The following is a 144,179-nucleotide window of genomic DNA, read 5'->3' on the forward strand; positions in this document are numbered from 1 at the left end:
GTGGTACTGGGACAGAGCGCCTCCCCCCCCCCCCCCACATACCCCTCCCCACCCCCAGCGCCACTAATAAAACATCTCCTTGCACAGGTATCTTCTTCTGCAAAGGGCGAATCCCAACGTGAACCCTTCAAGTCTGACGGCAATGGGAATTCTGGTGACGTGAGCAGGAAAGAATTCCCTGGGATCCATACCCCTTTGGTTCTTTCGGTAAAGTAATCACGTAGGTATTAAAAAAATATATATATACAAAATAAAATAAATTAAAATCACGACGACGTTTCGATCGCAACAGAAGCGACCGTCGGCGGGTGGAACAGGCGCAGCAGGAGAACTGATGACAAGGGTAAGTGGGCGGGGGATGAGCCCACCAAAATCCGATATATAAACCTCTTGTTGCAGCAGCAGCAGCAGCTCTTTCTCCTGTGTCATCAGTTCTCCTGCTGCGTCTGTTCCACCCGATGACGGTCGCTTGTGTTGCAATCGAAACGTCGTCGTGATTTTAATTCATTTTTTATTTTCTCTACCTAAGCGATGACTTCACCGAAAGAACCAAGAGTGTGGATCCTTGCAGTCACGAAAACTTCAGATCTTAGATTGAATGCCCTGGGAGTTGCATTCCTGTCAACCCCTTATCAATGCACCACCTTGTTACAGACCGATTCAGACCTTATTGGTCACCCAGTGCCCCTTATAAATCTCAAGGTTCATCCTACAAAGTCCCATCACAAGGGAGAAACACACAAATAGACAAACAGAAAAAAAGATTTCTGCCCGTTATGAGACGGCTGTACACTGTCTGGACCCGAAAATGCAATTTCCCTGTACAAGAATACGGGGCAAAGCGCATGGGTTGACAGGTATGGAGCTCCTAGCCCGAGCCCTGCACGTCAGCGGCACAGGATAAATTAAAGGTCGTCGGCAGCTGGGACGAGTATCAGCTGCTCCCGGCAGAACCCCGGGGGCGACTGAGCAGCCATATTTAAGAGCCACACAGCTCACCCCGCGTGGGGAGAGGGCCTAGCAAAGGTAGCTCAAAAATTGGCCAATCCAAAACTCCTCGATGGGTTATGAGTCGAAACAAGCACAACAAAACTATGCCCATATTCTTGGTTCTTGCGGTAAAAGTCACCACGTAGAATGGGGAAAAAATGAAATAGTAAAAATAAAACAATAAAATTCTCACGACGTTTCGATTGCAACACAAGCAATCATCATCAGGCGTGAAAACCAAAGCAAAAAAAAATATTGCCGTGGCTTTAACACCTGATGATGATTGCTTGTGTTGCAATCGAAACGTCGTGAGAATTTTGTCGTATTGTTTCCCTTCTTCTACGTGGTGGTGACTTTACCGAAAGAACCAAGAATATGAATCCCTGCAGTCACGAAAGCTTTAAGACGAAAACTATACACCCTAAGATTTGTGGCGTGGAATTTAAGAACATTACCGGACGCCACCCAACGAACTGACAGGTCCCAGCGTAGGACCGCACTTGTAGCTGCTGAACTGAAGCGCTACACTATTGACATCGCAGCTTTCAGCGAGGCAAGTTGGTGAGTGGTCACTTAATGAATTTTGGAGAGGGTGACACTTTCTTTTGGAGAGGAAATCCCCCTGCGGGACAGAACTTACATCGAGTGGGATTTTCCGTGAAGAATACTCCCCTGTCGAATCTCACGGAAGCACCTGTTGGTATAAGCGAGGTATTTATGCCATCCACAAGCGAGGTACTTATCCCATCCCCCCCGGCAAAGAAACCACATGGCACTCTGCTAAGTGTATATTGCTCCGACACTGCCATCGGATAACAGTGTCACTCGACGCGGCCTTGAGCGGCATCCCCAGGCACGACAAAATCGTCCCAATTTGGTGACTTTAATGCCAGAGTGGGGAAGAACAACTTGACCTGGGGTTGTCAACAAACGTCAACGCCAACGGCATAAGGCCCTTAAAGCCTCTGCGCCGAGCATGATCCGATAATCACGAGCACACCTTCCTTTCTCAACAGAAAGAAAGCATGACAAGGCATCCTGGATGCATCCAAGGCCCAAAAAACATCGGCACTAACATCGACTGCATAATCGCAACGCCAGTGAAATGTGACACCAAGTAAATTTTACACACACACACACACACGCACGCACGCGCAATGAGAGGAGCCGAGTGCCGGACGGATCATGGCATGATTGTTGCCAAACTGCGCGTGGAAGTATGCCCTGCGATCGAAGATCCACTGTGGCCGGCTCAAGAGCGATGATGCCAAGGAGAACCTTCGCTATTCGGTAGCCGAGGAAACGGCCGACGTGGAATCCCTTAATTGTCCTAAACTTTGCAGCTGAAGAAAAGTGGACCTCGCTCAGCACCAATCTTTACGACGCAGAAGCTCAAACCATCGACTGCAGCAGTGCAAAACCACTAATACCGGTTCCGTGATAATTCCGTCTATTCTCACTATGCTGGACAACATGCATAGACAGCTCACGATGCAGCACCCAACTCGCACTCAAGATCCCTCAGAAGCCAGTGGCAAGCACAGCGTCGCGAGGCACAGGTCACCCTGCGAACGCTTCAAATACACGGTGGACAATGAAATCCCATCAAATGCACGCATATGCAGACATAAACGACATGCGCGATTTCTACGATGCAGTGAAGACCATCTACGGCCCAAGAATGTGTTCGCTCACTTCCCTTCCTGTTCACAGGTGGAGCTCTCTTCACAGATCAGCACCAGATCACCCAGAGATGGGCCCGAGCACTCTGAGGCCCTGCTCAACCAACCCAATGAGGTCGACTCTGCAGTGTTGGAGGAACTGCCCAGTCGACCCATCATGCCCGACTCAAGAGCGATGATGCCAAGGAGAACCTTCGCTACTCGGTAGCCGAGGAAACGGCCGACGTGGAATCCCTTAATTGTGCTAGGGTTATAGGAATAGGTTTTACCCTTTTAACTGGCACAAAAACTGACACCTTTATTCAAGGCATCATGTTTGCAATGACCACAACACAAGCAGTCAAAATGCAAACAAAAAAGACAACTCTGATAATAATATTGGCACTGTCCTTGAATTTGATTGGTCCACACCCGAGACAGCTTTTCTTAGAGCCTAGTCTCCATTGGTGTTGGACCAGAAGACGCCAAAAGACTGCTTGTGTTGTGGTCATTGCAAACATGATGCCTTGAATAAAGGTGTCAGTTTTTGTGCCAGTTAAAAGGGTAAAACCTATTCCTATATCTTGTTACTGGCAAAGGAGGTCTCATAATGTGCTAGGGTTTTGCAGCTGAAGAAGAGTGGACCTCGCTCAGCACCAACGTTTACGACGCAGTGGCTCAAACCGCCGGCCTTTCACTGGGGTCAGTCAAGCCATCGAGTCACTCAAACACAATCAGACGCCCAGGCCAGACGGACATCCGCGCTGAAATCATCCAAGAGGGAGGGGGCCTACTTGTGCACCAGATCACTTCGCCTCTACATCCTGGAAATCTGGGAACGAGAGAGAGAGAGAGAGCGAGCACCCACCCCCAGCAATGGAAGGGTGCAAACACTTCGACAATCAGTCAAAAATCAAGGCGACGAATCTGTCTGCGGCAAACAGCAGGGACGGCACCGTGCCAAAGCGACGCTCTGGAGGTTAATCCGCAACACCTCGCAGGACCTACTGCCAGAATTCCAGCGCGGCTTTCCTAAGCAGCTGCAGGTAGTGCAGCGGTGCATCGCCAACACCTGTCCGTGGCCTTTGTGCATCTGCCCAAAGGCCTTCCGACGCGGTCGACAGAGAACCGCTTTGTGGAGGTCCTGTGCAAGTATAGTGGTTCCGCCCGGGGTTCCTCAACATCCTATGACATCTTCTTTGGTTCTTTCGGTAAAGTCACGTAGAATGATAATAAAATAATTATTATTTTATTCTCATTATTATTTTATTCTCATTCTACGTGACTTTACCGAAAGAACCAAAGAAGATGAATCATTGCAGTCACGAAAGCTTTAAATCGAAATTTAACCGCCTCTAAGGGGAGGGATTCCACACATCCTTAAGATCATTCAACAGACTTCGGGATAAGAAGGCTCAACTAATCGAGTCTCTCACCTTTCTGAAGAGATGCCGCGACTCTAAGGCGCTTTGTTCCTCTCACACAGCTTAAAAGGCCGTGATCTGAACGTGGCTCTTTCACTCCAGCGCTGTCCTACCAGACAGTCTCGCCCCTTCACCTGATGAAGGCCGCTTGTGTTGTGGCCGAAACGTCGTGAGAACATTATTGTGTTATTTTATTTTATCAATTTATTATTTTGTTCTCACTCTACGTGGTGACTTTACCGAAAGAACCAAAGAAGATCTTTCGGTAAAGTCACGTTGAAGGGAAACAATACAATAATAAAATATATTGGTATATATATTTTTATTATTTTATTGTTTCCCTTCTACGTGGTGGTGACTTTACCGAAAGAACCAAGAATAATAATTGTATTGTTTTACAACAATTTTATTGTTTTATATTTTTATTATTTTATTGTTTCCCTTCTACGTGGTGACTTTACCGAAAGAACCAAAGAAGATGAAATCCTTGCAGTCACGAAAGCTTTAAATCCTATGACAGTTCCACGAGGGACGATAGCTCGCGTGACTGTTGGGGGAACAGGAATCGCACCCTTTCAAGGTCTGCACAAGGGGTGCGACAAGGCGGTGCTCCTGCACCAGTCATTTTTGACATCTCCATTACCTCTGTTACATCAATGCTGCGCAAAGACATGGCAGTCCAGGGTTTACCAGGGTGTAAAAGTTGACTTCAGACTGGATGGAAACCAGTTTAACACGTGGGAGGCTTTCGCGAGCAATGTTATTCATAATAAAGGTTTTTTTTGGGTTAGATCGCGCTTATTTATAAATGTGTCGTAACCCTCCACCACCCGACACGGCCAATCGGCAAAAAAAGTGTCACGTTGACAAAAGACAAATTAGTTCACTACTTTAGCCCACCGGTGTGTTGAAGAGTGAATCCACAACATTTACAGTTTGAGTTAGTACGACGTTTCGCTGGTAATTACATCCAGCATCATCGGACAATTCGCCCTATGATGCTGAATGTAATTACCATTCTGGCGAATTGCTCGATGATCCTGGATGTAATTACCAGCGAAACGTCGCACTACTCAAACTGTAAATGTTGTGGATTTACTCTTCAACAACACACCGGTGGGCTAAAGTAGTGAACTATTTGTCTTTCGTCAACGTGACACTTTTTTGCTGATTGGCCGTGTCGGGTGGTGGAGGGTTACGACACATTTATAAATAACGCGATCTAACCCAAAAACAACCTTTATTATTATGGATGGAAACCGTTTTAATATCAGAAGGCCCCGGGCCATAATTAAAGGTAACAGCCGAGCACATCCTGGTGTGACAGCATGCGGATGACTGCCCTTGTAGCGCAACGTACACCACACCAGAGGCCCTGCAAGCTGCCCTCTCAACTGCTCTAAACGCCTACAGGAGGATGGAGCTGCAGGTCAACACACAAAGGGCTGAAGAAATCTGTCAACGGTGAAACCAGCGCTCCTCCTGACCACCACCCCCCCCCCCCCGCCGCCCGGGGTCTTTACCATCATTGGAAATGAGCTATCCACTGGTCCATCTTTTAAATACCTGGGAAGCATATTCTCCCACGGCCGCACCATCGATACTGAAGTCGAACACCGCCTTGCGACAAGCCTCAGCCTCCTTTGGTTGACTGATAAAGAGGGGGGGTTCTCTCTCTAATACAATGACCTGATCAGCAGACAAAAAAAAATAACAGTTGTCCACGAGGCATTGTGCCTCTCAAGCCTCTCGTGAGGCCGCGAGGCATGGACAACGTACAGCCGGCACGTAAAACTGTCAAGGGCCTTTCACATCCGATGGCAAACAACGCATCCTTGGGGTCAGGTGGCAAGACCGCGTGGCACGCACGGAAATGCTGGAACGAATAAACTGCTAAAACATGGGAAGCACCATCACCAAGCGTCAACTTTGCTGGCTCGGACACGTTCCCATGAGAGGTCGTGTATGGCCAACTACACGATGTCCAGAAGAAGAAGAAGAAAGAGCGCTGCAAGGACCGGTTAAAAAGTAGCCGTGAAAAAGTTGCGGCGTCAAATCGACGAGCCTCGAAGACCTTCCTGCTGAGCGATCCACCCGGGAAGTGACACTGTGAGGGCCTGCAAAAAACCTGGAGGCGGAGATAATGGGAGTATGCCGTTAAAAAAAACGTGGAAAAAGACACGGGCGTCTTACGGCACTCAACCCACCAACACCAAAGCCAGCGTTGTGTGTTCTGACTGTGGCAAAACAGTGCACGTTTACGAATTGGACTTTCCAGCCATCAAAGGTAGAAGAGGAAGTCATCATCGTCGAACACGATGCACTTCCATAAGAGGAAGAGTGGGTTAATGAGTGGGTGAATGAGTGGGTGAGTGCTACTCACTGCTAACAGCACTTGCCCATACAGCCCTGCTAGAGGCTAATCTTTGTCTTTGCAGAGAGTGAATGAGTGGGTGAGTAAGTGGGTGAGCGATTGGATGAGTGGGTGAGCGAGTGGATGAGCGAGTGGATGAGTGGGTGAGCGAGTGGATGAGTGGGTGAGCGAGTGGATGAGTGGGTGAGCGAGTGGATGAGTGGGTGAGCGAGTGGATGAGTGGGTGAGCGAGTGGATGAGTGGGTGAGCGAGTGGATGAGTGGGTGAGTAAGTGGGTGAGCGAGTGGGTGAGTGGGTGAGCGAGTGGATGAGTGGGTGAGCGAGTGGATGAGTGGGTGAGCGAGTGGATGAGTGGGTGAGCGAGTGGATGAGTGGGTGAGTGGGTGAGCGAGTGGATGAGTGGGTGAGCGAGTAGATGAGTGGGTGAGCGAGTGGATGAGTGGGTGAGCGAGTGGATGAGTGGGTGAGTAAGTGGGTGAGCGAGTGGATGAGTGGGTGAGCTAGTGGATGAGTGGGTGAGCGAGTGGATGAGTGGGTGAGCGAGTGGATGAGTGGGTGAGCGAGTGGATGAGTGGGTGAGTAAGTGGGTGAGCGAGTGGGTGAGCGAGTGGATGAGTGGGTGAGCGAGTGGATGAGTGGGTGAGCGAGTGGATGAGTGGGTGAGCGAGTGGATGAGTGGGTGAGCGAGTGGATGAGTGGGTAAGTGGGTGAGCGAGTGGATGAGTGGGTGAGCGAGTGGATGAGTGGGTGAGCGAGTGGATGAGTGGGTGAGTAAGTGGGTGAGCGAGTGGATGAGTGGGTGAGCGAGTGGATGAGTGGGTGAGCGAGTGGATGAGTGGGTGAGCGAGTGGATGAGTGGGTGAGTGGGTGGGTGTGTGCTACTCGCTACGAGCAGCACTTGCCCAAACACTTTGTTACAGGCTACACACAGGGGGGGTAGTGATCTGTTGTCTTTGTGCGTCCTCAAGCGGAATTGTTCCATCGATCGATACGATGCTTGCATCGACTCTTAAAGATACAATCTCAACTTTGAAGAAAAAAAAATATGACAATAATTTCAAAAGACCACAAACGGAAGACAAAATGAAGAACGAGAAACTTCTTAAGGGGGTCGGGAGAGAGAAGCACCGTCATGTTATTTTTTTTTTGTACAAAAAAAGTGGAAAAAAAAATTTCCCCCCCCCCCCAACAAAACAAACGGCCGGATATCAACAACTTAAGTAGCAAAAAAAAAACCTAAAAAATTTCAACCAGCAAACGACAAACGAACGAGCGACGACGACGACAATAATAATAATATTAAAATTACAATCACAATTATTATAATAATATAAGGATCGCGCGAGCGGAACGAACGCCACCACCGCCACCACCACCACCACCGCCACCGCCGCCGCCGCCGACAGACAGAGAGAGAGAAACATCGGCGCGATTCCAAAGAAAACAAAACGCCCGCAAAATTTCCCCCTCGAAACCTGAAATCCTCGTCGCTTGTGTAAAAATCGTCACCAAGAATCACCACGCAGACAAACCGGGGCGGCTGTGGCTGTGGCTGCGGAGGGGTGCGTGGGGTTCGTGGGGTTCGTGCGGGTGGGCGGGCGCAAGCCCATCGAAGCAGTCGTGAAAGATCCATCGTCACGATCACCCTCGTCATCGACGTCGTCGACATCGTCAACCACCCTCACTGTAAAAATCGCCTCTCTTGATTTTTGCAAACAAAAAAAAAACCGTCCTCCGCATCCTCCGCCACAGCCGCCGTCACCGCCGTCACCGCCATCGCCGTTTTAAAAAAGTTTAAAAGTTTACCCGGGGAGGGAGGACGCGACCGCCCGTTTAAAACACAAAGCACCCGTGTGTGTGTGTGTGTGCGCGTCGCGCGTCACGTGGCTTTCAGTGCGAGGGGGCGGCACGGCGACGTCACGGGGGCGACGTCACGGGGGGGCGACGTCACGGGGGGGCGACGTCACGGTGGGGCGACGTCACGGGGGGCGACGTCACGGGGGGGCGACGTCACGGTGAGCGACGTCACGGTGAGCGACGTCACGGGGGGCGACGTCACTTTGAGTGACGTCACGGTGGGCGACGTCACGGTGAGCGACGTCACTTTGGGTGACGTCACGGTGAGCGACGTCACGACGGGGCGATGACGTCGCGACGGGGCGATGACGTCGCGACGGGCGAGAAAATCAGTGCGAGCGGCAATAGCACCAGAGCTTGCGGGCTCACCGATTGGTCGCTTATTTCGGAGGGGGCCAGGAGCGGTGGGGTGGGTGGGTCGGAGGGCGAGGGGGGGGGGGGCGTGACGTCACCGCGTTTCCGTGGGGGAGGAGGCAGGAGATGTGACGAGCCAGCGGCGCCAGCCAATCGGAGCTCTCCGTGCGTGCACGCCGCGCTCCGATTGGCCGGGGCTTCACTTTCGCCGTCGGCCAGTCACGGGGGTTTTTAGCCGCCATCTTTAATTCATTGAACAAAACAATATTTAAACAAAAAACAAAAACCTCACTCGATTATTGACGACGCTCCAGCGCAAGTTGTGTACAAACAGAACAGGCGACAGCGACGACAACAACAACAACAATAATAATAATAATAGAGCGGCAAAAGCATTTTAAAATTTCGGCACGAATGCGCGATGGTGACGACGAGGAGGAGGAGGAGGGGGGGGAGGGGGAGGAGGGGGGGAGGAGGAGGAAGAGGAGGAGGAAGAGGAGGAGGAGGAGCCCTGCACCAATGACGTCATCGTCGTCATGCATCGCTCGTAGTGTCGCCGCAGGTTCATTTTTAAAAAAATCGGTAAAAAAACAAACAACAACAACAACAAACAACAACGACGACTACGACGTACAAAAAGAGATTGACCAAAATTCCCCCTCCCCCGGCCCCGAGACCCCCCACACCCCCACACCCCCCCCCACCCCCCACCCCCCACCACCCCCCCCACCACCACAAACCCCACCACAACCCTCACACCCAGAGATCGTTTCCTGATTTAGATTCCGCCCACCAGACCAGGCCCGCCCCGCCCTGCCCACCAGCACAATTCTCAAACGAGCACGCTCGCCCGTCACACAAACATTGGACGGGTTCCCCCCGGGGTTCCGTTTACGGGTAGTAGTAGTAGTAGTAGTAAAAGTAAAAGTTAAAAAAAAAAATCTTCTTCCTCCTCCTCGTGTCGATCACTCCTTCTCGACGCTTTCAATAACAACGCAAAAATTGATCGTCGCCCCGATTCGTCGCCGCCGCTGTCACCGACGAATGAATCATCGAAACCTCTCGCGAATCGCCGCGAAGCCCACCGAGGATAGCCACTTTGCATTATTTCACTCGGCCAAGACAACAGCCGGCCCATTACACTGCACGCGGGCGGACGGGCGGGCGGGCGGACGGGCGGGCGGACGGGCGGGCGGAAGGGCGGAAGGGTGGAAGGGCACCGATAGGACCGGCCCATCACGCCGCCGATGATGTTAACAGCACTTAGGCAATGTTTCGCTTTTAAAACGCCCGCGGGGAGTCGCATCCCGCATCCCGCAGGCCTGGGCCTAGCGCGGAGGAAGTCTCCTCGCAGGCCGCAGGCCCTGGGCCTAGCGTGAAGGCAAATGTTCGACGGTGAGCCTCCCTCCATTGGATGCGCCTGTTCCCACTCCCCTCCAACCACCCCCTCCTTGGCTACAACCCCTCCGGTCGCCTCGGTTTCGGCCGGCCACCAGTCTTGTCACCTGAGCCGGTGCCGTCGCCACGTGCGGTATTACGTCGCCCCATCGCCACGTGGATGATGCTACCAACCACTAACTGCTGCTGTTACCCACACCACCACTTCGACTTCGCGAAGGGGTCCAGTGCCGCTTACACACCACGCCTCCTTGTCTACTACCGAAGGGGTCCAGTGCCGCTTACACACCACGCCTCCTTGTCTACTACCGAAGGGGTCCAGTGCCGCTTACACACCACGCCTCCTTGTCTACTACCGAAGGGGTCCAGTGCCGCTTACACACCACGCCTCCTTGTCTACTACCGCCCCCAGTGATGCCTGGCGGAGGGTGGGGGGAGGGGAGGGGAGGGGAGGGGGGAGGGGAGGGGGTGGGTGGGGGGGGAGTCTTGATAAATGAAGCCCTGAATGCAGCATCCGCCGATCGTACCACCGCCGTCGGCATGCCCCTGGGTAAGATCCCGACGTCTCTAAATCTCTAACGCGTCATCGCTCAACTGTGAGGTAGCCACTGCACAACAAAGCACCAAGAAAGTAACCCCACCCACCCGCCCCACTCCTCCCACCCACCCCACCCACCCCACCCAACCCGCCCACCGACTCCATTTCCGCATCGCGCCCCACACACTCGATGCAGATGACCCGATAACCCACGCCAACGGCACACGCCCCAACAACGTCCCCCACCCCCACCCCCACGCCCCGCCCCTACCCCCACGCCCCGCCCCCACCCGACAGGAACCATACCGATGGACGGATTTCACCCCTCATTCATCCATCAGCTCCGTTGTCTCCTTCTTCCTCGTCGCGTCTCCCCTTTCCCCGTGTCCATCTCCTCCTCCTTCCTGTACCCCCTCTTACCTATCCACACCCCCTCCTTCGTATTGTCCCTCCCTCCGCATCCACACCCGTTAATTTTGCATTTCGGCGAAGACGTGCTCGTACATATATATACACACACACACACATCTATTTCTATTATTACACGCAAGGCTTTCCTTTCGATATTTCATTTCATCTCTGCCAAGCAAGTCCCTCCGCCGTCCACGAGGGAATGTAGCATGCCGAGAGAGGGAGAGAGAGAGACACACACACACAGTGACCTGCATAAAGTAGACCCCGACCCCCCCCCACTACTCTGCAAACGTAGGTAAGACGTCACGTGCCATGTCACCCACCGCTGCCCTGAATTAGCAAATTTAGCAGCCGTGTTGAACCGCGCTGCTCACCCGCACACCTCTGGGACTTAACACGGACACCGCATCTGCCCCCCCCCCCACGCACTCACCCCTCGCTCGCCCCCCCCCCCCTATCTCTCTATAACGTCTCAAGCTGTTCCCGCGTCCCTCTAGGACACTTCCTGTCCCTACAGCCATCCCTCCCCCCACACCCCTCACCCCCGAGCGTGGATTGCAAGCACCGTAATTATTTTCGGCATCGGGTAGAGAGAGAGCGAGAGAGAGTTAAGAGATTTAGCAGCCATTGTGAAATTGACTAGACACGACCCCGTCGCCATCGCCGCAGCAGCAACCCCCCCCCCCCCCCCTCCCGGCTCCGACGATTTCCTCCTCGCCGTCTCCGCCGGACCTCACTGCTCTGCCCCGTCACCCCTCCAGCAAAGAGGTGGAGGTCGGCAAGCACCTCTCCCTCCACCACCTTCCATCATCATCGGAGGAGGAGGAGCCGATGGCGACAAGCTGTACCCGGAGGCTCCTTTCGGAGGCTCCGATTCCCACCTCGCCCCGTACCCCACCACCACCCCCACCACCACCACCACCACCACCCCCCAACCGATTTGCGAGCACCGTATGTTTTGTTCCGCGTTGGTAGAGGGAGTTAAGAGATTCAGCAGCCATCTGGAAATTGGCGTCCTCGCCTACCGGTGACTCGCCACAGCTCCCGTCGTGTTTACTCCTTCAGCCCCCCGCCCCCGTCTCCCCTGACACCATTTCTCTAGAACTTCTCTTTAAGCTGTTCCCCAAGCTCCCTTTCGGAGGCACTGGCTCCCACCCCAACCCCAACCCCGCAACCGATTTGCGAGCGAGCACCGAAATTTTTTGTTCCGCATCGGTAGAGTTACAAGATTTAGCAGCCATCTTTAAATCCCCTTCACCTCCAGGACACTCCCCATCGTGTCGACACCGACCCACCCACCCTACCTCCCCCCTACCTCCTCCATCTTTACCTCTAGAACAGTGGTTCTTAACCCCGGGTGCACGCACCCACTGTGGGTGCGACAAGCCCTTTCTGGGGGGTGTGCCGGATTTGTTTTGTAAGAGACGTGGCCGTATTTTTTTTTGCTTTGTTTCATCGAAACCTGTGTTTTTTTTTAATTAACATTACGCATTTTTTTTGTTTGTTTAACGATTGAGAACCAAAGGGATGCAAAGGCTGCGGTAAAGGTGAAGAACCACTGCTCGAGAAGTTCTACTTAAGCCTCTTCCCAAGTTCCCCTATGGACGCTGCTGGCCTCCTCCGAGTGTGGTTTGCGAGCACCGTGTTTGTCGACGCCTGTAAATCCGATGCCTGGGACACGGGGAAGGGGGGGGGGGGGGCTGGGGGGGGGGGCAAAGGGCAACACTCCCGGAAAACCGGCGGCAGAAAATTAAAGCACCCACTGATACACGCCGAGCCGAGTTCCATGTGAGGTTCCCTTTACGATCTGCGTCTCTGTGCATGCACTCACATCTGCGTTTCCCTGCGTCAGAGTGTCGTGCTTCTCCACACTGGGGGTGTGTGTGTTTGCGAGGGGCAGTTTTCCCGCGTGTTGTGTTTCTCTGGTGTCTGGGTCTCTCTGCGTGTGCGAGGGAGTCTGTGTGTCCGTGTGTCAATGATTGTGTCTGTCTGTGTGTCTGTGTGTGTGTTTGTTTCGGTGTGCCAGTGAGCGTGCGTCTGCACGCAAGTCTCCGCGTGTGAGCAAGTCCGCTTGTGCGTGTCTGTGTGTTGTGGGAGCTGTAGTGTATTGTCACGCCGCGCTACGAACCTGGAAACCCAAGTTCGATTCCCGCTCGCGGCCAACACCGGTGGCGATTATCTGAACTGGCTGGTCTTGAGCCTCCCCGAGGTCGACTCAGCCTCAAATGAGTACCTGGTGCGGTAAGCATCGACACTGGGGGAGACAAAGGCGGCCGTGCGTGGTGCTGGCCACCCCAACCCCCTGCGTGTGCCGTGCCGGCCTTCATAGGTGCTCGCTAGCGGCACTTGCCCCAGCAGTTTGTTAAAGGCTATGCGGGGGGATCTGTGTCGTTGTCCGTGCGTGTGTCTGCGCGTGCGAGCCTCTGCCTATGGGTGAGTCTGTATCTGTGCGTCCGTGCGAGTCTCTGTGTGCCAGTTGCGTGCGAGACTGCACCTTTGCGTCGTATCTCCGCGTGCCCCTTGCCTGTTTGCTCGTTCCCACTTCCCTCTGCGAGTGCAACTGCGTGGGCCAGCTTCCACGCAACTCGCCAACCACACGAAACAACGACGGCAACAACAACAAAAAAAACACAACCGTCCATCATTCACGTCAACTCGACATCTCTCGCCTCGTTCAGAGTCCCCCTCTCGTCCTTCGAGAATTGCTGGTTCTGCTTCTCCCCCAGCGTTGCGTCAAAAACGACCATCGCCGTCACCGCCGCACGTCATTCACCATCATCACAATTTGAGGTATTCGCGAGTTGAATCTTCCAAGCCGGCGGACGGAAGAGAGGGAGGAGGAGCAAGGAGCGGTTTGGGGTTTGGGGAGGGGAAACAGGAGCTGGAGGAGACGCCGGACGGGAGAGCGGGCAGGCGGAATGGAACGCTGGTGGAGAGAGATGGAGGCAATGGAGGAGATGGAGGACGAGGTGGAGGAGGAGGTGGAGATCAGGTAGAAAATCCAGCACCCGAAAGTTTTTTTTTTTGCAAAAGGTGCCAACCAACTCCCGCAGACTCCGAACCTCCAAGACCACCGCCCACCCCGAGCCACGGCCGCAGACTAATTGTAAAAAGGTCTCCCCTCGAACGCATTCGGCCCAGTATAAAAACAAAAACGGATGTTAGCACCAGTGAAGTAACGATGGCTTGGTAGTCGAAACCGCTCAGCTCCTGTAGCACCAATAATTCACCTCAGCCTCTCCCATTCACGACCCCCGCTAGGCTGTAGCCATCCCACGCACCTCACTCACCTCACTCGCCCCACTCGCCCCACTCACCCCACTCACCACCACCACCACCACCACCGTCATCGGGGCTGCTCCCTGAGAGTCCATCCCCAGAGTCTGTGACGTGCGGTGGGCGGAGGAAGTTGGGGGGTGGGGGGGGAGGGGAGGGGAGAGCCTCATTTGAGAGGTGACTGGCTTAGCACCATGAGAGTGAGGGTTGGCACTGCTGCTGCTGCTGTTGCTGCTGCTGCTGCTGATGATTCCATTGAAAATTATCGCCGCTGATGCCGCTGTTGCCGCTGTTGCCGCTGCTGCCGCTGCTGCTGCTGATGCAGCTGCTGGTGTCGGTTTATTCTCCTGCTGCTGCTGCTGCTGTTGACGACGACGACGACGACGATGATGGCCGGCCGCTGCCGATTATGACGATACTCATGATGATGTCGAAGCTCGCACCGATTTAGTTTTTTTATTGCTGTTACTCCGTGGTGGGTGGGGTGGGGGGGTGGAGTCTCTTCCAGGGGAAGGGGCTCTGGAAAGTGGGGGGGGGGGGGGGGGGGGGGGGGAAGGGCAGGGGGCGGGGGTGGGGGTCTGTCGGCCAGCGTGCAAACCCCCCCCCCCCCCCGCCCCTCCCGGCACACCACGTCCAAGAATACCTCTCGACATTGTGGCTTCCGTGGGCAGCGACCAGCCCCCCACTGTGAAAGATGAAGCTGCTGCTGCTGCTGCTGCTGCTACCGCTAAAGCAGCCACAGCCACAGCCACCACCACCACCACCACCACAGCCACAGAGTCAGCTCCATCTCCGCCGCTCACCTCTCCCGCCACACTCCGCCGCCGCCGCCGCCGCCGCCCAAAACCGCTTCAAAGGAATCCGCCGTAGTTGCCGCTCATCTGCATGCGCGGCCGCGCGCACGTGGTGAGGAACGTGGGCGGGGCGGCCGCGGTGCCGGGGGCCCCCCGCGTCGGGGGGCCCGGCGGCAGGAGGGGGCACGACGTTGACGCGGGGGGGGCCGCCGCCCCCGCCCCCTCGGCGGGCCCCCGAGCCGCGGCTGTCTCCTCCTCCTCCTCCTCCTCCACGCCGTCTCCTCCGTGCGCCGCCCCTCCGTCGCCGCCGCCTCCACCGCCTCCACCGCCTCCTCCGTCGCCTCCTCCGCCCGCGAAGAAGCGGAGCTCGGCGGCGCCTCCGTCGCCGCCCAGCGGAGCCGACGGCGACGGCGAAAGCGGCGGCGCCCACTCATGCCTGAGGCCCGGCCGCAGCCTGGGCCTGCCCTTGGCGGCCGGGGGCTCGTCCGGGCGACGGGGCCTTCGCCCACGCTTGGCCGGGGCGGCCGCCGCCGGGGAGAGCGGCGGCGGCGGCCGCCGCCGCCGCTCTTCCGGCGCAGGGGACGGAGTGGAGTCCAGCCCCAGCAGCTGTTGCCGGGCCTGCTGCTGGCGGAGGAGCTCCTTCTCCCTGCGGGCGGCGGGCGGGGTGCGGAAGGGGGCGGGGGGGGGGGGGAGACGCTCGCTGCCTCGTTTGGGGACTCAGGAGGTCACGGGCTCCATGCTGACCATGAGGCCCGCGACACAATGGAACCCAGCCGCTTAACGGTGGCAATCGGCTCCGCGAAAGCGGCGATCGAGTGATTTGGCCGTTAAGCGGAGTACAGGCAGTCCCCCAGGTTACGGAAGGGGTTAGAGGTTGCCGAGAATGATCCGTAAGCTGAATTTCATTCACGCATGTCGGAGGGTTGAACAATTTCACCCCCCCAAAATCAAGATAAATTCCCATAGCCGGAAATAGTTGTGTCTTCCCCTACGCAGTAACTGATGATGTTCATTCTCTCTCAATACGGTATCACACTGTCATCCATCTTCTATCGCAGCCTCATCATATCATTGTCCATAACGCCCGGCATCTCCTATGAGTCTCGATTTAAAGATTTCGCGACTGCAGGGATTCATCTTCTTGGTTCTTTCGGTAAAGTCACCGCCAGGTAGAATGGAAATGAAATAATAAAAATAAAACGCAATAAAAATAAAATTATCATGACGTTTCAGCCACAACACAAGTAGCCTTAATAAAGTGTCAAAGCTTTCGTGACTGCATAAAATTACTCATTGGTATTTTCGGCAAAGTCACGTATGTAGAAATACAATAAAATTATATTAAAACAAAACAATCACGATGTTTCGATCACAACACAAGCGATCTTCATCAGGTGTCAAGGACAATATTGTAAACAGAAAGCAGTCAAATCATGGAGGTAAATACAACACGATTTGTTCTTGACACCTGATGAAGATCGCTTGTGTTGTGATCGAAACGTCGTGATTGTTTGGTTTTAATATAATTTTATTGTATTTCTACATACGTGACTTTACCGAAAAAACCAATGAGCACAAGTAGCCTTCTTCAGGTGAAGGAACAGAACTGTCACCTGAAGAAGGCTACTTGTGTTGTGGCCGAAACGTCGTGAGAATTTTATTTTATTACGTTTTATTTTCATTATTTCATAATTCCATTCTACGTGGGTGACTTTACCGAAATAACCAAGAAGATGAACTCCTATGAGTCGTTAATCTCATCAAATATCTACCCTAACACTACTAATAGAACACCGATATACTCTAACCAATTGTTTAGAAATACCACGAAACATTTTAATATTTCCATTGAAAGCTTTCGTGACTGCAAGGATTCATCTTCTTTGGTTCTTTCGGTAAAGTCACGTAGAATGAGAATAAAATAATAAATTGATAAAATAAAATAACACAATAATATTCTGAGAGAATATTCTGAGAGAATATTATTGTGTTATTTTATTTTATCAATTTATTATTTTATTATTTTATTTTTTATTTTATTCTCATTCTACGTGACTTTACCGAAAGAACCAAAGAACATGTTAACATTGTAAACAGAAAGCAGTCATTTTTGAATATTCGTTTAGATGCATTCGGCTAGGCCTAGATTTCTCCAATTGCTGTTGGTTCAGACTGTAAGAAATCGAAGTGTAATTGTGTTAAAGTACATGAGGGAAGTAACTCGTGAACTACACTTTAAAAATTAAAACTGGCAAACGTGAACATTGGGCAAAAAAAGATCGTTCTAAGCATAGAAAACAAACAATCACGTGATGCAGCCTGCCTCAGGCCTCCCTCCGTGGTATTCACCTTGCAACCTCACCGCACGGCACCAGCTGGGCTTACCGAACAAACGCAAACATTTCCGCATGTAGATTTTTTTTAACTCGATTTACGGAAGCATTTCCGTAAGTTTTTCCCCTTTTTTTCTGGCAACAAAACTGATACCTTTTTTTTCACGAGGATTCGTGTTTACTGCATTAACCACAATACCTGCAGTCAAAATGCAAACAAAAAAAACACACTGTGATAATATAATATGATGATGCATTGTCCTTGAAACTGATTGGTCCACAACCAAGGGACGGCTTTCTTTTGAGCCTCGACCCAATTGGTGCTCGAAAGAAAGCCGTCCCTTGGTGTGGACCAATCTGTTTCAAGGACAATGCATCATCATATATGATCATAGTGTGGTTTTTGTTTGCATTTTGACTGCAGGTATTGTGGTTAATGCAGTAGCCGTGAATCCTCGTAAAATAATGACTCAGTTTTGTTGCCAGAAAAAAGGGGAAAAAACCCCTTTTATTATTACATTTTGGTACTGGCAAAGGAGGTCTAATGATGTAGATGCTCACCCTGAGCCCTCATTACTTTGCTAGCGGCATTGTCTTTGAGCTGTGTGACGCCTTTTGGCGTCATCTGGTCGAGCACCAATTGGGTCGAGGCTCAAAAGAAAGCTGTCCTTTGGTGTGGACCAATCAGTTTCAAGGACAATGCATCATATATTATCATAGTGTGTTTTTTGTTTGCATTTTTACTGCAGGTATTGTGGTTAATGCAGTAGCCGTGAATCCTCGTAAAAAAGGGGAAAAGCCCATATTATTATTCTCACGACGTTTTGGTACTGGCAAAGGAAGGTCTAAGGACATTTCCGTAAGGTCGGATTTCCCTAAGTCGTGCCTTCCGCAACCCGGGGGACGATCTGTACGACACACCACCACCACAACACTTCGCATAACTATACAAGTCTCCGTCTTCTCTTCACCCCACCACCACCACCACCACCACCCCCACCACCACCTTCATCACCACCACCACCACCACCCCCACCACCACCACCACCTTCCTCACTACCACCATCACCAGCGCATTCACCACCATCACCTTCATCACCACCACCACTACCACCACCTTCATCACTACCACCACCACCCCCACCACCACCCCCACCACCACCACCACCTTCATCACCACCACCACCACCACGACCACCACCACCACGACCACCACCACCACGACCACCACCACCACCACCACGACCACCACCACGACCACCACCACCACCTTCACCACCACCACCACCACGACCACGACCACCCCCACCACCACCCAGCACCCCCACCACCCCCACCACCCCCACCACCACCACGCGTCCCTCTCCCCCACCCCACCCACCCACCCCACCCACCCACCCCCACCACCACCACCACCCTCCCCGCCCTCACCTCTCCCGCGCGGCCACCCTGGCCTCCCAGAGTGCGTGCCCGTGGTGGGGGCGTGTGAGGTTCTTGTGCTGATAGAAGACGAGGGCGATGCGCGTGGGCTGTGCCCGGTCCGGGCACGCCAGCGGCGTGGTGGCGTGCAGCTCGCGCTTGGCGCACTCGATGAGCACCGAACCGTGTGCCGGGGCCACGGCCACGCCGCCGATGCTCGCGTCCAGGAAGTTGTGCTCGCTGTCCGAAAACTCCTCGTCCGGCGTGGGCGGCCCGCGGAGCTCCCGCTCGCAGGCCGCCCGCTGCTCCGCCTCCTCGGCCCGCTCGGCCCCCTCGGCCCGCTCGGCCCCCTCGGCCCGCTCGGCCCCCTCGGACCCCTCGGCCCGCTCGGCCCGCTCGGCCCTCTCGGCCCTCCCTCTCGTCGCCTCGTTCACGGCCACGGAGGATGAGGAGGAGGATGAGGAGGCAGTAGTCTGCTGCTGCTGCTGCTGATGAAAGTGATCCTGGGGAAGATCAGAGTTTAATGTGATGGTGATGATGATGGTGATGATAATGATGATGATGATCAGGCTACTGCTGCTGCTGATGATGATGGTGGTGGTGGTGGTGGTGAGGATTATTAGTGCCACAGTGGCTAAGACATGTTAACTCCCTCGCTTGTAAACAGGAGGATCGCGGGTTCCATCCCTACCCTTAGTATGCCTGCTGCTTTATATATTTGAGTTTTGTGTGTCTCTCATCATAATCAGGATGGCTAAGACATGTTAACTCCCTCGCCTGTAAACAGGAGGATCGCGGGTTCCATCCCTACCCTGACGATGCCTGCTGCTATATATATTTGAGTTTTGTGTGTCTCTCATCATAATCAGGATGGCTAAGACATGTTAACTCCCTCGCCTGTAAACAGGAGGATCGCGGGTTCGATCCCTACCCTGACTATGCCTGCTGCTATATATATTTGAGTTTTGTGTGTCTCTTATCATAATCAGGATGGCTAAGACGTGAACTCCCTCGCCTGTAAACAGGAGGTCGTGGGTTCCATCCTACCCTGACGATGCCTGCTGCTATATATTTGAGTTGTGTGTGTCTCTTATCATAATCAGGATGGCTAAGACATGTTAACTCCCTCGCCTGTAAACAGGAGGTCGTGGGTTCGATCCCTACCCTGACTATGCCTGCTGCTATATATATTTGAGTCTTGTGCATCTCTCATCATAATCAGGATGGCTAAGACATGTTACCTCCCTCGCCTGTAAACAGGAGGTCGTGGGTTCCATCCTACCCTGACGATGCCTGCTGATATATATTTGAGTTGTGTGTGTCTCTTATCATAATCAGGATGGCTAAGACATGTTAACTCTCTAGCCTGTAAACAGGAGGATCGCGGGTTCGATCCCTACCCTGACGATGCCTGCTGCTTTTTATATTTGAGTTTTGTGTGTCTCTCATCATAATCAGGATGGCTAAGACATGTTAACTCCCTCGCTTGTAAACAGGAGGATCGCGGGTTCGATCCCTACCCTGACGATGCCTGCTGCTTTTTATATTTGAGTTTTGTGAGTCTCTCATCATAATCAGGATGGCTAAGACATGTTAACTCCCTCGCCTGTAAACAGGAGGATCGCGGGTTCGATCCCTACCCTGACGATGCCTGCTGCTATATATTTGAGTTTTGTGAGTCTCTCAACATAATCAGGATGGCTAGGAGATGTTAACTCCCTCGCCTATAAACAGGAGGTCGTGGGTTCCATCCCTACCCTGACGATGCCTTCCTGCTGCTGCTGCTGTATATATGGAGTCTGCGTCTCTCTCTCCCTGTGGTGGTCACTGCGTGGATTTCTCTCCGCAGTCCTCCGTTTTTTGCCCCCTTTACATTTAGAATCAATGTCACGTGTTTCAGGTATTGGGCTACTGCTACACATTTCCATGCATTGATATCAGGCTCTTCTCTTTGAGCTGTAATTTGTGATAGCTTCGTCGTTTCTGGCAAAGAGCTATATATCTCAGTGGGGCCTTACCTGGTAAAATTAAAAATAGTAAATAGTTAAGATAGTTATGTCGGTGCAATTGATTTACCTGCTGCTGCTGCTGTTGCTGCTGCTGCTGATGATGATGCTGCTGATTGTTATCATGATGTGAGTTCTGCTGCTGATGCTGCTGCTGCTGCTGCTCATTCCGCTGATGTTGGTTCTGGTGCATAGATTCGAGCTGGCTTTGCTGCTGCTGATGTTGCTGATACTGCTGCTGCTGCTGATGATGATGTTCTTGCATAGATTCCAGTTGCTTCCTTTCCAGCTGAGGATGACTGTGCTGATGTGGGTGCTGCTGCTGCTGCTGATGATGATGATGTTCACTCAGCTGCTGCCGCTGCTGAGCCTGCTGTTGCCGATCCAACAGTTTCTGCTGCTGCTGCTGATGATGATGATGCTGCTGCTGATGATGATGATGATGTTCATGGTGATCACTACGTTGTCCTTCATGCTGATGCTGCTGCCAATGCCCAAAGTCACCCTCCATCTTAACTTCATCCTTCATAACGTGCTGGTGACAATGCTGCTGATGATTCATCAGCAGGCCTTGCCAACCACCGCCACCACCACCACCACCACCATCTACTTTCAACCCATTCACAACCTTAGCTTGGTGATGCTGGTCCTGCTGCTGATGATGATGATGATTCTGCTGATGCTGCTGATGATGATTCTGCTGCTGCTGCTGCTGATGATGATGATGATTCTGACGACGCTGGGTGTGCTCATCTTCATCGACGAAATCCCGCGGCTCCGTCTTCACGGTCGCCGGCTGCGTCACCTCCGACCCCTCCGACTCCTCCTCCTCGGACGTTCCGGCCAATCCAACGCCTCCATTGGCCGGGGCCCCGGTGGCCTCGCTGCCGCCGCCGCCGCCGCCGCCGCCCTCCGATTGGCCCACGGGCCGTCGCCACGACGACGACGACGGCGACGCCGACGCCGCAGCAGCGGCAGCCTCCTCCGCCAGGCGGTAGGCCCCGCCCATCGTCGTACCCCCCGTCCACCAATCGGGCGGCTCCGCCTTAATCATGGGCCTGCCCATTGGCCCAGCCCTCCGGCCCGTGGTTACCATGTCCCTGGAGGCTGGGCCTATGCCCAGCAGGGCCCGCTCCGATTGGATGTCGGTCCTGGCCAATGCCACCGATGTTGATGACGATGCCTGCTGATGCTGATGCTGATGTTGTTGATGATGTTGATGATGTTGATGATGATGCTTTTGGAGGAGATGGTGGAGGTGGTGGTGGTGGTGGTGGCTGTTGAGGGAAAGATGGTGGGTGCTGCTGTCGCTGTTGCTGTGGTATTGGTGGTGGTTTTGGAAGGCCTGCTGATGATTATTTTGGCTGATGCTGCTGCTGACGCTGTCGCTGATGCTGCTGTTTAAACTGTACCGGCTTTGGTCTTCCTGCTGCTGATTCTGCTGCTGATGATGCTGCTGCTGTGGTTGACAGCCATCTTGTTTTTCAGCCAATGGAATTCCTTGCTGCTGTTGATGATGATGCTGCTGATGATGATGATGATTATGGCTGCTGCTGATGCTACTGTTTAAAGTGTACCGGCTTTGGTCTTCCTGCTGCTGATCATTCTGCTGCTGCAGATTCAGCTGCTGATCATTCTGCTGCTGCTGATTCTGCTGCTGCTGCTGATGATGATTCTGCTGCTGCTGCTGAATATGATGATGATTGTTTCTGCTGTTATTGTTTAAACTGTGCTGGCTTTGGTCTTCCTGCTGCTCATTCTGCTGCTGCTGATTCTGCTGTTGTTGTTGTTGCTGATTCTGCTGCTGATTCTGATGTTGTTGTTGCTGATTCTGCTGCTGATTCTGCTGCTGTTGTTGCTGATTCTGCTGCTGATTCTGCTGCTGTTGTTGCTGATTCTGCTGTTGCTGATTCTGCTGCTGATTCTGCTGCTGTTGTTGGCAGCCATCTTGTTTCTCAGGCAATGCAATTCCTTGCTGCTGATTATGATTTTGGCTGCTGTTGCTGCTGCTGTTTAAACAGTGTTGGCTTTGGCCTTCCTGCTGCTGATGATGTTGCTGGTAACGGCCATCTTGTCTTTCACATATTCCTGTTTCATGCTGGTGCTGTTGCTGCTGTTGCTGATGATGCTGCAGGGACTGGCCTACATCACCTGCTGATGCTACTGCTGTGTAATCGTAGAGAGCTCCATTGGGCCGCAAGCACTCCTGCTGATGCTGCTGCTGCTGATGATGCTGCTGATGGTGATAAAGAAGCCCTGGGCTATATGCGCTTGCCTGTAGTAGATGCTGTGGAGGGTAGTGCGCATTTAGGGGTTGCTGATGATACTGCTGCTGCTGATGATGATGATGCTGGTAGAGGAATGACAACGGTGGGATGAGAGGAGAGGGCAGAGACTGCGTCCTTGGAGGAATGACGGCTGGAGGGAGAGGAGAGGGTTTTAAAAGTTAAGACCGAAGACGGACACCCCACCCGTATAGCCTCTAACGGTGCCGTAGGGGCAAGCGCTGTTAGTGGTAGCGTAGAGCACCGGCTAAGAAGGCCGCCACTGGAGCACCACATGAGAGAGGGGTGGTGGCCGGACAGCACCATGCCCGACTGCCTAAGTCTCCCCAGTGGCGATGTTTACTGCAGATCGCACCGGGCACTCCTTTGAGTCGACCTAGGGGAGAACCCACGAATGGTTGAGATTGCAGCCGCTGCCACTGGCGTTGGTCGTGTTTGCCCCGAGCGGGAATTGAACTCAGGTCTCACCCCGGTTCGTAGGCACAGGGCCGGACTAACCACTGCACCAACGCTCAACACCAAGTCCTCACACACTCACCGCCCCCCAGCCACGGATTCACCCACCGACTCACCCGCCCACCCATCCCCTGACTCACCCACCCACCCATCCCCTGATTCACTGACCCACCCATCCCCTGACTCACCGACCCACCCATCCCCTGATTCACTGACCCACCCATCCCCTGATTCACCCACCCACACATGCCCTGACTCACCCACCCACCCATCTCCTGATTCACTGACCCACCCATCCCCTGACTCACCCACCCACCCATCCCCTGATTCACTGACCCACCCATCCCCTGATTCACCCACCCACCCATCCCCTGATTCACTGACCCACCCATCCCCTGACTCACCCACCCACCCATCCCCTGATTCACTGACCCACCCATCCCCTGATTCACTGACCCACCCATCCCCTGATTAACTGACCCACCCATCCCCTGATTCACTGACCCACCCATCCCCTCATTCACTGACCCACCCATCCCCTGATTAACTGACCCACCCATCCCCTGATTCACTGACCCACCCATCCCCTGACTCACCCACCCACCCATCCCCTGATTCACTGACCCACCCACCCATCTCCTGATTCACTGACCCACCCATCCCCTGACTCACCCACCCACCCATCCCCTGATTCACTGACCCACCCATCCCCTGATTCACCCACCCACCCATCCCCTGATTCACTGACCCACCCATCCCCTGACTCACCCACCCACCCATCCCCTGATTCACTGACCCACCCATCCCCTGATTCACTGACCCACCCATCCCCTGACTCACCCACCCACCCATCCCCTGATTCACTGACCCACCCATCCCCTGATTCACTGACCCACCCATCCCCTGATTCACTGACCCACCCACCCACTGACTCACCCACCCACCCATCCCCTGATTCACTGACCCACCCATCCCCTGATTCACTGACCCACCCATCCCCTGACTCACCCACCTACCCATCCCCTGATTCACTGACCCACCCATCCCCTGATTCACTGACCCACCCACCCATCCCCTGATTCACTGACCCACCCATCCCCTGATTCACTGACCCACCCATCCCCTGATTCACTGACCCACCCACCCACTGACTCACCCACCCACCCATCCCCTGATTCACTGACCCACCCATCCCCTGACTCACCCACCCACCCACCCATCCCCTGATTCACTGACCCACCCATCCCCTGATTCACTGACCCACCCATCCTCTGATTCACTGACCCACCCATCCCCTCATTCACTGACCCACCCATCCCCTGATTAACTGACCCACCCATCCCCTGATTCACTGACCCACCCATCCCCTGACTCACCCACCCACCCATCCCCTGATTCACTGACCCACCCATCCCCTGATTCACTGACCCACCCATCCCCTGACTCACCCACCTACCCATCCCCTGATTCACTGACCCACCCATCCCCTGATTCACTGACCCACCCACCCATCCCCTGATTCACTGACCCACCCATCCCCTGATTCACTGACCCACCCATCCCCTGATTCACTGACCCACCCACCCACTGACTCACCCACCCACCCATCCCCTGATTCACTGACCCACCCATCCCCTGACTCACCCACCCACCCACCCATCCCCTGATTCACTGACCCACCCATCCCCTGATTCACTGACCCACCCATCCTCTGATTCACTGACCCACCCATCCCCTCATTCACTGACCCACCCATCCCCTGATTAACTGACCCACCCATCCCCTGACTCACTCACCCACCCACCCACTGACCCACCCACTGACCCACCCACCCACTCACCCACCCACCCACCGACCCACCCACCCACCCACTCACCCACTCACACACCCATCCCCCACCCCCCACCCCTACTCACCTCCTCCGCCCCTCCTCCTCCTCGTCCTCTTCACTTTCCACAGAGGCGGGGTCATGGCCGGGGTCAGAGATCGTGCCCCCAGGGGGGTCATCGGAGTGCCCGGGGTCATGGGAGTCATGGGGGTCACGGGGGTCATCGGGGTCATGGGGGTCGCGGGGGTCGCGGGGGTCCCCGGGGTGGTAGGGGTCATGGCGGCAAGGGCGTCCAACTTGGCCCTCTTGGCGTCGAGTCGCCGCCTCCGTGCCGACTTCTCCGGGGCTGGGAGGCGGCGAACCTCCCTCCGGAACGACTTCAGCACCTGGACGGCAGGACCAATCAGGCGGTCGTTACAGACCGCGCCCTGTCTCTCTCTCGACCAATCAGGCGGTCGTTACAGACCACGCCCTGTCTCTCTCTCTCTCGACCAATCAGGCGGATCGTTACAGACCACGCCCCGTTTCTCTCTCTCTCTCTCCCTCGACCAATCAGGCGGTCGTTACAGACCACGCCCCGTTTCTCTCTCTCTCTCGACCAATCAGGCGGTCGTTACAGACCACGCCCTGTCTCCCTGTCTCTCTCTCTCTCGACCAATCAGGGGATTGTTACAGATCACGCCCTGTTTCTTTCTCTCTCTCTCGACCAATCAGGGGATCGTTACAGACCACGCCCCATTTCTCTCTCGCTCTCTCGACCAATCAGGCGGTCGTTACAGACCACGCCCTGTCTCTCTCTCAACCAATCAGGCGGTCGTTACAGACCACGCCCTGTCTCTCTCTCAACCAATCAGGCGGTCGTTACAGACCACGCCCCGTTTCTCTTTCTCTCTCTCTCTCCCTCGACCAATCAGGCGGTCGTTACAGACCACGCCCTGTCTCTCTCTCAACCAATCAGTCGGTCGTTACAGACCACGCCCTGTCTCTCTCTCAACCAATCAGGCGGTCGTTACAGACCACGCCCCGTTTCTCTCTCTCTCTCTCTCTCTCCCTCGACCAATCAGGCGGTCGTTACAGACCACGCCGTCTCTCTCTCTCTCGACCAATCAGGCGGTCGTTACAGACCACGCCCTGTTTCTCTCTCTCTCGAACAATCAGGGGATCTTTTGATTTAAAGCTTTCGTGACTGCAGTAATTCATATTCTTAGTTTTTTCGGTAAAGTCACGTTGAAGAGAAACAACAAAATAACAAAATATATATAAAACAATAAAAAATTCTCACGACGTTTCGACCATAACTCAAACGGTCATCATCAGGTGTGTCGGTTTGCATAAATTTATTTTGAAAACGGCATATTTATTTATTTATATAAAAATAACGTTTGCGTCACGCGCAACGATTGGCTGTTTGCCAGGACTAGTCCATCTATTTTTTTTGAAAAGAGGAGGGGGGAGACGAAATTTGTTTTTATGTATGCTGTCTGAAAGCCACTGTAAGCGTGAACAATCAATCAAGAACTGAAATGATTTATCAAATCTTTCCAATGATTGCTAAGATAGAATCCATCTTCTCGGTTGAAATTGTCTCTGTGTTTGTATATGTGGATAGCCTCATGAACGAATCTCTCATGGAAGCCAGATGGCTTACAAAGAACCTCCGTCTTGGAAAAGTCAATGGCATGTGAGCCTACTGAATTAGAACAATGATCTGCTACGGCCGAGGTGTTGGTCCTACCGTGTTTAAGGTCTGCTTTATGTTCACGAATGCGGTCCGAGATATGGCGTTTGGTTTCTCCAATGTAACTACTACCACAGAGGCAACTTAGTTTGTAGACACCAGGGTATTGTATGTCCGGAATCACATCTTTTACAGACGGAACCAGATCACGGATTTTATGTAATGTGTTGAAACGGACCTGGATCTTGTGTTTATTCAAGATTTTGGAGATCTTTTTTGTGATCCCAGCAATGTAGGGTAAAGTGATGGTTTTGAAAGGCTCCTCAAGAGGGTTCTTCTTCATGGTTTGAGTGATAGCTTTGCGGATTGTATAGTCGGAGTAACCATTAGCCCTAAGAGCTTGGTGTACGTGCTTGAGTTCACTGCTTATGTGTTCCTGGTCGGATATGCATTGGGCTCTATGATACAGAGTCTTGATGAGAGAATTCTTCTGTGATGGATGGTGGTGGGAATCCGGTTTCAGATAAGCATCCGTATGGGTAGCTTTCCTGTAGACAGAGTGGCTCATTGAACCATCAGGTCTCTTTTTAATTAGGACATCCAAAAAAGGTATCTTGCCATCTATTTCGACTTCCATGGTAAATCTGATGGCTGGGTGTATGGAATTGATGTGGTCGAAGAATTGGTCTAGAGCAGGCCGGCCATGTGGAAGAGGTACGTGGATGACACTTTTGTCATCTGGCCACATGGCCGGCCTGCTCTAGACCAATTCTTCGACCACATCAATTCCATACACCCAGCCATCAGATTTACCATGGAAGTCGAAATAGATGGCAAGATACCTTTTTTGGATGTCCTAATTAAAAAGAGACCTGATGGTTCAATGAGCCACTCTGTCTACAGGAAAGCTACCCATACGGATGCTTATCTGAAACCGGATTCCCACCACCATCCATCACAGAAGAATTCTCTCATCAAGACTCTGTATCATAGAGCCCAATGCATATCCGACCAGGAACACATAAGCAGTGAACTCAAGCACGTACACCAAGCTCTTAGGGCTAATGGTTACTCCGACTATACAATCCGCAAAGCTATCACTCAAACCATGAAGAAGAACCCTCTTGAGGAGCCTTTCAAAACCATCACTTTACCCTACATTGCTGGGATCACAAAAAAGATCTCCAAAATCTTGAATAAACACAAGATCCAGGTCCGTTTCAACACATTACATAAAATCCGTGATCTGGTTCCGTCTGTAAAAGATGTGATTCCGGACATACAATACCCTGGTGTCTACAAACTAAGTTGCCTCTGTGGTAGTAGTTACATTGGAGAAACCAAACGCCATATCTCGGACCGCATTCGTGAACATAAAGCAGACCTTAAACACGGTAGGACCAACACCTCGGCCGTAGCAGATCATTGTTCTAATTCAGTAGGCTCACATGCCATTGACTTTTCCAAGACGGAGGTTCTTTGTAAGCCATCTGGCTTCCATGAGAGATTCGTTCATGAGGCTATCCACATATACAAACACAGAGACAATTTCAACCGAGAAGATGGATTCTATCTTAGCAATCATTGGAAAGATTTGATAAATCATTTCAGTTCTTGATTGATTGTTCACGCTTACAGTGGCTTTCAGACAGCATACATAAAAACAAATTTCGTCTCCCCCCTCCTCTTTTCAAAAAAAATAGATGGACTAGTCCTGGCAAACAGCCAATCGTTGCGCGTGACGCAAACGTTATTTTTATATAAATAAATAAATATGCCGTTTTCAAAATAAATTTATGCAAACCGACACACCTGATGATGACCGTTTGAGTTATGGTCGAAACGTCGTGAGAATTTTTTTTTATTGTTTTATATATATTTTGTTATTTTGTTGTTTCTCTTCAACGTGACTTTACCGAAAAAACTAAGAATATAATCAGGGGATCGTTACAGACCACGCCCCGTTTCTCTCTCGCTCTCTCGACCAATCAGGCGGTCGTTACAGACCACGCCCTGTCTCTCTCTCTCTCTCGACCAATCAGGCGGTCGTTACAGACCAGGCCCTGTCTCTCTCTCTCTCGACCAATCAGGCGGTCGTTACAGACCACTCCCTGTCTCTCTCTCTCAACCAACCAATCGGGCGGTTGTTACAGACCACACCCCGTTTCTCTCTCTCTCTCTCTCAACCAATCAGGCGGTCGTTACAGACCACGCCCTGTCTCTCTCCACCAATCAGGTGGTCATTACAGACCACGCCCTCTCTCTCTCAACCAATCACGCGATCGTTAAAGACCACACCCTGTCTCTCTCTCTCAAACAATCAGGTGATCGTTACAGGCCACACCCTGTCTCTCTCTCTCAACCAATCAGGCGGTCGTTACAGGCCACACCCTGTCTCTCTCAACCAATCAGGTGATCTTTACAGGCCACACCCTGTCTCTCTCTCAACCAATCAGGTGATCGTTACAGGCCACACCCTGTCTCTCTCTCAACCAATCAGGCGGTCGTTACAGGCCACACCCTGTCTCTCTCTCAACCAATCAGGTGATCGTTACAGGCCACACCCTGTCTCTCTCTCAACCAATCAGGCGATCGTTACAGACCACTCTCTCTCTTTCTCTCAACCAATTAGGCGATCTTTATAGGCCACACCCTGTCACTCAACCAATCAGGCGATAGTTACAGACCACACCCTGTCTCTCTCTCTCTCTCAACCAATCCCACATTCATTATAGGCCACACCCTGTCTCTCTCTCTCAACCAATCAGGCGATCATTAAAGACCACGCCCTCTCTCAACCAATCAGGCGATCATTAAAGACCACGCCCTCTTTCAACCAATCAGGCGATCATTAAAGACCACGCCCTCTCTCAACCAATCAGGTGATCGTTACAGACCACTCCCTGTCTCTCTCTCAACCAATCAGGAGATCGTTAAAGACCACGCCCTCTCTCAACCAATCAGGTGATCGTTACAGACCACTCCCTGTCTCTCTCTCAACCAATCAGGTGATCGTTACAGGCCACACCCTGTCTCTCTCTCAACCAATCAGGCGGTCGTTACAGGCCACACCCTGTCTCTCTCTCAACCAATCAGGTGATCGTTACAGGCCACACCCTGTCTCTCTCTCAACCAATCAGGCGATCGTTACAGACCACTCTCTCTCTTTCTCTCAACCAATTAGGCGATCTTTATAGGCCACACCCTGTCACTCAACCAATCAGGCGATAGTTACAGACCACACCCTGTCTCTCTCTCTCTCTCAACCAATCCCACATTCATTATAGGCCACACCCTGTCTCTCTCTCTCAACCAATCAGGCGATCATTAAAGACCACGCCCTCTCTCAACCAATCAGGCGATCATTAAAGACCACGCCCTCTTTCAACCAATCAGGCGATCATTAAAGACCACGCCCTCTCTCAACCAATCAGGTGATCGTTACAGACCACTCCCTGTCTCTCTCTCAACCAATCAGGAGATCGTTAAAGACCACGCCCTCTCTCAACCAATCAGGTGATCGTTACAGACCACTCCCTGTCTCTCTCTCTCAACCAATCAGGAGATCGTTAAAGACCACGCCCTCTCTCAACCAATTAGGTGATCGTTACAGACCACTCCCTCTTTCAACCAATCAGGCGATCATTAAAGACCACGCCCTCTCTCAACCAATCAGGCGATCATTAAAGACCACGCCCTCTCTCAACCAATCAGGTGATCGTTACAGACCACTCCCTGTCTCTCTCTCTCAACCAATCAGGAGATCGTTAAAGACCACGCCCTCTCTCAACCAATCAGGTGATCGTTACAGACCACTCCCTGTCTCTCTCTCAACCAATCAGGAGATCGTTAAAGACCACGCCCTCTCTCAACCAATCAGGTGATCGTTACAGACCACGCCCTTTCCCACTCTGTAGGTCCCACTGATTAAACAACCGATACACTAAACTTCGATTTAAAGCTTTCGTGACTGCAAGGATACATCTTATTTGGTTATTTCGGTAAAGTCACCACCACGTAGAATGAGAATAAAATAATTAAATAAAGCAATAAAATTCCCACGACGTTTCGTCCACAACACAAGCGGCCTTCTTCAGGTTGTCCCGACAGGTTTGCTCCTTTCACCTGAAGAAGGCCGCTTGTGTTGTGGCCGAAACGTCGTGAGAATTTTACTGCTTTATTTTATTATTTTATGCTCATTCTACGTGGCGACTTTACCGAATAGAACCAAGGAAGATGAACCACTGCACTAATGAGCCACATGTGGAAGGCATTAACAATGGTTTGTAGAGTATCACCCCTCTTAACGACGGTAACTGGATCCAGGAAACCGGTCGTTAGGTGATTTGGTCGTGAAGCGAGAACAGGAACCACGTTGAATGCTTAATTTGTTCGGATAGCATCGAAAGTTGCCCCAATTTTCTCCACAAACAGGTACTTTAGGATATCTAATCAATGAATATTAATACATAAAGACACTAACATTATAAACACAATATTAAAAGAAACATGGTTAATCAATGCATTCATTAATATTCACTCTGCCGATAACAGGGAATGGTCGGTAAGCGAACACATTGGGCTCTATAGAGGCACTACACTGCACTTTACACTACACTACTATACTGTACTATACACTACTATACACTACACTACTATACACTACACTACTATACACTACACTACTATACACTACACTATACACTACACTACTATACACTACACTACTATACACTACACTACTATACTCTACTATACACTACTATACACTACACTACTATATACTACACTACCATACTCTACTATACACTACTATACACTACACTACTATACTCGACTATACACTACACTATACACTACACTACTATACTCGACTATACTCTACTATACACTACTATACACTACACTACTATACACTACACTACTATACACTACACACTACTATACACTACTCTACTATACACTACACTACTTTACACTACACTACTATACACTACACTATACACTACACTACTATACTCTACTATACACTACACTATACACTACACTACTATACTCTACTATACACCACACTATACACTACACTACTATACACTACACTACTATACACTACACTATACACTACACTATACACTACACTACTATACACTACATTACTGTACACTACATTACTGTACACTACACTATACACTACACTATACACTACACTACACTACTATACTACACTACTATACACTACACTACTATACACAACACTACTATACACTACACACTACACTATACACTACGCTACTATACACTACACTACTATACACTACACTACTATACACTACACTACTATACACTACACTATACACTACACTACTATACACTACACTACTATACACTACACTATACACTACTATACACTACACTACTATACACTACACTATACACTACTATACACTACACTACTATACACTACACTATACACTACTATACACTACACTACTATACACTACACTACTATACACTACACTACTATACACTACACTACTATACACTACACTACTATACACTACACTACTATACACTACACTATACACTACACTACTATACACTACACTATACACTACTATACACTACACTATACACTACTATACACTACACTATACACTACTATACACTACACTACTATACACTACACTACTATACACTACACTACTATACACTATACACTACTATACACTACACTACTATACACTACACTACACTATACACTACACTACTATACACTACACTATACACTACACCACTATACACTACACTACTATACACTACACTATACACTACTATACACTACACTACTATACACTACACTATACACTACTATACACTACACTACTATACACTACACTATACACTACTATACACTACACTACTATACACTACACTACTATACACTACACTACTATACACTACACTATACACTACACTACTATACACTACACTACTATACACTACACTACTATACACAACACTATACACTACACTACTATACACTACACTACTATACACTACACTAATATACACTACACTATACACTACTATACACTACACTACTATACACTACACTATACAGTACTATACACTACACTACTATACACTACACTATACACTACACTACTATACACTACACTATACACTACACTACTATACACTACACTATACACTACACCACTATACACTACACCACTAAACACTACACTACACCTGGATGGCTCCTCTCTCTCCCCCACCTCTCTCTCTCTCTCTGTTTAACACGTGCCAGGCTTTCACGACCAACGTCATCCACACACACACACATACACGGTTCTTATTTTTTTCATTTCGCTTTACATCCCGGGAAAAAAAAACTAATAACCCGTCGTCAAAACCAGCCACCACCGGACGCAGCCAATCAGCGAGGCTTATCTCTCTCCCTCCCTCTCTCTCCCCCTCTCGCCCACACACTGTCACCCCTCTCACCTGTATGGCTCCGCTCTCCACCTTGCGCCTCTGGCTGTCCTCGTCGCCATGCTCGTCCGTGGGCGACAGGGTGTAGAGTGGCAGCACGTGCAGCTGCTCGTCCTCGGGGATGTCGCCAACACGCACGCGGTTCTGTTCGCGGGTCAGCGTGCACACCTGGCAGGGTGGGCGGTGGGCGGTGGGCGGTGGGCGGGGGGGCAAGCGGCGTCATCGGCATCAGCGGCACCGTAGTCGGTAGTGTCGTCATCGTCATCGTCAACAACGTCGTCGTCATCAACAACAACAACGTCGTCGTCATCATCAACAACGTCGTCGTCATCATCAACAACGTCGTCGTCATCAACAACAACGTCGTCGTCATCATCAACAACGTCGTCGTCATCATCAACAACGTCATCGTCAACAACGTCATCGTCATCATCATGAACAACGTCGTCATCGTCATCGTCATCATCAACAACGTCGTCATCAACAACAACAACGTCGTCGTCATCATCAACAACGTCGTCGTCATCATCAACAACGTCGTCGTCATCATCAACAACGTCGTCGTCATCATCAACAACGTCGTCGTCATCGTCAACGTCATCATCAACAACGTCATCGTCATCATCATGAACAACGTCGTCGTCGTCAACGTCATCATCAACAACGTCGTCGTCATCATCATGAACAACGTCGTCGTCATCGTCATCATCAATAACGTCGTCATCAACAACAACAACGTCGTCGTCATCATCAACAACGTCGTCGTCGTCATCGTCATCAACAGCATCATCATCGTCATCATCAACAACGTCGTCATCGTCATCGTCGTCAAAAGCATCGTCAGCAGCGGCACCAGCATCATCGTCGTCGTCATCAACAGCATCATCATCATCATCAATAACATCGTCGTCGTCCTCGTCATCGTCATCATCAACAGCATCATCATCATCATCAATAACATCGTCGTCATCATCATCATCGTTAAAAGCATCGTCAGCAGCGGCACCAGCATCGTCATCGTCATCGTCATCAACAGCATCATCATCATCATCAATAACATCGTCGTCGTCATCATCGTCATCAACAGCATCATCATCATCATCATCATCAATAACATCGTCGTCATCATCATCATCGTTAAAAGCATCGTCAGCAGCGGCACCAGCATCGTCATCGTCATCATCAACAACGTCGTCATCATCATGAACAACGTCGTCATCATCGTCATTGTCATCGTCATCATCAACAACGGCATCACAGCTCCTACGATTACTGTTGTTGCGTTGTTTTTACAGCTTTATTTTTGGTGATTCGAAAACACATGGTTAATATCAATTGTCTTGTGATTGTTGTTGTTGGCTTGCACCACATTGTGATTTTTGCACGCAGCGTTTTAACAAGTTGTTTTTTTTTGGCGTGTGGAATGTTTGCTGGTTTATTCCAGGATGGTTCTGTGACGCGTCGTCGCTTTAAGATGTTTCTCTGTGTTCAAATTTTGTTTGTTGCGGTTGGACCAGACTTAAGAGCCGCATGGCTCACAGGGCTATACCTAAATAAATGAAACTTGAACTTGAAACTTGAATCATCATCATCATCAATGACGTCGTCATCGTCATCATCGTCAAAAGCATCGTCAGCAGCGGCACCAGCATCATCATCATCAACAGCATCGTCGTTTTTATTCTTAGCTCTTTCGGTAAAATTTCGATTTAAAGCTTTCGTGACTGCAATGATTCATCTTCTTTGGTTCTTTCGGTAAAGTCACGTAGAATGATAATAAAATAATAAATTGATAAAATAACACAATAATATTCTCACGACGTTTCGGCCACAACACAAGCGGCCTTCATCAGGTGAAGGGGGCGAGACTCCAGTCTCCATCGGTGCATATTATTATCAGAGTTGTCTTTTTTGTTTGCATTTTGACTGCTTGTGTTGTGGTTATTGCAAACATGATGCCTTGAATAAAGGTGTCAGTTTTTGTGCCAGTTAAAAGGGTAAAACCTATTCCTATATCTTGTTACTGGCAAAGGAGGTCTCATAATGTAAATGCTCACCCCGAGCCCTCAATAACTCTGATAGTGCGCTGTTTTTGAGTTGTACGCCTTTTGGCGTCTTCTGGTCCAACACCAATGGAGACTAGGCTCTAAGAAAAGCCGTCTCGGGTGTGGACCAATCAAATTCAAGGACAGTGCCAATATTATTATCAGAGTTGTCTCTTTTTGTTTGCATTTTGACTGCTTGTGTTGTGGTTATTGCAGACATGATGCCTTGAATAAAGGTGTCAGTTTTTGTGCCAGTTAAAAGGGTAAAACCTATTCCTGTATACAATGTAGCCACTGTACCCAGTGTAGCCACAGGAGTAGGTGGGTGAGTAAACACGCGGGTGGGTGAGTGAGCGTGTATTTTTTTTACTGTGACCGTGTGGGTGGCTAGGCGTGTGGGCGAGCGTGTGGGTGAGCATGTGGGTGAGCATGTGGGTGAGTAGGCAGGTGAGTGGCTGTGTAGGTGGGTGAGTAACTGTGGATGTGAGTGGGTGAGTAACTGTGGATGTGAGTGGGTGAGTATGTGGGTGAGTAGTTGGGTAGTCCGGAAAAACAACTACCCCTACCTCCTCGCGCTGCCGGACGGGCAACTCTGTCATGGACAGTGCTGTGGGGGGAGGTCCAATTCCGATTGGCTCCTCCCCTCATGACGTCTGTGTCCACCACAGTGGCTAAATGGGGGCTCTGGATGAGTGCGAGGGGCTGGTAACCCCTCCACCTTCAAAAATGTACCACTAAACCACGTATAAAATATCTAATGAATAAAGCTTGTGCCAGAGGCCCCGGGGGGCCAGGCGTCTATGACGTCTCCTGGCCAAACCGCAATTGGTGGAGCCAGGAGATTGAATCTCTACCCTCGGGGCTCCTCCAGAAACAACGAAAAGCCACTACGGATGGCCACGTGGAATATTCGAATGCTCACTGCGGAGGAGAGGCTGCCACTCCTCTGTCAGGAGCTGGACCGGTACCGCCTGGATCTCTGTGGCATTCAGGAGGTCCGGTGGACCGGTTCTGGCTCCTGCCATCATAAGGGGTGGACAGTCCTCTACTCGGGGCAGCAGACTGTCAAACATCAGGGTGTGGCTCTTCTTATGAACAAAGAATGAAGGGGGCGTGGGAGCGTGGCGGTGAGGTGTGGGAAGCTGTAAGCCCCAGGCTACTTTGGGCTCGCCTTCCCATCAATCGGAGGCGAGGAATGGTGGTCGTGGTTACTTATGCCCCCACCGAAGACGAACATCCGTGGAGGGATGCAGGCAAAGCCGATGAGTTAGATGCCTTCTATGACCTCCTGTCACAGGTGCTGGCTAAAGTGGCCCCTCGGGATAGAGTCATCTTGTTGGGTGACTTCAATACCCAAGTGGGTCATGATGCTGGCACCTGGTCTGGAGTGATTGGAGGGCATGGGCCAGATCAATATAACAACAGTAGGAGGCTGCTATATTTTTGTGCAGCCCATGGGCTTGTAATTACCAACACGCCGTTCCAGCATCGGCGCATCCACACAACATCATGGATGCATGCCGGGTCCAAGCAAGAACATCTGCTGGACTATATAGTGACGAACCAGCGGATGCGAGCCCATGTCCTTGACACCAGGACCTACCGTGGAGCTGATCTGCCCATCAACTTGTCATCTGTAAGATGCGCCTGCCATTCTTCCACTCCGGTGGTGGGTGTACACCCAGGACCCCATTCCAACCTAAAGTGGCCTGGTCTCAGTTATCTGATGAAAGTTGCAAGCGAGAATTCCATCATTGCCTGCGGCTGGGGTTGGCATCGTCGCCCACTCCTCCAGATGTCGAGGGTAAATGAGCGAGGTTTAGGACTGTCACTCATGCAGCTGCATTGGCTGCTTTGGGTACGCGGTCCAGACCTCCCCAGAGACCCTGGCTGACAGAGGAGGTGTTTAGGATAGTTGAGAAAAAGCGACAGGCCCACTGTCATCGGCTACAGAATCCCACGTCAGAGAATGAGCAGGCTTACCGCAGCCTTCGCTCGGAGGTTCGGAGAGCCGTGAGGCGCTGCAAGGATGGGTGGTGGTCGCGGGTTGCTGAGGAGGTGGAGTCTGCCTCAGTGGCCCGCGATCACAAATCTCTATTTAACTCCATCAAAAAAGTAACCTGCAGCGCCACACCTATTACCATCATTAGGGGGAAAAAACGGTGATCCAATCTACGATCCCCAGGAACAGGTTTGCAGATTTGCTGAGCATTTCTGTGAGGTCCTGGGGGATGGAAAATGCCTCTGCCAGGAAAACATCATGGCACAAAGTGAGGATGATCCTGCTGAGGCTGCGGTGCCTCAAATATTGGAAGAAATCACCCCCTGTGAGTGGCTGGATGAGGTGCCATCTTTTGAGGAAGTACTGAAGGCGATCCGGAGTCTGAGACTAGGAAAGGCAGCGAGCAGAGATGATCTCCCAAGCGAAATGCTGAGGGAGGGTGGCGTTTGTGCACAGACTGCCCTATATGACATCATAACAGCAGTCTGGACCAATGGTCGGGTTCCGCAGGATTGGAAGGATGCCCTGGTGGTCCCCCTCTTTAAGAAGGGGAACCGCACAGACTGTAACAACTACAGGGGCATCTCACTCCTCAGTGTGCCGGGAAAGGTCCTGGCAAGGATTATTCAACATCGCCTTGCCAGGCACGCTGAGGAGAGGCTTGCGGAGCCCCAATGCGGTTTCAGGAAAGGGCGGTCCTGCACAGATGCCATATTTTCTGTCCGTCTGCTACAGCAGAGGTGTAGGGAATCCCAGCAAGACCTACATCTCTGCTTTATTGACCTGGTCAAGCCCTATGATACCATCAGTGGTCCTGGGCTCTGGGTTGTTCTTCGTGCTTTTGGAGTACCTGACCCTCTGCTCATGATCATTAAGGACCTTCATGATGGTGAGCGGGCCCGGGTAAAACTACATGGCCGGGAGTCAGAGCCATTCCCTGTACACCTTGGGGTGCGACAGGGATGTCCTCTGGCTCCCACATTATTTAACATCTAATTTTGACCACGTAGTTCGTGAAGCCTTCAACAGCTGTACCAGGGGAATCTCCATATGGTACAGATATAATGGGAGGCTGATCGATGCCCGGGTGCAGTCAAGGGATGGCTCCCTATTGCTCAACCACGTTATGTATGCCGATGATTTGGTAATAGCTGCTCATTCAGAGGAGGAGTTGGAGACGCTGCTGCTGAGACTGGAGCGTGCCACTAAAAGATGGGGCCTTACCATCAGCCCCACCAAAACTAAGCACCTGCTTGGGTATTTTGTACCATCAGACACTCCACCCCCACAACTCCCAATCGGTGATGGGGCAGTTGTGGAGAGAGTGGAGAGTTTCCCATACCTGGGCAGTGTGCTTATGACCGGCTCCAGTTTAACAGCAGAGGTCTCAATCCGAATCAGTTGAGCGGCAATATCTTTTCATCGGTTGCGTAACGCTGTGTGGAAGCTACCTGGTCTGTCGCTCCGCACTAAGCTTCAGGTCTTCTCGGCCACGGTCATTCCCTCCCTTCTCTACGCTTGCAAAACGTGGACCCCCCTAATGAAACATCTTCGCCAGTTAGAAACATTTAGGCTGGCCTGCCTACGATCCATCCTGGGGTTAACCAGGCTGGATTGTGTGAGGAGCTCACAAATCCTTGAAAGATCTGGGCACGGTCCTATCGGTGAGCTCCTCCGGCGGGCAAGGCTGCGATGGCTGGGTCATGTAGCCTGCATGCCCAGCCACCGCATGCCGAAACAGCTTTTGCTCGGCCAGATCGAGGGGGCTAAATGGGCGCGGCACGGGCTAGAGAAGAGATGGAGTGATGTGGTACAGGAGGACGTGGAGCTGAGTGGACTTGCCGATGACTGGTACCAGCGGTGTCAAGATCGGCCTCTATGGAGGAGGCTCGTGAAGGATGCTACTGGGCAGTTGGAGGCAGTCTCCCTCCAACAACAACGGAGGGCGGAGGAGCGACGCTCACAACAACGAGCGGAGTGCCGGGTGGCTAAAGCACAGCAGGTTGGCACAGTAGGGGGCACAGGTGGTGCATCAGCCAGTCATCTCAATCATCTCAGTCAGTCGACCCGTGGCACCTGGGTCTGCCCCGTGACCTCCTGCCAGCGGGCGTTCGACACTTCACGTGGCCTCAAGGTGCACATAGCCTGGCACAAACGTCGTCGTGACGTCACCGCCACTGAGTGGCGAATTAGCGGTTGTTGTTGTTGTTGTTGTTGAGTAGTTGGGTGAGTAGGTGGGTGAGTGCACGTGTGGTTAGGTAAGCGTGTGGTTGAGTGGGTGAGTAGGTGAGTATGTGGGTGAGTAGATGTGATGAGTGACCGGATGTGTGAGCGTGTGGTTCATTGTATGGGTGAGCTTGTGGGTGAGTGACCGTGCATGTGGGTGAGTAAGTGGGTGGGTTCGTGACCGCGTCGGTCAGCTCAGGGGTGAGTGAGCATGTGGGTGGGCCATTGGGTGAGTGGCAGCTGCTCACCACTGTGCACCCGTTGTTCATGTTGTGCTGGTCCTTGTGGGCATGGGCACAGAAGTCCATGCAGGCGGTGACTCCGGCAAATGGTCGACCCTCACCCTCACCTAGCCGGCATTCACCAGCCTCTACTTCGTGCTCCACCTGGAGACAAAGAGAGACGGAAACTCACTCACCCACTGACTCACCCACCCACCCACTCAGTCAATCACTCACCCACTCACCCACTCACTCACTCACTCACCCACTCACTCACCCACTCACCCACCCACTCACCCACTCACTCACTCACCCACCCACTCACCCACTCACTCACTCACCCACTGACTCACCCACTGACTCACCCACCCACTCACTCACCCACTCACTCACCCACTCACCCACTCACTCACCCACTGACTCACCCACTCACTCACCCACCCACTCACTCACCCATTCACTCACCCACCCACTCACTCACCCACTCACTCACTCACCCACTCACTCACTCACCCACTGACTCACCCACCCACTCACTCACCCACTCACTCACTCACTCACCCACTCACTCACCCACCCACTCACTCACCCACTCACTCACCCACCCACCCACTCACCCACCCACTGACTCACCCACCCACCCACTCACTCACCCACCCACCCACCCACTCACTCACTCACCCACTCACTCACCCACTCACTCACTCACCCACCCACCCACTCACCCACCCACTCACCCACTGACTCACCCACCCACCCACTCACTCACCCACCCACCCACCCACTCACTCACTCACCCACTCACTCACCCACTCACTCACCCACCCACCCACTCACCCACTCACTCACCCACTCACTCACCCACCCACCCACTCACTCACCCACTCACTCACTCACTCACCCACTCACTCACTCACTCACCCACTGACTCACCCACTGACTCACCCACCCACTGACTCACCCACCCACTCACTCACCCACTCACTCACCCACTCACTCACCCACTCACTCACCCACCCACTCACTCACCCACTCACTCACCCACCCACTCACTCACCCACTCACTCACTCACTCACCCACTCACTCACTCACCCACTGACTCACCCACCCACCCACCCACTCAGTCAATCACTCACCCACTCACTCACTCACCCACTCACTCACCCACTGACTCACCCACCCACCCACCCACTCAGTCAATCACTCACTCACACACTCATCCACTCGCTCACCAATTCGCTCACCCACTCACTCACTCACCCACTCACTCACCCACTCACTCACCCACTGACTCACCCACCCACTCACTCACTCACTCACCCACTCACCCACTGACTCACCCACCCACCCACTCAGTCAATCACTCACTCAGCACTCACTCACTCACCCACTCACTCACTCACTCACCCACTCACTCACTCACCCACTCACTCACTCACCCACTCACCCACTGACTCACCCGCCCACCCACCCACTCAGTCAATCACTCACTCACTCACACACTCATCCACTCGCTCACCAATTCGCTCACTTACTGCCCACGCTTTCACACAGAGAGACACGGGGAGACACGGGGAGACTCGGGGAGACTCGGGGAGACACAGAGAGACACAGAGAGACACGAGGAAACATGGGAGACTGGGGGAGACACAGGGAGACACAGGGAGACACAGAGAGATGCGAGGAAACATGGGAGACACGGGGATACACGGGGAGACACGGGGAGACACGGGGAGACACAGAGAGACACGGGGAGACACAGATACACGAGGAAACATGGGAGACAGGGGAGACACAGAGAGACACAGAGAGACACGAGCAAACATGGGAGACACGGGGAGACATGGGGGGACTCGGGGAGACACAGAGAGACACGAGGAAACATGGGAGAATCGGGGAGACACAGGGAGACACAGGGAGAGACACAGAGAGACGCGAGGAAACATGGGAGACATGGGGATACACGGGGAGACTCGGGGAGACAGAGAGACACGGGGAGACATGGCGGAGACTAATGGGGACACAGAGAGACGCAGAGAGACTCGGGGAGACACGGGGAGACACAGAGAGACACAGAGAGACGCGAGGAAACATGGGAGACACGGGGAGACACGGGGAGACTCGGGGCGACGCGGGGAGACATGGCGGAGACTAAGGGGGACACACACCTGGTTGCTGTAGGCTTGAGGGGCAAGCTTCTTGTACACCGGAGCAACCTGAGTGGCCAGGGCCTGAAGCCTGGACTCAAGTACCAACTCCTAGAGAGAGAGAGAGAAGGGGAGAGAGAGAGAGAGACAGGGGGCAGAGACGCGGTGGGCAGGAGAACACAGTTACTCACTTCTCTCACAATGCACGGTGGTGTACGTCTCGTGTTCCTGTGTCTCTCTCTCTCTCTCACTGTGTCTCTCTCTTTTTGATTTAAAGCTTCCGTGACTGCAGGGATTCATATTCTTGGTTCTTTCGGTAAAGTCGCCACCACGTAGAAGAAGGAAAACAATAATATAATAAAAATATAAAACAATAAAATTATTGTAAAACAATAAAATTATTATTCTTGGTTCTTTCGGTAAAGTCACCACCACGTAGAAGGGAAACAATAAAATAATAAAAATATAAAACAATAAAATTATTGTAAAACAATAAAATTATTATTCTTGGTTCTTTCGGTAAAGTCACCACCACGTTGAAGGGAAACAATAAAATCATAAAAATATAAAACAATAAAATTATTGTAAAACAATAAAATTATTATTCTTGGTTCTTTCGGTAAAGTCACCACCACGTTGAAGGGAAACAATAAAATAATAAAAATATAAAACAATAAAATTATTATTAAAACAATAAAATTATTCTTGGTTCTTTCGGTAAAGTCGCCACCACGTAGAAGGGAAACAATAAAATAATAAAAATATAAAACAATAAAATTATCACGACGTTTTGACTGCAACACAAGCAATCATCATTAGGTGTGAAAACCACAACAAGAAATTTTACTTTACCGAAAGAATCAAGAATATGCGTCTCTCTCATCGCTCTCTCTCCCTGTGTCTCTCTCATTTCTCTCTCCACGTGTCTCTCTGATCTCTCTCTCCCCGTCTCTCTTTCACTGCGTCTCTCTCCTCTCTCTCCCCATTTCTCTCTCTTCCCGTGTCTCTCTCTCCCATGTCTCTCTCTCACTGTGTCTCTCTCTCTCCTCATGTCTCTCTCACTGCGTCTCTCTCTCCCATGTCTCTCTCTTAATGCGTCTCTCTCATCTCTCTCTCCCTGTGTCTCTCTCATCTCTCTCCAATGTCTCTCTCTCCCCATGTCTCTCTCTCACTGTCTCTCTCTCCCCATGTCTCTCTCTCACTGTGTCCCTCTCTCTCTCCCGATGTCTCTCTCTCACTGCGTCTCTCTCTCCCATGTCTCTCTCATCTCTCTCATCTCTCTCCAATGTCTCTCTCTCCCCGTGTCTCTCTCATCTCTCTCCAATGTCTCTCTCTCACTGTGTGTCTCTCTTTTTCTCTCTCTCTCTTCCCATGTCTCTCTCTTCCCGTGTCTCTCTCATCTCTCTCCCCATGTCTCTCTCATCTCTCTCCAATGTATCTCTCTCCCCATGTCTCTCTCTCCCCGTGTCTCTCTCATCTCTCTCCAATGTCTCTCTCTCACTGTGTCTCTCTCTCTCTCCCCATGTCTCTCTCTCCAATGTCTCTCTCACTGTCTCTCTCTCTCTCTCTCACTCTCCCCATGTCTCTCTCTCACTGCATCTCTCTCTCCCATGTATCTCTCTCTCATCTCTATCCAATGTCTCTCTCTCCCCGTGTCTCTCTCATCTCTTTCCAATGTCTCTCTCTCACTGTCTCTCTCTCTCTCTCCCCATGTCTCTCTCCAATGTCTCTCTCTCACTGTCTCTCTCTCTCTCTCCCCATGTCTCTCTCATCTCTCTCTCCCCATGTCTCTCTCATCTCTCTCCAATGTCTCTCTCTCACTGCGTCTCTCTCATCTCTCTCTTCCCGTGTCTCTCTCTTCCCGTGTCTCTCTCTCCCATGTCTCTCTCACTGTGTCTCTCTCTCTCTCCTCATGTCTCTCTCACTGAATATCTCTCTCCCATGTCTCTCTCGTAATGCGTCTCTCTCATCTCTCTCTCCCCGTGTCTCTCTCATCTCTCTCCAATGTCTCTCTCTCCCCATGTCTCTCTCTCACTGTCTCTCTCACTCTCTCTCCAATGTCTCTCTCTCCCCATGTCTCTCTCCCATGTCTTTCTCTCACTGTCTCTCTCTCTCCCCGTGTCTCTCTCTCTCTCCCCATGTCTCCCTCTCCCATGTCTTTCTTTCACTGTCTCTCTCTCTCTCTCTCCCCGTGTCTCTCTCTCTCTCTCCCCATGTCTCCCTCTCCCCTGTGCCCCTCTCTGCCTCTCACCGCGTCCGCGTTGTCCCCCAGGAGGCGAAACTTGCGGGCCTGGCGGCTGCGAGCGAACTTGCAGCCATTGAAGTACATACTCCACGAGCAGCCAAATGAGAAGGAGGCTCCCCGCGTCTCCTCCCTCCGGCCCTGGCATGCACACGTGCGGCTACACACACGCAGAGACACGCGGACACGGGGAGAGACACACACACAGAGACACGGGGAGGGGGAGAGACACGGGGAGAGACACACACACAGAGACACGGGGAGGGGGAGAGACACACACGCAGAGACATGGGGAGAAACACACACACAGAGACACGGGGAGGGGGAGAGACACACACGCAGAGACACGCGGACACGGGGAGAGACACACACACAGAGACACGGGGACACGGGGAGAAACACGGGGACAAACACACACACAGATACAGGCACACGGGGAGAGACACACACACAGAGACACGGGGAGGGGGAGAGACACACACACAGAGACACGGGGAGGGGGAGAGACACACACACAGAGACACGCGGACACGGGGAGAAACACACACACACAGACACGGGGGCATGGGGAGAGACACACACACAGAGACACGGGGAGGGGGAGAGACACACACACAGAGACACGCAGACACGGGGAGAAACACACACAGAGACACGGGGACATGGGGAGAAACACACACACAGAGACACGTGGACACGGAGAGACACGAGGAGAGACACACACACAGAGACACGTGGACACGGAGAGACACGGGGAGAGACACACACACAGAGACACGGGGAGGGGGAGAGACACGGGGAGAAACACACACACAGAGACACGGGGAGGGGGAGAGACACACACACAGAGACACGTGGACACGGAGAGACACGGGGAGAGACACACACACACACAGACACGGGGAGGGGGAGAGACACACACAGAGACACGGGGAGAGACACACACACAGACACACGGGGAGGGGGAGAGACGCGGGGAGAGGGAGAGACACACACACAGACACACGGGGAGGGGGAGAGACACGGGGAGAGGGAGAGAGACAGAACCGTCACATTGGCTAGAATCACGTTGAAAATTCCATTGAAAGTGGAGGGTAAGGTAAGACAGCGAAATTGACAGAGACACGGGGAGACACAGAGAGACGTGGGGAGAGGAGACAGAGAGACGTGGGGAGAGACAAGGGGCCGATGACAAGTCCACAACGGATATGCCGGTGTTGGATTTTCTTTTTTGAGTCTGGCCTCAATGTGCATCGCAAAGAGGCCAAAACTTGAACACAACAGCAGCTGCTCCTGCTCCGTCCAGGTGGGAATCGCGCTTGCCCTTCAGGGATGATTGACTCGACAAGGAGGCTGATTCTCTGGCGAAGGAGGAAGATGATGATGCTCTTTGGTTCTATTCGGTAAAGTCACGTAGTGGGTAAAAAATAAAACAACAAAATTCTCACGACGTTTCGGCCACAACACGAGCGGCCTTCGACAGGTGAAGGGACCGGGCTGGCTCGAAGACCGCGCTGGAGACAGCCCGGTCCCTTCACCTGACGAGGGCCGCTCGTGTTGTGGCCGAAACGTCGTGAGAATTTTTGTTGTTTTATTTTTGTTGCCTACTACGTGCCTTTACCGAACAGAACCAAAGAGAGCACGTGGATCCTTGCAGTCACGAAAGCTTCAAATCTAAGATGATGATGGTCTTATTCTTAGTTTTTTCGGTAAAGTCACATTGAAGGGAAACAACAAAACAATAAAATATATATAAATATATATAATATATATTTTATTGACGTGTTAACGTGTTAATAAAACAATTAATTACTGCAGTCACGAAAGCTTTAAATCAAAATTTATGATGATGGTCTCTTCCAGGGATTTGTGTAAGCCATCTCACCGGAGTGATGTCCACCCCACAGCTTCCCGGTCCGTCAGTGAGTTTGCCCCGGTTAGGACGTTGTTTTCGGGATGCATTCGACTTGTCATGGTTTCGGTCTAAGCACACGCAAACGTTGATCTTCTGCCGCGCCGTAAGTAGCCGATCATGCCACTCGGCGTGCGAGGCTTTGCCAGCCATTGGGGGTACCCCTTGGGCCGACGTGGGGCAAAGTGCGGCCCCCGGGGGCCGTGTACGGCCCCTTGGGATTTTTAATCCGGCCAGCTGAACTTGTCCAAATAAAAATATTATTATTATTAAATTAAATTTTACCTTTCTCCTGTAATGCCCCCATTTCCCCCATTAGATGGCGCACTTTGCCCGGGAGTTACGTTACACGTTTTTTTCTGTATTGTTCACGTTCGTGCAATTCGTTAAGTTGGCTTGCAAATAAAATGCTTTGCTACCTGATAAAGGCCAAATCCTTTCACGTAATGATTTTTTAACGCGTCATTTATACTTAGTTCACACAAACACTCCGTCCATCTGTTCCTGGCCCGGCCCCTCTTGTCAAATTTTATAACCCATTGCGGCCAGCGAGTCAAAAAATTTGCCCACCCCTGATCTAGGGCCTAAGTGATGGAGGGATTCTGGGGGCGGTAGGGAGGGTACCATCTCTGCCAGTTCAGCCAGACCCTCTCCCCCCCCTCACTTAGACACACGGTGAGACAAGGGGAGCGATAAGAGAGGGACACAGAGAGATGGAGAACGTGGGGAGAGAGAGATCTTGAGAGGAAAAAGGCCTTGAGTTTCAATCTCCCTGTGTCTCTCCGAGTGAGTCTCTCTCCCCGTGTCTCCCAGTGTCTCTCTCTCTCTTCCTGTGTGTCTCTCTCCCCTGTGTCTCTCTCTCCCCATCTCTCTCTCCGTCTCTCTCTCTCTCTGCCCGTCCCTGTATCTCTCTCCTCATATCTTCCCCCATGTCTCTGTCTCACCATATCTCTCTCTACCTCCTTGTGAGTCTCTCTCCCCATGTGTCTGTCCCCTGTGTGTCTCTCTCCCCTGTGTCTCTCTCTCCCCATCTCTCTCTCCGTCTCTCCCTCTCTCTGCCCGTCCTTGTATCTCTCTCCTCATATCTTTCCCCATGTCTCTGTCTCACCATATCTCTCTCAACCTCCTTGTGAGTCTCTCTCCCCATGTGTCTGTCCCCTGTGTGTCTCTCTCCCCTGTGTCTCTCTCTCCCCATCTCTCTCTCCGTCTCTCCCTCTCTCTGCCCGTCTCTGTATCTCTCTCCTCATATCTTTCCCCATGTCTCTGTCTCAACATATCTCTCTCTACCTCCTTGTGAGTCTCTCTCCCCATGTGTCTGTCCCCGTAAAGAGATGGAGAAAGCAGGAAGAGAGAGAGAGAGAGACAGAGAAATGAGAGAGAGTGAGAGAGACCCGGGGAGTATGAGAGAGAGAGACCTAGAGTATCTCTCTCTCTCTTCCCCGAGTCTCCCTGTGTGAATCTTTCTCTCCCCCACGCATGGGTCTCTACTGCTCTCTGTACATCTCTCTCTCCCTATGAATCTCTCTCTCTCTCTGCCCGTGTCTCCCCATCTCGCTCTCCCCGCCTGTCACTCTCTCTGTATCCCCTGGTATATCTGTGTTAATTCCCTCTGTTTTAATATAATTTTATTGTATTTCTACATACGTGGATTTACCGAAAAAAACCAATGAGTAATTTTATGCAGTCACGAAAGCTTTAATACTTTATTAATTCCCTCTGCTTAAGGTCTGTATATATAATATATATCTGTGGTTAGGTGTTTCCTCTACCTGATGATGATTGCTTGTGCTGCGATACCTCTTAACTGTGTGCGTGTCTCCCCCCATAGGTCTCTCTACGGTATGTATTCCATCACTATCTTAAATGTCACACTCAACTTACAATTTAACAAACTTTGAAATAGCGTATTACCTCTCAACTGTGTGCGTGTCTCCCCCCATAGGTCTCTCTACGGTAAGTATTCCATCACTATCTTAAATGTCACACTCAACTTACAACTTAACAAACTTTGAAACAGCGTATTCAACCAGAACCATGCGTTCATTGTGTTTTGACCGACCGTCTGTGTTGCTTTACATAGTTTCCAGATTTTGCTAAACCCCGTTTTGATTTAGTGTGACGCTCCGTCTCTCTGTATCCCCTGGTATATATCTGTGTCAATTCCCTCTGCTTAAGGTCTGTATATATATAATATATATCTCTGCGGTTGTGTGTTTCCTCTACCTGTTGACGATTGCTCGTGCTGCGATCGAAACAGCCGTACGCTATTACGGAATTTCATCTTTTTCTTATTTCTAAGCGACTTTGCCGAAGGAAAAAAAAAACCCAAAGATTAATTCCTGCAGTTACGAAAGCACGAGTTTGAAGCACCTCTTCGGGGCGGTATAAAATCCGCGCCTCGGTGTTCTCTCTGCTGGTGTATCCGCCTTTGTGTCTTGAATTGTGTTCATGTCTCTGTGCCGTCTCTGTGTGCCTGGGTGCCTCTGAGTGTGCGCTGCTGCTAAGGTGCCCTCTCTCTGCGTGCCTGACAACTTGCGTCCACGCTAATCTGTGTCCCATTGTCTCCGAGACCCCGGCCCCCCTCCATCTCTGGCTATTTAAGGCCTCGGTACGGAGCTGCTTCGCCTCTTAACTGTGTGCGTGTCTCCCCCCCCACCCCCTCCATAGGTCTCTCTACGGTAAGTATTCCATCACTATCTTAAGTTTCACACTCAACTTACAATTTAACAAACTTTGAAACAGCGTATTACCTCTCAACTGTGTGCGTGTCTCACCCCATAGGTCTCTCTACGGTAAGTATTCCATCACTATCTCAAGTTTCACACTCAAATTACAACTTAACAATCTTTGAAATAGCGTATTACCTCTCAACTTTGTGCGTGTCTCCCACCATGATGTCTCTCTACGGTAAGTATTCCATCAATATCTTAAGTTTCACACTCAACTTACAACTTGACAATCTTTGAAACAGCGTATTACCTCTCAACTGTGTGCGTGTCTCCCCCGATAGGTCTCTCTACGGTAAGTATTCCATCACTATCTCAAGTTTCACACTCAACTTACAAATTAACAAACTTTTAAACAGTTTGAAACAGTTTGCCACTCACTCGTCGTTGAGTTCACATCTGCGGCAAAGCGCCAAATCGAGTTTGCCACTCACTCGCCGTTGAGTTCACATCTGCGGCAAAAGCGCCAAATCGAGTTTGCCATTCACTCGCCGTTGACTTCACATCTGCGGCAAAAGCGCCAAATCGAGTTTGCCACTCACTCGCCGTTGAGTTCACATCTGCGGCAAAAGCGCCAAATCGAGTTTGCCACTCACTCGCCGTTGAGTTCACATCTGCGGCAAAGCGCCAAATCTAGTTTGCCACTCACTCGCCGTTGACTTCACATCCGCGGCAAAGCGCCAAATCGAGCTTGCCACTCACTCGTCGTTCACTTCACATCTGCGGCAAAGCGCCAAATCGAGTTTGCCACTCACTCGCCGTTGAGTTCACATCTGCGGCAAAAGCGCCAAATCGAGTTTGCCATTCACTCGCCGTTGACTTCACATCTGCGGCAAAAGCGCCAAATCGAGTTTGCCACTCACTCGCCGTTGAGTTCACATCTGCGGCAAAAGCGCCAAATCGAGTTTGCCACTCACTCGCCGTTGAGTTCACATCTGCGGCAAAGCGCCAAATCTAGTTTGCCACTCACTCGCCGTTGACTTCACATCCGCGGCAAAGCGCCAAATCGAGCTTGCCACTCACTCGTCGTTCACTTCACATCTGCGGCAAAGCGCCAAATCGAGTTTGCCACTCACTCGTCGTTCACTTCACATCTGCGGCAAAAGCGCCAAATCGAGTTTGCCACTCACTCGCCGTTGACTTCACATCCGCGGCAAAGCGCCAAATCGAGCTTGCCACTCACTCGTCGTTGAGTTCACATCCGCGGCAAAAGCGCCAAATCGAGTTTGCCACTCACTCGCCGTTGAGTTCACATCCGCGGCAAAGCGCCAAATCGAGTTTGCCACTCACTCGCCGTTGACTTCACATCTGCGGCAAAGCGCCAAATCGAGTTTGCCACTCACTCGCCGTTGAGTTCACATCTGCGGCAAAAAGCGCCAAATCGAGTTTGCCACTCACTCGCCGTTGAGTTCACATCCGCGGCAAAAGCGCCAAATCTAGTGTGCCACTCACTCGTCGTTGAGTTCACATCTGCGGCAAAGCGCCAAATCGAGTTTGCCACTCACTCGCCGTTGACTTCACATCTGCGGCAAAGCGCCAAATCGAGTTTGCCACTCACTCGCCGTTGACTTCACATCTGCGGCAAAAGCGCCAAATCGAGCTTGCCACTCACTCGTCGTTGAGTTCACATCTGCGGCTGGTGGGCGCTCCGTGACGCGTGAGCGTCTCCGCCAGCTCGCTGTACAGCAGGTCGGCGAGCTCCGAGGGGACGCCCTCCCACGCCACCATCACCACCACCATCACGGCCTGAGCGCAGCGGTGGCCGCGACGCTCCCGCACCACAACCAGCAGCTTCTCCTGCAGACCCCCACGGCGCAGCACCTGAGGGGCGGAGAGAGGCAGAGGGGGAGAGGGAGGGAGAGATGGGGAGGGGGATGGGGATGGGGAGGGGTGGGGGAGATGGGGGAGATGGGGGGGTGGAGAGAGATGGATGGGGGAGATGGGGAGAGAGAGATGGGGAGAGAGAGAGAGATGGATGGGGGAGATGGGGAGAGAGAGAGAGAGAGAGAGAGATGGGGAGGTGGAGAGAGATGGATGGGGGAGATGGGGAGAGAGAGATGGGGAGAGAGAGAGAGAGATGGATGGGGGAGATGGGGAGAGAGAGATGGATGGGGGAGATGGGGAGAGAGAGAGATGGGGAGAGGGAGAGAGATGGATGGGAGAGATGGAGAGAGAGAGAGAGAGAGATGGGGGGGAGGAGAGAGATGGATGGGGGAGATGGGGAGAGAGATGGATGGGGGAGATGGAGAGAGAGAGAAAGAGAGATGGGGGAGAGAGATGGATGGGGGAGATGGGGAGAGAGATGGATGGGGGAGATGGGGAGAGAGAGACGGGGGAGAGGGAGAGAGATGGATGGGGGAGATGGGGAGAGAGAGAGATGGATGGGGGAGATGGGGAGAGAGAGAGAGATGGGGGAGAGGGAGAGAGATGGATGGGAGAGATGGAGAGAGAGAGAGAGATGGGGGAGAGGGAGAGAGATGGATGGGAGAGATGGAGTGAGAGAGAGACGGGGGAGAGGGAGAGAGATGGATGGGGGAGATGGCGAGAGAGAGAGAGATGGGGAGAGGGAGAGAGATGGATGGGAGAGATGGGGAGAGAGAGAGAGATGGGGGGGTGGAGAGAGATGGATGGGGGAGATGGGGTAGAGAGATAGGGGGGAGATGGGGGGGAGATGGGGGAGAGAGATGGGGGAGAGATTGGGGGAGAGAGATGGGGGGGAGTGATGGGTGAGAGGGAGAGAGATGGATGGGGGAGATGGGGAGAGAGAGAGATGGATGGGGGAGATGGGGAGAGAGAGAGATGGGGGAGAGGGAGAGAGATGGATGAGGGAGATGGGGAGAGAGATGGGGAGAGGGAGAGAGATGGATGGGGGAGATAGGGAGAGAGAGAGATGGATGGGGGAGATGGGGAGAGAGAGATGGGGGAGAGGGAGAGAGATGGATGGGGGAGATGGGGTAGAGAGATAGGGGGGAGATGGGGGGGAGATGGGGGAGAGATGGGGGAGAGATTGGGGGAGAAAGATGGGGGAGAGGGAGAGAGATGGATGGGGGAGATGGGGAGAGAGAGAGATGGATGGGGGAGATGGGGAGAGAGAGAGAGATGGGGAGAGGGAGAGAGATGGATGGGGGAGATAGGGAGAGAGAGATGGATGGGGGAGATGGGGAGAGAGAGATGGGGGAGAGGGAGAGAGATGGATGGGGGAGATGGGGTAGAGAGATAGGGGGGAGATGGGGGGGAGATGGGGGAGAGATGGGGGAGAGATTGGGGGAGAGAGATGGGGGGGGGAGAGATGGGGGAGAGGGAGAGAGATGGATGGGGGAGATGGGGTAGAGAGATAGGGGGGAGATTGGGGGGAGATGGGGGAGAGATGGGGGAGAGATTGGGGGAGAGAGATGGGGGGGGGAGAGATGGGGGAGAGGGAGAGAGATGGATGGGGGAGATGGGGTAGAGAGATAGGGGGGAGATTGGGGGGAGATGGGGGAGAGATGGGGGAGAGATTGGGGGAGAGAGATGGGGGGGGGAGAGATGGGGGAGAGGGAGAGAGATGGATGGGGGAGATGGGGTAGAGAGATGGGGGAGAGATGGGGGGGGGAGAGAGAGAGAGAAGAGGGAGATGGGGGAGAGATTGGGGGGAGAGAGGGACACGGGGAGACAGAGAGATGGGGGCAGAGAGAGATACATGAAGAGGGTTTCGACAATCAGCGTCTCATCAGCAGTCCAACTCTTGAGTCTCTTAAGCCTGGATTGAGACGATTCTACATCATCGCCACCATCACCACCTTCCCGCCCACACCTCCAATTGGCGCAGTTGGCTACGTGCGGTATGAAAGAGGCTCAACAACGCACGTACATCCACACTGTTATACACTACACTGCTACACACTACACCGTACACAACCTCCGATTAGCATGGTTGCCTACGTAATGGTGCGAAAGAAGTTCAACACACACACACATGTACCACCACCACCAACAACAACAACCGCCATTCGCCACAACGTGACAGTGATGTCACAACGGTGCCTGTGCCAGGCTACGTGCACCTTGAGGCCACGTCAAGTGTCGAACGCCCGCTGGCAGGAGGTCACGGGACAGACCGAGCGGGTGTCATGGGTTAACTGATGCACCACCTGTGCCAACAACTAAAAATAATTCAGCAAGCTAGCACAGTATCACCACCACCACCAAAACAACTATCATCACCACTATCACCATCACCGTCACCGTTTCATCATTCCCACCAACTACTATCATCATCACAGCTTCATCACGACCACTATCATCATCATCATCATCACGACCACTATCATCATCATCATCACGACCACTATCATCATCACCATCATCACGACCACTATCACCATCATCATCATCATCACGACCACTATCATCATCATCATCACGACCACTATCATCATCATCATCATCACGACCACTATCATCATCACCATCATCACGACCACTATCATCATCATCATGACCACTATCATCATCATCATCACGACCACTATCATCATCACCATCATCACGACCACTATCATCATCATCATGACCACTATCATCATCGTCATCACGACCACTATCATCATCATCATCATCACGACCACTATCATCATCATCACGACCACTATCATCATCATCATCATCACGACCACTATCATCATCATCACGACCACTAACATCATCATCATCATCATGACCACTATCATCATCACCATCATCACGACCACTATCATCATCACCATCATCACGACCACTATCATCATCATCATGACCACTATCATCATCGTCATCACGACCACTATCATCATCATCATCACGACCACTATCACCACCACCACCACAGTTTCACCATCACCACTACCACAGTTCCACCACCACCACCACCATCACAGCTTCACCATCACCACCACAGTTTCACCATCACAGTTTCACCATCACTACCACCACAGTTTCACCATCACCACCATCACAGTTTCACCACCATCACCACCACCACAGTTTCACCATCACCACCAGCAAAGTTTCACCACCATCACAGTTTCACCACCACAGCTGCACCATCACCACCACCACCGCAGCTTCACCATCACCATCACCACCACAGCTTCACCATCACCATCACCACCACAGCTTCACCATCACCACCACCATCACCACCACCATCACCACCACCATCACCACCACCACCACCACAGTTTCACCATCACCACCACCACCACCACCATCACCACCATCACCACCATCACCACCACCACCACCAGCACAGATCTGGAACTCACCCACTTGGCGATGGGGCATCCCTGTGAGCTGCGCCCCTCCTTGCCCGTGAAGATCACCTTCTCGATCCGGATCGCCTCGCCCTTCTCCCCGAACCTACAACACACGCAGAGAGAGACACGGGGAGAGAGAGAGACACGGGGAGAGAGAGAGACACGGGGAGGGGAGGAGACACGGGGGGGGGGGGAGGAGACACGGAGGGGAGGAGACACAGAGGGGGAGGAGACACACGGACGGGGAGGAGACACGGAGGGGGAGGAGACACGGGGATGGGGAGGAGACAAGGAGGGGGAGGAGACACACGGAGGGGGAGGAGACACGAAGGGGGAGGAGACACAGAGGGGGAGGAGTTACGAAGGGGGAGGAGACAAGGGGAGGGGGAGGAGACACGAAGGGGGAGGAGACACGGGAGGGGGAGGAGACACGGGGGGGGAGGAGACAAGGGGAGGGGGAGGAGACACGAAGGGGGAGGAGACACAGAGGTGGAGGAGTTACGAAGGGGGAGGAGACACGGGGAGGGGGAGGAGTCACGAAGGGGGAGGAGACACGGGGAGGGGGAGGAGACAAGGGGAGGGGGAGGAGACACGGAGGGGGAGGAGACACAGAGGGGGAGGAGTCACGAAGGGGGAGGAGTCACGAAGGGGGAGGGGTCACGGAGTGGGAGGAGACACAGAGGGGGAGGAGACACGGGGAGGGGGAGGAGACACGGGGAGGGGGAGGAGACACAGAGGGGGAGGAGTCACGAAGGAGGAGGAGTCACGAAGGAGGAGGGGACACGGAGTGGGAGGAGACAGAGGGGGAGGAGACACGGGGAGCGAGGGGGGCGATGTCAAGCACGAGACGTGTTGCTCACACCACCCACAGCACGGCAGCCGTAGGGCATTGCCCCTCCGTGTGCAGCGTCGGCCCCCGAGGGCTAGGGGGCGACACGCCTGGGGGGGGGGGGGGGGCACAGGGGTGACGGGGGGGGCCCATGGCACTCCGGATGAATCCGGAGGGGCCTGGTGAACCGGAGGTACCAGCCCGGGAGCCCCCCAAAGAGGGGGCTGGGGGATCCACGGGACCAGGACCAGGTCCTTCCCAAAGGCTCGAGACGGGGAGGTGTGGCTAGGGACGGAGGAGCCCCGGGACTGGGAGATAGAAGCCGGACCCCCGAGCCAGAAGCCGTGTGAGTTAGAGATAGCTACCCTGTGTGAGTTAGAGATAGCTACCCCATGTGAGTTAGAGATAGCTACACCGTGTGAGTTAGAGATAGCTACCCCGTGTGAGATAGAGATAGCTACCCCATGTGAGTTAGAGATAGCTACCCTGTGTGAGTTAGAGACAGCTACCCCGTGTGAGTTAGAGATAGCTACCCCATGTGAGTTAGAGACAGCTACCCCGTGTGAGTTAGAGATAGCTACCCCATGTGAGTTAGAGATAGCTACCCTGTGTGAGTTAGAGATAGCTACCCCGTGTGAGTTAGAGATAGCTACCCCGTGTGAGTTAGAGACAGCTACACCATGTGAGTTAGAGATAGCTACACCGTGTGAGTTAGAGACAGCTACCCCGTGTGAGTTAGAGATAGCTACACCGTGTGAGTTAGAGACAGCTACCCCGTGTGAGTTAGAGATAGCTACACCATGTGAGTTAGAGATAGCTACACCATGTGAGTTAGAGATAGCTACACCATGTGAGTTAGAGATAGCTACACCGTGTGAGTTAGAGACAGCTACCCCGTGTGAGTTAGAGATAGCTACACCGTGTGAGTTAGAGATAGCTACCCCGTGTGAGTTAGAGATAGCCACCCCGTGTGAGTTAGAGATAGCTACCCCATGTGAGTTAGAGATAGCTACCCCGTGTGAGTTAGAGACAGCTACCCTGTGTGAGTTAGAGATAGCTACACCATGTGAGTTAGAGATAGCTACCCCATGTGAGTTAGAGATAGCTACACTGTGTGAGTTAGAGATAGCTACCCTGTGTGAGTTAGAGATAGCTACCCCGTGTGAGTTAGAGATAGCTACACTGTGTGAGTTAGAGATAGCCACCCCGTGTGAGTTAGAGATAGCTACCCCGTGTGAGTTCGAGATAGCTACCCCATGTGAGTTAGAGATAGCTACCCTGTGTGAGTTAGAGATAGCTACACCATGTGAGTTAGAGATAGCTACACTGTGTGAGTTAGAGATAGCCACCCCGTGTGAGTTAGAGATAGCCACCCCGTGTGAGTTAGAGATAGCTACCCCGTGTGAGTTAGAGACAGCTACCCCGTGTGAGTTAGAGATAGCTACCCCGTGTGAGTTAGAGATAGCTACCCCGTGTGAGTTAGAGATAGCTACCCCGTGTGAGTTAGAGATAGCTACACCGTGTGAGTTAGAGATAGCTACCCCCTGTGAGTTAGAGATAGCTACACCATGTGAGTTAGAGATAGCTACACCATGTGAGTTAGAGATAGCTACACCATGTGAGTTAGAGATAGCTACACCATGTGAGTTAGAGATAGCTACCCCGTGTGAGTTAGAGATAGCTACCCCGTGTGAGTTAGAGATAGCTACCCCATGTGAGTTAGAGATAGCTACCCAGTGTGAGTTAGAGATAGCTACCCCGTGTGAGTTAGAGATAGCTACCCCGTGTGAGTTAGAGATAGCTACCCCGTGTGAGTTAGAGATAGCTACCCCGTGTGAGTTAGAGATAGCTACCCCGTGTGAGTTAGAGATAGCTACCCCGTGTGATTAGAGATAGCTACCCCGTGTGAGTTAGAGATAGCTACCCTGTGTGAGTTAGAGATAGCTACCACGTGTGAGTTAGAGATAGCTACCCTGTGTGAGTTAGAGACAGGTACCCCGTGTGAGTTAGAGATAGCTACACCGTGTGAGTTAGAGACAGCTACCCTGTGTGAGATAGAGATAGCTACCCTGTGTGAGTTAGAGACAGGTACCCCGTGTGAGTTAGAGATAGCTACACCGTGTGAGTTAGAGATAGCTACCCCGTGTGAGTTAGAGATAGCTACCCTGTGTGAGATAGAGATAGCTACCCCGTGTGAGTTAGAGATAGCTACACCTTGTGAGTTAGAGATAGCTACCCCGTGTGAGTTAGAGATAGCTACCCCGTGTGAGTTAGAGATAGCTACACCGTGTGAGTTAGAGATAGCTACCCCATGTGAGTTAGAGATAGCTACCCCATGTGAGTTAGAGACAGCTACCCCATGTGAGTTAGAGATAGCTACCCCGTGTGAGTTAGAGATAGCTACACCATGTGAGTTAGAGATAGCTACACCATGTGAGTTAGAGATAGCTACCCCGTGTGAGTTAGAGATAGCTACCCCGTGTGAGTTAGAGATAGCTACCCCATGTGAGTTAGAGACAGCTACCCCGTGTGAGTTAGAGATAGCTACCCCATGTGAGTTAGAGATAGCTACCCTGTGTGAGTTAGAGATAGCTACCCCGTGTGAGTTAGAGATAGCTACCCCATGTGAGTTAGAGACAGCTACCCCGTGTGAGTTAGAGATAGCTACCCCATGTGAGTTAGAGATAGCTACCCTGTGTGAGTTAGAGATAGCTACCCCGTGTGAGTTAGAGATAGCTACCCCATGTGAGTTAGAGATAGCTACACCATGTGAGTTCGAGATAGCTACACCATGTGAGTTAGAGATAGCTACCCCGTGTGAGTTAGAGATAGCTACCCCGTGTGATTAGAGATAGCTACCCCGTGTGAGTTAGAGATAGCTACCCCATGTGAGTTAGAGATAGCTACCCCGTGTGAGTTAGAGATAGCTACACCGTGTGAGTTAGAGACAGCTACACCGTGTGAGTTAGAGATAGCTACCCCGTGTGAGTTAGAGATAGCTACCCTGTGTGAGTTAGAGATAGCTAGACCGTGTGAGTTAGAGACAGCTACCCCGTGTGAGTTAGAGATAGCTACACCATGTGAGTTAGAGATAGCTACCCCGTGTGAGTTAGAGATAGCTACCCCATGTGAGTTAGAGATAGCTACCCCGTGTGAGTTAGAGATAGCTACCCCGTGTGAGTTAGAGACAGCTACCCCGTGTGAGTTAGAGATAGCTACCCCGTGTGAGTTAGAGATAGCTACACCATGTGAGTTAGAGATAGCTACACCATGTGAGTTATAGATAGCTACCCCATGTGAGTTAGAGATAGCTACCCCGTGTGAGTTAGAGATAGCTACCCCGTGTGAGTTAGAGATAGCTACCCCATGTGAGTTAGAGATAGCTACCCCGTGTGAGTTAGAGATAGCTACACCGTGTGAGTTAGAGACAGCTACACCGTGTGAGTTAGAGATAGCTACCCCGTGTGAGTTAGAGATAGCTACCCTGTGTGAGTTAGAGATAGCTAGACCGTGTGAGTTAGAGACAGCTACCCCGTGTGAGTTAGAGATAGCTACACCATGTGAGTTAGAGATAGCTACCCCGTGTGAGTTAGAGATAGCTACCCCATGTGAGTTAGAGATAGCTACCCCGTGTGAGATAGAGATAGCTACCCCATGTGAGTTAGAGATAGCTACCCCGTGTGAGATAGAGACAGCTACCCCGTGTGAGTTAGAGACAGCTACCCTGTGTGAGTTAGAGATAGCTACCCCGTGTGAGTTAGAGATAGCTACCCCGTGTGAGTTAGAGACAGCTATACCATGTGAGTTAGAGATAGCTACACCATGTGAGTTAGAGATAGCTACCCGTGTGAGTTAGAGATAGCTACCCCATGTGAGTTAGAGATAGCTACCCCGTGTGAGTTAGAGATAGCTACCCCATGTGAGTTAGAGATAGCTACCCCGTGTGAGATAGAGACAGCTACCCCGTGTGAGTTAGAGACAGCTACCCCGTGTGAGTTAGAGATAGCTACCCCGTGTGAGTTAGAGATAGCTACCCCGTGTGAGATAGAGATAGCTACCCTGTGTGAGTTAGAGATAGCTACCCTGTGTGAGTTAGAGATAGCTACCCTGTGTGAGTTAGAGATAGCTACCCCGTGTGAGTTAGAGATAGCTACCCCATGTGAGTTAGAGATAGCTACACCGTGTAAGTTACAGATAGCTACCCCATGTGAGTTAGAGACAGCTACCCCGTGTTAGTTAGAGACAGCTACCCCGTGTGAGTTAGAGATAGCTACCCCGTGTGAGTTAGAGATAGCTACACCGTGTGAGTTAGAGATAGCTACCCCGTGTTGAGTTAGAGACAGCTACCCCATGTGAGTTTAAGATAGCTACACCGTGTGAGTTAGAGACAGCTACCCCATGTGAGTTAGAGATAGCTACCCCGTGTTAGTTAGAGATAGCTACCCCGTGTGAGTTAGAGATAGCTACCCCTTGTGAGTTAGAGATAGCTACCCCGTGTGAGTTAGAGATAGCTACACCGTGTGAGTTAGAGATAGCTACCCCGTGTGAGTTAGAGATAGCTACCCCTTGTGAGTTAGAGATAGCTACCCCGTGTGAGTTAGAGACAGCTACCCCGTGTGAGTTAGAGATAGCTACCCCTTGTGAGTTAGAGATAGCTACCCCGTGTGAGTTAGAGATAGCTACACCGTGTGAGTTAGAGATAGCTACCCAGTGTGAGTTAGAGATAGCTACACCGTGTGAGTTACAGATAGCTACCCTGTGTGAGTTAGAGATAGCTACCCCATGTGAGTTAGAGATAGCTACCCCGTGTGAGTTAGAGATAGCTACGCCGTGTGAGTTAGAGATAGCTACCCCATGTGAGTTAGAGATAGCTACCCTGTGTGAGTTAGAGATAGCTACCCCGTGCGAGTTAGAGATAGCTACGCCGTGTGAGTTAGAGATAGCTACACCGTGTGAGATAGAGATAGCTACCCCATGTGAGTTAGAGATAGCTACACCGTGTGAGATAGAGATAGCTACCCAGTGTGAGTTAGAGATAGCTACCCCGTGTGAGTTAGAGATAGCTACCCCGTGTGAGTTAGAGATAGCTACACTGTGTGAGTTAGAGATAGCCACCCCGTGTGAGTTAGAGATAGCTACCCCGTGTGAGTTAGAGATAGCTACCCCACGTGAGTTAGAGATAGCTACCCCGTGTGAGTTAGAGATAGCTACCCCTTGTGAGTTAGAGATAGCTACCCCGTGTGAGTTAGAGATAGCTACCCCGTGTGAGTTAGAGATAGCTACCCCATGTGAGTTAGAGATAGCTACCCTGTGTGAGTTAGAGATAGCTACACTGTGTGAGTTAGAGATAGCTACCCTGTGTGAGTTAGAGATAGCTACCCCATGTGAGTTAGAGACAGCTACCCCGTGTGAGTTAGAGATAGCTACCCCTTGTGAGTTAGAGACAGCTACCCCGTGTGAGTTAGAGATAGCTACACTGTGTGAGTTAGAGATAGCTACCCTGTGTGAGTTAGAGATAGCTACCCCATGTGAGTTAGAGACAGCTACCCCGTGTGAGTTAGAGATAGCCACCCCGTGTGAGTTAGAGATAGCTACCCTGTGTGAGTTAGAGACAGCTACACCGTGTGAGTTAGAGATAGCTACACTGTGTGAGTTAGAGATAGCTACCCTGTGTGAGTTAGAGATAGCTACCCCATGTGAGTTAGAGACAGCTACCCCGTGTGAGTTAGAGATAGCTACCCCTTGTGAGTTAGAGACAGCTACCCCGTGTGAGTTAGAGATAGCTACACTGTGTGAGTTAGAGATAGCTACCCTGTGTGAGTTAGAGATAGCTACCCCATGTGAGTTAGAGACAGCTACCCTGTGTGAGTTAGAGATAGCCACCCCGTGTGAGTTAGAGATAGCTACCCTGTGTGAGTTAGAGACAGCTACACCGTGTGAGTTAGAGATAGTCAACACCGTGTGAGACACCTCCCTAGGGTAGCTGGTGAAGGGGCAGCTATACCCAGTCGTGGTTAGGGTTTAATGTCTCAATAAGCGTGTTGCCTCCAAAGAAGTCTCTGCCTCCTTCTTGTGAGCCATTACAGGAATACTCATACTTTCGCTTTAAAGCTTTCGTGACTGCAAGGATTCATCTTCTTTGGTTCTTTCGGTAAAGTCACCACCACGTAGAATGAGAATAAAATAATAAATTGATAAAATAAAGTAACGCGATAAATTATCTCTCTTCATCACCTGATCAGGTGATGAAGGCCGCTTGTGTTGTGGCCGAAACGTCGTGAGAATTTTATTATTGTGTTATTTTATTTTATCAATTTATTATTTTATTCTCATTCTACGTGGTGGCGACTTTACCGAAAGAACCAAAGAAGATGAATACTCATACTCTTTGGTTTTTTTCGGTAAAGTCACGTAGGTAAAAAACAAATAAAAGTTACACCACGACGTTTCGGAGGCAACACAAGCTTCCGTCTTCAGGTGTAACCAGTCACAGCAAGATCGCTTGCGTCATTTTGGTGTTGGTGGTGGTTACCTCTCCTCCATGGTTTCTCTGATGGCAGCCACAGTGGGCCCGGCGCACAGGTGAGTGTAGTAAGGTCCCTCCTCCTTCTCGAGCACAGTCTCTACAGAGAGAGACACGCGGGGAGAGAGAGAGACGCGGGGAGAGAGACACGGGGAGTGAGAGACACGGGGAGTGAGAGAGACACACGCGGAGAGAGACGCGGGGAGAGAGAGACGCGGGGAGAGAGACATGGGGAGTGAGACGCGGGGAGTGAGAGACACACGGGGAGAGAGACGCGGGGAGAGAGACGCGTGGAGAGAGACATGGGAAGAGAGACATGGGGAGAGACACGGGGAGAGAGACACAGGGAGAGACAGAGAGACATGGAGAGAGACACGGGGAGTGAGAGACACACGGGGAGAGACACGCGGGGAGAGAGACGCGGGGAGAGAGACGCGGGGAGTGAGAGATACAGGGAGTGAGAGACAAGGGGAGTGAGAGAGACACGGGGAGAGACACGCGGGGAGAGAGGCGCGGGGAGAGAGACGCGGGGTGAGAGACGCGGAGAGAGAGACACGGGGAGAAAGACGCGGGGAGAGAGACACGGGGAGAGAAACACGGGGAGAGAGACACGGGGAGAGAGACATGGGGAGAGACACGGGGAGAGAGACACAGGGAGAGAGAGAGAGAGAGACAGGGAGAGAGACACGGGGAGAGAGAGACACGGGGAGAGAGAGACACGGGAAGAGAGACATAGGGAGTGAGAGACACGGGGAGTGAGAGACACGGGGAGTGAGAGACAAGGGGAGTGAGAGACACGGGGAGAGAGACATGGGGAGAGACATGGGGAGAGACAGGCGGAGTGAGATACACAGGGAGAGAGATATGGGCAGAGAGACACGGGCAGAGAGACACGGGCAGAGAGACATGGGCAGAGAGACACGGGAAGTGAGACACGGGGAGTGAGAGACACGGGCAGAGAGACACGGGCAGAGAGACACGGGGAGTGAGAGACGGGAAGAGAGACAGGGAGAGTGAGAGACATGGTAAGAGAGACACGGGTTGAGAGAGAGAGAGACATGGGGGGGGGGAAAGACACAGGTAGAGAGACATGGAGAGTGAGAGACACGGGTAGAGAGCCCGAGACACGGGGAAAGAGAGACACGGGGAGAGAGAGACGGGAAGAGAGACATGGTAAGAGAGACACGGGTAGAGAGAGACATGGTAAGAGAGACACGGACAGAGAGAGAGAGAGACATGGGGGTGGAGAGACACAGGTAGAGAGACACGGGAAATGAGGAGTGAGACGCCGTGACGCCTCATCAATATTCATATCCACACCACATCATGAATATTCATATCCACACCACATCATGAATATTCATTAATATTCACTTGGCGTAGGCAGGGGCGTGGGAACCAGACAGACTGGGGGGAAGGGCAAAGGAGGAGGGGGGGGGTGGTAAACCCCCCCCCTCCTCCCTCATCTGCATATCCCTCATTTGCATATCGGTCTGTAAAGCAGCCTCCTGTAAATCACCGCCTTTGTCTCCCACCCCTTCGCCCTCCCCTGCGGTGCTGATCTTTAACAACACACCGCAGCGCACAAGGTGGACAGTGATGGAGGGGGGTGGACAAGCAAGGATATGGTGTTTGTGAACCGCCTGTTGGGCAATAATCAGCGCCACGAACCTTATTACGGACCAATTCAGACATTGTTGGTCACCGCGTGCCTCTTATACATTTCAACGTTCGCCCCACAAAGTCCCATCACAAGGCAGAGACACCAACAAAATTAATTTAACAAACAAAAAAAAACACGTGTTTTTGTTGCACGTATTGAAACGGCTGTACGTTGCATGTCACCCAGGAAACTCGATTTCCCCGTACAAAGAACGCGGGGGCAAGCCGTATGGGTTTGACAGGCGTGATAAACACCCGAGTTTGTGTGTTCAGATGGTCAAACAACGATTAAAAGATAAAGCCCCACACTATTGCAAGACATCGGCAAGTCTCTGCATGAACCATGCAACGCGTTAACATTCACTGTGCGTGCAACGCATGGTTCATCCATTCGTTTCTCAATCGACTTTGTCCTGACGAGGGTCGAGGGCTTGTGGCACAAAAACAAGCAAACACAAACGTCCTCCGATGAGCATCGTAATGTTGCACGCATTGTCTTTGAAACGTATTGGCCTACACAAAGGAGACAGCCTTCATAAGTGTCCACGTGGTGGTGGTGGTGATGATGATGATGGTATCAGCCACTTCGTTGCGACGCCATCATCTGTGATGGGCCAGGTCACAGATTCTGAAAAGGAGCTACGTAACTCGGCAGGACTATGAAAAACAATTTGGACTATGGGTCTGTATGTATCTCTGTAGGTTTAGAGCATTAGGCTGCTATACATTTCCACACAGTGATGACAACGATGATGATGATGATGGTATCAGCCACTTCGGTTGAGCCGCTATAATTTGTCATAGGCCAGGTCAGAGCTTCTTAAAAAGTGCGACACAGAAGCTCAGCGAGGCCTCGCACGGAGTGCAAAATAAAATGTTGTTTATAGTAATAGGTTTTTACCCTTTTAACTGGCACAAAAAACTGACACCCTTGTTCAAGGCATCGTGTTTGCAATAACCACAACTGGCAAAGGAGGTCTCATAATGTAAAATGTTGTTTAGTTCATGGCCTCGTCTCTGTACCAACATTAGACCAGAGAACGCATTTTAGCGTTTTCTGGTCTAACACAGAGAACGCATTTTGGCGTTCTCTGGTCTAACACTGGTACAGAGATGAGGCCATAAAGAAGGCTATCTCTGGTGTCGGCCAATCAGTTTAAAAGACAATGCATACATTATTATTATCTGAGCATGTTTGTTTGTATGTTTTGCCACAAGTGAGTGTGGTTAATGCAGACGCGATGCCTTGTAATAATGGGCATCTATTTTGGTTGTTTGAACATCTTCACACAACTCCTGTTTTAATGCCATAGAGATCCACAGAGATCCACACTCGAAGTGGTTGATATAATCGTGTGAACTTTATTTATAACAGCAGCGAAATGCTCGATACGCATGTTTCTACAGACTCGCAGAGACCCATAGAGATCCATGCTCATCGAGACCCATACGAAAACTAAACCAAAAAAATTTCTTCTTTTACCAGGCAAGGCCCACTGAGCTATGTAACTCTTTTCCAGAAGTGACACGGCCACAGATGATAGCTCAACGGAGTTGCTGATATCATCATCATCAGCATCATCATCGTCGTGTGGAAATTTATAGCAGCGGACAAATACTCCAAACACGCGATGTCGATTCTCAAATGTGGAGGTGAAAACAGGAAGACCTGGAGAAAAATTAACGCGACCATCATGGGGGGAGATAGAGAGATAGAGAGAGAGATTCGGCAATTGTCAGGGTCGGGATCAAACCCACGACCTCTTGCATACCAAGCCAAGTAGTTAACATCTCCTAGCCACCACGGCAAACCCCTCTCACTACTCCCACCCCCACCACTCACCCACAGGGTTTTTTTTTTTAACAGCAGCAGAGCCAGGCTCTGCTTGAACCAATGCCGGTGAACTGCCCAGACGTTTATTGGCATTGAGGACCGATTTCGACAATCAGCGTCTCATCAGCAGTCCAACTCGTGAGTCTCTTAAGCCTGGATTGAGACGACTCTACATCATCGCCACCATCACCAGCTTCCCGCCCACACCTCCAATTGGCGCAGTTGGCTACGTGCGGTATGAACGAGGCTCAACAACGCACGTACATCCACACTGTTATACACTACACTGCTACACACTACACCGTACACAACCTCCGATTAGCATGGTTGGCTACGTAATGGTGCGAAATAAGTTCAACACACACACACGAGTACCACCACCACCACCATAAACAACGACCGCCATTCGCAACTAAGTTGCGGCGACGCAACCACGGCACCTGTGCCAGGCTAGGTGCACTATAATGCCACGTGAAGCATCGAACGCCAGCTGGCAGGAAGTCACGGGACAGACGCTTTGGGTGCCATGGGTTGACTGACTGCGATGATGATAATAATAATAATAATTCCATGTATTTAGTGGCTTTTCAGCAAGAGAATCTCAAAGCGCTGCACAGGACACAGCAGCAGTGGCAGACATTTAGCATGAAACATACTGACATTGTATAATTACGTTTGAAAAAATGCATTCACGTTGAACAAAGTGTACGCGAATAGGTTGCAAGACGCATTTCAAAAATGACTCTGAGAAATCCTGATACCGCGTTGAAGGGCGTTGCATAGCCTGGGGGCTACAGAGTGAAAAAAAAAAAATCTCGGGTCACCCACTGACCAAAGCCTCGACCCGGGAACGCGGAGCAGATCTGCGCATCCCCCAGATCATAGGGGCCGCGAGGTGCGTTAACAAGAGGAATTTCTTACTGTAACTGAAACTGAAACCCCAGTGCTAGGCAGGCCAACACGGACGTAACGTGACGATGTTCCGGTAAACACCCGAGCCAGCCACATTCTGAACATGCTGCAAATCGAGATGACTGGCAACAAGCTGCACCACCCCCCCCCCCCGCCCCGCTCACCCCTCCTAACAAAACCAACCACCGCTATTTACCACTAAGGGGAGGTGGTGATGTCACCACGGCGACCGTGCCAGGCTAGGTGCAGTTTACGGCCACGTGAAGTGGATTTCCCTACACCTCTGCTGTAGCAGATGGACAAAAAAAGCGTGGCATCTGTGCAGGACCGCCCTGGTCTGAAACCGCATTGGGGCTCCGCAAGCCTCTCCTCGGCGTGCCCGGTAAGGCGAAGTTGAGTAATTCTTGCCACGACCTTTCCTGGCACATTGAGGAGGGAGATGCCCATGTACTTGTTATAATCTGTGCGGTCCCCCTTTCTTACAGTGGGGGACCACCAGAGCATCCTTCCAATCCTGGGAGATCATCTCTGCCCAGCACTTTCCTTTGTCTCAGACCATGGATCACCTTCCATACTGCCTCAACAGTCGGAACTTCAGCCAGCCACCTAGAGGGGGTGACTACTTCTTCCAATATTTGAGGCACGACAGCCTCAGCAGGTTTGTCCCCACTTTGCCTTGATGTTTTCTGGGCTTGAAGGATTTCCCATCCCTCAAGACCTCACAAATATGCTCAGCAAATATGTAAACTTATTCCTGTGGGTCAGAGATCGGATCATATTACTTTCCTCTAAGAATGGTGATAGTTATGGGACTGCAAGTCATTTAGTAATAGGTTTTTACCCTTTTATCTGGTACCAAAACTGACACCTTTATACAAGGGATCCCTGTGTAAAGGTGTCAGTTTTGGTGCCAGATAAAAGGGTAAAAACCTATTACTATATCTTGCTACTGTCAAAGGAGGTCCCATAATGTAAATGCTCACCCCGAGCCCTCAATACTCTGATGTTGCGCTGTTTTTGAGTTGTACGCCTTTTGGCGTCTTCTGGTCCAACACCAGTGGAGACTAAGGGCTCTAAGAAAAGCCGTCTTGGGTGTGGACCAATCAATTTCAAGGACAGTGCCAATATCATTATCAGAGTTGTCTCTTTTTGTTTGCATTTTGACTGCTTGTGTTGTGGTTATTGCCAACATGATCCCTTGTATAAAGGTGTCAGTTTTGGTGCCAGATGAAAGGGTAAAAACCTATATCTTGCTACTGGCAAAAGAGGTCTCATAATGCAAGTCACTTTTTTGATGGAATTAAACAGTAATTTGTGATCGCAAGCTACTGAAGCAGACTCCATCTCCTCAGCAACCTGTGACCACCACTCATACTTGCAATGGGCCATGGCTCTCCAAACCTTCGAGCGAAGGCTGTGGAAGCCTCCTCATTCTCCGACGTGGGATGCTGTAAACGGTGGGAGTGGGCCTGTAGCCTTTTCTCAGCCAGCTGGAACACCTCCTCCATCAGCCAAGGTCTTTAAGGAGGTTTTGACCATGTCCCCAAAGTAACCATTCCAGCTGCATGAGCCAAAGTCTTTAACCTCGCCCATTTCTCCTCGGCACCAGAGTGTGGGGGGGACGATGACAACCCCAGCTGCATGCAATGATGAAATTCTCGCTTCCAACTTTAATCAGCTAGCTGAGACAGGCCACTGTCGGTTTCAATGGGGTCTGAGATGGACATCCACCACCAGAGTGGAAGAATGGCAAGTGCTTCATCTTACAGATGACAAGCCGATGGTCAGTGGGCAGATCAGCTCCACGGTAGGTCCTGGTGTCAAGGACATGGCCCTGCATCTGCTGTTCCGTCACTATGTAGTCCAGCAGATGTTCTTGCTTAGACCTGGTGTGCAACCATGTTGTTGCGTGGATGCTCAAATGCCGGAACAGGGTGTTGGTAATTACAAGCCCATGGGCTGCACAGAAGTCTATCAGCCTCCTATCGTTGTTATTGAGCTCATCTGGCCCATGCCTTCCAATCATCCTAGCACAGGTGCCAGCATCATGACCCACTCAGACATTGAAGTCACCCAACAGGATTACTTTATCCCGATGGGCCACTTAAGATAGCACCTGTGACAGGAGGTTATAAAAGTCTGACTCACTGATGTTCATCTTTGGTGGAGGCGTAAGCAACCACCACCATCATTCCTTGCCTCCTGTTTATGGGAAGGAAAGCCCACAGTAGCCTCGGGCTTACAGCTTCCCACACCTCACCACAACGCTCCCTTCATTCTTTTGTTTAGAATAAGAGCCACTCCCTGTGGTTCAGCAATCTCCTGCACAGAGTGGAGGACTCTCCACCCCTCATGGTGACAGGAGCCACAGCCGGTCCGCCGGACCTCCTGAATGCCACAGAGAACCAGGCGGTACTTGCCCAGCTCCCGACGGAGAAGTGACAGCCTCTCCTCCGCAGTGAGAATTCGTACATTCCATGTGGCCACTTGCAGTGTTTTTTTTGTGCCATTTCTGGAGGAACTCCAAGGTTAAGGATTCAGTCCCCTGGCTCTGCCGAATGGGGTTTGGCCAGTAGACATCATTGATGCCTCTCCCCCTGGGGACTTAGCCGAAATGTGGAGGGGTTTACCAGCCCCTCGCACCTGTCCAGAGCTCCCGTTGGCCACTGTGGTGGCTGCAAACGCCACGCCGGGGGGGGTGAATAGCCAATTAAAAATTGGCCTTCTTCTCCATGGCCTTACCCGCCACAGTGTCACAGTCAGGCACACCGCTCACCCACATTCACCATCACTCACCCTCACCCAACCCCTACTCACCCACATTCACCATCACTCACCCTCACCCAACCCCTACTCACCCACACACGTGCACGTGGGGAACTCGCTGATCGGAGGCAGCAGTGGCGTCCTCGCCCTGGGCGGCTCCCCGGCCTTGGCGGGGTCTTCCCCCACCACCTCCACCTCCCCCTCCTCCTTCTCCTTCGTCCGGGCCGCGGCCCCCACCGAGGGCTTCTCCCCCGGGGCCTCCACGTGCAGGGAGGGGGCCGTGGGCTGGGCGGCCGTCTCCCCGGGGTGCAGCACTCGCCTCACCGCTTCGGTCAGGAAACGCCCGGGGGAGGCCAAAAACGCGTCCAGGGACGGGGCCGCCGCTGCCGCCGGGCTCTGCCGGGAGCCCCCGGCCTCGTCGGCGGCCCCTCCCTCCCCCTCCCCACCGCCGGCGTCCACGGTGGAGCGGAGGACGGCCACGGAGCCCGACACGTCCAAGCGGGCTCGGCCGCCCCCCTTGGCTAGGCCGAGCCTGTAGGCCCGCGCCGGGTGGCGGTGGTGCTGTGGGTGGTGCTGTGGGTGGTGCTGTGGGTGGTGCTGTGGGTGGTGCTGTGGGTGGTGCTGTGGGTGGTGCTGTGGGTGGTGCTGTGGGTGGTGCTGTGGGTGGTGCTGTGGGTGGTGCTGTGGGTGGCCGAGGTGGCGGTGGGGGGTGGTGGCCGCCATCGGCACGGACGAAGGAGGGAAACCCCCTGCCGAAGCGGCGGAGGCTGCGGAGGAGGGCAGAGGGGGAGGCACGGAGGGAGGAGCCGGGGAGACCTCGAGGATGCGCAGGAGTTCGGAGTGGGGGCTCCGATCGGCGGGCTTCGATCGAGCCACGACTCCTCCCCCATCCTGTGATCCGCCGCCATCTTGTAATCCCCGACCGCTGCCGCCGCCATCTTGTAATCCGTCATCGGCTCGCGAGCCTCTGCCGTGTCGTAATCCGCCGGCGTCTTGCGACTGTCCGCCATCTTGTAATCCTCCGCCGCCGCCATCTTGTAATCCTCCGCCGCCGCCATCTTGTAATCCTCCGCCGCCGCCATCTTGTAGTCTGCCACCATCTTGCAACCGGCCGCCACCTCCTAGTCCATCTCCATCTTGTAATCCTCCGCCGCCGCCATCTTGTAATCCTCCGCCGCCATCTTGCAATCTGCCACCATCTTGTAATCCTCCGCCATCTTGCAATCTGCCACCATCTTGTATCCGGCCGCCATCTTGCTTTGCTTTCTCCTGCCCCTTCTGCTTCTTCTTCTTCTTCTTCTTCACCTCCTCCTCTGCGGTCAAGGAGGCCTCAGCGGTGTCAGTGGCCGGCTTTAACTCCCGATTCTGCTTCTGATGCTGTTGCAAATGGTGCTGCTGCTGCTGATGATGATGCTGCTGCTGGCCGATGACGTTGTTGAGATGCTGGAGATGCTGGTGATGTGGTTGGTAATGGTTGTTAAGGTGGTTGTTGCTGCTGCTGATGCTGCTGCTGTGGTCGTGGTGGTGGTGGTGGCTGTTGTTGAGGTGCTGCTGCTGCTGCTGCTGCTGTTGCTGCTGCTGCTGCTGCTGATATTTGCCTGAGGACTGTAGCAAGTTCAAGGCCTTTCCTGAGGAAAATGGCAGCTGCAACTGTTGCTGCTGCTGCTGCTGCTGGTGATGCTGGTGTTGTTGAAGCTGATGCTGCAACTGAAGCTGCTGCTGATGATGGTGTTGCTGCTGCTGATGATGATGATGAATCTGCTGATGCTGATGATGATTAGCCGACTGACTCTCCAACTCCTCGAAGAACCGAACTGCTGAAAAGGCCCCACTTTTTAATGGCGCCTCTTGCTGCTGCTGCTGCTGATGATGATGCTGCTGCTGCTGCTGCTGCTGATGATGCTGCTGCTGCAGATGATGATGCTGATGCTGCTGCTGCTGCTGATGATGAGGGGTCATCACCGCCTGCCCACGACTCACGGAGGCAAAGTTGAGCAGATCAAAGACCGCCGAGTCGGTGATGGAGTCCCGGGCGGAGAGCTGTGGGGCAGCGGCGATGGGCGGTGCGGGGATTTGTGTTGGGCCCAGGGTGGCGTGGTGGGGGCCCAAGGCTAGGGGGGCCACGTGGGGGGCCACGTGGGGGGCCACGTGGGGGGCCACGTGGGGGGCCAGAGGACCCCCCGGCGGGTGGCTCTGCGAAAGCTTCGTCAGAGCCTCGATGACCATCACCTGCTCATGGCTGATGTCGCTTTGGAATCTTGGGGGGGAGGGGGGGGTGGGGGGGGGGAGAGAAAGAGAGACACGGAGAGAGAGAGACAAGGAGAGAGAGAGACATGGAGAGAGAGACATGGAGAGAGAGACAAGGAGAGAGACATTGAGAGAGAGACATGGAGAGAGAGAGAGACATGGAGAGAGAGACATGGAGAGAGAGACAAGGAGAGAGACATTGAGAGAGAGACACGGAGAGAGAGAGAGACATGGAGAGAGAGACATGGAGAGAGAGACAAGGAGAGATACATGGAGAGAGAGACACGGAGAGAGAGAGAGGCATGGAGAGAGAGACATGGAGAGAGAGACAAGGAGAGAGACATTGAGAGAGAGACACGGAGAGAGAGAGAGAGACATGGAGAGAGAGACATGGAGAGAGAGACAAGGAGAGATACATGGAGAGAGAGACACGGAGAGAGAGAGAGGCATGGAGAGAGAGACATGGAAAGAGAGACACGGAGAGAGACATGGAGAGAGAAACATGGAGAGAGAGAGACATGGAGAGAGAGACATGGAGAGAGAGACACGGAGAGAGACAAGGAGAGAGATACGGAGAGACACAGAGAGAGACAAGGAGAGAGAGAGAGACAAGGAGAGAGACATGGAGAGAGAGAGAGCCAAGGAGAGAGAGAGAGACACGGAGAGAGACATGGAGAGAGAGAGAGACATGGAGAGAGAGAGACATGGAGAGAGAGAGACACAGAGAGAGAGAGACACGTAGAGAGACATGGAGAGATAGAGAGACAAGGAGAGAGAGAGACATGGAGAGAGAGACTTGGAGAGAGACAAGGAGAGAGAGACACGGAGAGAGAGACACACGGGGAGGGAGACGCACACGGGGAGAGCGGGAGAGAAGGAGAGAGAGAGAGAGGAACGGGGAGAGACACAGCGAGATAGACAGAGACACGGGGAGAGAGAGAGAGATGTGAATATGAATGAATCCTGCGTGCGAGTCCATTTCTCTAGTTAAACCCCCACTGAGCTGAGTAGCTCAATTTTCAGAAGCGAACTGCCCATCACAAATGACAGCAGCGCAACAGATTGGCTCATCGTCATCACGTGGACATTCACAGCAGGCGACCACCACGGGGAGAACATGCCACAGTTGGGATCGAACCCATGAACCTCCGGTAATACTCGGCGAAGTAGTTAACATCTAATCACCACGTCAATGGGTCACTGTATTAGGCCTGCCCAATCCCTCCTCGCCAAGTGAACAGTTCTAGCCTCAGCCACCCCATCCTGTTGCCCATCAACACTGCCCGTCGGTGCATTGCCGCGTGCCGATTGCCGGCAGCAACGTCGCTGGATGGAGGTGTCGCAGTGGCTAGGGAGATGTTAACTCCCTCGCCTGGTGTACAGGAGGGTTGCGGGCTTCATCCCGACCCTGACGATGCCTGCCGCCGCCGCTGCTGCTGCTGTATATTTTGGAGTTTGCATCTGCCTCCCCTGTCTCTCTCTCTTTCTCTCTCTCTCTCCCCGATTATTCTCCAGGTTCTCCGTTTGTTTTTTCTCTCTCCACATTTTGAGCGATTTGGCTGCCGCTGCAAATTCCCACACCATGATAAGCCACTTCGTTGGGCTATCATATGTGACGACCAGGTCGGTTCTGAAAAAGACCGACATAGCCCAGTTAGGCCTAACCTGGTAAAATAAAAAATAAAAAATAGTTCAGTCTATGGGTCTCTATGCATCTCGATGAGTCCCTATGCGTATCGATGTGCATATCTGTATCTCTCTGGGTCTCTACGCATCTCTCTAAAACACCTAGAGAGTAGTTGGCAGCTGCTATGAATTCCCACGTGATGAAGACAAGCCAGGTACATTGAGTCGTCATTTGAGATAGGCGGGTGCCGCTTCTGACAAAGAGCAGTACAGGTAGTCACCGAGTTACGAAGGTCCCGGACTTACGATACGTCGATCTCACGATGGCGATGGCGAATACGGCAAAGTCGTAAGATTTTTCATATTTCGCGCGGCAGGCAAACGCAGCGGCGAACGGGGCACGAGACTACTGGGCGTTGGGGCGCTGCCGGTATGCACGCATCTCACCACGTGTGTGATGCAGATATCGGATTGTTTCTTGAAAAAAAAACTTTATATTCAATTGCAGTTCATATCGGTACGCTAAGAATTTACCTAGTTTTTTTTTTACTTTACTTTACATTTTACTGTGCAATGCAGCGTATAGTTTATACGGTACGGTGCTGTTAATTCGCTCTGTTTTTGCTAAACTATCACCATTCTTTAAGACTCCTGGGTAGGCTAGGGCCACCTTAGACTTACGATAGTTTTGACTCACGATGGGGGTCGTCATACACGCATCTCCATCGCTAGTAGAGGACTACCCTGTAGAACTCGGTGGACCTTACCGGGGAAAAAATAAAAATAAAAATGGTTTTGTTTTAGTTCATGATGGCCTTTACACTCACTCCTCCATCCCTCACCCAGGCCCCTCACCCTCACCTCTGCGAGGTTGGACTCATGTTCCAGATGGTGTGCTGGCTGGATTGAAGGCTGTGGAGATTATCTGGGTTCCACGGCCATTGCTGATGATGATGATGATGATGCTGCTGCTGGTGCTGCTGATGATGTTGATGGGTGAGCAGCTGCTGATGCTGCTGCTGCTGCTGATGCTGCTGATGCTGCTGATGGAGCTGATGTTGCCAAGCCTTCTCAAGGCTGGAGGCCTCGACATCTTCATTGGGAACCGGGAAATGAACCTGGCCAGGACAACACGGGAGGTGAAGCATTGAGTTATCCGTTCACCTACACACTCATTCACCTACCCACTCATTCACCGACACCCTCATTCACCTACTGACTCACCTACCCACTCATTCATCTCCTCACACGCCTATGTGCTCATTCATCTGCTCAATCGCTCACTCGCCAACCCAATAATTCACCTGCTCACTCGCCTATGTACTCATTCACCCACTAACCTACTCACTCATTCACTTATGTACTCTTTCCCCTACTCAATCAACCTATCACTCGCCTACCAACACATTCACCTACACACTCAATCACCCAGAGACCCACCCATTCACTCAAAAGGGTGGATACTTTCTCTAGCATCTGTGGCAAGGTCGACTACACCTTGCCAGGCACTCATCCACTGACTCACTCACTCACCTACACACTCATCTACCAACTCACTTGCCCAACAACAACCGCCATTCGCCACTAAGTGGCGGTGACGTCACCACGACGCTTGTGCCAGGCCATGTGCACGTTAAGGCCACGCGAGGTGTTGAACGCCCGCTGGCAGAAAGTCACGGGACAGGCCCAGGTGTCATGGGTCAACTGGGTCGACTTACCCACTCACTCACCCACACACCCACCGAATCACACACCAGTTTTACTCATTTCGATTTAAAGCTTTCGTGACTGCAAGGATTCATCTTCTTTGGTTCTTTCGGTAAAATCACGTAGAATGAGAAAAAAATAATAAATTAATAAAATTAAATAACACAATAAAATTCTCACGACGTTTCGGCCACAACACAAGTGGCCTTCTTCAGGTGAAAGGAACATACCTGTCGGGACGACAGAGCTTCAATGAACGTTGTTAAGATGCGTAGCGTCATTTTAAGCTGGTTTAGAGAGGTGAGGCACCTTGACAAAGGGGTTTACATATAAAACAGTAGAATTTAGCATTGAAATAGCTGAGTGATTAGCTTGTGACTGGTCATAGAAATAGCTATGTTAAAGTCAAAGCTTACACATCCATTGTACTAGGTGCCTCTGTGGATGTGTAGGCTTTGACTTTAACATAGCTATTGCTATGACCAGTCACAAGCTAATCACTCAGCTATTTCAATGCTAAATTCTCCTGTTTGATATGTAAACCCCTTTGTCAAGGTGCCTCACCTCTCTAAACCAGCTTAAAAGTCGCTACGAATCTTAACAACGTTCATTGAAGCTCTGTCGTCCCGACAGGTCTGTTCCTTTCACCTGAAGAAGGCCACTTGTGTTGTGGCCGAAACGTCGTGAGAATTTTATTGTTTTATTCACTCAACTAAATCACTCATCTACCCACTCACTCAATCACTCGCCCACTGACGCGCACACTCACTCACCGACTCACTTGCCCACCGACTCCCCCACTGATTAACCGACTCACTCACCCACCCACCCACTCACTTCCAGGTTCTGGATATATATATTTTACTGGCGCTATGGGATCTCCAAGTATTGTGGGAAGTTTCCATTTAAAGCTTTCGTGACTGCAAGGATTCATCTTCTTTGGTTCTTTCGGTAAAGTCACCACGTAGAATGAGAATAAAAAAATAAAAAAATAAGCTTTCATTAATTTCTTATTTTATTCTAATTCTACGTGACTTTACCGAAATAAGTCACGTAGAATGATAATAAGATAATAAATTAATGAGCTTTCAGTAATTTATTAATTTATTTTCATTCTACGTGACCGTACCGAGAGAACCAAAGAAGACGTTGTGGGAAGCTCACACAGAGTGAGCGGTGGTGCTGCTGACGTTGACGTCACGTCTAGACACTGCTCACTTGTCTTCAGCCACAGCTGGTGACGTGATGGGGGGGAGGGGAGTAAGGAGAGTGGGGTGTGAGTGGTGGATAAGGGGAGAGGCTTTGGGGGCGGGGGGCGGTGGGCGGTGGGCGTTGGGAATCACGTGACCGCAGAGGCAACGTACGTACGTGTCTTCATTGTGAGTCATGACCTCTCTCTTCCATGGCTTGTGAATGCGACGGGGGAGGGGGGTGGTGCTGCTGTTAGCACACTGCGCTACGAACCAGAGAGGTACGCCGAGACACCCACGAATACGCCCTGTAAGGTCTGAACAGACTGCTGGGGCAAGTGCTGTTAGCAAGAAGCACCTATAAAGCCCGGCAGGGCACACGAGAGGCTGGGCGGTCACCTTTGTCTCCCCAGAGGCGATGTCTACTACACACCGCACCGGGTACTCATTTGAGGCCGAATCGACCTATGGGAGGGGCCCAGGACCGGTTGAAATAATCCTCGTCACTGGTGTTGGCCGTGAGCAGGAATCCAACAGTGCCACCGGGTTCGTAGCGCAGAGTGCTACTGCTACACAAAGACAAATACAAAGATCCCCCGTGTAGCCTGTAACAGACTGTAGGGGCAAGCGCCGTTAGCGAGCACCCTATGAAGGCCGGTAACGGCAACACGAGGGGGTGGGTGGCCAGCACCACGCCCGACCGCCTTTGTCTCCCTCAGTGGCGATGTTTACTACACACCGCACCGGGTACTCATTTGAGGCTGAGTCGACCTACTGCTACACACACACACACAGATACACATACAGATATGACAACAGCTGCCATTCATCACCAAGTGGCGGTCACATCGCAACGGTGCTTTCGCTAGGCCAGGCACACTCCAAAGCCACTTGAAGTGTCGAAGGCTCGCCGACAGATCGCAGGACAGACCGAGGTGCTATGGCTTGCCTGAGATGACTGGCAGATCCACCACTTCTGTCCCCTACTCTGCCAACTTGCAGCTCGTTATTGTGAGTGTCTATCCTCTGCCCTCAATTGTAGTTGGAGCGCGGACACCTTCAACTTGTCCAGCAACGCCCTTCACGGGCCACCGCCACAGAGGCTGATCTTGACACTGCTGGTACCAGTCTTCGGCAATTACAACTCGGCTCCACATGCTTCTGTACTGCGTGAGTCAATTTATTTTTTCTCTCTCGCCCATGCCATGCCCCTTCAGCCCCCTCTATCCGGCGCAAACAGAAGCTACGTTTGATGAGCATGCGGGTTCCTTGACCCAGCCAACGCAGCCTTGCCCGCTGGAGGAACTCATTGGTGGGAATATATCTAGATCTTTCAAGGATTTGTGAGCTCCTTACACAAACCATTCTGGTTAAACTCAGGATGGATCGTAGGCAGGCCAGCCTGAATATTTCTAATTGGCACAGATGTTCCATTAGTGGGGTCTAAGTTTTTTCAAACGTAGAGAAGGGAGGGCATTAAAGTAGCCGAGAAGACCCGAAGCTTCGTGTGGAGCGACAGACCATGTAGCTTCTACACAGCCGTAACGCAGCCAATGGAAAGATAATGCCGATTGATTCGGAGACATCTGCTGTCAAACTGGATCTGGTCATTAGCACACTGCCCAGGTATGGAAAACTCTCTACTCTTCCCACAACTCCCCCGTCACCAATGGCGGAGTTGAGGGGGTGGAGTGTTTGATGGCACAAAATACGCAGGCAGGTGCTTAGCTTTGGTTGGGGCTCTCTTAGTGACACGCGCAAGGTCAAGCAACAGCGCCTCCAAATCCATCTCTGAGTGAGCAGCAATCACCTGATCGCCAGCATACATAACATGTTTGACCAGTAGGGAGACATCATCCCTCGGCCGTATCGGGACATCGATCCGCCTCTCATTGTATTTAAAACGATTCATTTTAAACTATTTAAACAAAAAAATAGCTTACAAGGTAAGGCCCACTAAGCTATATATCTCGTTTTTTCTGAAGCAACCTGGTCTAAAAAATGAAAGCTCAACAAAGCGGCTCACCCTGTGGAAATGCAAAGCAGGAAAATACTCTAACACCAGTGGTTCACAGCTTAAAGGTCGCGGTCTGAGCTTGGCTGTGTTCGCTCCAGCGCTGTCCTCTAGACAGTCTGGTCCCTTCACCTGATGAAGGCCAAAGAGTACCAGTGGTTCTGTAACCTTTACAGCAGCCTGCACCCATTTACTTCTCATCTCGCACCCCCCTCCCCCCCCCCCCCCAGGGTGTGCGTGCACCCTGGGTTAAGAACCACTGCTCTAAAAGAATGTTTCTGTGCCAGATTAAAAAAAAAATTGCCTCCGGTCCAGCCACGAAAAGCTTCTTGAACCGCGTGGTCGAATATCATGCTAAATAATGTAGGAGCTTTACCCCGGGCCTGCCCGCCAACATGAAGGTGCTTAATGATTGTGAGCAGAGTGAGGGACTCCGAAATCATGAAGAGCAGCCAGAGCCATTGCTTATTGACGGTATCATAGGGCTTGACAAGTTCAATAAAGCAGAGATGTAGGTCCTTTTGGAATTCCCTACACCTCTGCTGTAACACACGGACACAGAATATGGCGTCTGTGCAAGGACCGCCCTTTCCTGAAACCGCATTGGGGCTCTGCAAGCCTCTCCTCAGCGTGCCTGGCAAGGCGATGTTGAATAATCCTTGCCAGGACCATCCCTGTCGCTCAGGAGGGAGATGCCCCTGTAGTTGTTACAGTCGGTGTGGCTCCCCTTCATAAAGCAGGGAACCACCAGGGCATCCTTCCAATCCTGAGGAACTCGTCCTTTGGTCTCAACAGTTGTGATGATATTCTTGGTTCTTTCGGTAAAGTCACCACCACGTAGAAGGGAAACAATAAAATAATAAAAATATAAAACAATAAAATTCTCACGACGTTTCGACTGCAACACAAGCAATCATCATCAGGTGTGAAAAACACGTGGCGCTAACGTGAAAAAAACGCCACTTTCTTCAAATTTTCTTGCTGTGTTTTTCACACCTGATGATGATTGCTTCTCGTGTTGCAGTCGAAACGTCGTGAAAATTTTATCGTTTTATATTTTTATCATTTCATTGTTTCCCTTCTTCTACGTGGTGGTGACTTTACCGAAAGAACCAAGAATATGAATCCCTGCAGTCACGAAAGCTTTAAATAAAAAAGTTGTGATGATGCCACGAAGGGCAGACTGCACACAGACGCCACCGTGCCCTCATCAGGTGGCTTGGGAGATAATCGCCGCCCGCCACTTCTCCTCAGACGGCACCTCAGATGGCACCTCAGATGGCACCTCAGATGGCACCTCAAACAAGACGCTCACAAGGGGTGGCTACTTCTGTCAATATTTGGGGCACTACAGCCCCATCTCAACCTTTCCCGATGATGTTATCTGGGCTGAGGGAATTCCCCTCCCCCCCTCCCCCCCCAAAGGTCTCATAGAAAACCAGCAGACCTGTTCTTGGGGGTCAGAGTTCGGATCACCATTCTTTCCCTTAATGATGGTGATACATGAGGCACCGCAAGTTATTTTTTGGATGGAATTAAAGAGTGCTTCGTGATTGTGGGCTACTGTGCAGCATTTATTCTCCTCAACAACCCACTCCCACGCCCGATCCCAGCAGCACAAGCAGGGCTCGCAGAACCTCCAAGCAAATCCTGTGGTAAGCCTCCTCATTCTCTCACGTGGGATGTTGCAGACGACGGGAATGGGCCTGTCGTTTTCTCTCAGCCAGCCGGAACATGTCCTCGTTCAGCCACGGTCTCTGGGGAGATCTGGACCGCATACCCAATGCAGCGATTGCAGCTGCATGAACCACAGTCCTGACCCTCACACATTTCCCCTAAGCATCAAGAGGGGGGGGGGGGGAGGGCAATGCCAACACCAGCTGGCATTGAAATTCCTGCTTGCAACTATCATTAGGGGTGCCGCGGTGGCTAGGAGATGTTAACTCCCACGCTTGGAATGCAGGAGGTCGTGAGTTTGATCCCTTCCCCTGACGCCTGCTGTATGTCTGCAGTTTGGATGTTCTCCCCGTGGTCATGCGGAGTTTTTTCTCCAGGCCCTGCGGTTTTTCACCGACACATTCAGAAACAGGCGCTAAAGGTGTTCGGCTCGTATAAATGTCCGCGTGCAAAGCCACTTTGTTGAGCTATCATTCTTGGGCAAGTCGCATTTTCAAAAAAAGCTATACACCTCAGTGGGCCTTAGCTGGTACAATGAAAATTGTTTATACTTTCATAGCTAGCTAGACCAGAGCACCTCTGGGCTTGAATGGGGTCCTAGATGGACACACACCACTGGGATGGAAGAATGGCAGGCCTCGATTTAAAGCTTTCGTGACTGCAATGATTCATCTTCTTTGGTTCTTTCGGTAAAGTCACGTAGAATGAGAATAAAATAATAAATTGATAAAATAAAATAACACAATAATATTCTCACGACGTTTCGGCCACAACACAAGCGGCCTTCATCAGGTGAAGGGACGAGACTGTCTGGTAGGACAGCGCTGGAGTGACAGACAGTCTCGTCCCTTCACCTGATGAAGGCCGCTTGTGTTGTGGCCGAAACGTCGTGAGAATATTATTGTGTTATTTTATTTTATCAATTTATTATTTTATTCTCATTCTACGTGACTTTACCGAAAGAACCAAAGGAAATGGCAGGCCTGCCGTACAGATGACAAGCCGATCGTCATTGGCTAAATCACCTCCATGGTAGGTTCCTGGTGTCAAAATCATGGGCCCACAACCGCTGTTCCATCAATATGTAGTCCAGCAGATGTTCTTGCTTGGACCCGGCATGCATCCATGATGTTGTGTGTATGCGCCGATGCCGGAACAGCGTGTTGGTAATTACAAGCCCATGGTCTGCACACAATTCTGGCAGCCTCCGCTCGTTATTATTCAGCTGATCTGGCCCAGGCTTTCCAATCACTCCGGCCCAGGTGCCTTCATCATGACCCACTTGGGCATTGTAGCTTGCACGTGGAACAGGAGGTTACAGAAAAGCGTCTGACTCATCGGGCTTCTTTGCATCCCTCCACTGAAGTTTATCTTCGGCGTGGGCACAAGCAACCACCGCGACCATTACTCATCTCTTACCGATGCGGAGGCAAGCCCACAGCAGCCTGGGACCCGCAGCTTCCCACGCCCCCTTCATTCTCTCGTTCGGTCGTAGCCTGCCGAGCGGAGGAACTTCCACCCCTCACGGTGACCGGAGTCAAGAGCCTCAACTTTTCCACACAGGTTTAGGTGGCATCGGTCCTGCTCACGACAGAGGAACGGGCAGCCTCTCCTCCGCAGCAACAGTTTGATCATTCCGCATGACCAACAGCAGCGGTCTCCTGTTCCTGGAGGCACCCTGAGAAGGGGGTCCCGGTCTGGCTCCACCAATTTGGGTTTGGCCAGAAGGTACCATAAAGGCCTGACCCCTGTGGCTTCCAGCACAAACTTTCCGGCATTTCCACCGTGGTATTTGTTAGAAAGAGTACCAGGTGGGGGAGGAGGGTACCAGGCCCTCAAACACACTAACCTACCTACATACGTACCCACCGACTCACACCACCACGGCCCCCACACACACACATAGCCAGCACCACTTAGCAGCCTATACCACACCAAGCACCAAGGCCCACACACACAGCAACAACCATTCGCCACGGCAGTTCGCAGAGGTTACAGCGCAGGCCCATGGGTTGACTGGCTTAGATGACCGGCAGATGCTACCACCTTGAGCTCTCCACTCTGCAAACTTTGTGCATTTTAGCCGCTGTGCACTCTGCCCCGTTGTTGTGAGCATGGCTCCTCTGCCCTCTGTTGTTCCTGGGGGGGGGGGCGGGGGGGGGAGCGACTCCTCCTCCACAGAGGCCGATTTTGACACTGCTGGTACCAGTCATAGGCAAGCCCAATCAGCCCCACATCTTTCGATACCACATCAGTGAATGTCTTCTCTAGCCCGGCCAAATAGAATCTATTTGGCCATGCGGTGGCTGGGCATTCGGGCTACATGACCCAGCCACCGCAGTCTTGCTAGCCACGCACTGCTGTACACTACAGTACACCACACACAACAGGACACCGCACAGTACACTACACAATACACTCCGCCACGTGGTGCACACAGTACACCACGCACTGCTGTACACTACAGGTCACCACACACAACAGGACACCGCACAGTACACTACACAAATGAACGCTACACAACAGTACACAGCACAGTACACTACACAAATGAACGCTACACAACAGGACACCGCACAGTACACTACACAAATGAACGCTACACAACAGGACACAGCACAGTACACTACACAAATGAACACTACACAACAGTACACAACGGTACACAGCACAGTACACCACACAGTACACTACACAAATTAACGCTACACAGCACAGTACACCGCACAGTACACTACACAAATTAACGCTATACAACAGTACACAACGGTACACAGCAGAGTACACCGCACAGTACACTACACAAATGAACGCTACACAACAGGACACCGCACAGTACACTACACAAATGAACGCTACACAGCACAGTACACAGCACAGTACACTACACAAATGAACGCTACACAACAGTACACAACGGTACACAGCACAGTACACCACACAGTACACTACACAAATGAACGCTACACAGCACAGTACACAGCACAGTACACTACACAAATTAACGCTACACAACAGTACACAACGGTACACAGCACAGTACACCGCACAGTACACTACACAAATTAACGCTACACAGCACAGTACACAACACAGTACACTACACAAATTAATGCTACACAGCACAGTACACCGCACAGTACACCACACAGTACACTACACAAATTAACGCTACACAGCACAGTATACCACACAGTACACTACACAAATGAACGCTACACAACACTACGTCACAATGCACACGAAACGTGGTGTCCGGTTTCACGGTGGTCCAGATGTCTTGTGACCCTCCCCCGCCCCCTCCCAATTTAATTATCTGAAAAGGTCATATTTTTCTTCTTTGGCTCTTTCGGTAAAGTCACCACCACCACGTAGAATGAGAATAAAATAATAAATTGATAAAATAAAATAACACGATAATATTCTCGCGACGTTTCGGCCACAACACAAGCGGCCTTCATCGGCTGAAGGGGACCAGACCATCTGGAGGACAGCGCTGGAGTGAATATTTATTTATATATATTTTGTATACCAAATTTGGGGGGAGGGAAGGTGAAAACACAATTAAATATGCAAAGAGGACGATGGGGGGGGGGGGGGAGCGAGGGGTTGTTAGGGGGTCAATTAATTTGATCGGGGGGAGTGTAATTACAACAATCTGCAATGTTGTCAACCCCTAATCAGTGCCCCTACCTTATTACAGACCAATTCAGCTCTTATTGGTCACCCCGTGCCCCTTATAAATCTCAAGGTTCATCCTACAAAGTCCCATCACGAGGAAGAACCACAAACAGAGAATCACCACCACGACACTTACCACCACCACTACACTCGCCACTACACTCGCCACTACCACGCACAACACTACTACACTCAAAACTACATTTCTGTCAACCGCTCATCAGCACCCTACGTTATTACAGACTAATTGAGGCCTCATTGGCCACTCCATGCCCCTTGCAAATCTCACCGTTCATCCTACAAAGTCCCATCACAAGGGAGAAACACAAACAGAGAATCACCACCACGACACTTACCACCACCACTACACTCGCCACTACACTCGCCACTACCACGCACAACACTACTACACTCAAAACTACATTTCTGTCAACCGCTCATCAGTACCCTACGTTATTACAGACTAATTGAGGCCTCATTGGCCACTCCATGCCCCTTGCAAATCTCACCGTTCATCCTACAAAGTCCCATCACAAGGGAGAAACACAAACAGAGAATCACCACCACGACACTTACCACCACCACTACACTCGCCACTACACTCGCCACTACCACGCACAACACTACTACACTCAAAACTACATTTCTGTCAACCGCACATCAGCACCCTACGTTATTACAGACTAATTGAGGCCTCATTGGCCACTCCATGCCCCTTGCAAATCTCACCGTTCATCCTACAAAGTCCCATCACAAGGGAGAAACACAAACAAATGACATATAAAAAATGTTTTTACTCAATTTCCCCGTACAAAGAATACGGGTAACCCGCATGGGTTGACGGGTATGAACCTGGGACCACAACTGTATAAAATAATTGTTGTGTGGTAACCCTCCACCACCCGACATGGCCGGTAAGGTTTGTCACGTGAACAAAACGCGCTAATTATTCTACTACTTCAGCCTACCGGTGTGTTGGAGAGTTAAACATTAAACATGTTGTGGATTTAACTCTCAAACACACCGGTGGGCTAAAGTAGTAAATTACACTATACACTATACACTACATTATACACTAGACTACATACTACACTTTACACTACTATACACCGCTATACACTACACTATACACTACACTATACACTACACTATACACTACACTATACACTACACTATACACGACACTACATACTACACTTTACACTACTATACACTACACTATACACTGCACTATACACTACACTATACACTAGACTACATACTACACTTTACACTACTATACACAACTATACACTACACAAGACACTACACTACACTATACACTACACTATACACTACACTACATACTACACTTTACACTACTATACACAACTATACACTACACAAGACACTACACTATACACTACACTATTATACACTAGACTACATACTACACTTTACACTACACTATACACTACACAAGACACTACACTATACACTAGACTACATACTACACTTTACACTACTATACACTACACAATACACTACACTATACACTACACTATACACTACACTATACACTAGACTACATACTGCACTTCACACTACTATACACTACTATACACTACACTATACACTACACTATACACTAGACTACATAGTACACTTTACACTACTATACACTACACTACTATACACTACACTATACACTACACTATACACTACACTATACACTACACTACATACTACACTTTACACTACTATACACAACTATACACTACACAAGACACTACACTATACACTACTACACTACACACTACACTGTACACTACACTATACACTACACTACATACTACACTTTACACTACTATAAACAACTATACACTACACAAGACACTACACTATACACTACTATACACTACACACTACACTGTACACTCCACTATACCCTACACTACACACTATACTGGTAACTAATTGGCGTGTTTTGTTTACGTGAGAAACCTTATCGGCCATATCAGGTCGGTAGAGGGTTATGACACAACATTTATACTTACAGCGATCCAACCCAAAAACAAACCTGATCATGAATAACACTGGGCGCGTAAGCCTGCGATGTGTGGGGGGCAAGCACTGTTGGTGAGTAGCCACCTACTCATCGACTAAAACTAATCTATATACAACAGTGAGGGAAAAAAAGTATTTGGTCCCCTGCCGATTTTGTACGTTTGCCCACTGAAAAATAAATGGTCGGTCTATAATTTTAATGGTAGGCTTATTTGAACAGTGAGAGAGAGGATAACGACAACAAAAATCCAGAAAAACGCACGTTAACAATGTTATAAATTGATTTGAATTTTAACGAGGGAAATAAGTATTTGACCCCTCTGCAAAACATGACTTAGTATTTGGTGGCAGAACCCTTGTTGGCAATCACAGAGGTCAGACGTTTCTTGTAGTTGGCCACCAGGTTTGCACACATCTCAGGAGGGATTTAGTCCCACTCCTCTTTGCAGATCTTCTCCAAGTCATTAAGGTTTCGAGGCTGACGTTTGGTAACTCGAACCTTCAGCTCCCTCCACAGATTTTCTATGGGATTAAGGTCTGGAGACTGGCTAGGCCACTCCAGGACCTTAATGTGCTTCTTCTTGAGCAACTCCTTTGTTGCCTTGGCCGTGTGTTTTGGGTCATTGTCATGCTGGAATACCCATCCACGACCCATTTTCAATGCCCTGGCTGAGGGAAGGAGGTTCTCACCCAAGATTTTATGGTACATGGCACCATCCATCGTCCCTTTGATGCGGTGAAGTTGTCCTGTCCCCTTGGCAGAAAAACACCCCCAAAGCATAATGTTTCCACCTCAATGTTTGACGGTGGGGATGGTGTTCTTGGGGTCATAGGCAGCATTCCTCCTCCTCCAAACACGGCGAGTTGAGTTGATGCCAAAGAGCTCGATTTTGGGTCTCATCTGACCACAACACTTTCACCCAGTTGTCCTCTGAATCATTCAGATGTTCATTGGCAAACTTCAGACGGGCATGTATATGTGATTTCTTGAGCAGGGGGGCCTTGTGGGCGCTGCAGGATTTCAGTCCTTCACGGCGTAGTGTGTTACCAATTGTTTTCTTGGTGACTATGGTCCCAGATGCCTTGAGATCATTGACAAGATCCTCCCGTGTAGTTCTGGTCTGATTTCTCACCGTTCTCATGATCATTGCAACTCCACGAGGTGAGATCTTGCATGGGGCCCAAGGCCGAGGGAGATTGACAGTTCTTTTGTGTTTCTTCCATTTGCAAATAATCGCACCAACTGTTGTCACCTTAAATTTTGATTTAAAACTTTCGTGACTGCAGTAATTCATATTCTTAGTTTTTTCGGTAAAGTCACGTTGAAGAGAAACAACAAAATAACAAAATATATATAAAACAATAAAAAATTCTCACGACGTTTCGACCATAACTCAAACGGTCATCATCAGGTGTGTCGGTTTGCATACATTTATTTTGAAAACGGCATATTTATTTATTTATATTTATATGAAAAAAAAAATAACGTTTGCGTCACGCGCAACTATGGCAGTTTGCCAGGACTAGTCCATCTATTTTTTGAAAAGAGGAGGGGGGAGACGAAATTTGTTTTTATGTATGCTGTCTGAAAGGCACTGTAAGCGTGAACAATCAATCAAGAACTGAAATGATTTATCAAATCTTTCCAATGATTGCTAAGATAGAATCCATCTTCTCGGTTGAAATTGTCTCTGTGTTTGTATATGTGGATAGCCTCATGAACGAATCTCTCATGGAAGCCAGATGGCTTACAAAGAACCTCCGTCTTGGAAAAGTCAATGGCATGTGAGCCTACTGAATTAGAACAATGATCTGCTACGGCCGAGGTGTTGGTCCTACCGTGTTTAAGGTCTGCTTTATGTTCACGAATGCGGTCCGAGATATGGCGTTTGGTTTCTCCAATGTAACTACTACCACAGAGGCAACTTAGTTTGTAGACACCAGGGTATTGTATGTCCGGAATCACATCTTTTACAGACGGAACCAGATCACGGATTTTATGTAATGTGTTGAAACGGACCTGGATCTTGTGTTTATTCAAGATTTTGGAGATCTTTTTTGTGATCCCAGCAATGTAGGGTAAAGTGATGGTTTTGAAAGGCTCCTCAAGAGGGTTCTTCTTCATGGTTTGAGTGATAGCTTTGCGGATTGTATAGTCGGAGTAACCATTAGCCCTAAGAGCTTGGTGTACGTGCTTGAGTTCACTGCTTATGTGTTCCTGGTCGGATATGCATTGGGCTCTATGATACAGAGTCTTGATGAGATAATTCTTCTGTGATGGATGGTGGTGGGAATCCGGTTTCAGATAAGCATCCGTATGGGTAGCTTTCCTGTAGACAGAGTGGCTCATTGAACCATCAGGTCTCTTTTTAATTAGGACATCCAAAAAAGGTATCTTGCCATCTATTTCGACTTCCATGGTAAATCTGATGGCTGGGTGTATGGAATTGATGTGGTCGAAGAATTGGTCTAGAGCAGGCCGGCCATGTGGCCAGATGACAAAAGTGTCATCCACGTACCTCTTCCATAAGGTTGGGCGCAGAGTGGCAGTCTGGATGGCGTCAGTCTCAAATTTCTCCATGAAAATGTTAGCTATAACTGGAGAAAGGGGGGAGCCCATTGGGGTGCCCTCAGTTTGTTTGTAGAAAGTTCCATTCCAAGTGAAGTATGTATTGGTTAAACAGTGTCTCACCAGGGGGGGTACCTCAGTGTTTAGTCCTTGATGAACCAAGTCTTCAATGATTGCAATGTAGTTATACAAAAATAAAAAGAGATCCCACCAACAGCCTCGTCACACAAACCAACAAAATAATTTCTGATTCAACCGCATTAATTGATCAATCTAAACAGTTTTCGTTGAAACCTTCTGCTGCCAGGCCACCAAGATTATACGGCTTACCAAAAATACATAAAGTTGATACACCTCTTCGTCCCATAGTCTCTACTATCAGCTCCCCCACCTACAAACTAGCTCGTTTTTTGTCTGAAATCCTGCGTCCTTTCACTGGAAAGACCACCTCTGCGGTACAAAATTCTACTCACCTGGTATCAACAATCAAGGGTATTTCCCTGTCCCCAGACGACCTGCTTGTCAGTTTTGATGTAGTTTCCTTATTCACCAAGGTTCCTGTACCTGACACCATTGCAATCATTGAAGACTTGGTTCATCAAGGACTAAACACTGAGGTACCCCCCCTGGTGAGACACTGTTTAACCAATACATACTTCACTTGGAATGGAACTTTCTACAAACAAACTGAGGGCACCCCAATGGGCTCCCCCCTTTCTCCAGTTATAGCTAACATTTTCATGGAGAAATTTGAGACTGACGCCATCCAGACTGCCACTCTGCGCCCAACCTTATGGAAGAGGTACGTGGATGACACTTTTGTCATCTGGCCACATGGCCGGCCTGCTCTAGACCAATTCTTCGACCACATCAATTCCATACACCCAGCCATCAGATTTACCATGGAAGTCGAAATAGATGGCAAGATACCTTTTTTGGATGTCCTAATTAAAAAAGAGACCTGATGGTTCAATGAGCCACTCTGTCTACAGGAAAGCTACCCATACGGATGCTTATCTGAAACCGGATTCCCACCACCATCCATCACAGAAGAATTCTCTCATCAAGACTCTGTATCATAGAGCCCAATGCATATCCGACCAGGAACACATAAGCAGTGAACTCAAGCACGTACACCAAGCTCTTAGGGCTAATGGTTACTCAGACTATACAATCCGCAAAGCTATCACTCAAACCATGAAGAAGAACCCTCTTGAGGAGCCTTTCAAAACCATCACTTTACCCTACATTGCTGGGATCACAAAAAAGATCTCCAAAATCTTGAATAAACACAAGATCCAGGTCCGTTTCAACACATTACATAAAATCCGTGATCTGGTTCCGTCTGTAAAAGATGTGATTCCGGACATACAATACCCTGGTGTCTACAAACTAAGTTGCCTCTGTGGTAGTAGTTACATTGGAGAAACCAAACGCCATATCTCGGACCGCATTCGTGAACATAAAGCAGACCTTAAACACGGTAGGACCAACACCTCGGCCGTAGCAGATCATTGTTCTAATTCAGTAGGCTCACATGCCATTGACTTTTCCAAGACGGAGGTTCTTTGTAAGCCATCTGGCTTCCATGAGAGATTCGTTCATGAGGCTATCCACATATACAAACACAGAGACAATTTCAACCGAGAAGATGGATTCTATCTTAGCAATCATTGGAAAGATTTGATAAATCATTTCAGTTCTTGATTGATTGTTCACGCTTACAGTGCCTTTCAGACAGCATACATAAAAACAAATTTCGTCTCCCCCCTCCTCTTTTCAAAAAATAGATGGACTAGTCCTGGCAAACTGCCATAGTTGCGCGTGACGCAAACGTTATTTTTTTTATATAAATATAAATAAATAAATATGCCGTTTTCAAAATAAATTTATGCAAACCGACACACCTGATGATGACCGTTTGAGTTATGGTCGAAACGTCGTGAGAATTTTTTATTGTTTTATATATATTTTGTTATTTTGTTGTTTCTCTTCAACGTGACTTTACCGAAAAAACTAAGAATATGTTGTCACCTTCTCACCAAGCTGCTTGGCAATGGTCTTGCAGCCCATTCCAGCCTTGTGTAGGTCTACAATCTTGTCCCTGACATCCTTGGAGAGCTCTTTGGTCTTGGCCATGGTGGAGAGTTTGGAATCTGATTGATTGATTGTTTCTTTGGACAGGTGTCTTTCATACAGGTAACAAGCTGAGATTAGGAGCACTCCCTTTAAGAGTGTGCTCCTAATCTCAGCTCGTTACCTGTATAAACGACACCTGGGAGCCAGAAATCTTTCTGATTGAGAGGGGGTCAAATACTTATTTCCCTCATTAAAATTCAAATAAATGTATAACATTGTTGACGTGCGTTTTTCTGGATTTTGTTGTTGTTATTCTGTCTCTCACTGTTCAAATAAACCTACCATTAAAGCTATAGACTGATCATTTCTTTGTCAGTGGGCAAACGTACAAAATCAGCAGGGGATCAAATACGTTTTTCCCTCACTGTATTCTTTTCATTTTACCAGGTGAGGTCCCCCACTGAGTTGTGTGTAGCTATTTTTATCACACGTTTTTATCTAACTCAATGTCTGTTGTTGTTGTTGTTGTTAAATCCTCAAATCTTGTAACTCAATTGTAACCCACTACCCAATGTGGTATCGACTTAAAACTTGGTATACTTATGTCACACTGATGACAATAACTATATTCTATCATTAAAAATATATCTTTAAACATTATTAGTACACGCTCTCTATTAACTCAATGTCTGTTGTTGTTGTTGTTGAATCCTCAACTCTTGTAACTCAATTTTAACCCACTACCCAATGTGGTATCGACTGAAAACTTGGTATACTTATGTCACACTGATGACAATAACTATATTCTATCATTAAAAATATATCTTTAAACATTATTAGTACACGCTCTCTATTAACTCAATGTCTGTTGTTGTTGTTGTTGAATCCTCAACTCTTGTAACTCAATGTTAACCCACTACCCAATGTGGTATCGACTGAAAACTTGGTATACTTATGTCACACTGATGACAATAACTATATTCTATCATTAAAAATATATCTTTAAACATTATTAGTACACGCTCTCTATTAACTCAATGTTTGTTGTTGTTGTTGAATCATCAAATCTTGTAACTCAATTTTAACCCACTACCCAATGTGGTATCGACTGCACACTTGGTATACGTATGTCACACTGATGACAATAACTATATTCTATCATTAAAATACATATTTTTGTCAAACTTTTTTTTATAAGTTATCTTTCAGCTTGGGTCTAATTGTCCACTGCTCAACTGACGTTGGCTGTAAATGGCCACGGTCCCCTTACGTTGTGGCCAAGCTTCAGGGCCACTTCCTGGAGTCCTGCCATTAAATATTGGAAGAAGTCACCCCCTGTGAGTGGCTGGCTGAGGTGCCATCTGTTGAGGAAGTACTGAAGGCGATCCAGAGCCTGAAACTAGGAAAGTCACTAGGCAGAGATGATCTCACAAGCGAAATGCTGAGGGAGGGTGGAGTTTGTGCACAGACTGCCCTACATGACATTATAACAATACGCTGGACCACTGGATGGGTTCTGCAGGATTGGAAAGGATGCCCGGGTGGTCCCCCTCTTCCAGAAGGGGGACCGCACAGACTGTAACAACTACAGGGGCATCTCACTCCTCAGTGTGCCGGGAAAGGTTCTGGCAAGGATATTTCAAAATCGCCTTGCCAGGCACGCTGAGGAGAGGCTTGCGGAGCCCCAATGCCGTTTCAGGAAAGGGCGGTCCTGCACAGATGCCATATTTTCTGTCCGTCTGCTACAGCAGAGGTGTAGGGAATTCCAACAATTGTGTTGGTGGTTGTGTTGGTGGTGGTTGTGGTGGTGGTTGTGTTGGTTGTGGTAGTGTTGGTTGTGGTACTGTTGGTGGTGGTAGTGTTGGTGGTGGTGGTAGTAGTGTTGGTGGTAGTGTTTGTAGTAGTGTTGGTGGTGGTTGTGGTAGTGGTGGTTGTAGTAGTGTTGGTGGTTGTGGTAGTGTTGGTGGTGGTTGTAGTAGTGTTGGTGTTGGTGGTTGTAGTAGTGTTGGTGGTTGTAGTAGTGTTGGTGGTGGTTGTAGTAGTGTTGGTGGTTGTAGTAGTGTTGGTGATGGTGGTTGTAGTAGTGTTGGTGGTGGTTGTGGTGGTAGTGTTGGTGGTGATAGTGTTGGTGGTGGTTGTAGTAGTGTTTGTGGTGGTGGTTGTGGTAGTGTTGGTGGTGGTTGTGGTGGTTGTAGTAGTGTTGGTGGTTGTGGTAGTGTTGGTGGTGGTTGTGGTGGTAGTGTTGGTGATGGTAGTGCTGGTGGTGGTTGTAGTAGTGGTGGTGGTTGTGGTAGTAGTGTTGGTTGTGGTGGTAGTGTTGGTGGTTGTAGTAGTGTTGGTGGTTGTAGTAGTGTTGGGGGTGGTTCTGGTGGTAGTGTTCGTGGTGGTTGTGGTAGTGTTGGTGGTGGTGGTTGTGGTAGTGTTGGTGGTGGTTGTGGTAGTAGTGTTGGTGGTGGTTGTGGGAGTGTTTTCATTTTTAATTTTCATGTATTAGGTATCTGCTACAGCAGAGGTGTAGGGAATTCCAACAATTGTTTTGGTGGTTGTGTTGGTGGTGGTTATGGTGGTGGTGGTTGTGTTGGTGTAGGTAGTGTTGGTGGTGGTTGTAGTAGTGTTGGTGGTTGTGGTAGTGGTGGTGGTTGTAGTAGTGTTGGTGGTGGTTGTAATAGTGTTGGTGGTGGTTGTAGTAGCGTTGGTGGTGGTTGTAGTAGTATTTGTGGTGGTTGTGTTAGTGTTGGTGGTGGTTGTAGTAGTGTTGGTGGTGGTTGTGGTGGTATTGTTGGTGGTGGTTGTAGTAGTGTTGGTGGTGGTTGTAGTAGTGTTGGTGGTGGTTGTGGTGGTATTGTTGGTGGTGGTTGTAGTAGTGTTGGTGGTGGTTGTAGTAGTGTTGGTGGTGGTTGTGGTGGTATTGTTGGTGGTGTTTGTAGTAGTGTTGGTGGTGGTTGTAGTAGTGTTGGTGGTTGTAGTAGTGTTGGTGGTTGTGGTAGTGTTGGTGGTGGTTGTGGTAGTGTTGGTGGTGGTTGTGGTGGTAGTGTTGGTGGTGGTTGTGGTGGTAGTGTTGGGGGTGGTTGTGGTAGTGTTGGTGGTTGTGGTAGTGTTGTTGGTGGTTGTGGTGGTAGTGTTGATGGTGGTTGTAGTAGTGTTGTTGTTGATGGTTGTAGTAGTGTTGGTCGTGGTGGTTGTGGTAGTGTTGGTTGTGGTGGTAGTGTTGGTGGTGGTTGTGGTGGTAGTGTTGGTGGTGGTTGTGGTGGTAGTGTTGGTGGTGGTTGTAGTAGTGTTGGTGGTGGTGGTTGTGGTAGTGTTGGTGGTGATTGTGGTGGTGGTTGTGGTGGTAGTGTTGGTGGTGGTTGTGGTGGTAGTGTTGGTGGTGGTTGTAGTATTGTTGGTGTTGGTTGTGGTGGTAGTGTTGGTGGTGGTTGTGGTGGTAGTGTTGGTGGTGGTTGTGGTGGTAGTGTTGATGGTGGTTGTAGTAGTGTTGGTGGTGGTGGTTGTGGTAGCGTTGGTGGTGGTTGTGGTGGTAGTGTTGTTGGTGGTGGTAGTGTTGGTGGTGGTTGTGGTGGTAGTGTTGATGGTGGTTGTAGTAGTGTTGGTGTTGGTTGTGATGGTAGTGTTGGTGGTGGTTGTAGTAGTGTTGGTGTTGGTTGTAGTAGTGTTGGTGGTAGTTGTGGTGGTAGTGTTGGTGGTGGTTGTAGTAGTGTTGATGTTGGTTGTGGTGGTAGTGTTGGTGGTGGTGGTAGTAGTGGTGGTAGTGTTGCTGTTGGTTGTGATGGTAGTGTTGGTGGTGGTTGTTGTAGTAGTGTTGGTGTTGGTTGTGGTGGTAGTGTTGTTGGTGGTTGTAGTAGTGTTGGTGGTGGTTGTTTTGGTAGTGTTGGTGGTGGTTGTGGTGGTAGTGTTGGTGGTTGTGGTGGTAGTGTTGGTGGTTGTGGTGGTAGTAGTGTTGGTGGTTGTGGTGGTAGTGTTGGTTGTGGTGGTTGTGGTGGTAGTGTTGGTTGTGGTGGTATTGTTGGTGTTGGTTGTGAGGGTAGTGTTGGTGGTGGTTGTGGTGGTAGTAGTGTTGGTGGTTGTGGTGGTAGTGTTGATGGTGGTGGTGGTTGTAGTATTGTTGGTGTTGGTTGTGGTGGTAGTGTTGGTGGTGGTGGTTGTGGTGGTGATAGTGTTGGTGGTTGTGGTGGTAGTGTTGGTGGTTGTGGTGGTGATAGTGGTGGTGGTTGTGGTAGTAGTGTTGGTGGTTGTGGTGGTAGTGTTGGTTGTGTTGGTAGTATTGGTGGTGGTGGTTGTAGTGGTAGTGTTGGTGGTTGTGGTGGTAGTAGTATTGGTGGTTGTGGTGGTAGTGTTGGTGGTGGTGGTTGTGGTGGTAGTGTTGGTGGTGTTGGTGGTTGTGGTGGTAGTAGTGTTGGTGGTTGTGGTGGTAGTGTTGGTGGTGGTTGTAGTATTGTTGGTGTTGGTTGTGGTGGTAGTGTTGGTTGTGATGGTAGTGTTGGTGGTGGTTGTGGTGGTAGTGTTGGTGGTGGTTGTTGTAGTGTTGGTGTTGGTTGTGGTGGTAGTGTTGGTTGTGGTGGTAGTGTTGGTGGTGGTTGTGGTGGTAGTGTTGGTGGTGGTTGTAGTAGTGTTGGTGTTGGTTGTGATGGTAGTGTTGGTGGTGGTTGTTGTGGTAGTGTTGGTGGTGGTTGTAGTATTGTCGGCGTTGGTTGTGATGGTAGTGTTGGTTGTGGTGGTGGTGGTTGTGGTGGTAGTGTTGGTGGTAGTAGTGGTGGTAGTGTTGGTGGTGGTAGTGGTGGTAGTGTTGCTGTTGGTTGTGGTGGTAGTGTTGGTGGTGGTTGTGGTGGTAGTGTTGGTGTTGGTTGTGATGGTAGTGTTGGTTGTGGTGGTACTGTTGGTTGTGGTGGTAGTGTTGCTGTTGGTTGTGATGGTAGTGTTGGTGGTGTTTGTGGTGGTAGTGTTGGTGTTGGTTGTGGTGGTAGTGTTGGTTGTGGTGGTAGTGTTGGTGGTGGTGGTAGTGTTGGTTGTGGTGGTAGTGTTGGTTGTGGTGGTAGTGTTGGTTGTGGTGGTAGTGTTGGTTGTGGTGTTAGTGTTGGTAGTGGTGGTTGTGGTGGTAGTGTTGGTGGTGGTTGTGGTGGTAGTGTTGGTTGTGGTGGTAGTGTTGGTTGTAGTGGTAGTGTTGGTAGTGTTGCTGTTGGTTGTTAGGTGTAGCCCTGTGAGCCATGGGGCTCTTGACTCGGGTGTAACCGCAACAACACAAAAACATTAACAAGAAACATCTTCAAGTGGCTACTACTGATGGTGGTGGTGGTTGTTGTTCGTGTCTCATCTTTCCGATCACGAGGGCTCAACGTTACCCACACGCAGCTGTTACTTCACCACCACCACCACAACCACCACCACCACCACAACCACCACCACCACCACAACCACAACCACCACCACCACAACCACCACCACCACAACCACCACAACCACAACCACCACCACCACAACCACCACCACAACCACCACCACCACAACCACCACCACAACCACCACCACAACCACCACCACCACCACAACCACCACAACCACCACCACCACAACCACCACAACCACAACCACCACCACCACAACCACCACCACAACCACCACCACCACCACAACCACAACCACCACCACAACCACCACCACCACAACCACCACAACCACCACACCCACAACCACCACCACCACAACCACCACAACCACAACCACCACCACCACAACCACCACAACCACCAGCACCACGAGCTGCTTACACAGCAACAAACCCCACGTCAGTCTGGAATGCGAATTTCCACGACAACGCAAACGCCGCATTACACCGTCGGTGTAAATTAAAGGGAATGCGATCGTATCATTCGTAGTTGACGCATGCACGGCGACGTTTTTGCTTTCACGCGCGCGCTAATTCAATATATGCCCCGTACTGAATTAACCGAATGGGAGATTAGTGATCAAGTATACCATTAGCCCAAAGACATTTTTATCAGTTTTTTTTCGCGATGGGCAATTTAAATGCAGTGGTTGTGCAAAGTTGCATTCGCCAAAAGCGTAAATAGTTGCACGATACTGTTAAAATAAAATTAAGACTTAAATTAAGAGATTCCTGTTTTTGCACGCAAAGCTCTTGAAACCCAAGAACCGTTCCTCGAAAGCTCCCCCCACCCCCTCCCTCCCTCCCACCTTCCCCCCCACCCGCACCAACCCCCCTCCCCCCCGCGAGCATAGCAACAAGAGCATCCAACCAGCGCGCTCCGCGTCGGCGCGTGACGTCGCCGGCAGCCAATGGGAGCGAGCAAGAAGCGGTCCACATGCCCCCCCTTCCCCAACGCCCCACCCCCCACAGCGCGCGGGGTAGGGGAGCCGTGATCAATAGTGAATAAATTATGCTAATCGCGTCGCGCGGAACTACCAATGGGAGAGCGGAGGTGCGGTCACAACTTATGAATAATTAATTAGCCTCGTGTGCGTGAGAAGGTGAACGTCAGCAATGGAGTCGGATGCCACGGTTCCTTAGGTTTCAAACCCTGTGGCTCACAGAGCCAGACTGAGGCACCCATAGGGTTCAGTGTTAATCACTGAGGCTCACAGAGCCAGACTAAGGCTCCCACAGGGTTCAGTGTTAATCACTGAGACTCACAGAGCCAGACCGAGGCTCCCACAGGGTTCAGTGTTAATCACTGAGGCTCACAGAGCCAGACTAAGGCTCCCACAGGGTTCAGTGTTAATCACTGAGACTCACAGAGCCAGACTAAGGCTCCCACAGGGTTCAGTGTTCATGACTGAGACTCACAGAGCCAGACTAAGGCTCCCACAGGGTTCAGTGTTAATCACTGAGACTCACAGAGCCAGACTGAGGCTCCCACAGGGTTCAATGTTAATCACTGAGACTCACAGAGCCAGACTAAGGCTCCCACAGGGTTCAGTGTTAATCAATGAGGCTCACAGAGCCAGACTAAGGCTCCCACAGGGTTCAGTGTTAATGACTGAGACTCACAGAGCCAGACTAAGGCTCCCACAGGGTTCAGTGTTAATCACTGAGACTCACAGAGCCAGACCGAGGCTCCCATAGGGTTCAGTGTTAATCACTGAGACTCACAGAGCCAGACTAAAGCTCACACAGGGTTCAGTGTTAATCACTGAGACTCACAGAGCCAGACTGAGGCTCCCACAGGGTTCAGTGTTAATCACTGAGGCTCACAGAGCCAGACTAAGGCTCCCACAGGGTTCAGTGTTAATCACTGAGGCTCACAGAGCCCGACTAAGGCTCCCACAGGGTTCAGTGTTAATCACTGAGACTCACAGAGCCAGACTAAGGCTCCCACAGGGTTCAGTGTTAATGACTGAGACTCACAGAGCCAGACTAAGGCTCCCACAGGGTTCAGTGTTAATCACTGAGACTCACAGAGCCAGACTGAGGCTCCCACAGGGTTCAATGTTAATCACTGAGACTCACAGAGCCAGACTAAGGCTCCCACAGGGTTCAGTGTTAATCACTGAGGCTCACAGAGCCAGACTAAGGCTCCCACAGGGTTCAGTGTTAATGACTGAGACTCACAGAGCCAGACTAAGGCTCCCACAGGGTTCAGTGTTAATCACTGAGACTCACAGAGCCAGACCGAGGCTCCCATAGGGTTCAGTGTTAATCACTGAGACTCACAGAGCCAGACTAAAGCTCACACAGGGTTCAGTGTTAATCACTGAGACTCACAGAGCCAGACTGAGGCTCCCACAGGGTTCAGTGTTAATCACTGGGGCTCACAGAGCCCGACTAAGGCTCCCACAGGGTTCAGTGTTAATCACTGAGGCTCACAGAGCCCGACTAAGGCTCCCACAGGGTTCAGAGTTAATCACTGAGGCTCATAGAGCCAGACTAAGGCTCACACAGGGTTCAGTGTTAATCAGTGAGGCTCACAGAGCCCGACTAAGGCTCCCACAGGGTTCAGTGTTAATCACTGAGACTCACAGAGCCAGACTAAGACTCCCACAGGGTTCAGTGTTAATCAGTGATACTCACAGAGCCAGACCAAGGCTCCCACAGGGTTCAGTGTTAATCACTGGGGCTCACAGAGCCCGACTAAGGCTCCCACAGGGTTCAGTGTTAATCACTGAGGCTCATAGAGCCAGACTAAGGCTCACACAGGGTTCAGTGTTAATCACTGAGGCTCATAGAGCCAGACTAAGGCTCCCACAGGGTTCAGTGTTAATCACTGAGACTCACAGAGCCAGACTAAGACTCCCACAGGGTTCAGTGTTAATCAGTGATACTCACAGAGCCAGACTAAGGCTCCCACAGGGTTCAGTGTTAATGACTGGGCCTCACAGAGCCAGGCTAAGTGTATATAAACAATATGAGCTGTAACACACAGGTATACACAACAACTCGTGCCAGGCTAGGTGCAAGAAGAGAGGTCACGGGACAAAACCAGGTGCCATGGGTTGACTGCTGTGCCAGGCTAGGTACAGGAGGCAGAGGTCACGGGACAGACCCACGTGCTCTGTGGGGTGACTGCTGTGCCAGGCTAGGTACAGGAGGAAGAGGTCACGGGACAGACCCACGTGCTCTCTGGGTTCAGTTCAGTCCAGTTTATTTTGGTATAGCCCTGTGAGCCATCCGGCTCTTGAATCGGAGTGCAACCACAACAAACAAAAAAAACAAAAAAGACGAACAGGAAAAACATCTTAAAGTGACTGCGTGTGTGTTGACTGTGCAAACAGAAAATCCATGGGAAAAAAAACCAGCAAAAATATTCCTGAAAAAAAGCACCGTACACCACCAACGCTGCGTTCAAAAAAATCCCAGTGGGATGCAAGTCAAACAACAACAACAAGCACAACAAAAACTTAGATTAAGGCCATCAGTCTAACTCCGTACTACAACAACAACAACAAGGAACATGTCCAAACCAAAAAAACGTTTTCCAAATCACCCAAAAATGAAGCCACAATTGCAACGTAACAGTGATCACAAGGACTGTGACCGAATTTTTAACAATAAACTACATAAATAATAACATGTAACACCAAACCCTAGAGCCATAGCTGGCTGCATGAGTTACTCCACAACAACAGACTGCTGTGCCAGGCTAGGTACAGGAGGAGGAGGAGGTCACGGGACAGCCCCACGTGCTCTGTGGGGTAACTGCTGTGCCAGGCTAGGTACAGGAGGCAGAGGTCACGGGACAGACCCACGTGCTCTGTGGGGTGACTGCTGTGCCAGGCTAGGTACAGGAGGCAGAGGTCACGGGACAGACCCACGTGCTCTGTGGGGTGACTGCTGTGCCATGCCAAGGTGCAGGATGAAGAGGGGGAGGTCACGGGACACCCAGGTGCTCGAGGCTGACAGATGGTTCACATATTCTAACGCAACACAAAAGCTCCCCCGTGTAGCCTGCAAAAGTCTGTCGGGGCAAATGCTGTTAACGAGTGCCACCACCTTCCGGGAAGGGGGAGGGGTTGGCATGGACACAGCACCACCCCATTCCCAACCGCCTTTGTCTCCCCAACGTTGATATTTGTTAAACGAAACACCCGGTCAACCCTGTTGTCTATACCCACCGTTCGGTGAACGTCACTTCACTGGGTAAATCGTTTAATGCTGAGTCGACCTAGGGGAGACCCCCAGGACTGGAGATGTTGGCTGTGAGCGGGAATCCAACTCAAGTCTCCGCCCGTGTTCGTTCCTTGCACCCCGCAGCGCTAACCACTGCGCCACCGCTCCCCACTGGCACACCCAGGCAAAGACAAAGATTCCCCGTATAGCCTCAAATAGGCTGTTGGTTTGGAGGGGGGGGGGCAAGTGCTGGATGCGAGTATCAGCAGCACCTATGAAGACCGACACGGCACAGGAGGTGGTGGTGGTGGTGGTTGGCCGGCTCCACGCCCTGCCACCTTTGTCTCCCCAGCGGCGATGTTTACTACACACCGCACCAGGTACCCATTTGAGGCTAAGTCGACCGAGCGGAGGCCCAGGACCCGGTGCAGGTAATCGTCACTGGTGCTGGTGACCATGAGCAGGAACCTTAACTCGGGCCGACGCCGGGTTCGTAGCGCAGCTCAGCTCACCGCAGTGCCACCCCTCCCTCGCCACTCGCACTCAAAGAACAACCTCACGACAAGCACACACACACCCTGACACAGTGACACCTGCATGAACACACACACACACACAAACCCACACCCACACACACCCACACACACCCACACAGGGAGACACACGGCTAACCGTGAGATATTCCTACATACTCGAACCCCCAATTCGAACTCATGTCACCAGGTTCAGCGGCAGAGTCTCCAACCGACCTTGTCCGAGCGAGGCAGGGTCTACCAAATCATCGACATGCATAGCACGGTTGACCGGCCGGCAACCATCTCTCGACCTCACCCGAGCGGGCATAGATCGATCAATCGATCGATCGTTCGATCGATCGGCCTCCCATTGTATCTTCTCCACCAGATGCGAACTGCTCTGGGAGTCGAACTCGGGTGTGGCCCGGTTGAGTCGGTGGTGCTACCACCACCCCCCCCCCCAACCTCCGCCCACGCCGGTTCGGACCCAGGGCATTTACTTATCCCGGGAGAAATCCGATGAGCCGCGAAGCTTTCCCACGGATGTCCAGCAGGGGCAGGAGGTCAGACTCGCGCGCCCGCCCGCCCCCGCGCGCGGCAACAAGAACCAGGGCCGCTATTCGCCACTCGGCGGCGGTGACGTCACAACGGCGGCGGTGACGTCACAACGGCGGCGGTGACGTCACAACGGCGTCGCTGCGGCCTTGGGGAGGGCCACGTGGGCTAGGGGAGAGCCAAAGTAGCGCATCGAAGGCTCGCTTTGCCGGCACGGGGAGCCACCTCCTCGCCCGCCCCCCCCCCGGGGAGACACCCGGAAGGCTGCCGTGGGTGGGGGTCGACTGACCAAGACGACCCCCGTCAAGATGCACCAAAAGTGTCGCTGCTCCAACTCCCACCCCCACACACCCCACCCCCACACACTCCCGTGCCAACTTTCGGTGTTTCAGCCGCCCGGCGCTCGCACTCGAAAGGGAATTCGCACACAGCCGCGCGTGTGTTTGTACTGCTCGGGAAGAGGCGGGTGGTTGACGCGGTGCGTCCCGTGACCCCACGTCCCCCAAGTGTCTACCCCCCCCCCCCCCCAACCCACCCGCTCCGCCTGTACCCTGTGTATCCCCGGTGTTTCCCCGTGCTCCTTCCGCCCAGTGCCAACCCGTCTGCGAAATCCCCTTGCAACCGTGTGTCTCTCGATATATCCGCACGTGACACCACCCCCCCCCTCCCACCACCCCCCCCCCCCCCCCCCCCACGTCTCCGAGTCACCCGGAGGCTCCCCGAGTCTCCCCGTCTCTAGCCGTACCCCGCCGGGTCTCCCCAAGCCTCACCGGATTCCCGCCCCCCAGTGTCTCCTCATGTCCCACCATGTCTCCCCTATTCGTGTGTGTCCCCCACCCACCCACCCACCCACCCACCCACCCACCCACCCACCCGTCCCCCACCCACCCACCCACCCAGTCCCCGTGCGTGCGTCTCCGCGTCTCACCTGCCACGCCTGCCCTTGAGCGGTCGCATCCATTCGCCAGCCGGGCCTCCTAGGCGAGACGACAGGCCTCCCGCGGCCCCGGACAGCTAGGCCTCATCCCCAGCCTGAGGCATCGGACGTTCCGTTGTCTTTTCTCTCCGCCCCCTCCCGATCCCCGAAGCGCCACCCACTCCTGATGTCGACTCCCGCGCTGTCCCGGGACAGCAACGATGACTCCGCTATGCTGGGTCCCGAAGACTCTGAACACAAGTTGCGGGGACTCCCTCACGCTAGAACGAACCTTCCAAGTTCTAACCTCGACACCAACTTCCTGCCCTAGTCTCTTCAAGGCTCCAAACCACGACACGGATTTCCTACTCCTGACTCCCAACACGGACTCCCCCCCCCCCTACTCTGGCCCCGAGACTCCTAACTCTGGCCCCGAGACTCCTAACTCTGGCCCCGAGACTCCTAACTCTGGCCCCGAGACTCCTAACTCTGGCCCCGAGACTCCTAACTCTGGCCCCGAGATTCCTAACTCTGGCCCCGAGACTCCTAACTCTGGCCCCGAGACTCCTAACTCTGACCACAGACTCGACCCCTACTCTAGCCCCGAGGCTCCTAGCTGTGACTCGAAGTCCCCTAACACCCCTGCCTCCTGACTCCCGACACGTTCGCCGCGTCCCCACTTCTAGTAGCCTCTCCGCCCACCGGTCGCCTCCGGCAATTTCCCCGCTCCTCTGGTGCTGGCGCGGCGGCCTTGGGGCCCCGTTTCTCGCGTCCAGAGCCGGCCCGCCTAGGTGCTTGCCGCTGCCACGCGATTAGTGAGCAGCTTCCTACACGGAGGTCTCCTCCACATTCCGTCAGCTTAAGGAAAAAGTCTGCCCGGGGCTGCTGCCGCGTAGTCCCACCGAGCCCGCCCGAACTCCTCGTGCGGGAGACGCTCGCTGACGTCGGCTAATGTCGGAGCGGATGGCGCCGCCGCCGCCGCCGCCTCCTTGTGCTCGCTCCGGCCGCTTGCGCTCGCCGCTCACGGCAAGGCGCTCAACGCGCTCACACGCAGATCGCGAACGCCGATCGCGAACGCCCGATCGCCGATGCCTCGCCGCGACCGCTCACGCCGCTCACGCTCACCGCTCACGCCAACACATCGGTCGCTCACGCACGCTCACACCCCGACCGCTCACACCCCGACCGCTCGCACCCAGAACGATCGCGCGCGATGCCTCGCGAGTTCGGATTCTCGCACAAATCCCTTGCGGTATTCCACCGGTCTCCCGTTACGTCAAACCGCGGTCACGGACAACGCTCGCTCCGCCTGCCCGCCACTAACTCCTTCCACTGCTGCTCACCAATTGCACCTCACCAACGATCCCTGACATCTCCCACTGACATCACCACCACCACCACCATCACCACGACACGGCCACCACTACCGCCAAAGTATCCCAGTAGCACCTGCATATAGCACCTGCATATAGCACACACGGAGCACCCCGAGTTAAGATAATAAAATAATGAGAGTTAATAATATAAAAAAGTGAATCGATCAAGATTTCAATTACCCTTTAAATAACGTAACAAAAGTGAATTAGTTGAGATTTCAATCAGCCGTTAAATAATTCAAAATTTTTTTTTTTTAAACATAACATCACAGGATAAAACACGCGTTAAATTAATCGCAATCGTTTAAATTACAACCCACCCCACCCCAAAATTATTATTTTTTTAATATATATAAAAAAAATAAAGCGTCCGTTCGTCGTTCAAATCACCGAATGATAACAAAAGCTAACGTTTATCATTCACTTAAATTCATCAGGCGAGTGGAGTAGTAGTAGTGGTAGTAGTGGTGGGAGGTCACCCAAATTGACATCGGCACCCAATCAGCTGGCGAGGTCCAGCAGCGCTTCCCAAAGTGCCACTGATAACGTTACGTGCGCACGTGCGTGTGTGTGTGTGTATATATATAAAGTGTGTGTATTTTATATATAAAGTGTATAAATTACGTGATTACAAATCGCATCGACGCTTTTCGGAGTTGTCGGGGGAGGGGGGGGGGTGGTGGTGGTTTCGGTTGGGGCGGTAACAACTAGGCCGCTCTGCGGAGCCTACGGTCTTGCCTAGAATCTCTACCCGAGGCCGACACCCCCCCCCTGCCCGCAACGCAACGCACCGCACGCACCCCCCCCACCACCACCACGCCCGGCTCTTTCTCTACCCCTGCCAGCAGAGTTTTCTCACACAGACACACAGACACACAACACCTCGCCCCCCCTCCCCCCCCGGGGTAGAATTCAACGTTCTGTCTCTCTCTGTCTCTCTCTGTCTGTCTCTCAACGTGTCTGTCGTGTCCGGGAGATATCCTTGAAATCAATCAGCTTCGCTCCATTTAAATAGAAAAAAATTCCACCACCTTTCCTCTTACCCCCCCCTCCTCCCCCTCAACGATCTCTTCCTCCTCTTATTCCTCCTCCTCTTTTATTCCTCCTCCTCCTCTTATTCCTCCTCCTCTTATTCCTCCTCCTCCTCTTATTCCTCCTCCTCCTCTTATTCCTCCTCCTCCTCTTATTCCTCCTCCTCCTCTTATTCCTCCTCCTCCTCTTATTCCTCCTCCTCTTATTCCTCCTCTTATTCCTCCTCTTATTCCTCCTCCTCCTCTTCCTCCTCTTCTTCCTCCTCTTATTCCTCCTCCTCTTATTCCTCCTCCTCTTATTCCTCCTCCTCTTATTCCTCCTCTTATTCTTCTTCCTCCTCTTATTCCTCCTCTTCTTCCTCTTCTTCCTCTTATTCCTCCTCTTCTTCCTCTTCTTCCTCTTCTTCCTCCTCGTATTCCTTCTCCTCCTCCTCTTCCTCCTCTTCCTCTTCTCTTCCTCTTATTCCTCCTCCTCGTCCTCTAAAGCGACCGAACAATCTGCTGGCGATGCCCCTGAAATGTTGCCGTATTCACACGGTGCCGTATTCACACGGTGCCGCTCGTCGCTGTCCGTTCGGGGTCTCCTCCTTTCAAGAGGAGGGAGGAGAGGTGGTGGTGGTGGTGATGGTGGTGGTGGTGGGTTGGTGGTGGTGGGTTGGTGGTGGTGGTGGTGATGGTGGTGGTGGTGGGTTGGTGGTGGTGGGTTGGTGGTGGTGGGTTGGTGGTGGTGGGTTGGTGGTGGTGGGTTGGTGGTGGTGGTGGGGGGTTGGTGGTGGTGGTGGTGGGTTGGTGGTGGTGGTGGTGGTGATGGTGGTGGTGGTGGGTTGGTGGTGGTGGGTTGGTAGTGGTGATGGTGGGTTGGTGGTGGTGGTGGGTTGGTGGTGGTGGTGGTGGGTTGGTGGTGATGGTGGGTTGGTGGTGGTGGTGGTGATGGGTTGGTCGTGATGGTGGTGGATTGGTGGTGGTGGTGATGGTGGCTTGGTGGTGGATTGGTGGTGGTGGTGATGGTGGTGATGGGTTGGTGGTGGTGGTGATGGTGGTGATGGGTTGGTGGTGGTGTTGATGGTGGTGATGGTGGTGGTGCTGGTGGGTTGGTGGTGGTGGTGGATTGGTGATGGTGGTGGTCGACGTTTCGCTTACGGATTCAAGAGAGCAGGATGGCGAGTGGAGGCTCCATCATCATCACCACCACCATCGTCATCATCATCAGCATGATTATGTCACCAAGCCTCATTCTGGCGCTCTTCCTCTGGCTATCCCAGAGATGTTGTCATCATCCTCCTGCTCGTCGCCCAGAGATCTCTTCCCTCCTCCCCTCTCGCCAAGCAACGCTCCCTGTAACCTCCTCCTCCTCCTCTGTCGCCCTTTGCGCTTGTCCGGCAGCTCTGAGCGAATAGCAGCCGGATTGGGTGTCTTCTAATGTCTGGGTGACTTCTTCTGGGTGTCTTCTAATGTCTGGGTGTCTTCTTCTGGGTGTCTTCACCTGATGTCTGGGTGTCTTCTTCTGGGTGTCTTCTAATGTCTGGGTGACTTCTTCTGATGTCTGGGTGTCTTCTAATGTCTGGGTGTCTTCACCTGATGTCTGGGTGTCTTCTTCTGGGTGTCTTCACCTGATGTCTGGGTGTCTTCTAATGTCTGGGTGTCTTCTCCTGATGTCTGGATGTCTTCACCTGGGTGTCTGTCTGGGTGTCTGTCTGGGTGTCTTATCTTCTGATGTCTGGGTGTCTTCACCTGGGTGTCTGTCTGGGTGTCTGTCTGGGTGTCTTCTCTCCTGGGTGTCTGTCTGTGTGTCTTCTTCTGGGTGTCTGTCGGGGTGTCTGTCTGGGTGTCTGTCTGGGTGTCTGGGTGTCTTCTCCTGATGTCTGGGTGTCTTCACCTGGGTGTCTGTCTGGGTGTCTGTCTGGGTGTCTGTCTGGGTGTCTGGGTGTCTTCTCCTGATGTCTGGGTGTCTTCACCTGGGTGTCTGTCTGGGTGTCTGTCTGGGTGTCTGGTGTCTCTCCCTCCTCCTACCACCACCACCACCACCTCATCGTCGTGTCTGTCTGCTGCCCTTCCTTGTCGTCCACCTATCTCCCTGCCCCGTGCTTATCACCTCTTCTTCCTCGTGTCTCTACTCCGCGTGTCTCGCTCTCTTCCTCATCCACCACCACCACCACGTGTCTCTCTGTCCGTGTCTCTCTCCTCCTCCACGTGTCTCTCTGTCCGTGTCTCCTCCTCCACGTGTCTCTCCTCCTCCACGTGTCTCTCTGTCCGTGTCTCTCTCCTCCACGTGTCTCTCTCCTCCTCCACGTGTCTCTCTGTCCGTGTCTCCTCCTCCACGTGTCTCCCTCCTCCACGTGTCTCTCCTCCTCCACGTGTCTCTCTGTCCGTGTCTCTCTCCTCCACGTGTCTCTCTCCTCCTCCACGTGTCTCTCTGTCCGTGTCTCCTCCTCCACGTGTCTCTCTGTCCGTGTCTCCTCCTCCACGTGTCTCTCTCCTCCTCCACGTGTCTCTCCTCCTCCACGTGTCTCTCTGTCCGTGTCTCTCTCCTCCACGTGTCTCTCTCCTCCACGTGTCTCCCTCCTCCACGTGTCTCTCTGTCCGTGTCTCCTCCTCCACGTGTCTCTCCCTCCTCCACGTGTCTCTCTGTCCGTGTCTCCTCCTCCACGTGTCTCTCCTCCACGTGTCTCTCTGTCTCCCTCCTCCACGTGTCTCTCCTCCTCCACGTGTCTCTCTGTCCGTGTCTCTCTCCTCCACGTGTGTCTCCTCCACGTGTCTCTCTGTCCGTGTCTCTCTCCTTTTCCCTGTGTCTCTCTCCTCCACGCGTCTCTCTCCTCTTCCCTGTGTCTCTCTCCTCCACGTGTCCGTCTCCTCCCCCTCTCCTCTTCCTCGTGTAGACGCCTCTCTCCTCCTCACCTCTGGTGATGTCTCCCGACTCTCTCTAGAGAGAGAGAGACACAAGAGACAGACGAGACACGCCGCTCTCCACTCACGGCGTCTCCCCTTTCTCTCGCCTCTCTCGCTCTCTCCCTCCCCTCTCTCTCTCGCGCTCTCCCCCCTCTCTCTCCCCCACTCTCCCTCCCCGCTCTCGCTCTCTCCCCCCTCTCTCCCACCACGCTCCCTCCCCGCTCTCGCTCTCTCCCTACCCTCTCTCTCTCGCTCTCTCCCCCCTCTCTCCCACACTCTCCCTCCCCGCTCTCGCTCTCTCCCTCCCCTCTCTCTCTCTTTCGCTCTCCCTACCCTCTCTCTTTCGCTCTCCCCACTCTCTCTCCCCACTCCCTCCCCACTCTCTCCCCACTCTCTCGCTCTCTCCCTCCCCTCTCTCCCCCCACTCTCTCTCCCCACTCTCTCCCCCTCTCTCTCTCTCCCCACTCTCTCCCCACTCTCTCTCTCTCCCCACTCTCTCTCCCCACTCTCTCCCCACTCTCTCTCTCTTCCGTCTCTCTCCCCTCCCACTCGCTCTCTCTTTGTCTGCCCGGCGTCTCTCGGTGTGTAACTCACTGGCGAGAGAGCTCCTCCCCTCTCTTTGTCTCTCTCCCCCCTCCCTCCCCGTGTGTGTCTGTCTGTGTCTTTGTCTCTGAGCGTGCAAGTCTCTGTGTGTGCGTGCGTGCGTCTCTCTGTCTTCGTGTCTCTATGTGTGTATTTGTCTGTGTGTGTCTATGTGTGTATTTGTCTGTGTGTGTCTGTGTGTGTCTATGTGTGTATTTGTCTGTGTGTGTCTGTGTGTGTCTCTCTGTGTGTGTATTTATCTGTGTGTGTCTGTGTTTGTCTATGTGTGTATTTGTCTGTGTGTGTCTGTGTGTGTCTCTGTGTGTGCGTATTTGTCTGTGTGTGTCTGTGTGTGTCTGTGTTTGTTTGTGTGTGTGTCTCTCTATGTGTGTATTTGTCTGTGTGTGTCTGTGTGTGTCTATGTGTGTATTTGTCTGTGTGTGTCTGTGTGTGTCTCTCTATGTGTGTGTTTGTCTGTGTGTGTCTGTGTGTGTCTGTGTTTGTCTGTGTATGTGTCTCTCTATGTGTGTATTTGTCTGTGTGTGTCTATGTGTGTATTTGTCTGTGTGTGTCTGTGTGTGTCTATCTGTGTGTGTATTTGTCTGTGTGTGTCTGTGTGTGTCTGTGTTTGTCTGTGTGTGTCTGTGTGTGTCTCTCTGTGTGTGTATTTGTCTGTGTGTCTGTGTGTGTCTGTGTGTGTCTGTGTGTGTGTCTATGTGTGAGTGTCTGTGTGTGTGTCTATGTGTATGTGTCTATGTGTGTGTCTATGTGTGAGTGTGTCTGTGTCTATGTGTCCGTTCCTCCGTGTCTGTGTGTCTCTCTGTCTGTGTGTCTCTGTGTATCCGTGTCTCTGTGTGTATGCGTGTGTGTCGATGTGTCTGTGTCTCTGTGTGTCTCTCTGTCTGTGTGTCTCTGTGTATCCGTGTCTCTGTGTGTATACGTGTGTGTCGATGTGTCTGTGTCTCTGTGTGTCTCTCTGTCTGTGTGTCTCTCCGTCTGTCTCATCCCTCCCCCCCCACCCCTGTGGCTCGCTCTCTTCCTCTCAGTCTCTCAGCCGGGAGAGTCCTAAGCCATTTAACTATCACTCTCTCCACACTCTCCTCTCGCTCTCCAATTATCTCTCTCTAACCCCTGTGGCTCTCTCCATCCCACACAAACACAACGACCCCTCCCTCTCTCCATCTCTCTCCCCGCCCACTCCTCTCTCTCTCTCCGTACAGAATCTCACTCTGTCATCTCTTATTAATCACTCCCACTCGCCCCTCCCACTCTTACTTTAGCTCCTCCCACTCTCCATCTGACTCCTCCCACTTTCCCACTCGCTTCTCCTCCCACTCTCCCTCTCGCTCCTCCTCCCACTCACCATCTGACTCCTCCCACACTCCCACTCGCTCCTCCCACTCTCCCTTTCGCTCCTCCTCCCACTCTCCATCTGACTCCTCCCACTCTCCCACTCGCTCCTCCTCCCAATCTCCCTCTCGCTCCTCCCACTCTCCCTTTCGCTCCTCCTCCCACTCTCCATCTGACTCCTCCCACTCTCCCACTCGCTCCTCCTTCCACTCTCCCTCTCGCTCCTCCTCCCACTCTCCATCTGACTCCTCCCACTCTCCCACTCGCTCCTCCCACTCTCCATCTGACTCCTCCCACTCTCCCTCTCGCTCCTTCCACTTTCCCTCTCGCGCCTCCCACTCTCCCTCTGACTCCTCCCACTTTCCCTCTCGCCCCTCCCACTCTCTCCTCCCACTCTCTCCTTCTGACTCCTTCCACTCTCCCTCTCGCTCCTCCAACTCTCACTCCTCCCACTCTCCCTCTGACTCCTCCCACTCTCCCTCTTACCCCTCCCACTCTCCCTCTTTCCCCTCCCACTCTCCCTCTCACTCCTCCCACTCTCCCTCTCACCCCTCCAACTCTCCCTCTCACTCCTCCCACTCTCCCTCTGACTCCTCCCACTCTCTCTCTTACCCCTCCCACTCTCTCTCTTACCCCTCCCACTCTCCCACTCACCCCTCCCACTCTCCCTCTCACCCCTCCCACTCTCCCTCTGACTCCTCCCACTCTCCCTCTGACTCCTCCCACTCTCCCTCTCACCCCTCCCACTCTCCTTCTCACTCCTCCCACTCTCCTTCTCACTCCTCTCACTCTCCCTCTCTCCCCTCCCACTCTCCCTCTCACCCCTCCCACTCTCCCTCTCACTCCTCTCACTCTCCCTCTGACTCCACCCACTCTCTCTCTTACCCCTCCCACTCTCCCTCTCACCCCTCCCACTCTCCCTCTGACTCCTCCCACTCTACCTCTGACTCCTCCCACTCTCTCTCTCACCCCTCCCACTCTCCCTCTCACCCCTCCCACTCTCCCTCTCACCCCTCCCACTCTTCCACTCACCCCTCCCACTCTCCCTCTCACCCCTCCCACTCTCCCTCTGACTCCTCCCACTCCCCCTCTGACTCCTCCCACTCTCCCACTCACCCCTCCCACTCTCCCACTCACCCCTCCCACACTCCCTCTGACTCCTCCCACTCTCCCTCTCACCCCTCCCACTCTCCCTCTCACTCCTCCCACTCTCCCTCTGACTCCACCCACTCTCTCTCTCTTACCTCTCCCACTCTCCCTCTCACCCCTCCCACTCTCCCTCTGACTCCTCCCACTCTCCCTCTGACTCCTCCCACTCTCCCTCTCACCCCTCCCACTCTCCCTCTCACCCCTCCCACTCTCCCTCTCACCCCTCCCACTCTCCCACTCACCCCTCCCACTCTCCCTCTCACCCCTCCCACTCTCCCTCTGACTCCTCCCACTCCCCCTCTGACTCCTCCCACTCTCCCACTCACCCCTCCCACTCTCCCACTCACCCCTCCCACACTCCCTCTGACTCCTCCCACTCTCCCTCTCACCCCTCCCACTCTCCCTCTCACTCCTCCCACTCTCCCTCTGACTCCTCCCACTCTCCCTCTGACACCTACCACTCTTTCTCTCACCTCTCCCACTCTCCCTCTCACCCCTCCCACTCTCCCTCTGACTCCTCCCACTCTCCCTCTAACTCCTCCCACTCTCCCTCTCACCCCTCCCACTCTCCCTGTCACTCCTCCCACTCTCCCTCTCACCCCTCCCACTCTCCCTCTCGCTCCTCTCACTCTCCCTCTGACTCCTCCCACTCTCCCTCTCACCCCTCCCACTCTCCCTCTGACTCCTCCCACTCTGCCTCTCACCCCTCCCACTCTCCATCTGACTCCTCCCACTCTCCCTCTCACCCCTCCCACTCTCCCTCTCACCCCTCCCACTCTCCCTCTCACCCCTCCCACTCTCCCTCTCACCCCTCCCACTCTCCCTCTCACCCCTCCCACTCTCCCTCTCACTCCTCCCACTCTCCCTCTGACTCCTCCCACTCTCCCACTCACCCCTCCCACTCTTCCTCTCACCCCTCCCACTCTCCCTCTGACTCCTCCCACTCTCCCTCTGACTCCTCCCACTCTCCCACTCACCCCTCCCACTCTCCCTCGGACTCCTCCCACTCTCCCTCTCACCCCTCCCACTCTTCCTCTCACTCCTCCCACTCTCCCTCTGACTCCTCCCACTCTCCCTCTCACCCCTCCCACTCTCCCTCTCACCCCTCCCACTCTCCCTCTGACTCCTCCCACTCTGCCTCTCACCCCTCCCACTCTCCATCTGACTCCTCCCACTCTCCCTCTCACCCCTCCCACTCTCCCTCTCACCCCTCCCACTCTCCCTCTCACCCCTCCCACTCTCCCTCTCACTCCTCCCACTCTCCCTCTGACTCCTCCCACTCTCCCACTCACCCCTCCCACTCTCCCTCTCACCCCTCCCACTCTTCCTCTCACTCCTCCCACTCTCCCTCTGACTCCTCCCACTCTCCCACTCACCCCTCCCACTCTCCCTCGGACTCCTCCCACTCTCCCTCTCACCCCTCCCACTCTTCCTCTCACTCCTCCCACTCTCCCTCTCACCCCTCCCACTCTCCCACTCACCCCTCCCACTCTCCCTCTGACTCCTCCCACACTCTCCCTCTGACTCCTCCCACTCTCCCTCTGACTCCTCCCACTCTCCCACTCACCCCTCCCACTCTCCCTCTCTCTCTCTTTTTCACGATCAGAGGAAACAAGAAGATAGTCTGTGTAGTCGGCACTTTGCTCCGTTCACCATTTCGTTTTATTGTTTATTATTAACGCTTTGCTTTATGTGAGCCCTTTTTAAATGAAAGATTTCACAATAGATTTCACGATCTGCTCTCCTTACCCCTTCCCTCTCTCTCTCTCTCTCTACCCACTCTCTCTCTACCCCCCCCCTACACCCCCCTCTCTCTCTACCCCCTCTCTCCCTACTCTATGTCTATGTCCCCCCCCCCCATGTTTTCGATGTACATATTTATATATATTTATATTTTTACTGCTAGCTCGCAATCTGCACGCGGAGCTCTCTCCGCCGTCATCTGCCACCGAGCCCACGGCCCAGCTGCCCACTGCAAAGAGGAAGGCGCTCTACTCCTACATGGTCCTTGAAGGCCGGCCGCGCTGCACGGCGGAACTCCGGCCCACCACACCCTGGCTGGAAGATGCCCAGGCCTGCTGGCCGGACGTTGCCCCTGCAGGGCCACCTTCCTCGCCCTGTGTGCACGGCGAGCTCGGCGTGGCCGAAGAGCGACGCTGACCGGCCCCCTGGAGACGTTGGGCGTCCGTCGCCCTTCGGGTATCCGAAGATGAGGACCGTCGGGGAGAGAAGCGGAGGCTGGACCTCAGGAGGATGATTCTCAGGACCTTGAACGCAGCGAGTCCCAGGCTCTCGCGCTCCACGTATCGGCGCGCCACCGTCTCCGCTTTAACCGCAGAACCGGCAACTCCGGGGACGTTTCGGCAAAGCGCTTCGGGGAGACGTCGGCGGTGACGGCGCCGTGGGCGATGCTCCGGCCGAGGTTCGCCGACGCGGTCGTACGCCGGGCTGGAGTGGAGTTGCCTCCGGCGAGGCCTCTCCGGAGAGACGCAGGGCTGGGGGCTCTCCTCCAGGCGTGGTCCTTGTGGCTCCTCCTCAGGGTGTCCTGTTGGTGGAAGCGGACCACGTAGGAGTAGAGAGCACCTTCCTCTTGACGTTAGCGAAGGCCATCCTCCGGCAGGTCTCCCGGCCGGCACGGGTCGCGATCCGCCTTCGTTTGTCGGCAGTGGCGACGCAGTGGCACGACTGAGAGCTCCGGTGGAGGAGGATCGAGAGGGGCCTCGTCATCCCCAACGCCGATGGGGAGGGGGGCGTTCTTCCCATCGCTGCCGCTGAGAAGGCCCCCCTTGGCTTCGGCCAGGATCCGGGCGGCCACCCGGAGCGACTGCAGCCCCCCCCCCGCTGTCTTTGCGGCAATGTCTGCCGGTCCGAGCCACCGGACCTCCGTGTTTCGGGCTCCGCCAGACCTCCCGTCCTGGCGAGCCGCGCGTTGGCGAGGCGCCTCTCCGTGCCTGTGGTGGCGGTGGTGGTGGTGGTGATGGTGGTGGTGGTGGCGGTGGCGGTGGTGGTGGTGGACGGCGGCTTTGTCCGCGGTGTTCCCGAGGATCGGTTCGAAGACCAGATCCTCGGCCGGTTCGGCGGCCTCCTGACGGCGAGGGAGCTCCACGTCCGCAGGACGCTCCCCGTAGAAGGCTGGCAGCTTGCCCCCAGTGGGAGGCCCTGCAGGTCCGTGTAGAATAGTCGCTTGGAGCACTGCAGACCCTCCAGCTGTTTCAGGGAGTAAGGAGGCCGTGAAGCTCCAGGCCCGGTGCCGGGGCGGCGTGGTGGAGAAACTTTCGCGCGGCCTTGCGGTCGGAAGGTGGCCGGCCGACTCCGCACGCACACACACCAGCCCGGGACCGCCCCCTCGTCCGGTGGCTGGGCTCAGGACCCCGGCCGCGACCTCGGTGACCTCCGCCCGACCGGAAGAAGTCGAGGACTCGCTTCTGAAGCGCGTCGACGGGGCTCATGGCGGGGAGGGGTGGGTGGGGGTGGTGCTGGGAGAAGAGTCGGTGCCACAGCACGGACAAGTCACCGGCTGGTTCCACCGCCAAACGTCTTTGTCCTGAAGGCGAGGAACTTGCTCGGGCGACCCCGGGTGCCCAGCCGGTTCCTCCGCGGTGGTTCCTCCTCTGGTCCCAGGAACAACTCCAAAAGGTGGTGCGGCAGCGATGTTGTGCTCCAATTCGATGACTTTCGCCTTCTCGGGACGCCCGGTCACGTCCCACGCTCCAACAACCGGCAGGCCCCGCTGCACTTTTGCCAAGTTCATTTTTTGATGAGGAGGCCTTCGAAAAGGCCTCCTGGCACTCGTGCAGCAGGGCGGCATCAGCCAGGGAGCGCAGGATGAGGAGGAGGAGGAGGAGGATGAGGAGGACGTCTTCGGCGTACGCCGTCAGGACCAACTTGACGCTTGGTTCTCTGAGCACCGGGCCGCTGAGTCTCCGCCTGATGAGACTCAGGAAAGGCTCTGAAGCCAGGGCGTGAAGTTGGCCCGACAATGGGCATCCCTGCCTCACTCCTCGCTCGGATTTGACCGGGGCAGTGAGGGCGCCGTTGACCTTGATCACGCACTCCGCGTGGTCAAGGTCAATAGAGTAGGCGGATCGTTGGGGCAAAGCCGTCCCCCAAAAGCAAAGGTCTTGAGGGGTTCCCCCTAGCAACAGGTATCTCCCTCTCTCCCTCTCCTCCCTCTCTATCTCCTCCCTCTCTCCCTCCCTCTCTTCCCACTCGCTCCTCCCTCTCTTCCTACTCTCTCCCTCTCTTCCCAGTCTCCCTCTCTCCTCCCACTCGCTCCTCCCTCTCTCTCTCTCTCCGACTCCTCCCTCTCTTCCCACTCTCCCACTCGCTCCTCCCATTGTCATTCCTCCCACTCTCCCTCTGACTCCTCCCACTCTCCCTCTGACTCCTCCCACTCTCCCTCTGACTCCTCCCACTCTCCCTCTGACTCCTCCCACTCTCCCTCTCTCTCCTCCCACTCGCTCCTCCCACCCTCCCTCTCTCTCCTCCCACTCGCTCCTCCCACTCTCCCTCTCTCTCCTCCCACTCGCTCCTCCCACTCTCCCTCTCTCTCCTCCCACTCTCCCTCTCTCTCCTCCCACTCGCTCCTCCCACCCTCCCTCTCTCTCCTCCCACTCACTCCTCCCACTCTCCCTCTCTCTCCTCCCTCTCTCTCCTCCCACTCTCCCTCTCTCTCCTCCCACTCGCTTCTCCCTCTCTCTCTCCTCCCTCGCTCTCCTCCCACTCGCTCCTCCCTCTCTCCCTCTGACTCCTCCCACTCTCCCTCTGACTCCTCCCACTCTCCCTCCCTCTCCTCCCACTCGCTCCTCCCTCTCTCCCTCTCTCTCCTCCCACTCGCTCCTCCCTCTCTCCCTCTGACTCCTCCCACTCTCCCTCTGACTCCTCCCACTCTCCCTCCCTCTCCTCCCACTCGCTCCTCCCTCTCTCCCTCTCTCTCCTCCCACTCGCTCCTCCCTCTCTCTCCCTCTGACTCCTCCCACTCTCCCTCTCTCTCCTCCCACTCGCTCCTCCCACTCTCCCTCTGACTCCTCCCACTCTCTGACCTCCATCTGACCTCCGTCTCTTCCATGCACTCTCCCCCAGGACCACAAAGACAAAGCTCCCCCGTGTGGCCCACACAGACAGCTGGGGCGAGTGCCGTTCGCGAGCATCAAGAGCCGCGCTTTCCCGGCCGCCTTTGTATCTCTCTCTCCCCCGGTGCTCATGTCAATCAGGCACCGCATCACCCGGCCGCCTTTGTCGCCCCAGGATATCCGATGAGCTATAAATCCAATTTTTGTCACGGATGTCCAGCAGAAATGGTAAGAAAATACTGCACCAGGCACTGATTGAAGGCTGAGTCGACCTAGGGGAGGAGCCCAGCTCCCGGTTCATAGAGATACATAGAGACACAAACACACCAATAGAGATACATAGAGATACACAGAGACGCATAGAGATCCATAGAGATACACAGAGACGCATAGAGATCCATTGAGATCCATAAAGATACACAGAGACGCATAGAGATCCATAGAGATACACAGAGACTCACAGAGATACACAGAGACGGATAGAGATAATGACTTACAGAGATACACAGAGACGCATAGAGATCCATAGAGATACACAGAGACTCACAGAGATACACAGAGACGCATAGAGATCCATAGAGATACACAGAGGCTCACAAATATACACAGAGACTCAGAGATCCATAGAGACCCATAGAGATACACAGAGACACATAGAGATCCACAGAGATACACAGAGACTCACAGAGATACACAGATACTCACGTAGATACAGAGATACCCATAGAGACAAACAGAGACGCATATAGATCATAGAGAAACACAGAGACTCATAGAGATACACACAGACTCAGAGGTACATAGAGATTAAAAGAGATAGAGATCCATAGAGATACACAGAGACTCACAGAGATACACAGATACTCACATAGATACAGAGATAACCATAGAGATAAACAGAGACGCATATAGATCATAGAGAAACACAGAGACTCATAGAGATACACATAGATTCATAGAGGTACATAGAGATTAAAAGAGATAGAGATCCATAGAGATACACAGAGACTCATAGAGATACACAGATACATAGATACAGAGATACCCATAGAGATAAACAGATACGCATATAGATCATAGAGAAACACAGAGACTCATAGAGATACACACAGACTCATAGAGGTACATAGAGATTAAAAGAGATAGAGATCCATAGAGATACACAGAGATTCACAGAGATACACAGATACTCACATAGATACAGAGATACCCATAGAGATACACAGAGACGCATATAGATCATAGAGATACACAGAGACTCATAGAGATACACACAGACTCAGAGGTACATAGAGATTAAAAGAGATAGAGATCCATAGAGATACACAGAGACTCACAGAGATACACAGATACTCACATAGATACAGATATACCCATTGAGATACACAGAGACGCATATAGATCATAGAGAAACACAGAGACTCATAGAGATACACACAGATTCATAGAGGTACATAGAGATTAAAAGAGATAGAGATCCATAGAGATACACAGAGACGCATAGAGATACACAGATACATAGATACAGAGATACCCATTGAGATAAACAGAGACGCATATAGATCATAGAGAAACACAGAGACTCATAGAGATACACACAGACTCAGAGGTACATAGAGATTAAAAGAGATAGAGATCCATAGAGATACACAGAGACTCATAGAGATACAAAGAGACTCATAGAGATACACAGAGACTCATAGAGATACACATAGATTCATAGAGGTACACAGAGATTCCAAGAGATACGTAGAGATCCATAGAGACTCATAGCTACACACATGTTGGACGTGAGAATTTAAGATTATTTGTTTATAAGTTAATACCTTCAAGTAGGCTTTACCTGGTGAGATAAAAACTGCTTAGTTTAAATTGTATAGATTTTTTCCCTATACTTTACACTCCTATGGTTTGTTGTTGTGACGTTCTGACCCCGTGACCTTATTGGATTATCTGTGACCAAAGCTTCATAGCGCTTTCGTAAATTCGTGCCTGAGGTCACCATCCGCTTCTGGTTCCCCTTACCAAGATGGCGTGCGAACGGATATGGCGTGCAGGCGGATATGAGTCCCCCATACCAAGATGGCAAAAAAACGGATGTGACGATAAACCATACAAAGATGGCGGGAAAAGGAAAAAATGAGGACCCGTACCAAGATGGCGGGCGAAACAGATATGAGTCACACCCTACAAAGATGGCGTAGAAAACGGCTATGACGAAAGCCCCCTACAAATATGGCGTCCGACAGCGCCCGCTATCCTTGACCAAGATGGCAGCTACTTTCGGTCATTCACCATCTCGTGGACAGGGTTTGTAAATACAGACACAAATTCATTCAGATTCATAGAGACCCATAGAGACGCATAGAGATACACAGAGAATCATAGAGATACATAGACTCACAGAGATACACAGAGACTCATAGAGATACATAGAGACTCAGAGATTCACAGAGACTTATAGAGATACATAGACTCACAGAGATACACAGAGACTCATAGAGATACATAGAGACTCAGAGATACATAGAGACTCATAGAGATACACAGCAACTCGTAGAAATACAGAGACCTAATAGAGATACACAGAGACTCACAGAGATACATAGACTCACAGAGATACACAGAGACTCATAGAGATACATAGAGACTCAGAGATTCACATAGACTCATAGAGATACATAGACTCACAGAGATACACAGAGACTCATAGAGATACATAGAGACTCAGAGATTCACAGAGACTCATAGAGATACATAGACTCACAGAGATACACAGAGACTCATAGAGATACATAGAGACTCAGAGATACATAGAGACTCATAGAGATACACAGCAACTCGTAGAGATACAGAGACCTAATAGAGATACACAGAGACTCACAGAGATACACAGAGACGCATAGAGATACATAGAGACTCAGAGATTCACATAGACTCATAGAGATACATCGACTCACAGAGATACACAGAGACTCATAGATACATAGAGACTCAGAGATTCACATAGACTCATAGAGATACATAGACTCACAGAGATACACAGAGACTCATAGAGATACATAGAGACTCAGAGATTCACATAGACTCATAGAGATACATAGACTCACAGAGATACACAGAGACTCATAGAGATACATAGAGACTCAGAGATTCACAGAGACTCATAGAGATACATAGACTCACAGAGATACACAGAGACTCATAGAGACACATAGAGACTCAGAGATACATAGAGACTCATAGAGATACACAGCAACTCGTAGAGATACAGAGACCTAATAGAGATACACAGAGACTCATAGAGATACAGAGACCTAATAGAGAAACACAGCAACTCATAGAGATACAGAAACCTAATAGAGATACACAGAGACTCACAGAGATACACAGGGACTCACAGAGATACACAGAGACGCATAGAGATCCACAGAGATTCATACAGATAATAGACTCATAGAGATACACAGCTACTCATAGAGATACATAGAGACTCATAGAGATCCACAGAGACTCATGGGGATACATAGACTGATAGAGAAACACAGATACGCATAGAGATACATATATTAATAGAGATACAAAGTGACTCATAGAGATACATAGAGACTCATAGAGATCCACAGTGATTCATAGAGATACATAGACTCATAGAGATCCATAGAGAGTCATACAGATACATACAGACTTATAGATGTACACAGAGACTCATAGAGATCCACAGAGACTCATAGAGATACATAGACTGATAGAGATACACAGCGACTCATAGAGATACGTAGACTCATAGAGATCAACAGAGATTGATAGAGATCAACAGAGATTCATAGAGATACACAGAGACTCATAGAGATACATAGACTGATAGAGATACACAGCGACTCATAGAGATACATAGACTCATAGAGATCAACAGAGATTGATAGAGATCAACAGAGATTCATAGTGATATACAGAGACTCATAGAGATACATAGACTGATAGAAATACACAGCGACTCCAAGAGATACATAGACTCATTGAGATCCACAGAGATTGATAGAGATACACAGCGACTCAACGAGATACAAATACTCATAGAGATCCACATATACTAATAGAGATACACAGATAGAGATACACAGCGACTCAAGGAGATACAGAGACTCATAGAGATCCACAGAGACTCATAGAGATTCACAGACTCATAGAGATACATAGACTCAAAGAGATACATAGAGACTCATAAGATACATAGACTCATAGAGATCCACAGAGAATTATAGAGATACATAGAGACTCATAGAGATACACAGCGACTCATACAGATACACAGAGACTCATGGAGATACATAGAGACTCATAGAGATACACAGCGACTCATAGAGATACATAGACACTCATAGAGATACATAGACTGATAGAGATCAACAGAGATTCATAGAGATCAACAGAGATTCATAGAGATACACAGAGACTCATGGAGATACATAGCCTGATAGAGATACACAGCGACTCATAGAGATACATAGACTGATAGAGATCCACAGATATTCATAGAGATACATAGACTCATGGAGATACACAGCGACTCATAGAGATACACAGAGACTCATGGAGATACATATACTCATAGAGATGCATAGACTCATGGAGATACATAGACTGAAAGAGATACACAGCGACTCATAGAGATACATAGACTTTTAGAGATCCACAGATAGTCATAGAGATACATAGACTGATAGAGATACACAGCGACTTATAGAGATACATAGACTCATAGAGATCCACATAGACTTATAGAGATGCACAGAGACTCATAGACATACATAGACTTATAGAGATCCACAGATATTCATAGAGATATATAGACTGATAGAGATATACAGCGAATCATAGAGATACATAGACTAATAGAGATCAACAGAGATTCATAGAGATCAACAAAGATTTATAGCGATACACAGAGACTCTTGGAGATACATAGACTTTTAGAGATACACAGCGACTCATAGAGATAGATAGACTCATAGAGATCCACAGAGACTTATAGAGATACACAGCGACTCAAGGAGATACAAATACTCATAGAGATCCACATATACTCATAGAGATACACAGATAGAGATAGACAGCGACTCAAGGAGATACAAATACTCATAGAGATCCACATGTATCCATAGATGTTCATAGAGATACAGAGAGACTAATAGAGATATAAAGCGACTCAAGGAGATACATATACTCATTTAGATCCACATATACTCATAGAGATACACAGATAGAGATACACAGCGACTCAAGGAGATACAGAGACTCATAGAGATCCCCAGAGACTCATAGAGATACACAGAGACTCATAGAGATACATAGACTCATAGAGATACATAGAGACTCATAGAGATATATAGATACTCATAGAGATACACCAACTCATAGAGATACACAGAGACTCATAGAGATACATAGCATGATAGAGATACACAGAGACTCATAGAGATCCACAGAGAATCATAGAGATACATAGACTCATAGAGATACATAAACTCATAGAGATACATAGACTCATAGAGATACACAGAGACTCATAGAGATACATAGAGACTCAGAGTTTCACAGAGACTCATAGAGATACATAGAGATTCAGAGATTCACAGAGACTCATAGAGATACATAGAGACTCATAGAGATACATAGACTCAAAGAGATACATAGAGACTCATAGAGATATATAGACTCATAGAGATACACAGCAACTCATAGAGATACATAGAGACTCATAGAGATACATAGACTCATAGAGATACACAGAGACTCATAGAGATACATAGAGACTCATAGAGATACGCAGAGACTCATAGAGATACATAGACTCAAAGAGATACATAGAGACTCATAGAGATATATAGACTCATAGAGATACACAGCAACTCATAGAGATACACAGAGACTCATGCAGATACATTTTACTCATCGAGATACATAGAGACTCATAGAGATACATAGAGACTCATAGAGATACACAGAGACTCATAGAGATACATAGAGACTCAGAGATTCACAGAGACTTATAAGGATACATAGAGATTCAGAGATTCACAGAGACTCATAGAGATACATATAGACTCATAGAGATACATAGAGACTCAGAGATACACAGCGACTTATAGAGATACACAGTGACTCAACGAGATACATAGAGACTCATAGAGATACATAGAGACTCATAGAGATACACAGAGACTCATAGAGATACATAGAGACTCAGAGATTCACAGAGACTTATAAGGATACATAGAGATTCAGAGATTCACAGAGACTCACAGAGATACACAGAGACTCATAGAGATACATAGAGACTCAGAGATTCACAGAGACTCATAGAGATACATAGACTCACAGAGATACACAGAGACTCATAGAGATACATAGAGACTCAGAGATACATAGAGACTCATAGAGATACACAGCAACTCGTAGAGATACAGAGACCTAATAGAGTTACACAGAGACTCACAGAGATACACAGAGACGCATAGAGATACATAGAGACTCAGAGATTCACATAGACTCATAGAGATACATCGACTCACAGAGATACACAGAGACTCATAGATACATAGAGACTCAGAGATTCACATAGACTCATAGAGATACATAGACTCACAGAGATACACAGAGACTCATAGAGATACATAGAGACTCAGAGATTCACATAGACTCATAGAGATACATAGACTCACAGAGATACACAGAGACTCATAGAGATACATAGAGACTCAGAGATTCACAGAGACTCATAGAGATACATAGACTCACAGAGATACACAGAGACTCATAGAGACACATAGAGACTCAGAGATACATAGAGACTCATAGAGATACACAGCAACTCGTAGAGATACAGAGACCTAATAGAGATACACAGAGACTCATAGAGATACAGAGACCTAATAGAGAAACACAGCAACTCATAGAGATACAGAGACCTAATAGAGATACACAGAGACTCATAGAGATACACAGGGACTCACAGAGATACACAGAGACGCATAGAGATCCACAGAGATTCATACAGATAATAGACTCATAGAGATACACAGCTACTCATAGAGATACATAGAGACTCATAGAGATCCACAGAGACTCATGGGGATACATAGACTGATAGAGAAACACAGATACGCATAGAGATACATATACTAATAGAGATACAAAGTGACTCATAGAGATACATAGAGACTCATAGAGATCCACAGTGATTCATAGAGATACATAGACTCATAGAGATCCATAGAGAGTCATACAGATACATACAGACTTATAGATGTACACAGAGACTCATAGAGATCCACAGAGACTCATAGAGATACATAGACTGATAGAGATACACAGCGACTCATAGAGATACGTAGACTCATAGAGATCAACAGAGATTGATAGAGATCAACAGAGATTCATAGAGATACACAGAGACTCATAGAGATACATAGACTGATAGAGATACACAGCGACTCATAGAGATACATAGACTCATAGAGATCAACAGAGATTGATAGAGATCAACAGAGATTCATAGTGATATACAGAGACTCATAGAGATACATAGACTGATAGAAATACACAGCGACTCCAAGAGATACATAGACTCATTGAGATCCACAGAGATTGATAGAGATACACAGCGACTCAACGAGATACAAATACTCATAGAGATCCACATATACTAATAGAGATACACAGATAGAGATACACAGCGACTCAAGGAGATACAGAGACTCATAGAGATCCACAGAGACTCATAGAGATTCACAGACTCATAGAGATACATAGACTCAAAGAGATACATAGAGACTCATAAGATACATAGACTCATAGAGATCCACAGAGAATTATAGAGATACATAGAGACTCATAGAGATACACAGCGACTCATACAGATACACAGAGACTCATGGAGATACATAGAGACTCATAGAGATACACAGCGACTCATAGAGATACATAGACACTCATAGAGATACATAGACTGATATAGATCAACAGAGATTCATAGAGATCAACAGAGATTCATAGAGATACACAGAGACTCATGGAGATACATAGCCTGATAGAGATACACAGCGACTCATAGAGATACATAGACTGATAGAGATCCACAGATATTCATAGAGATACATAGACTCATGGAGATACACAGCGACTCATAGAGATACACAGACTCATGGAGATACATATACTCATAGAGATGCATAGACTCATGGAGATACATAGACTGAAAGAGATACACAGCGACTCATAGAGATACATAGACTTTTAGAGATCCACAGATAGTCATAGAGATACATAGACTGATAGAGATACACAGCGACTTATAGAGATACATAGACTCATAGAGATCCACATAGACTTATAGAGATACACAGAGACTCATAGACATACATAGACTTATAGAGATCCACAGATATTCATAGAGATATATAGACTGATAGAGATATACAGCGAATCATAGAGATACATAGACTAATAGAGATCAACAGAGATTCATAGAGATCAACAAAGATTTATAGCGATACACAGAGACTCTTGGAGATACATAGACTTTTAGAGATACACAGCGACTCATAGAGATAGATAGACTCATAGAGATCCACAGAGACTTATAGAGATACACAGCGACTCAAGGAGATACAAATACTCATAGAGATCCACATATACTCATAGAGATACACAGATAGAGATAGACAGCGACTCAAGGAGATACAAATACTCATAGAGATCCACATGTATCCATAGATGTTCATAGAGATACAGAGAGACTAATAGAGATATACAGCGACTCAAGGAGATACATATACTCATTTAGATCCACATATACTCATAGAGATACACAGATAGAGATACACAGCGACTCAAGGAGATACAGAGACTCATAGAGATCCCCAGAGACTCATAGAGATACACAGAGACTCATAGAGATACATAGACTCATAGAGATACATAGAGACTCATAGAGATATATAGATACTCATAGAGATACACCAACTCATAGAGATACACAGAGACTCATAGAGATACATAGCATGATAGAGATACACAGAGACTCATAGAGATCCACAGAGAATCATAGAGATACATAGACTCATAGAGATACATAAACTCATAGAGATACATAGACTCATAGAGATACACAGAGACTCATAGAGATACATAGAGACTCAGAGTTTCACAGAGACTCATAGAGATACATAGAGATTCAGAGATTCACAGAGACTCATAGAGATACATAGAGACTCATAGAGATACATAGACTCAAAGAGATACATAGAGACTCATAGAGATATATATACTCATAGAGATACACAGCAACTCATAGAGATACATAGAGACTCATAGAGATACATAGACTCATAGAGATACACAGAGACTCATAGAGATACATAGAGACTCATAGAGATACACAGAGACTCATAGAGATACATAGACTCAAAGAGATACATAGAGACTCATAGAGATATATAGACTCATAGAGATACACAGCAACTCATAGAGATACACAGAGACTCATGCAGATACATTTTACTCATCGAGATACATAGAGACTCATAGAGATACATAGAGACTCATAGAGATACACAGAGACTCATAGAGATACATAGAGACTCAGAGATTCACAGAGACTTATAAGGATACATAGAGATTCAGAGATTCACAGAGACTCATAGAGATACATATAGACTCATAGAGATACATAGAGACTCAGAGATACACAGCGACTTATAGAGATACACAGTGACTCAACGAGATACATAGAGACTCATAGAGATACATAGAGACTCATAGAGATACACAGAGACTCATAGAGATACATAGAGACTCAGAGATTCACAGAGACTTATAAGGATACATAGAGATTCAGAGATTCACAGAGACTCATAGAGATACATATAGACTCATAGAGATACATAGAGACTCAGAGATACACAGCGACTTATAGAGATACACAGTGACTCAACGAGATACATAGAGACTCATAGAGATACATAGAGATTCAGAGATTCACAGAGACTCATAGAGATACATAGAGACTCATAGAGATTCATATAGACTCATAGAGATACATAGACTCATAGAGATACATGGAGACTCATAGAGATACATAGAGACTCATGGAGATACATAGAGACTCATAGAGATACAAAGAGACTCATAGAGATACATAGAGACTCAGAGATAGATAGAAACTCATAGAGATACATAGAGACTCATAGAGATACATAGAGACTCAGAGATTCACAGAGACTCATAGAGATACATAGAGACTCATAGAGATTCATATAGACTCATAGAGATACATAGACTCAAAGAGATACATGGAGACTCATAGAGATACATAGAGACTCATGGAGATACATAGAGACTCATAGAGATACAAAGAGACTCATAGAGATACATAGAGACTCAGAGATAGATAGAGACTCATAGAGATACATAGAGACTCATAGAGATACATAGAGACTCAGAGATTCACAGAGACTCATAGAGATACATAGAGACTCATACAGATACATAGACTCATAGAGATACATAGAGACTCAGAGATTCACAGAGACTCATAGAGATACATAGAGACTCATAAAGATACATAGACTCAAAAAGATACATTGAGACTCAGAGATTCACAGAGACTCATAGAGATACATAGAGACTCATAGAGATACATAGAGACTCGTAGAGATACACATAGACTCATAGAGATACATGGAGACTCATAGAAATACCTATAGACTCATGGAGATACATACATTCATAGAGATACACAGAGACCCATAGAGATAGGGCCGGGAAAATCGTCCTCCCTACAACTCAGCGCCTCGTGAGCAGTCCCACGTCCGTGATAAATCTGAACAGGGGGGACCCGTTTTCCTACAATTACTGTTGTTACATTGCATGTTACTGGTAGGCACGAGGTTGTAAACTGAGTGTACCAGCCTGCAATAGATTAATGTGTCCGTCCGTCTGTCCGTCCCCTTTCAATACTTTAACGAAGTGAAATCTCGTGTGACTGTCATCCTTTGTTTAACCACGTGAGTGACGTCATTGAGAGTCACTCTCTTGTCGCTGACATCCTTTATTTAACCACGTGAGTGACGTCATTGAGATTCACTGTCTTGTCAGTGTCATCTTTATTTAACCACGTGAGTGACGTCATTGAGAGTCACTCTCTTGTCGGTGTCATCCTTTATTTAACCACGCGAGTGACGTCATTGAGAGTCACTCTCTTGTCGCTGGCATCCATTATTTAACCACGTGAGTGACGTCATTGAGAGTCACTCTCTTGTCACTGACATCCTTTGTTTAACCACGTGAGTGACGTCATTGAGAGTCGCTCTCTTGTCAGTGTCATCCTTTGTTTAACCACGTTAGTGACGTCATTGAGAGTCACTCTCTTGTCGCAGGCATCCTTTATTTAACCACGTGAGTGACGTCATTGAGAGCCACTCTCTTGTCACTGTCATCCTTGATTTAACCACGTGAGTGACGTCATTGAGAGTCGCTCTCTTGTCACTGACATCCTTTATTTAACCACGTGAGTGACGTCATTGAGAGCCACTCTCTTGTCACTGTCATCCTTGATTTAACCACGTGCGTGACGTCATTGAGAGTCACTCTCTTGTCGGTGTCATCCTTTATTTAACCACGCGAGTGACGTCATTGAGAGTCACTCTCTTGTCGCTGGCATCCATTATTTAACCACGTGAGTGACGTCATTGAGAGTCACTCTCTTGTCACTGACATCCTTTGTTTAACCACGTGAGTGACGTCATTGAGAGTCGCTCTCTTGTCAGTGTCATCCTTTGTTTAACCACGTTAGTGACGTCATTGAGAGTCACTCTCTTGTCGCAGACATCCTTTATTTAACCACGTGAGTGACGTCATTGAGAGCCACTCTCTTGTCACTGTCATCCTTGATTTAACCACGTGAGTGACGTCATTGAGAGTCGCTCTCTTGTCACTGACATCCTTTATTTAACCACGTGAGTGACGTCATTGAGAGTCACTCTCTTGTCACTGACATCCTTTGTTTAACCACGTGAGTGACGTCATTGAGAGTCGCTCTCTTGTCAGTGTCATCCTTTGTTTAACCACGTTAGTGACGTCATTGAGAGTCACTCTCTTGTCGCAGGCATCCTTTATGTAACCACGTGAGTGACGTCATTGAGAGCCACTCTCTTGTCACTGTCATCCTTTATTTAACCACGTGCGTGACGTCATTGAGAGTCACTCTCTTGTCGGTGTCATCCTTTATTTAACCACGCGAGTGACGTCATTGAGAGTCACTCTCTTGTCGCTGGCATCCATTATTTAACCACGTGAGTGACGTCATTGAGAGTCACTCTCTTGTCACTGACATCCTTTGTTTAACCACGTGAGTGACGTCATCGAGAGTCGCTCTCTTGTCAGTGTCATCCTTTATTTAACCACGTGAGTGACGTCATTGAGAGCCACTCTCTTGTCACTGTCATCCTTGATTTAACCACGTGAGTGACGTCATTGAGAGTCGCTCTCTTGTCACTGACATCCTTTATTTAACCACGTGAGTGACGTCATTGAGAGTCACTCTCTTGTCACTGACATCCTTTATTTAACCACGTGCGTGACGTCATTGAGAGTCACTCTCTTGTCAGTGTCATCCTTTATTTAACCACGTGAGTGACGTCATTGAGAGTCACTCTCTTGTCACTGACATCCTTTATTTAACCACGTGTGTGACGTCATTGAGAGTCACTCTCTTGTCAGTGTCATCCTTTATTTAACCACGTGCGTGACGTCATTGAGAGTCACTCTCTTGTCACTGACATCCTTTATTTAACCACGTGAGTGACGTCATTGAGAGTCACTCTCTTGTCAGTGTCATCCTTCATTTAACCACGTGAGTGACGTCATTGAGAGTCACTCTCTTGTCACTGACATCCTTTATTTAACCACGTGAGTGACGTCATTGAGAGTCACTCTCTTGTCACTGACATCCTTTATTTAACCACGTGAGTGACGTCATTGAGAGTCACTCTCTTGTCAGTGTCATTCTTTATTTAACCACGTGCGTGACGTCATTGAGATTCACTCTCTTGTCACTGATATCCTTTGTTTAACCACGTGAGTGACGTCATTGAGAGTCACTCTCTTGTCACTGACATCCTTTATTTAACCACGTGAGTGACGTCATTGAGAGTCACTCTCTTGTCACTGACATCCTTTATTTAACCACGTGCGTGACGTCATTGAGAGTCACTCTCTTGTCAGTGTCATCCTTTATTTAACCACGTGAGTGACGTCATTGAGAGTCACTCTCTTGTCACTGACATCCTTTATTTAACCACGTGAGTGACGTCATTGAGAGTCACTCTCTTGTCACTGACATCCTTTATTTAACTACGTGAGTGACGTCATTGAGAGTCACTCTCTTGTCACTGACATCCTTTATTTAACCACGTGCGTGACGTCATTGAGAGTCACTCTCTTGTCAGTGTCATCCTTTATTTAACCACGTGAGTGACGTCATTGAGAGTCACTCTCTTGTCACTGACATCCTTTATTTAACCACGTGAGTGACGTCATTGAGAGTCACTCTCTTGTCAGTGTCGTCCTTTATTTAACCACGTGCGTGGCGTCATTGAGAGTCACTCTCTTGTCACTGTCATCCTTCATTTAACCACGTGAGTGACGTCATTGAGAGTCACTCTCTTGTCACTGACATCCTTTATTTAACCACGTGAGTGACGTCATTGAGAGTCACTCTCTTGTCAGTGTCATCCTTTATTTAACCACGTGCGCGACGTCATTGAGAGTCACTCTCTTGTCACTGATATCCTTTGTTTAACCACGTGAGTGACGTCATTGAGAGTCACTCTCTTGTCACTGACATCCTTTGTTTAACCACGTGAGTGACGTCATTGAGAGTCACTCTCTTGTCACTGACATCCTTTATTTAACCACGTGAGTGACGTCATTGAGAGTCACTCTCTTGTCACTGACATCCTTTATTTAACCACGTGAGTGACGTCATTGAGAGTCACTCTCTTGTCACTGACATCCTTTATTTAACCACGTGAGTGACGTCATTGAGAGTCACTCTCTTGTCACTGACATCCTTTATACTGGTAGGCACGAAGATTGTAAACTGAGTGTACCAGCCTGCAATAGATTAATGTGTCCGTCCGTCCGTCCCCTTTCAATACTTTAACGAAGTGAAATCTCGTGCTGTTGGGGTGTATAAAATCAGCAATGGACGGCGCAGAGACTTGACATTACGTCTTATTGCACCCAACATTTGGTAGTCACGTTATCTCTCGGACCGCATTCGTGAACACAAAGCAGACCTTAAACACGGTAGGACCAACACCTCGGCCGTGGCAGATCATTGTTCTAATTCAGTAGGCTCACGTGACATTGACTTTTTCCAAGACGGAGGTTCTTTGTAAGCCATCTGGCTACCATGAGAGATTCGTTCGTGAGGCTATCCACATATACAAGCACAGAGACAATTTCAACCGAGAAGATGGATTCTATCTTAGCAATCATTGGAAAGATTTGATAAACCATTTCAGGTCTTAATTGATTGTTCACGCTTACAGTGGCTTTCAGACAGCGTACATTAAAAACAAAATTTCGTCTCCCCCCTCCTCTTTTCAGAACATAGATGGACTCATCCTTCTAAATAATCTGCCAAATCGCTGCGCGTGGCGCTAACGTTTTTTAATAAATAAATAAATACACCGTTTAAAATAAATAAATTTATTGCAAACCAACACACCTGATGATGACCGTTTGTGTTATGGTCGAAACGTCGTGAGAATTTTTTTATTGTTTTATATATTTTTTATTATTTTATTGTTCCCCTTCAACGTGGTGACTTTACCGAAAGAGCCAAGAATAATATCACGTTGTCTCATTTGCGAGCTTCGCTATGAGGGGGTGATGTGGCAAATTCGCAGACAGCCCAGAGCCGAACACCATTTGTGAGGCGCAGTTCGGAAGGCACGGTGACGTTACTTTGCCGATAGTTCCTAGCAGCCCACCCTGCAGGGCCCTGTTCTATAGCTTCCCTCTCGGTGATTTCTCAAAGCGCACGTGGTCAGTGCCAACGTTTCTCGCGCGTGATTGGCCTGACAACCTGGATCTAAATTGTCCCGTGCTTGCCACTGTCCGCCTCGCGTCACGCTGGGATTTGTGGGCGGTTCATCCCGGGACGTTTCTGTTGAGCGACGTCGCTTCAAAAGATGCCTCTGCGTTCGTATTCAGTTTTGTTCTTTCGGTTAAAGTCACGTAGAATAAAATAATAAAATAAAATAAGACAAAATAAGACAAAATAAGACGATGTTTTATTTTATTTTGTTATTTTTATTCTCATTCTACGTGGTGGCGACTTTACCGAAAGAACCAAGGAAGATGGAATCCTTGCTGTCGCGAAAGCTTCAAATCGAAACTTATTTTCGTTTTTTGCGGTTTGCACCCGCATGGGTCACAGGACTTGATACCTAATCAATGAAAACTTGAAAACTTGAAACTTTGTCTTGTGAGCGATTGCTTGGCTGGGTCAGTGAATTGCTTGGTGAGTGAGTCGGTGGGTGAATGAATGGCTGGCTGAGTGGGTGGGTGAGTGGGCGAGTGAGTGGCTGGCTGAGTGAGTCGGTGGGTGAGTGAATGGGTGGTTGAGTGGGTGAGTGGGTGGGAGAGTGAGTGAGTGGCTGGCTGAGTGGGGGAGTGGGCGAGTGAGTGGGTGGTTGAGTGGGTGAGTGAGTGAGTGGCTGGCTGAGTGGGTGAGTGAGTGAGTGGCTGACTGAGTGGGTGAGTGGGCGAGTGAGTGGCTGGCTGAGTGGATGAGTGGGTGAGAGAGTGAGTGAGTGGCTGGCTGAGTGGGGGAGTGGGCGAGTGAGTGGGTGGTTGAGTGGGTGAGTGAGTGAGTGAGTGGCTGGCTGAGTGGATGAGTGAGTGAGTGGCTGGCTGAGTGGGTGAGTGGGCGAGCAAGTGGCTGGCTGAGTGGGTGAGTGAGTGAGTGGCTGGCTGAGTGGATGAGTGGGTGAGTGAGTGAGTGGCTGGCTGAGTGGGCGAGTGAGTGGCTGGTTGAGTGGGTGGGTGAGTGGGCGAGTGAGTGGCTGGCTGAGTGGGTGAGTGAGTGAGTGGCTGGCTGAGTGGGTGAGTGAGTGAGTGGCTGGCTGAGTGGGTGAGTGGGCGAGTGAGTGGCTGGCTGAGTGGGTGAGTGGGCGAGCAAGTGGCTGGCTGAGTGGATGAGTGGGTGAGAGAGTGAGTGAGTGGCTGGCTGAGTGGACAAGTGGGCGAGTGAGTGGCTGGCTGAGTGGATGAGTGGGTGAGTGAGTGAGTGGCTGGCTGAGTGGGTGAGTGGGCGAGTGAGTGGCTGGTTGAGTGGGTGAGTGAGTGAGTGGCTGGCTGAGTGGATGAGTGAGTGAGTGGCTGGCTGTGTGGGTGAGTGGGCGAGCGAGTGGCTGGCTGAGTGGACAAGTGGGCGAGTGAGTGGCTGGCTGAGTGGACGAGTGGGGGAGTGAGTGGCTGGCTGAGTGGACGAGTGAGTGAGTGAGTAAGTGGCTGGCTGAGTGGACGAGTGGGCGAGTGAATGGCTGAATGAGTGGGTGCGTGGGCGAGTGAGTGGCTGGCTGAGTGGGTGAGTGAGTGAGTAAGGGGCTGGCTGAGTGGACGAGTGAGTGAGTGAATGGCTGGCTGAGTGGGTGAGTGAGTGAGTAAGTGGCTGGCTGAGTGGACGAGTGAGTGAGTGTGTAAGTGGCTGGCTGAGTGGGTGCGTGGGCGAGTAAGTGGCTGGCTGAGTGGGTGAGTGAGTGGGCAAGTTGGTGCGAGGGGAATCCCTAAAATACTTCACCTGAAGTCACCTGAAGCCCCGAGGTTTATCAGCGCCCATCGCCAGAAACTGTCGGAGCTCGGTAGTGAACCGAGACCCGCAGGGAGTGGCATTGGCTTTTAAAAATCTACTGACACTTTCAAACGTAGACTTCTTTCACGATACATATTATCCATCACATAGGGTTTCTTTTGGGTTAGATCGCCTAATTATATAAATGTTGTGTCGTTAAACCCGCCACCACCCGACACAGCCAAGTAGTAAGGGTTGTCACGTAAACCGAACGTGGCCAATTCGTTACTAGTACAGCACTAGTGTATAGTGTAGTGTATAGTGTAGTGTGGTGTATAGTAGTGTAGTGTATAGTAGTGTGGTGTATAGTAGTGTAGTGTATAGTGTAGTGTATAGTAGTGTATAGTGTAGTGTATAGTAGTGTAGTGTATAGTGTAGTGTAAAGTAGTGTATAGTGTAGTGTATAGTAGTGTAGTGTATAGTGTAGTGTATAGTAGTATAGTGTATAGTAGTGAAGTGTATAGTAGTGTAGTGTATAGTAGTGTAGTGCACAGTAGTGGTGTATAGTAGTGTAGTGTATAGTAGTATATAGTAGTGTAGTGTATAGTAGTGTAGTGTATAGTGTAGTGTATAGTAGTGTAGTGTATAGTGTAGTGTATAGTAGTGTAGTGTATAGTAGTGTAGTGTATTGTGTAGTGTACAGTAGTGTAGTGTATAGTGTAGTGTATAGTAGTGTATAGTAGTGTAGTGTATAGTAGTGTAGTGTATAGTGTAGTGTATAGTAGTGTAGTGTATAGTGTAGTGTATCGTAGTATAGTGTATAGTAGTGTAGTGTATAGTGTAGTGTATAGTGTAGTGTATAGTAGTGTAGTGTATAGTAGTATAGTGTATAGTAGTGTAGTGTATAGTAGTGTAGTGTATAGTGTAGTGTATAGTAGTGTAGTGTATAGTGTAGTGTATAGTAGTGCAGTGTATAGTATAGTATATAGTAGTGTAGTGTATAGTAGTCGAGTGTATAGTAGTGTAGTGTATAGTAGTGTAGTGTATAGTAGTGTAGTGTATAGTGTAGTGTATAGTGTAGTGTATAGGTCATCGCATCTACCAACTCGATTTAAGGAACGAGACAGGAGGAGTAATTTTCTCCACAAGTCTGGCTGTCCGTCTGATGATGCTGGCTGTAATTACTGTACGAAACGTCACGTTACTCAGAATGTAAATGTTGTGGATTCACTCTCCAACCCACAAACTGTGCTGCTGTAACTGAATTGGCCACGTTCTGTATTCGTGACAAATCTTACTAATCGCCTGCGAGTTCACTGGTGCTGATGAGACACCGGATGTCGAAATCGGTATTTAAACATCTACTGGAATGTTTATCCGTGTCTCAGATTTTTTTTCAATTTTTTTGAGTTGGTGGTCTGGGCAAGTCTCCGTGAGTAACTGTCTGAGTTGAGTGGGGTGAGTGAGTGATCTGCTGAGCGCGTGAGAGATGGTGAGGCAGTGGGTGGGTAAGTATGTGGGTGGGTGAGTGAGTGGCTGGGTAGGTGAGCAGGGTGAGTGACTGAGTGTGTGGCTGAGTCAACCAGTTCTAACCCAACAGCCACAGGTGTAGTTCTGAGTGTATAGTGTAGTGTAGTGCATAGTGTAGTGTATAGTGTAGTGTATAGTAGTGTAGTGTATAGTAGTGTAATGTATAGTGTAGTGTATAGTAGTGTAGTGTATAGTGTAGTGCATAGTGTAGTGTATAGTGTAGTGTATAGTAGTGTAGTGTATAGTAGTGTAATGTATAGTGTAGTGTATAGTAGTGTAGTGTATAGTGTAGTGTATAGTAATGTATAGTGTAGTGTATAGTAGTGTAGTGTATAGTAGTGTAGTGTATAGTAGGGTAGTGTATAGTAGTGTAGTGTATAGTGTAGTGTATAGTAGTGTAGTGTATAGTAGTGTATAGTAGTGTAGTGTATAGTAGTGTAGTGTATAGTGTAGTGTATAGTAGTGTAGTGTATAGTAGTGTAGTGTATAGTAGTGTATAGTAGTGTAGTGTATAGTAGTGTATAGTAGTGTAGTGTATAGTAGTGTAGTGTATAGTAGTGTAGTATATAGTGTAGTGTATAGTAGTGGTGTAGTGTATAGTAGTGTAGTGTATAGTAGTGTAGTGTGTAGTGTCTAAAGTGTAGTAGTGTAGTGTATAGTGTAGTGTATAGTAGTGTAGTGTATAGTAGTGTAGTGTATAGTGTAGTGTATAGTAATGTATAGTGTAGAGTATAGTAATGTAGTGTATAGTGTAGTGTATAGTAGTGTAGTGTATAGTATTGTAGTGTATAGTGTAGTGTATAGTGTAGTGTATAGTGTAGTGTAAATTAGTGTATAGTGTAGTGTATAGTAGTGTATAGTGTAGTGTAAGTAGTGTAGTGTATAGTAGTGTAGTGTATTATAGTGTATAGTAGTGTATAGTAGTGTAGTGTATAGTAGTGTAGTGTATAGTAGTGTAGTGTATAGTAGTGTAGTGTATAGTGTATAGTAGTGTAGTGTATAGTAGTGTAGTATATAGTGGTGTATAGTAGTGTAGTGTATAGTAGTGTAGTGTATAGTAGTGTAGTGTATAGTGTAGTGCATAGTAGTGTAGTGCATAGTGTAGTGTATAGTAATGTATAATGTAGAGTATAGTAATGTAGTGTATAGTGTAGTGTATAGTAGTGTAGTGTATAGTAGTGTAGTGTATAGTAGTGTAGTGTATAGTAGTGTAGTGTATAGTGTAGTGTATAGTAGTGTAGTGTATAGTAGTGTAGTGTATATTAGTGTAGTGTATAGTGTAGTGTATAGTGTAGTGTATAGTAGTGTATAGTGTAGTGTATAGTAGTGTATAGTAGTGTATAGTGTAGTGTAAGTAGTGTAGTGTATAGTAGTGTAGTGTGTCATTAGTGTATAGTAGTGTATAATAGTGTAGTGTATGGTGTAGTGTATAGTGTAGTGTATAGTGTAGTGTATAGTAGTGTAGTGTATAGTGTAGTGTATATTAGTGTAGTGTATAGTAGTGTAGTGTATAGTAGTGTAGTGTATAGTAGTGTATAGTATTATAGTGTATAGTAGTGTAGTGTATAGTGTATAGTGTAGTGTATATTAGTGTATAGTAGTGTAGTGTATAGTAGTGTAGTGTATAGTAGTGTAGTGTATAGTGTAGTGTAGTGTATAGTAGTGTAAAGTAGTATATAGTAGTGTATAGTGTAGTGTATAATAGTGTAATGTATAGTAGTCGAGTGTATAGTAGTGTAGTGTATATTAGTGTAGTGTATTGTGTAGTGTATAGTATTGTAGTGTATAGTGTAGTGTGTAGTAGTGTAGTGTACAGTAGTGTAGTGTATAGTAGTGTAGTGTATACTGACGTGTATATTAGTGTATAGTAGTGTAGTGTATAATAGTGTAGTGTATAGTAATCCGGCAATACAACCCCCTACCTCCTCGCGGTGCTAGATGGGCAACTCTGTCGTGGACAGTGCTGTGGGGGGAGGTCCAATTTTGATTGGTTCCTCCCCTCATGGCATATGTGTCCACCACAGGGGCTAAACGGGGGCTCTGGACGGGTGCGAGGGGCTGGTAACCCCTCCAACTTCAATTAATTACCACTAAACCACGAGTTAAACTGAAATATGTAACTAATAAGCTTGTGCCGGAGGCCCCGGGGTGCCAGGCGTCTATGACGTCTCCTGGCCAAACCCCAATTGGCGGAGCCAGGAGATTGAATATCTACCCTCGGGGCTCCTCCAGAAACAACGAAAAGCCACTACGGGTGGCCACGTTGAATGTTCGAACGCTCACTGTTGAGGAGAGGCTGCCACTCCTCTGTCGGGAGCTGGACCGGTACCGCCTGGATCTGTGTGGCATTCAGGAGGTCCGGTGGACCGGCTCTGGCTCCTGCCACCATGAGGGGTGGACAGTCCTCTACACGGGGCAGCAGACTGCCAAACAACAGGGTGTGGCTCTTCTTAAGAACAAAAGAATGAAGGGGGCGTGGGAGCGTGGCGGTGAGGTGTGGGAAGGTGTAAGCCCCAGGCTACTTTGGGCTTGCCTTCCCATCAACCGGAGGTGAGGAATGGTGGTCGTGGTTACTTATGCCCCCACCGAAGATGAACATCCGTGGAGGGATGCAGGCAAAGCCGATGAGTCAGATGCCTTCTATGACCTCCTGTCACAGGTGCTGGCTAAAGTGGCCCCTCGGGATAGAGTCATCATGTTGGGTGACTTCAATGCCGAGTTGGTCATGATACTGGCACCTGGTCTGGAGTGATTGGAGGGCCATTGGCCAGATCAGCTCAATAACAACGGTAGGAGGCTGCTAGATTTTTGTGCAGCCCATGGGCTTGTAATTACCAACAAGCTGTTCCGGCATCGGCGCATCCACACAACATCATGGATGCATGCCGGGTCCAAGCAAGAACATCAGCTGGACTATATAGTCATGGACCAGCGGATGCGAGCCCATGTCCTTGACACCAGGACATACCATGGAGCTGATCTGCCCTCTGACCATCGACTAGTCATCTGTAATATGCGCCTGCCATTCTTCCACTCCGGTGGTGGGTGTACACCCAGGACCCCATTCCAACCTAAAGTGGCCTGGTCTCAGTTATCCGATGAAAGTTGCAAGCGAGAATTTCATCATCGCTTGCGGCTGGGATTGGCATCGTCCACGACTCCTCCTGATCTCGAGGGTAAATGGGCGAGGTTTAGGACTGTGACTCATGCAGCTGCAATGGCTGCTTTTGGTCTGCGGTCCAGACCTCCCCAGAGACCCTGGATGATAGAGGAGGTGTTCAGGATGGTTGAGAAAAAGCGACAGGCCCACTGTCATCAGCTACAGAATCCCACGTCAGAGAATGAGGAGGCTTATCGCAGCCTTCGCTCGGAGGTTCGGAGAGCCGTGAGGCGCTGCAAAGATGGGTGGTGGTCGCGGGTTGCTGAGGAGATGGAGTCTGCCTCAGTGGCCCGTGATCACAAATCTCTATTTAACTCCATCAAAAAAGTAACCTGCAGCGCCACACCTATTACCATCATTAGGGGAAAAAACGGTGACCCAATCTCCGACCCCCAGGAACAGGTTTGCAGATTTGCTGGGCATTTTTGTGAGGTCCTGGGGGAGGGAAAATCCCTCAACCAGGAAAACATCGTGGCACAAAGTGAGGATGACCCTGCTGAGGCTGCGGTGCCTCAAATATTGGAAGAAGTCACCCCCTGTGGGTGGCTGGCTGAGGTGCCAACTGTTGAGGAAGTACTGAAGGTGATCCGGAGTCTGAGACCAGGAAAGGCAGCGGGCAGAGATGATTTCCCAAGCGAAATGCTGAGGGAGGGTGGCGTTTATGCACACACTGCCCTATATGAGATCATAACAACAGTCTGGACCACTGGACGGGTTCCGCAGGATTGGAAGGATGCCCTGGTGGTCCCCCTTTTTAAGAAGGGGGACCGCACAGACTGTAACAACTACAGGGGCATCTCACTCCTCAGTGTGCCGGGAAAGGTCCTGGCAAGGATTATTCAACATCGCCTTGCCAGGCACGCTGAGGAGAGGCTTGCGGAGCCCCAATGCGGTTTCAGGAAAGGGCAGTCCTGCACAGATGCCATATTTTCTGTCCGTCTGCTACAGCAGAGGTGTAGGGAATTCCAACAAGACCTACATCTCTGCTTTATTGACCTGGTCAAGGCCTATGATACCATCAGTAGGCCTGGGCTCTGGGTTGTTCTTCGTGCTTTTGGAGTACCTGACCCTCTGCTCAAGATCATTAAGGACCTTCATGATGGTGAGCGGGCCCGGGTAAAACTACGTGGCCGGGAGTCAGAGCCATTCCCTGTTAACCTTGGGGTGCGACAGGGATGTCCTCTGGCTCCCACATTATTTAACATCTCGTTTGACCACGTAGTTCGTGAAGCCTTCAATAGCTGTACCGGGGGAAACTCCATATGGTACAGATATAATGGGAGGCTGATCGATGCCCAGGTGCGGTCAAGGGATGGCTCCTTATTGCTCAACCACGTTATGTATGCTGATGTTGGTAATAGTTGCACATTCGGAGGAGGAGTTGGAGACGCTGCTGCTGAGACTGGAGCATGCCACTAAGAGGTGGGGCCTTACCATCAGCCCCACCAAAACTAAGCACCTGCCTGGGTATTTTGTACCATCGGACACTCCACCCCCACAACTCCCAATCGGTGATGGGGCAGTTGTGGAGAGAGTGGAGAGTTTCCCATACCTGGGCAGTGTGCTTATGACTGGCTCCAGTTTAAAAGCAGAGCTCTCACTCCGAATCAGTCGAGCGGCAATATCTTTTCATCGGTTGCGTAATGCTGTGTGGAAGCTACCTGGTCTGTCGCTCCGCACTAAGCTTCAGGTCTTCTCGGCCACGGTCATTCCCTCCCTTCTCTATGCTTGCGAAACGTGGACCCCCTTAATGGAACATTTTCGCCGGTTAGAAACATTTAGGCTGGCCTGCCTACGATCCATCCTGGGTTTAACCAGACTGGATTGTGTGAGGAGCCCAAAAATCCTTGAAAGATCTGGGCAAGGTCCCGTCGGTGAGCTCCTCCGGCGGGGAAGGCTGCGATGGCTGGGTCATGTAGCCCGCATGCCCAGCCACCGCATGCCGAAACAGCTTTTGTTCTTCCGGATTGAGGGGGCTAAGCGGGCGCGGCACGGGCTAGAGAAGAGATGGAGTGATGTGGTACAGGAGGACGAGGAGCTGAGTGGACTTGCCGATGACTGGTACCAGCAGTGTCAAGATCGGCCTCTGTGGAGGAGGCTCATGAAGGACGCTACTGGGCAGTTGGAGGTAGTCGCCCTCCAACAACAACGGAGGGCGGAGGAGTGACGCTCAGAACAACGAGCGGAGCGCCGGGTGGCTAAAGCACAGCAGATTGGCACGGTAGGGGGGACAGGTGGTGCATCAGCCAGTCATCTCAGTCAGTGGACCCGAGGCATCTGGGTCTGCCCCGTGACCTCCTGCCAGCGGGCGTTCGACACTTCACGTGGCCTCAGGGTGCACATAGCCTGGCACAAGCGTCGTGGTAACGTCACCGCCACTTAGTGGCGAATGGCGGTTGTTGTCGTTGTTGTATAGTACTGGAGTGTATAGTGTAGTGTAAAGTATTGAAGTGTATAGTAGTGTAAAGTGGTGTAGTGTATAGTAGTGTAGTGTATAGTAGTGTATGGTAGTGTAGTGTATAGTAGTGTAGTGTATAGTGTAGTGTATAGTGTAGTGTATAGTGTAGTGTATATTGTAATGTATAGTAGTGTAGTGTATAGTAGGGTAGTGTATATTAGTGAAGTGTATAGTAGTGTATTGTAGTGTAGTGTATAGTAGTGTAGTGTATAGTGTAGTGTATAGTGTAGTGTATAGTAGTGCAGTGTATAGTGTAGTGTATTTTAGTGTATAGTAGTGTAGTGTATGGTAGTGTAGTGTATTGTAGTGTAGTGTATAGTTGTGTTGTGTATAGTAGTGTAGTGTATAGTGTAGTGTATAGTAGTGTTGTGTATAGTAGTGTAGTGTATAGTTTAGTGTATAGTAGTGTTGTGTATAGTAGTGTAGTGTATAGTGTAGTGTAGTAGTGTAGTGTATAGTTTAGTGTATAGAGTAGTGTAGTGTATAGTGTATTGTATAGTGTAGTGTATAGCAGTGTAGTGTATAGTATATAGTATTGTATAGTAGTGTAGTGTATAGTGTAGTGTATAGTAGTGTATAGTGGTGTAGTGTATAGTAGTGTAGTGAAAAGTGTAGTGTATGGTGTAGTGTATAGTAGTGTGTAGTGTATAGTGTAGTATAAAGTAGTGTATAGTAGTTTGTAGTGTATAGTGTAGTGTATAGTGTGTAGTGTATAGTGTAGTGTATAGTAGTGTAGTGTATAGTAGTGTAGTGTATAGTGTAGTGTATAGTAGTGTAGTGTATTGTAGTGTATAGTAGTGTAGTGTACAGTAGTGTAGTGAATAGTGTAGTGTATAGTGTAGTGTATAGTAGTTTAGTGTATAGTGTAGTGTATAGAAGTGTAGTGTCTATTGTAGTATATAGTAGTGTAGTGTATAGTGTAGTTTATAATAGTGTAGTGTATAGTAGTGTATAGTAGTGTAGTGTATAGCAGTGCAGTGTATAGTAGGGTAGTGTATAGTGTAGTGTATATTAGTGTATAGTAGTGTAGTGTTTAGTAGAGTAGTGTATAGTAGTGTAGTGTATTGTTCTGTAGTGTATAGTAGTGTAGTGTATAGTGTAGTATATAGTGTGTAGTGTATACTGTAGTGTATAGTAGTGTAGTGTATAGAGTAGTGTATAGTAGTGTAGTGTATAGTAGTGTATAGTAGTGTATAGTAGTGTATAGTAGTGTAGTGTATAGTAGTGTAGTGTATAGTGTAGTGTATAGTGTAGTGTATAGTGTAGTGTATAGTGTAGTGTATAGTTGTGCATTTAGTGTAGTGTATAGTGTAGTGTATAGTAGTGTAGTGTATAGTGTAGTGTACAGTAGTGTATAATGTAGTGTATAGTGTAGTGTATAGTAGTGTAGTGTATAGTAGTTTAATGTATAGTGTAGTGTATAGTGTAGTGTATAGTAGGGTAGTGTATAATGTAGTGTTTAGTAGTGTAGTGTATAGTAGTGTAGTGTATAGTGTAGTGTATAGTAGTGTAGTGTATAATGTAGTGTATAGTAGTGTAGTGTATAGTAGTGTAGTGTATAGTGTAGTGTATAGTGTAGTGTATAGTGTAGTGTATAGTGCAGTGTATAGTGTAATGTATAGCAGTGTAGTGTATAGTAGTGTAGTGTATAGTCGTGTAGTGTATAGTACTTTAGTGTATAGTGTAGTTTAGTGTATAGTAGTGTCAAGTGTAGTCTATAGTGTTGTATATATTACTGTAGTGTAGTGTATAGTAGTGTACTGTATAGTAGTGTAGTGTATAGTGTATTGTATAGTAGTGTAGAGTATAGTGTAGTGTATAGTAGTGTAGTGTATTGTAGTGTAGTGAATAGTGTAGTGTATAGTGTAGTGTATAGTTGTGTATTTAGTGTAGTGTATAGTGTAGTGTATAGTAGTGTAGTGTATAGTGTAGTGTACAGTAGTGTATAATGTAGTGTATAGTGTAGGGTATAGTAGTGTAGTGTATAGTGTAATGAATAGTAGTGTAGGGTATAGTGTAGTGTATAGTGTAGTGTATAGTAGGGTAGTGTATAATGTAGTGTATAGTAGTGTAGTGTATAGTAGTGTAGTGTATATTGTAGTGTATAGTAGTGTAGTGTATAATGTAGTGTATAGTAGTGTAGTGTATAGTGTAGTGTATAGTAGTAGAGTGTATATTGTAGTGTATAGTAGTGTAGTGTATAGTGCTGTGTATAGTGTAGTGTATAGCAGTGTAGTGTATAGTAATGTAGTGTATTGTAGTGTAGTGTATAGTCGTCTAGTGTATAGTACTTTAGTGTATAGTGTAGTGTATAGTAGTGTCAAGTGTAGTCTATAGTGTAGTATTTTTTACTGTATAGTAGTGTAGTGTATAGTAGTGTACTGTATAGTAGTGTAGTGTATTGTTGTGTAGTGTATAGTAGTGTAGTGTATAGTGTATTGTATAGTAGTGTAGAGTATAGTGTAGTGTATAGTAGTGTAGTGAATAGTGCAGTGTATGGTGTAGTGTATAGTAGTGTGTAGTGTATAGTGTAGTGTATAGTAGTGTATAGTAGTTTGTAGTGTATAGTGTAGTGTATAGTGTGTAGTGTATAGTGTAGTGTATAGTAGTGTAGTGTATAGTAGTGTAGTGTATAGTGTAGTGTATAGTAGTGTAGTGTATAGTAGTGTATAGTAGTGTAGTGTACATTAGTGTAGTGAATAGTGTAGTGAATAGTGTAGTGTATAGTGTAGTGTATAGTAGTTTAGTGTAGTGTATAGAAGTGTTGTGTCTAGAGTAGTATATAATAGTGTAGTGTATAGTGTAGTGTATAGTAGTGTAGTGTATAGTGTAGTGTATATTATTGTATATTAGTGTAGTGTTTAGTAGTGTAGTGTATTGTTCTGTAGTGTATAGTAGTGTAGTGTATAGTGTAGTGTATAGTGTGTAGTGTATAGAGTAGTGTATAGTAGTGCAGTGTATAGTAGTGTATAGTAGTGTAGTGTATTGTAGTGTAGTGAATAGTGTAGTATAGTGTAGTGTATATTAGTGTAGTGTATAGTAGTGTAGTGTATAATAGTGCAGTGTATAGTAGTGTAGTGTATAGTAGTGTAGTGTATTGTTCTGTAGTGTATAGTAGTGTAGTGTATAGAGTAGTGTATAGTGTGTAGTGTATAGTGTAGTGTATAGAGTAGTGTATAGTGTGTAGTGTATAGTGTAGTGTATAGTGTAGTTTATAGTAGTGTAGTGTATAGTGTAATGTATAGTAGTGTAGTGTATAGTGTAGTGTATAGTGTAGTGTATAGTACTATAGTGTATAATGTAGTGTATAGTAGTGTAGTGTATATAAGTGTAGTGTATAGTGTAGTGTATAGTAGTGTAGTGTATAATGTAGTGTATAGTAGTGTAGAGTAGTGTAGTGTATAGTGTAGTGTATAGTAGTATAGTGTATATTGTAGTGCATAGTAGTGTAGTGTATAGTGCAGTGTAAAGTGTAGTGTATACCAGTGTAGTGTATAGTAGTCTAGTGTATAGTCGTGTAGTTTATAGTACTTTAGTGTATAGTAGTCTCTAGTGTAGTGTATAGTGTAGTACATAATAGTGTATAGTAGTGTAGTGTATATTAGTGTACTGTATAGTAGTGTAGTGTTTTGTTGTGTACTGTATAGTAGTGTAGTGTATAGTGTAGTGTATAGTAGTGTAGTGTATAGTAGTGTATAGTAGTGCAGTGTATTGTAGTGTAGTGAATAGTGTAGTGTACTGTGTAGTGTAGTGTATAGTAGTGTGTAGTGTAATGTATAGTAGTGTAGTGTATAGTGTAGTGTATAGTGTAGTGTATAGTTTAGTGTATAGTAGTGTGTAGTGTATAGTGTAGTGTATAGTAGTGTATAGTAGTGTGTAGTGTATAGTGTAGTGTATAGTGTGTATTGTATAGTGTAGTGTATAGTGGTCTAGTGTATAGTAGTATAGTGTATAGTGTAGTGTATAGTGTAATGTATAGTAGTGTAGTGTATAGTAGTGTAGTGTATAGTGTAGTGTATAGTGTATAGTGTAGTGTACAGTAGTGTAGTGTATAGTGTAGTGTATAGTAGTGAAGTGTATAGTGTAGTGTACATTGTACTGTAGTGTATAGTAGTGTAGTGTTGTATGCGTGTTGAACTTCTTTGGCACCGTCAGTAGCCAATCGCGATAATCGTGGGTGCGTGGGTGAGCATTGATTTGACTTTTATAAGCCAATGGAGCTCGACCTTCACTGGATGGACACGGTTAGCTCTTGCAGTTCCTCGTCACGACCACGTGCCAGAGGAATGTTGTACACAGGCGGCAGCTTGCAAATGTATTTGGTGGTCTGGGCAAGGTTAACAGATGCGTAGGACGAGGACTTGCCTATACCGCACGCATTTCTCTCTCCCTCTCTCTGTGGGTGAGGCGGAAATTACAGAGCGATCCTGATGTGAGTGAGTGGGTGAATGAGTGAGTGAGTGGGCAGATGAGTGGATGAGTTACTGAATGAGTTGTTGCGCGGGTGAGTTAGTGGGTGGATGAGTGGGTAAGTGAGTGAGTGAGTGGATGCGTCGGCTAATAAGTGAATGGGTGAGTGATTGGGTTTGTCAGTAGACAAGTGAGTAGGTGAATGGGTGAGTGAGTGGGTGGGTGATTGAGTTGCATGGGTGAGTGGGCGAGCGAGTAGGTGACAGAGTGGGTGAGTGGGCGAATAGGCGAGTGGGCAAGTGAGTGGGTTTGTGGATAGATAAGTGAGCGAGTACGTGAGTGAGTAGGTGGGTACGTGAGTAGATGAACGGGTGAGTTAAATGAGTGGGTTATTGGGTGGGTGAGTGTGTTTGCGTGAGTGATTGAGTAGGTGGGTAAGTTGGTGGGTGAGATACTGAATGAGTCATTGAGTGAGTGAGTGGGTGAATGAGTGAGTGAGTGGGCAGGTGAGTGGATGAGTTACTGAATGAGTTGTTGTGCGGGTGAGTTAGTGGGCGGATGAGTGGGTAAGTGAGTGAGTGAGTGGATGCGTCGGCTAATAAGTGAATGGGTGAGTGATTGGGTTTGTCAGTAGACAAGTGAGTAGGTGAATGGGTGAGTGAGTGGGTGGGTGATTGAGTTGCATGGGTGAGTGGGCGAGCGAGTAGGTGACAGAGTGGGTGAGTGGGCGAATAGGCGAGTGGGCAAGTGAGTGGGTTTGTGGATAGATAAGTGAGCGAGTACGTGAGTGAGTAGGTGGGTACGTGAGTAGATGAACGGGTGAGTTAAATGAGTGGGTTATTGGGTGGGTGAGTGTGTTTGCGTGAGTGATTGAGTAGGTGGGTAAGTTGGTTTGGTGAGATACTGAATGAGTCACTGAGTGCGTGAGTGAGTGGATGGGTGGGTGGGGTCGGTGAATGAGTGAGGAGTGATGTATTGAGTGAGCGTTTGAGTCGCTCGGTGCTTTGAATGAGGAAGAAAAGGTCA

General features: G+C 50.0%; 2 protein-coding genes across 2 annotated transcripts in view; one reads left to right on the forward strand and one right to left on the reverse strand.

Annotated features, from left to right (window-relative positions):
* Window positions 1-14,887: 14,887 nt before the first annotated feature.
* LOC116958042 (uncharacterized) lies at window positions 14,888-103,830 on the reverse strand. Its single transcript, XM_032980529.2, has 14 exons — window positions 101,295-103,830; window positions 73,636-73,892; window positions 68,994-71,158; window positions 61,737-61,827; window positions 54,385-54,478; window positions 50,715-50,923; window positions 44,474-44,624; window positions 42,244-42,333; window positions 40,102-40,239; window positions 33,593-33,748; window positions 25,496-25,793; window positions 20,909-23,256; window positions 18,845-19,335; window positions 14,888-15,726 (listed from the first exon to the last, which is right to left on the reverse strand). Exons 1-14 carry the CDS (start codon window positions 101,325-101,327, stop codon window positions 15,138-15,140), a joined length of 7,110 nt encoding a protein of 2,369 aa, XP_032836420.2. The 5' UTR covers window positions 101,328-103,830; the 3' UTR covers window positions 14,888-15,137.
* A 29,273-nt stretch (window positions 103,831-133,103) lies between these two features.
* LOC142907984 (uncharacterized) overlaps window positions 133,104-144,179 on the forward strand; it is a 54,828-nt gene continuing 43,752 nt past the window's right edge. Inside the window, exons 1-2 of the mRNA XM_076058074.1 lie at window positions 133,104-133,510; window positions 140,783-144,179. The exon at window positions 140,783-144,179 is cut by the window's right edge and continues 1,772 nt beyond it. The gene's annotated coding sequence lies outside the window, so the exon portion shown is untranslated. The remainder of the gene's footprint in view (window positions 133,511-140,782) is intronic.

This window comes from Petromyzon marinus (genome assembly GCF_048934315.1).
Source record: "Petromyzon marinus isolate PM22_M1 ecotype Great Lakes invasive population chromosome 68 unlocalized genomic scaffold, UKy_Petmar_22M1.pri1.0 chr68_unloc.1, whole genome shotgun sequence".
NCBI lineage: Eukaryota > Metazoa > Chordata > Hyperoartia > Petromyzontiformes > Petromyzontidae > Petromyzon > Petromyzon marinus.

Excerpts from the sequence above, each read along its gene's own strand:
- LOC116958042 (XM_032980529.2), bottom strand. The coding sequence starts at position 101,327 with ATGGATGCGACCGCTCAAGGGCAGGCGTGGCAG. Across the intron at positions 50,924-54,384 it reads GATGCCCCATCGCCAAGTGG|GTGCTGCGCCGTGGGGGTCT; the intron begins GTGAGTTCCAGA and ends TCCGCCCCTCAG. Across the intron at positions 33,749-40,101 it reads TGAACAACGGGTGCACAGTG|GTGTGCACGCTGACCCGCGA; the intron begins GTGAGCAGCTGC and ends CCACCCTGCCAG.